The sequence below is a fragment of the Hyperolius riggenbachi genome, chromosome 8 (assembly GCF_040937935.1).
Source record: "Hyperolius riggenbachi isolate aHypRig1 chromosome 8, aHypRig1.pri, whole genome shotgun sequence".
NCBI classification, from domain to species: Eukaryota; Metazoa; Chordata; class Amphibia; order Anura; family Hyperoliidae; genus Hyperolius; species Hyperolius riggenbachi.
The window spans coordinates 225,848,523-225,964,048 of NC_090653.1; the positions used below are offsets into that span (position 1 = coordinate 225,848,523).

Genomic DNA, 115,526 nt, shown 5'->3' on the forward strand with positions numbered 1-115,526 from the left:
CGAGTCGGGGAATGTGAAGATGCTATTCCTCCCATATGTAAAACCTCAGAGGAGGCCATCACTCGGATCCGACGTCTAGAGGAAAGGGCGGAGGACAGTGAGAACCGCAATCGGCGGAGCAATATACGCATCCTTGGCCTACCGGACGGAACAGAAGGTAACGACCCGGTGTCATTTATTACATAGTTACATAGTTACATAGTTATTTTGGTTGAAAAAAGACATACGTCCATCGAGTTCAACCAGTATAAAGTACAACACCAGCCTGCTCCCTCACATATCCCTGTTGATCCAGAGGAAGGCGAAAAAACCCTTACAAGGCATGGTCCAATTAGCCCCTAAAGGGAAAAATTCCTTCCCGACTCCAGATGGCAATCAGATAAAATCCCTGGATCAACATCATTAGGTATTACCTAGTAATTGTAGCCATGGATGTCTTTCAACGCAAGGAAAGCATCTAAGCCCCCTTTAAATGCAGGTATAGAGTTTGCCATAACGACTTCCTGTGGCAATGCATTCCACATCTTAATCACTCTTACTGTAAAGAACCCTTTCCTAAATAAATGGCTAAAACATTTTTCCTCCATGCGCAGATCATGTCCTCTAGTCCTTTGAGAAGGCCTAGGGACAAAAAGCGCATCCGCCAAGGTATTATATTGCCCTCTGATGTATTTATACATGTTAATTAGATCCCCTCTAAGGCGTCTTTTCTCTAGACTAAATAAACCCAGTTTATCTAACCTTTCTCGATAAGTGAGACCTTCCATCCCACGCATCAATTTTGTTGCTCGTCTCTGCACCTGCTCTAAAACTGCAATATCTTTTTTGTAATGTGGTGCCCAGAACTGAATTCCATATTCCAGATGTGGCCTTACTAGAGAGTTAAACAGGGGCAATATTATGCTAGCATCTCGAGTTTTTATTTCCCTTTTAATGCATCCCAAAATTTTGTTAGCTTTAGCTGCAGCTGCTTGGCATTGAGTACGATTATTTAACTTGTTGTCAATGAGTACTCCTAAGTCCTTCTCCAAGTTTGATGTCCCCAACTGTATCCCATTTATTTTGTATGGTGCTAGACCATTAGTACGTCCAAAATGCATGACCTTACATTTGTCAACATTGAATTTCATCTGCCATGTATGTGCCCATATAGCCATCCTATCCAGATCCTGTTGCAATATGACACTATCTTCCTGAGAGTTAATGATTCTGCACAATTTTGTATCATCTGCAAAAATAGCAACATTGCTCACTACTGCATCTACTAGGTCATTAATAAATAAATTGAAGAGCACTGGACCCAGAACAGACCCCTGTGGGACCCCACTGCTAACAGTCTCCCATTTTGAGTATGATCCATTGACCACAACTCTTTGTTTTCTGTCCATTAGCCAGTTCCCTATCCATGAACACAGACTCTTCCCCAGTCCTTGCATCCTCAACTTTTGCACCAGACTTTTGTGGGGAACAGTGTCGAAGGCCTTTGCAAAGTCCAAGTATATCACATCTACAGCATTCCCAATATCCATATTAGCATTCACTACCTCATAAAAGCTGAGCATGTTAGTCAAACAGGACCTGTCTTTAGTAAACCCATGTTGATGCTGAGAAATAAGATTATTTTCTACTATGAAGTCATGTATAGTATCTCTTAGTAACCCCTCAAATAGTTTGCATACAACTGATGTTAAACTTACAGGTCTATAATTTCCTGGATCAGATTTTTTGCCCTTCTTAAATAATGGGAAAACGTGGGCTGTACGCCAATCCACTGGGACTCTGCCAGTTGCAAGAGAGTCACAAAAGATAAGATAAAGGGGTTTATCTATAACTGAACTTAATTCCCTTAGGACCCGAGGATGCATGCCATCCGGGCCAGGTGCCTTGTCTATTTTTAATTTATTTAGTCTTGCCTTCACTTCTTCCTGCGTTAAGTATTTAATATTACAGTTAGAAGATTGAGACTCTTCCGCCTCTGTAGTTTGCAACAGTGCTGTTTCTTTTGTGAAGACAGAAGCAAAGAAAGCATTTAATAACTCTGCCTTACCTTGGTCATCCACCATTGAGTTCCCATCCTCATCCTTTAGGAGTCCTATACAGTCAACCTTTCTTTTTTTAGAGTTAATGTACTTGTAAAACTTTTTTGGGTTAGATTTGATATCCTTAGCGATTTGTTTTTCAGCTTCAATCTTTGCCTGCCTAATTTCTTTTTTACAATTTTTATTGCACTCCTTATAATTGCTTAGTGCAGCCTCTGTCCCCTCCTGTTTTAAGACCTTATAGGCATTCTTTTTCCTCTTCATTTTATCTTTAACCTTTCTATTCATCCATAGAGGCCTTTTTTTATTCCTAGACATTTTGTTTCCATATGGGATATACATACTACAGTATTGATTGAGTATAAGTTTAAAAGCTTGCCATTTCCCTTCAGTGTCTTCCCCTTGTAGTACATTATCCCAGTTCACCAAACTTAGTGCCTGCCTAATTTGAGTGAACTTTGCTTTTCTAAAGTTCATAGTTTTAGTGGTCCCGCTGCCCCGTGGCCTATCAGTCACCAGCTCAAACGTTATCATGTTGTGATCACTATTTCCCAAATGTTCTTGAACCTGCACATTTGATACATTATCTGGTCTATTAGAAATGATCAGATCCAGTAACGCATTCCCCCTAGTTGGTTCAGTTACCATTTGAGTCAAGTAATTGTCCTGTAGTGCTGCCAGAAATCTGCTGCTTTTACCAGAATGGGTAGCCTCAATACTCCAGTCAATGTCTGGAAAGTTGAAGTCGCCCATAATTATGACCTCATTTTTACCTGCAGCTTTTTCAATCTGCTGTAGTAATCGCAGTTCTGCAGCTTCATTAATAAGAGGTGGCCTGTAGCATACCCCAATAAGCAATTGGCAACTTTTATTTCCACCATGAATATTTACCCAAACGGACTCCACATCTTCGCAATCTTCCTCCATCTCATCGTTGAGGACAGCTGTAAGAGAATTCTTAACAAAGAGACAAACCCCTCCACCTTTTTTCCCTGTTCTATCCCTCCTAAACACATTGTATCCTTTTAAATTAGCTATCCAGTCATGGCTTTCATCCATCCATGTCTCAGTTATTCCCACAATGTCATAGCCTTTGTCATTCAGAATGAACTCTAGTTCGTCTATTTTATTTGCAAGGCTCCGAGCATTGGTTACCATGCACTTTATATTTTTACCACCACATTTACCAATTTTGTTTACATGAAATTGGCTACTTGAATTTTTACCAACCTCCTTAATCTTTACACCCTTATCCGCCGGCTGTTCCCTGATGCTCCTTTCTCTACATGCTTTATTGTGGAGCGTGCACATCGTATTCCTGTCACTACCAAACTGCCTGGAAACCGCCCGCACCCTTTTATTTTCAAAATGCTCAACTTTCAGGACCGAGACACCATTCTCAAGGAAGCAAGAAAGATGGAGGAAATCCGCTATGAAAACTCTACTCTTATGTTTATTCCCAACCTGGCCACGGAAACTCAGCGCAAGCGAAAGCTGTTTGATACAGTGAAGTCACGACTGCGCTACAAGGGCCTTCAATACGCTATGCTGTTCCCGGCAAAGCTTCGTGTGACGCACAACGTAAAGGCACACTTTTTTTTTACTGCGTCAGAAGCTTCAGACTGGCTTGACGAGCTGAGAGACTAAAGGAGGATGGTAAGACTGTCTTTATATCTCCTTTCCTCGTTGCCCAGAGACTGTTCGATATTCTGGCAACTTGTTTCCATATCAGTCAATATTTATGTGACAGCGCTCCTCTTCAGATCTACAAGATAAAACACAAATAAAATCGCACATAGTGCATTACTGCAGTTTCAAATAAAGTTCACACGGCCCCAAACGTGCATAGGTGATATAAGTGTGCTCCACTCGTGATAGACAATAACCCCTCCACACCAGCAGCTCACCAGATGGACACCACCTCACAATCCAGGTGGGTCTAGCGCTTAGCCTTAGAGCGACAAACTTCAAAATCACAGCCTCCACACTGCCTTTGTTCACAATTGGATCAATCCACTTTTAATACACAGTTCCACTTGTAAAAAATAAATAAAAACATACATAGCGTAACACAGTTTTGCTAATCAAAAGGCCTGCGCAGTTTCAGCACACTCACGTAAGTATGATGGAAAAGGGCATCTCGGGCATCACAGCCCAACAGTATCTTTCCCCTGCTCGCGGTACCGGCGTCCCGATTCTCCGCTCCCCGTAGCTCCTATTTCTTCAACGTGCGCGTCTCTTTCCTGCTGCCCAGTGACAACATCAATGCCGAGTTCCGAGCATACTATGAAAAGTTATATACCTCTGTTATCTCTAAAACATCATTAGATATAGAGGAATATCTCTTAAACATACACCTCCCTAAACTATCCGCCGAGGACACAGACTTATTGGAGGCAGACATTGACCTTCAGGAGATCTGTCAGGCCATTTCCTCCCTGAAACCTAGAAAGACCCCAGGATTAGACGGAATCCCCTCTGAGTTTTATGTGAAGTATAGCAAACAACTGGCCCCTAAACTCCTATCCTTATTTAAAGAAGTCTTAAAGGAGGGGGGAGTTTCACCTACGTCTGAAGCCTTAATCACAGTTATCCCTAAAAAAGATAGGGACCCATCTCTGTGCTCGTCGTATCGACCCATCTCTCTCCTAAATGTAGATAGTAAAATCCTAGCTAAAATCCTGGCCATCCGCTTAAACACTGTAATTACATCAATAGTTCATAAAGACCAATCAGGATTCATCCCTGGAAAGGGATGCGACATTAACTTGAGAAGGTTGTTGACGAATATATCCACTCGACACATCAATAGTGGCTCTAGGGTCATTGCATCGCTTGATGCAGAAAAAGCATTTGATAATGTCGAGTGGATATATTTGGAGGAGGTCCTTAAGAAATTTGAGGTAGGCCCAAAGTTCATTACTTATATTAAAGCCTTATACTCAGCCCCCAAGGCCAGGGTTCGGACGGGGAATAGAATCTCCCCTTTTTTCAGTCTGGGTCGTGGCACCCGGCAGGGGTGTCCGCTGTCACCTGCACTTTTTGCATTGGCAGTGGAGCCCCTGGCGGCGATCCTTCGCTCTTCAACTGAGGTGTCTGGATTCAAAATAGCAGGCCTAGAGGAAAAGTCTCCTTGTATGCGGACAATCTGCTATTATATTTAGCTGACCCGCACACATCCCTACCTGCAGCTCTATCCATAATCCAGGAATTTGGGAAATACTCTGGACTAGTGATTAATTGGCATAAGTCGCTATTACTGCCCCTAGATTCTTATCTCCCCCCATCACCGCAATCACACCCCATTCAGGTAGTTTCTACAATTCGGTATCTCGGCATTGATGTCTCTGCTACTGAGTCAGACTACTCTAAGTTGAACTTGACCCCCCTTCTGACCATTATTAAGGGGAAGTTAAGAGCATGGGCAACACTCCCTCTAACCTTAATTGGGCGTAGTAATCTATTCAAAATGTGCGTGCTCCCTAAACTATTATATATCTTCCGGAACACACCTGTGTTGATTTCTAATCACATTTTTTCTGAATTGGATAAGCTTGTTGGGTCATTTGTGTGGGGTTCTTCCTCTCCCCGTATTGCTTTAAACAGCTTACAGCTTCCTGTGGACAGGGGTGGCATTGTACTTCCTAAACTTAAATTTTATTATTGGTCGGCCGTTCTTACTATTATATATTGGTGGTTTGCTCAATCTGAATATAACCCAGCCACAGTGCTATTCTGCTATTCAGGGTTCCTTTAACGCCCCCTCCAGCCTTCCTTTCCGAGGCCCCAAAGCCCTCCCCACATTAACTACCTCTATGAAAACCACTGCAGCTATATGGGAAACTGTGGGCAAATACCTTTCTCATATAGGGCAATGGTCCCCTCACACTCCGCTTTGGAACAATATTAAGCTACGGGATTTTGCCTCTGTTCCTGATCCCTGTATATGGGCAAATAAGGGTATACTTAACCTCCTTGCCGGTCTAAAAAATCCGGCAAGGAGGCAGCGGCGCACATTTTTTTAATTTTTTTTTTTTTTAAATCATGTAGCGAGCCAAGGGCTCGCTACATGATAGCCGCTAAGCGGCGGCATCCCCCCACCCACTCCGATCGCCTTCGGCGATCAGAGTATGCAGGGAATCCCGTTGAGAACGGGATTTCCTGCAGGGCTTCCCCGGTCGCCATGGCGACGGGGCGGGATGACGTCACCGACGTCATGGACGTCGGGACGTCATAGGGAATCCCGATCCGCCCCTCAACGCTGCCTGGCACTGATTGGCCAGGCAGCGCAGGGCTCTGGGGCGGGGGGGGAGCGACTCGGCGCGGCGGATTGCGGCGGATCGGCGGCGAGCGGCGGCGATCGGAAGTTACAAGCAGCTAGCAAAGTGCTAGCTGCTTGTAACAAAAAAAAAATTATGCAAATCGGCCCAGCGGGGCCTGAGATATCCTCCTGCGCAGGTTACCCCGAGCTGAGCTCGGGATAACCGGCAAGGAGGTTAAGCTACGAGATATCACTGAGAATAACACCATTCGCCAATTTAATGATCTTAAACAGTCGTTTAATCTACCGAATTCGATGCTATTCCGATATCTTCAGCTACGCCACACCTTTCAAACCCAGTTCAAGACGGCCGAATTTTTAGTGCAATTCCACCCCTTGGAAGATCTTCTTTCGAACTCTGGACTGACTGGGGTGACCTCTCAGATATACACCACACTTTTTAGCGAGGAAGCTACCCGGAGCACAAAACTCCTGCTTACACTTACACAAAAAGAATGGGATGACGCTCTGGCCCATATTATAACTACTCCAATAGCTGCACGACATAAACTGACCTCGCTCAAGTTCTTGTATAGAACTTACTTCACCCCTTATAAACTCTCTAAGATGAAACAAGGTGAATCTGGGAAGTACTGGAGATGCCAGGAAGATAGGGCTGATTTTATGGCAGGTCAATATTCCGGACCTTACACAAAAAGAATGGGATGACGCTCTGGCCCATATTATAACTACTCCAATAGCTGCACGACAAACTGACCTCGCTCAAGTTCTTGTATAGAACTTACTTCACCCCTTATAAACTCTCTAAGATAAAACAAGGTGAATCTGGGAAGTGCTGGAGATGCCAGGAAGATAGGGCTGATTTTATACGTGTTCTGGAACTGTTCTAGAATACAAGAGTTTTGGGCCGCTGTCCATGATATGCTTTCTGTAATATTCAACGGGGTAATACCCTACACTACTAAGGCCCTACTCCTTGGCGTCTTTGGTGATATTGCTCTTTCTGACAAGAAACTATACCTGGCCCGGTTAGTGCTTATGTATTCAAGGAGAGCAATTGCTCTACAGTGGAAAAAACAATCTCCACCCTCACTATCGGGTCTTAAAAAAGAGATTAACCTGGATGTCCCTATATATAAGTCTGTTTATGAGGCTAGGAAATCTACCAAAAAGTTCTATAAAATATGGAAATGTTGGCTGAAACTCTGCAATTTGGATTTGTAACCGCTATGTATAATGTTGGATGTAATCCTTAACCTGAATAATGTATCGGTGTATCCTATATATTCTACCTGGAAGAGTGGGAGGGGGCCGGGAACGGGAGAAGCCTGTTGGGGTTGTTATGTTCTTTTTCATGTTAAAAAAAACAATAAAAAAAGTTTTACACAAAAAAAAAATATTTAGCCAGTGTTGCCATTCAGCATTAGATAAATCTAAAACAGAAAACAACTAGCTTTTCATGTGCAGGTCTTTTCATCCTGTTGTCTTCCCAGGTTTACGCAGCTATATTCAGTTTGTCCAACTGATGGCCTTTCAAGATTATATTTGTGACTTCAGGCCACCTCCGCTCTGTGGAATCTGCAGTTCTTGCAAGTATTTAGAACACTTGTTTTTCAAAATGTTCAATAAAGTTTATTACTGTCATATCAGATCTTCACATATAGAAGCTAGTCTTAGGGCCCATTCACACTAGAGCGTTTTGCTGCAATTTCAGCAAAATGCTCAAACGCTAGCGCTTTTTTAAAGCGCTAGCGTAATGAAACCCTATGGGCCCGTTCTTGGGCGATTTGCGCTAAAAATCGCCACAAATCACCCAAAAACGGGCAAACCGGGAAACGCAAACGTGTCGCCTGCATCATTTTCAGACGATTTCCCGGCGATCGCGTTTCAGTGCTATAGAAGTGCTAAACGCGATCGCGGCAAAATTGCCACAGTGTTCAGTGATTTTTCCGCTTGAAATCGTGGAAAAATTCACTCCTGCAAAACGCCAGCGTTTTGTAAGTGTGAATGGGGCCTTAGAGCCAGTTCACACTGCACAGATCAAAAACAGATCCATCAAATGAATCAGTTTTTATTTGAACATCGTTTTTTTCATCCCCAACTTCCTGTTCCGTTAGTGAACGATCAATGCAATGCATCCGTGAATCTGGATTTATTGCAGCCTCCCCAAACTTGCGCTCCATTTAGCAGAACAGAGCCTACTGATTAAGGCCCAGTGCGCACCAAAAACTTCTAGCAGATCCGCAAAACGCTAGAGGTTTTTGAAGCAGATTTCAGAACGATTCTAGGCATGTTTAGAGACGTTTTCTAAACATGCCTAGCGTTTTTTGGAGCGTTTTTGTGTAGCGATTACTATTGTTACAGTAAAAGCGGGTACTGAACAGCTTCTGTAACAAACGCATGGATAACCGCTCTGAACTAGCTTTTTCAGAGCAGTTTTCCACTTTCCTATACTTTAACATTGAGGCAGAAACGCCTCAGAAATCTAAAAAAATTTGCTGCCCCCGAGTTTGCGTTTGTGGAAAAAACGAGCCGCTCTGGTGTGCACCATCCCCACCATAGGATCGGTCACATCCGTTAGGCTCCTGATCGTTTTTATGCCAGTGTGAGGGCCCTTTCACACAGACTGCGTTTCGCTTTGTTGTTTTTGAAAAGGCTTGTGATTTTCCAACTGCATACAGTAAAGTTACAATTGGAATTGTGGGAATGCAGTCATACTAAATGCGTTTCTCATTTTCTAAAAAGGCAATCATAGTTGTGCTGCATTTTTGTTGCGTTTCAATTGAGGCCATGGTGAAAATCGTAAAACACTAAATTAATTTTAATTCCGTTTTGCTGATTTACTAAACCTACCGCGCGCACACAGCATGGGTTATTAGTGCTATGTGTGGTTCTGCACTCTTAAAGAGAACCTGAACTGAAAATTAAAAGTCAAAATAAACAAACACGTCATACTTACCTCCTGTGTAGTCTATTCATCAATCTTTCTCCTCTCCTGAGTCCCATTTGTCCACTGTGACCATTGGAATCCACTGTCGTCCATTGTAAAAATGGCCATTACCGCATAACCGCTTCCTGGTCAGCACACTGTTAAACTGTAATATCGCCCACTTGAGCCATAGGGAACATGGACATTACCTTGCACATTCAGTTGTAACTGACAGCTGATGTATAACTGACAGCAACTGGTATATTTCAGTTGACAAAATATTGTGGATCACTGTAAGAAAAAAATCTGAGCTTCTGAGGGCCCATTTCCACTATCGCGAATTCGCATGCAGTTTTCGCATGCAAATTCGCATAGCAATACAAGTGAATGGGACTGTTTCCACTTGTCAGGATTCCTTTGCGTTTTTCTGTGCAGAAAAAATTCGCATGGCAGAGCCATCAGAATTCGCATATCGCATACCGCTATGCGAATCACATACAATGTATTTAATAGGAAATTTGCATGAGGTTTGGATATGCGAATTTTCATGCAAATTCACATGGAAAAGCACATCAGCACTGCCATGGTTAAATTCGCATACATTGTCATCCATGCGAATTCGCATGAAAATTCGCAGACCCGCATGCGAAATTCGCATCCGCATGCAAATTTTTACTGCAGCGATTCGCACCGCACAAGTGGAAATGCAGCCTGAGAGGAACTGACAGCGAGGTTAGTATGTAATATTTATTTGCAGCTACATCATGTGTTTATTTTAAATTTTGCTCAGTTCAGGTTCCCTTTAACTACTTGCCAACTGGCTAACACCAATGGGCGTGGCCACGGCGGCAGCCCCAGAACCGCCTAATGTTGATTGGCGTCAAGTCCTGGGGCTCTGATTTGCAGATCGCGCGCAGATCTTCTGCTCGGGGGGCGGACCTCCGCCCCCTCTTCAGTCTCCGAGCGACGATTGGCGCTCGGGAGGCTGTTAGTACAGCGCTGCGATCAGCAGGGGGACAGCCTATGTCAGCAGGGGGGAAGCCTATGACAACCGATAGCCTGATTGGCTGGATGCAGGGAGAAACACACAAAAAAAAAAAATTATTTTATTTATAAAGTGCAGATAATTTTTTAATAAAAAAAAACCACAACAACTTGGGGTCGATCAGACCCCACCAACAGAGAGCTCTGTTGGGGGGGGGGGGGGGAAATCACTCGTGTGCTGTGTTGTGCGGTCTTGCAGCTTGGCCTTAAAGCTGCAGTGGCCATTTTAGTTAAAATGTGCCTGGTCTTTAGGGGGGTTTACCACCGTGGTCCTCAAGTGGTTAAGTAACGCTCGATGCTTCAAACTGCCACACGATGCGTTCATAGCCTGACCGCGGTATTCTCACTAGCGTAGCCACTACGTTAATTAAAGGTAATGTCTAGGTTTCCCTATTGCCTCTTTCACAATAATGTTGAAAAACTGAAGTTTTTTCACAATGTACAGTTATGAAACCAAATAAATTAGGTCAGTTTTACAGCAGTTAGTGTAAAAGAAGCTTTAAAGAGTACCTGAGGGGTGTACCTGAGTACCCGATTAGGTAGCATTGATTTTTTATTATTATTTGTCCCCACCTGGGGTTCTTTTTAAGGTGGCTACACACCATACAATACAAAGATCCAATTTTAAACCAATTTGATAACTACAATCAGTTGTACCGAAAAATAAAAAGGTGTTTTTTGTTTTTCATTAGTTCAAGAAATTTGATCGAATTTCCCATTTTTATTAAATAAAAGATCGGGCGTGTTGGATTTTTCTGGTCAATTTATATGAAAATTGAATGGTGTAGGATGGATTGACAATTTCTTGATGTACAGAGCCAAACGTTTTTTTCTGACTTTTCAATCATTTTTATCATAAAGGATGAAAAATTGAACATGTGTGCGGTACATTGGTGAGATTTTTGAAAAATTACAGGCAGAAAAATTGATAGTGATTCTTGAATTTTGTAATCCTTAGGCCCCGGTCACACTTGCGTTTTTGTAAAAAACGGAACGGATGTCCGGACCGCACCGGCTGCGTACGGTTCCTATCCGGATCCGTTCCGTTTGCATCCGTTTTCCATGCGGTATGAACACGGTTGCGGTCCAGATCCGTTTACAGAGATAACAACCTATATAAATACCTGGGGTCTGGGAGGTCAGCAGAAGCTCTGGGGTCATTGTTGGAGACAGGTGGACGTGTGGAGACCATCCGTGGATACAGAGACTGCAGTTGGGACCATAGATCCAGTCATTTTTTACTTGTATTACCTGGGAATTCTCTCCTTCCTGTTGTTCACCTACTAATATGTGGGGAGAAGGTAGAACGGGGTAGAACGTCCGTTTTTTATAGCCAGTGTGTTGTGCGCTCTCCGTTTCTCATTGGTTTGTATTGGACGGATGCAACAGTCAGGCTCCGCTCCGGATACGTCTGCCGGAGGAGCCGGACCAAAAAATAGCGCACGTTGGATCTTACGCCGGAGTCCGGATCCGGTCCGCATGTGAACGGACGCATAGACTTTCATTGCTATGCCGTGCGTCCGTTCCATCCGTTCTGCATGCGGTCCGGCTCCGGTACGGCGATTCTGGACGGCGAACGCCAATGTGAACCGGGCCTTATGGGAGGCTATATTGTGCAGTTACCTGGCAGCAAAGAACCGCATGACATTGTGTCTGGTACTCACCTCAGCACTGCCCATTTTCAGTGTTAGAATCCATCTGCTGGGTGTAAGGGAGCAGCTGACAGGCAGCGAACTCCCCTGCCTTAGCCTCTCATGCGAAAAAGGCCTAAGTGATGAGTGAGAGTAAGTGAAAGTGTGTGTGTGACAAGGATTAGAATACTTTCCCTCTCTAAAGGTGGCCACACACCATACCATTTTGAATTTTTAAATATCTGTTCAATTCAGGAATAGCAATCAATTTTTCTGACTGATTGTGACACTTCAGAAATCTGACCAATGTACCACATACCTATGTTAAATTTTTCCTCAATTATGAGAAAAATGATAGGAAACTGGAAAAAATTGCTTTGATATATATATTAATAAATTGACAATCTAACACACCATTCAATTCTCATAAAAACTGGTTTTTACCCGTCTATGCTGTGAAGATACGAGAAGTGCAGCACCTGAAACTACGGATACTGGAAGCCTGTGCTAGCATTTCTCCTGCGGTGTTATCAGTGTATGAAGAGTGGGAGAAGAGGGTTGCATTGACAATCCAACACAATGGGCAGCACATTGAACACATTTTATAAGTGGTCAGAAACTTGTAAATAACTCATGAAAGAATAAAGTTACGTTAAAACCAAGCACACCATTGTTTTTCTTGTGAAATTCCCAATAAGTTTGATGTGTCACATGACCATCTTCCTATTGAAAAAACAAAAGTTGGATTCAAAATGGCTGCCATGGTCATCACCCATCTTGAAAAGTTTCCCCCCCTCACATATACTAATGTGCCACAAACAGGAAGTTAATATCACCAACCATTCCCATTTTATTAAGGTGTATCCATATAAATGGCCCACCCTGTATTATGTTAATCTGTCCGTTTATTGGCTTTGATGTTTGGCTAGGCTTTCTATTGCATATTATGTATATGCCTATTATTCTTTGTTATGTGTACCATGTTTACACTTTACAACAACATTTCCTTTGTATTGACTTGCAATGTTTAATAAAAGATTTGAAACTAAAACTAGGTGTGAGTGAACCTTGGGTTTAATAAACACTCATACAAAACATTCATATAAATCGTTGCATACCGACAGGCACATTGGTGTTTTTTGTTTTCTTTACAAACTTGCAGGAATGGAGTTTTGACAGTAAACTGAACTGCTACAAATGAAAATGGAACCTGTCTCAGAATAAAACTAGTGAAGCAGTCAATACAATTCCACTACTCATTTTAGCCCTGCTTTAAAGGAAACCTAAGCCAAAGGGGGGAAAAAAGGGTTTCACTTACCTGGGGCTTCTACCAGCCCCCTGCATCCGCCCTGTGCCCGCAAAGTCAATCAATGATCCTCTGCCCCCTCCCCCCCCCCCGTTGTGGCTAGGGTTTTGTTTTGCCGCGACTGGCCACTGCGCGGCCACCTCCCCCCCTCCCGATGTGGCTAGGGTTTAGTTTTGCCGCGCCTGGCCACTGCGCGCCACCTCGTTCTCACGCCCGACGCTAGGGGCGTCTTGTACAGGCAACTTTCTCCTACTGTGCCTGTGCATGATGGCTCCCGGCGACAGGACCGTGAACGAGAAAGCACGCAGCTAGGGCCTCACAGGCACAGTGGCCATCGACTGGCCAGGGGCAAAACGAAACAGCCACAGCGGGTACCAGAGGATCGGTCAATGACTTCATGGGCATAGGGCAGCTGCAGGGGGCTGGTAGAAGCCTTAGATAAGTGAAACTCTCCCCCCCCCCCCCTTCAGTTTAGGTTCCCTTTAAAGAGAACCTGAAGTGAAAGTAATATGGAGGAGACCACCCTTCCTTTCTAACAATGCAAGTGGCCTGACTTCTGTGCTGATGTTCTGCCTCTAATACTGTAAAGGGAACCTGAGCAGAGTACCTACAAATAAATATTACATATTTACCTCACCTTTTCCTATCATGCAACCAGTAGGAGGTAGTCAGAAAGGAAGTGGGAGGGCGCAGCAGCAAATCTTGCATTGTGTGGACAGATCAGCTGACAGCACCCAACTTCTCACTCTAATTTTCCTGTTCCAGTGTGCAAAAAAAGAAACCTATAACCCTTCACAGTTTGTGCAGGAGAAGCTCCCACTCTGTTGACACTAAACTAACAGCCTGCCACCTCAGTAAACCTGAGACCAATGAGAGGAAAGGATTTTTCCTTACCTGGGGATTTCTCCAGTCCTCTGTAGTGCATCTGCTACCTCTGTGTCTGCCTGGTCCCTTTCCTTGCGCTGCTGTGAAATCCACAATTCACCTGGGGTGTGGACTACTTCACATGCACTGTTCCGGGCTGCGTGCCTCCGCCATTGTGCTCCCGTGACGTGGAGCATTCTATGCAAGCATTTGCAGTCTTAAACTGCGCATGTGCAAACCGCTCCTGCCTATGGGAGTTCATGGTTAGGACCGTGCATGCACAGTAGTCCACAACTGAGCCGAGTCACAGACTTAACGGGCATGACAGCGGCGCAAATGAGGGGACCGGGTAGACAGCAAGGGTGCAAAGGGACTACAGAGGGCAGGAAGAAGGCCCAGGGAAAAGGGACAGCTATATAAACTAGCCAGAGATTATAAATCTCTAACACTTAAAAAAAAATCCAAATGATGGCTAACAATGGTGTCGTCTAGATTTTTCACTTTCAATGAAAAAGTTGCACTTAAAACCTTTATGAGGAGGCCACGCCTCCTGCCCTAGTGCTCATTCTTCAAAAACTAACAATACTTTGGCAACTCCAAAGAGTTTGGCACTTTTCATTTTTCTGTAACAGCCTGTAACTAAAAGCAGATGCAGAGAAGAAGCATCAATTGTCATGAATCTAAAAACATAAAAAAGTTTTAAAGCAAAACTAAAGCAAAAAAACAAACCAAAATCCCCCAAAACTTGTGATATGATGAACTGTATTGTATAGTACAGATAACGAATAGAACATAAGTAGCAACAAAGTTTATTTTTTTTCAGTTATATAGCTTTTTTTTTTTTTTTTTTTTAATAACTTTGCGTCATGCTGTCACAGTTGCAGATTTTAATGACCCATTGAATTTTCCTGCAGTATAACCTTATCTCAAGCTGTATCTCACTGTTTCTTTGCAGTTTGATAAGTGCTTCAGAAAACAGGACTGTATTAGCTCAGAAAAGCTCTTTTGCATAGATAACTGCATTTTTTTTTAACTCTTCCTGTACTGGAAAACAATATGACATTCTTTTCTTTGCTACTTATGTTCTATTAAAATACCCCTTCAAGAATTATAAACATACAGTATCCTGAAATTAAATACTTTTTAAAATCTTGAAACTATGTTTACTTATGGAACACAGAAAACATACAGTATGGCTAAACAAATACAATGTAAATGAAGATCTACATTCATACACACTTTTTCTAAACATGTAAAAGTTCCTATATGAAAGTAAATGAATGATTTAAGATGGCAATAACATGGATGTTGTTATCCATAAAATAAGTTATTTAAAATTGCAATTTAAGGCACTTTTCAAATATATACATTCATACTTCTATTTTTACCAGCTTTAAAAAATAAAATAAAATAAAAAACCGGTGTGAATGGAATATCAAGTTAAAAAAAAAAGTTGTTTTTTTTTCAGACAGATGTACAGTAAAATGTTACGTATACAATAAAGGTGATTTTCTATTAAACAGTGGAAATCTGTTTTTGTTTGTGACTCCTTGATATAGTAACGAGGGCCTATTCCCTCATCTCTTGTGGTTTAACATGAAGGAAAAGCAGCGGATAAAGAATTCCATCTGCAGCACCACCTGCTGGTTTAACATGGAGTTGAAACCTAGCCACAACGAGTCCCCTGATAGCAGAACTAAATTATCAATGCAATATTCAAAATTGTAAAAAGAAATAAATGGAAGTATGATTCCAGGGAATGTTCTAGAGGCGTTTCACACTAAATTGGGCAGAACAAGGGCGTAGTGTGCAGCACTCTCGCCTTGCAGCGCTGGGTCCCAGGCCTATGGTATGGATTCGATTATGAGCTTCTCTGAGGGACTATATACTCTGCAGCGGAAGTTGTGCTATATATAAGTTGTGTATATATATATATATTTATACTAAATTATAATTGTGTCAACTGAGCATATCATCGCAACGTGATGCAATCATATTCCTATTGGGTCTGTGCAGTGCAGAGGGTTCTGACGCAGTGCATACCGAGCATTAACCGATTAACACATGCTTTTACTGTGGCAGTGAGGCATAATTGTACTGTATGGGTCACTGTATAGTCACGCTACAGGTTTAACTCGCTGTCCGACTTTTCAGCAGTTACATTCTGATAACATTACAAAGCAACCTAAACAGTGTGTAAGGGCCCTAAATCTTATGTTTGGAAAATGTAGTAGGTTAAAGCTTCTATTGGATTTTTATTGCTGTCTTGTGTTCCTCTCCAGAAAGGAAGTGGGTATCAAACGTTGATTGTGAAAAAAAAAAAAAGAAAGGAAGTGGGAAAATCCAAGAGCAACAGAGAAAGCAACAAATAAAACTCTTTTTTTTTGCATAATGCAGGAGTTCTAATGCCCACTTGGGTACAGGTCCCAGGGACAGGGAGTGAAAATCTCTACATTGAGAACACTGACAGCAACAAATTCATTTGAATATTACATGAATACTATTTTGTGATGTTTACATTGCTGCTAGCCACATGATTAAAAACAAAATTTTAAAAAAATCCAGGAACTTGGCTTTAAAATAAGCAAACACTGACCCACTCATTTTATAATAAAATTCCACATCGTATTATATTTGTACTGCTGCACTCTAGAGCACTGAGTCAGCAAAGTACACTATTAGTACAAAATGACAAATGGAGAGTATAAATCATGTGACCTGGAACACGGGGCTCGGCATTATAGGTCAAAGATCTCCTAAGAGATCGGTGTAGATAAAGGAACAGAACATTAAAGTTTGTAGGAACTGTCCAATGTTCAGGAATCTACAGTATGCTGTCAGAAAGTGCCTCCCCTAAAGCTTCTTAGTGAACAGACATAATGTCAATTAAATTGGCATTTGTTGGAAAAAAATGTAGGTTCCTTTTCCATGGGAGGCTGAATGGTACGCTTGTCCGGCAGTTCAGCCTCTCGCCTGCCTGGCACAAATGCCTTTCAGCTGGAATTACATGCAACCAGAGGGCAGCATTTGTAACGTCAAGTGTGTCATTGTTTGACAGCAAAAGACCGCAACAAGAGGATGCATGTAAGGGGAAACGTTCTCTCTCCCTCACATGCAGACAGGAGCCGCTGACAGGCGGTGAATTCACTGCCTTCAGCCTTTCCGTGTGAAAGGGGCCTAAATGTGGAGGGATGTGATCCATTTAGACATCTTCATCAAAAGAAAATGCATCAGCCTAATGTATAAAGAAAAGTTTAAACAAGTTACAGTGCAGAGAGGTGAGCTTCTTGTGATTCTAACTAGCCCTAAATTTGGCATCCCCTTATGAGTTATGATCCATCGTCAAAGAAGGAGAGAGATGTGTGCTAGAGTTTAAAGGACAACTGAAGTGAGAGGTATATGGAGGCTGCCATATGCATTTCCTTTTAAGAAATACTAGTTCCCTGGCGATCCTCCTGAGACTCTGCCTCCAATACTTTTAGCCATGGACCCTGAACAAGCATGCAACAGATCAGGTGTTTCTGACATTATTATAAAACCTAAAAAGATTAGCTTCAAACTTGTTTCTGGTGTTACATTAAGTTACTGCTGCAGCCAAATAGATCAGCAGGGCTGCCAGGTAACTGGTGTTGCCAAAAAAAAGGAAATCACTATGGCAGCCTCCATTTACCTCTCACTTCAGTAGTCCTTAAAGGACAACTGAAGAGGGAGGTATATGGAGGCTGCCATATTTATTTTCTTTTAAATAATACAGGTTGTCTGGCAGTCCTATTGATCTATTTGGCTGCAGTAGTGTCTGGATTACACCAGAAACAAGCATGCAGCTAATCTTGTCAGATCTGACAATAATGACAAACACCTGATCGGCTGTATGCTTGTTCAGGGGCTATGGCTAAATTATTAGAGGCAGAGAATGAGCAGGATAGCCAGGCAACTGGTATTGCTTAAAAGGAAATATGGCAGCCTCCATATACCTTTCACTTCAGTAGTCCTTAAAGGCTAGGTTCCCATTCTAGCTGGACTCCAACGGCCAGCTGGAGCCGTCCGTTTCAATAGTCCATTTGTGGTCTGGGCAGAGGAGTTTCCTTTATAGGCTATATGGGAGAAACAGCTGCTCTTCAGGAAAAATTGAGGACAGCACAAAGGTGAATTCTACTTAAAGCAGCAGATCTAAAGGATATGTTGCAGACCCACAAGTGTGATTGGATCCAATTTATAAAATAGGATCTGTTCATGGTCCGTTTTTCATTGCGGGGGGGGGAACCAAACAAAAAAAACTTTAATGTCGGTTTTCTGTGGGAGCCAAGCCTTCCATGGTGCTGCAGGAGTCGAGGGTCTCTCCGTGTTTATCCTCTGAAAGAGTCCCAAACAAAAGTAGCAGCTCCACTATATCTGTAGACCCCATTTACATGTGCGGCAGTGATATGTATACAACATGTTTTCTGTTAACAACTGATGCAGTCCTGTGTTGCTGGATGATCTGTGACCTCTATGAAGGCCTCCTCAGCAGACGAGTGACAGACTGGTCAGACGTGGTGATCCCTGGGGCAGCCCAGTGCATGGAATGTGGCTTTTCTGTGGAGAGAAAACATTACAGGCCTCTATTACAAACCACTCATAATCTAGTGCAGGAATACCAGCCAAACAAAGGCAGACTTGTATTTATGTAATTAAGCTGGTTCCTCTCTCTGGTCACATATCTGAGATTTCCAGCCTTTACTCTGAATTTAAGTAATTACAAACAGTAAACCGTGCCATTAACCTGAAATCTATGCATGAAAAACACTTTTTCAATTACTTTAATCAGCATTTTATTTTTATTTTTTTTTGAACACGCATTTCCTTTTGTCTGAGTAACTCGAAAAATGAATACTATGCAAAGACTTTTTCCATTTCGTTTATTTCAGTAATTCAACTTAAAAATTGAAGCTAATATAGCACAGTCCCCGATATCCAGGCATCAGAGTGGATTGCCTGATGCCGGACACCTGTGCTTGCCAGTTGCTTGAACAACCAGCCGAAATAGTGCAAACCTCCCCCCTTAAATACTAACCGAGCCTCCAGCGATATGTAGCAACCTTCCTGAACCTCCTTGCAGGTTTTGAGTGGCTTTCCGGCTTCTCCAGAGCACAGAAGCTGGAGTGTCAGCTGACCCACAGCATCGGGTCAGGTGACACTCCAGATTCCCCAGTGCGTGGAAGCCGGAGTGTCAGCTGACACGCTGGCTTCTGTACACCGACAGCAGAAGCTGCTAGGAGCCCGCGAGGAGGTACAGGGAGGCTCGGTTAGTATTTTACTGCCTGCCAGCACCCCAAAAAAGCCCCCACAAAGGGGTCCCAGTTATCCCTCAGGCATGCCAGTTAGTTGAGACTTCCTGTTGCCTGATGACTGGGGACTCTACTGTATATGAAATAGACTTACTACATGCAAAGCAAAATATTTCAAGCCTTTGTTATTTTGATGATTACGGCTTACAGCTTATGAGAATCCCAAAATCTAAATCTAAATAAAGGTTTCCTACTGCATATAATAGTTGTACCTTTTAAGTTAAATTACTGAAATAAATTGACTTTAGCACCATATTCTAATTGTTCTAGTTTCACCTGTAGTTGCTGTGGTATATTTGTCCAAAACAGTATATTAGTGCGTAGATGATATACATTGTATGATACTAAATCACTTGTGTTTAGCACTTACCAATTGACTTTAGGCCTGGAAGTGCGGGTTTTAGACTTTGTAGTTCTGGTCCGGTTTGTTTTGGAAGATTCTTGCGAGCCTTCCCGGCCTTCCAGCCTCTGTGTAAGAGCCAGCTTTTGTTGGATAGCCATTCGCAGCAGTGTATTCAAAGTCTTTTTCTCATCCTCCGCTGCAACAAGCTGACGCTGCATGTCCTCCAGCTGATTCACGTACTGATCACATCTGCAAAGTCATAAGGAGATTATCTTAGGCTCTGCTATGGATAGTGTGTGATCAATAAAACACAGAAAACTACATTTTCATGTCATGAGAAAAGTATGGAAGTTGCTATTGTTGATCCGTCTTACTCCAAACCTTTAAACTTACCCATGGAACACTTCTTTAGACAAATTTATAATTTGTTATCGCTAGAATTAGACAGTGAGCCTCTCACTGTCTAATCCCCTAACCCCCTTTGTCTTCCTCATCTAGCGTCTCAGGGCTGGGACCAAACTAGGAGCATTCTACAGCACTCCACGGTTATCGGAAAAGTGTTACACCAATGGATCCCTCTTGGGGTGGTCCCACAAGCATCTATGCGATAGCAAAACGCTGCTTGTAACAGTTTGGGAGCGATCACATCAGTTGCGTGGTCAAATCACCATCCCTCCGAGATAAAATGTTGGCATTTGTGTAATTTAGCAAATCGCGGCGCTTTGCGATTGCCTTAGAACACCCACAGTGGGTCCCTGCTCTCAACTATATATGCATTTGTACATGTATTGATGAATCCTAAAAAAATTGGATTTTGTGCAGGACTACAGAAGAGATCTGCACTATAAAAGGAAATCTGGCTACCTATGATGAGGGTGGTGGTGGATCTGGGGGGGGCACGATTTTTGCTACCCATGGGTGAATCTGGCTATCTATACTGGTTTCACACTTTGGAATCTCTGCCTCTGGAGGACCTTGTCCCGGCACTGATCTCACCCTTTGGCAAATGCCAGTCAGTGGTTTTAATATTGCTGCTGATCAGTGATTCATCACAATTACGTACGCCTTTATCCCTTCTTGTGGGCCAATATGTTACGTATCATACTCTTACCTGCTTGCGAACATAGAGCGCATGGATGAAAATGTAGCTGCATCCTCCTTCAGGGCCTTTAACTCATGTCTCAGCTTCAGCATGGTCTCTGACACCATGGTCTTCTCATTCTCATATTTACTCTTCAGGTTAGACATGGCAACCTCCGCAGTCTGTACAGAAATAGGACACAAGAGAGCTTCAGTATAATGCAGCCTCAATCATTATAGGTTAGCTTTCAGCCACAGCAACCAACAGAGATTATAACTCTCAATAACAGCCAACTATATATCATGCTAATACTGGACTAGACCTGCTGAGAACAGGTTGCCAAAGCTAAATGCTACACAATTTGAAAATAATGTGAAAAAAGTGTGTAGAAGGCTGCCAATGTGGTCTCGTACTGTAAATATGATTACCAAATATGGCAAAAGGCTTACCCCCAAATGCAGCAGGGCCCAGATAGGCTGTCATTCACAAGGCAGCTTAGTACATGTGACTAGATCCAGCCTCCTTCACCAGTAATTGCCCAATACCTCTGAGTATAGGCAATGAGGAAGAATGGTGAAGGAAACCTGGGACTTCACCTACCAGCTTTTATACTTACCTAGGCAGGCCCATAGGCTCTATCGCCGTCCCCCCCCCCCCCCCCCCCCCGTATTTTTCTCACTCACAGCCAGTCGTGCTTCACTGCACAAGCATGGCCTTGCTCATCAATTGGTTCATTGAATAAGCTGCCATTCTGCAGTGGCTGTAGAACAGCTCCGCAATAATATAAGCACAAAATATGAAGGTAGCTAGCACCTTTCATACAAACTGCTGTAGTGTTTTGTTTGCACTGTTAAGCTTTGATGTGCTAGGCTTCCTTCGTATGAGCAGGTGCAAGTGGTGAATTCTCTACCAGTCAGCTGCTCATGTGGACCTTCTGGGAGCTTTTTCACACACTTGGCATCAGCAGTGGGGAAGCATCCATCCCATGGCATATGTGTGTGGTTACTAACACTGCTAGTCGGATGGATTACATTGCAGATGAAAGGCACTTAAAGGCCAATAGAGAAGAGGCAGGACTGCACAGCGAATGCAGTTTAGACACCCATCTGAAAGAGGCCTGAGACTAAAGCCTTGTACACATGGTAGACTGTTCTTGGTTGTGGCAGGTAGTCTGGGCATGCTCTGCTGAGAATTTAACATGTATATAGCCCTCCCCAGTGTGTCACCGAGAGATCCGGGGAGAGTGCCAAGTCATGGCAAATTAGATCAGTACAGCTGCTTGTAAGCAGTGGTTGGCCACACGTACACCTGGTGAAATCGCTGGCTTTTTACAAGGTTTTGCCAAACGACCAGCCATGGTGTATGGTTGGTATTAGGTTGATATTGTGTAGCAGAACACTAATGGAACCATCGGGTCTCGTCTATAGCTGGTGCTCACCCTTCCATCTTATTAATATCTCACTACATAGACTAAAGGTGCGTACACACATGCGACTATAGTCGTTTGAAACGATCGTTCCCTGATCGTTTCAAACGACGATCGTTAAAAAAAAAGCAGCCAACGACCATTAAGTCTAACGACGGACGAGCTAGATCGTTAAAAACGAACGATCTAGCTTGGCGGATTTTTTCCAACGACGATCGTTTGCAAAAGTAGTACATCGTCGGAAACGATCGTTCGTACTAGGCTTGACATGCGCATTCCATTATTTCTCCATGGAACTTTTCATTTTTAAGCGCATGCGCAATAGTTGCTTTACGTGATGTAACATTTGTTCTAACGATCTGATCGTTACCTTTTAAAACTAAGTTTACTTAGGTCGTTCTTTCGTCAATTAAAAGATTGTTCGTCGGTCACAACGAACGATCGTTGTCGCATGTGTGTACGTAGCTTAAGGACCTGTTTCCACTACATGCAGATTGGATGCATAATGGATGCAGAAAAACTGACTCCAATGAATGCCTATGGGTCTGTTTCCATTAACCACTTGCCGACCGCACGCTTATACCGTGCGTCGGCAAAGTGGCAGCTGCAGGACCAGCGACGCAGTACTGCGTCGCCAGCTGCAGGCTGATTAATCAGGAAGCAGCCGCTCGTGCGAGCGGCTGCTTCCTGTCAAATCACGGCGGGGGGCTCCGTGAATAGCCTGCGGGCCGCCGATGGCGGCTCGCAGGCTAAATGTAAACACAAGCGGAAATAATCCGCTTTGTTTACATTTGTACGGCGCTGCTGCGCAGCAGCGCCGTAAGGCAGATCGGCGATCCCCGGCCAATCAGCGGCCGGGGATCGCCGCCATGTGACAGGGGACGTCCCGTCACTGGCTGCACAGGACGGATAGCGTCCTGTGCAGCCCAGATCTCCCGGGGGAGCAGGTAGGAGAGGGAGGGGGGAGAATGTCGCCGTGGAGGGGGGCTTTGAGGTGCCCCCCCCGCAACATGCCTGCAGGTAGGAGCGATCAGACCCCCCCTGCACATCATCCCCCTAGTGGGGAAAAAAGGGGGGCGATCTGATCGCTCTGTGTGGCCGCGGATCTGTGCTGGGGGCTGCAGAGCCCACCCAGCACAGATCCAAACAAACAGCGCTGGTCCTTAAGGGGGGGTAAAGGGTGGGTCCTCAAGTGGTTAAACGTGATATTTCTGATGCAGATTTTTCCCATAAGCGTTCATTGGAGTCAGTTTTTCTGCATCCAGTCTGCGTGTAGTGGAAACAGGCCCCTAACTCACAAACCTCCAGATTGCTTAGCCCCAGCAATTGGTCACACAGATAGTACATGTGACTGGAGGGGAAGAGTACTACACGCACAAACAGGAAGTGTGACGGATCCAGGGGTACCAGCAGTGCTGATAACAGAGCAATGAAGATGAGTGTATATCCCACTTAAAGCTTCATGGTTCTTGGCTGTGCAGTGGGGGGACCTGTGGCAATGTAAATATTTTCTATATAGTTTTACACTATATCAGTTGCTTTCAGTTGTAAATGAAAAGGACAGTTGATGTGCAAGGTAAAGTCCATGTTTCTCTATGGCCTCTCACTATACGCTGAAAAACTGAAGATTGTTCACAATGCACTACTATGGAGAATAATAAAAAAAAAAAAAAAAAACGCATTAAAACACATTAAGTGTAAATAGGCCCCTAGGCTCACCTTAAATTGTTTTTTAAAAGTTTACTAAATTATTTAAATTGTTCACCTAATAATGAAAGCCAGACCGCAATACAAAGAAAAAAAAAGTTACTTTTTTTTTTTTTTCCTTCTGGCTAAATCAGGACGACAATCTACAAGGAAGCTTTTGAAATAAAACAAATGCTTGCTAAAGGTTACCCACATATACAATGTATTGCAGCAGACATGCACGTCTCCAAAGGGATGCCAATGTTATACATTTATCAGCCTATGTACACTTGGCAACATCATCTTGGCTAGAAGCTGCATCTACAAAGGCCAGCAGGGGGAAGCAGAAGCCTTTAAATGGAACCTAAACCGAGAGGCCTCTCAAGCTCACTCCAACCTGAATTATCGCAAATTCTTTGTTTTAAGAAAGCAAACTTTTGTTTTTCTTAACATCTTAGGCTCCCTGCACACTGCAAATCCGTTTTCCGATTCCGATTCCGATTCCGTTTCCGATTTTCCTTGAATACATTCAACAGAAAAACGGATCAAAAAACGCAGCATGCAGTTAAGATTAAAAATCGGAATCGGAATCGGATGTAAAAACAGATTAAAAATCTGAATCTGAATCTGATTTGCTTGCAGTGTGCAAGAGGCCTTAGTAAGGAGGCTTTTAGGACCATTGTAGTCCCTTACACACTCCAATGAGTTCTGGGTTACCATGAGCTTGCTTGTTAGTCTGTGCCTCTCTGTGTTACAAGCCCTACTGCATAGAGCCAAATTAATCCATGCCATGCACTGATGAGGATCAAACAATCCTAAACAGTCTGTATGCATGTTAGATTATTATGGCTCTGTACAAATTAACAAGCTGACACATCATTGCATTCCAGCGGTTCTAGAGGCGTGTTTAGCTTCCAAGGGTACAATGGTTAATTTGCATATATTCAGCAGTGTTGCACTGGGAGACATCTCAAGCTCACTCCAACCTGAATTATCGCAAATACTTTCTGTTTTAAGAAAGCAAACTTGTTTTTCTAAACTGAGAGGGATATGGATTTTTCCTTTTAAAATAATACCAGTTGCCTGACTCTCCTACTGATCCTGTGTCTCTAATACTTTCAGCCACAGCCCCTGAACAAGCATGCAGATCAGGTGCTCTGACTGAAGTCAGACTGGATTAGCTGCATGCTTGTATCAGGTGTGTGATTCAGCCTCTACTGCAGCTAAAGAGATCAGCAGGACTGCCAGGCAACTGGTATTGTTTAAAAGGAAACACCCATATCCCTTTCAGTTTAGGTTCCCTTTAACTGAGCTCTGCAGAGCATTAATAATGGAAAGATAAGGCATGCTAGCCATAGACATGCTAACAGTACACATGCAGCTTAGGATGCATACAGGATCTAATACCACCAGCTGCAACATGGAAATGCTTGAACCGATGTTTAGATCTTGGGCTCCTTTAAAATCAAGAAGAAAAAAAAAGTAGCATTAGAATTGAAGTCAAGGCAAAACTTTTTACTCTGTGTTTTGGATAGAATCGGGAATGTGAAAAATCTCTGCCAGACAGTATTTATGTTTTTGCATCAGATGGGATTGAGGCGCAAGAGGAAGCTAAAATGATGGGACTTAGAGAGACACTGAAGCGAAAAAAAATATGATATAGTGAATTGGTTGTGTACTATGAATAATTACTAGAAGATTAGCAGCAAAGAAAATATTCTCATACTTTTATTTTCAGGTATACAGTGTTTTTTCTAACATTGCATCATTCTATAATATGTGCAGATTACACAACACTCAGCATTCAAAATGAGTCTTTCAGAGCAGTCTGTGAAGTAATGACCTCTCCTCTGGCAGAGAAAAAGTAAACAGTTCACTTACAGTTGAGATAAAAGTCAAATAACAGCCCTCTCCAGACTAACTTAGTCGGAGAGCTTAAAGCGGAATATAACCCTGCATTTCAACTTTGCTCTAAAACATTTACAGCATATTATATGCAAAAAGCATTTTTTTTTTACTAGACCAGCATTGGAAGGGTTAAACACAGAGGTTTTAGGTTCCGTGCAGACGTTCAGATAGTTACATTCTATTTAGTTATATGTATATATTTAGAAATGTTAGGGCTGGTTCAGACGGACGTCTGCGTAGCGTTGCGTCTGGGGGCGTTGCGGCGGCTGCGCGGTCAGGCTTTCAGTAGCCTTCGGTCGCGTCGTGATGCGGTTTTTTTCCCCGTAGAGGAACATTAGCCGTCGCGGTTGGCCGCTCCCTGGAAGCTACATGTTGCTTCCAGGGGCAGCCCGACATTTGTCTAAACAAAAAGTATCTAACTCAAGTTCGGATGCGTCTGCAAAAATCTCCAGGGACTTTAAAGCCCTGTGTAACCCTTCCAATGCTGGTCTAGTAAAAAAAAAAAATGCTGGTTGCATATAATATACTGTAAATAATGTTTTAGAGCAAAGTTGAAATGCAGGGTTATATTCCTAGTCCAAAACCTGTCGCTTCTGTCAGATTTCTACTACCTACTGCAAGTGGCAGCAACAGAGGAGGAAAATAATTTATGGCTCATTTTACTCTGGAAATAATATACTTATTTGTATATGTTTGCACATATTTTAAATTTTACAATACTTCGCCATAGTGCCCCTTTAAGAGAGAGGGACTATCTTACATCTCTCACAAAAAACCCCAAACCCTGATGGGAGTCTCAGGCCACGTTCATGGTAGCCGCCATGTTCCCTGTGACTGCAAGAAAGCAACGTATTGTGAAAACCGTACACTGCGTTACATTGCATGCAGTCGATAAACATGCTTTAATGCAACAGTTAAGGCACATTTTTCAGTATAACACTGCGATACCATGCTGCACTGTTGTACCGCAACGGACCTGTCACACTGTGTACGTACGGCACACAGGTGGTGCATTGCAGTGAGCCTCGTTACACAGTAGCCATTATGCCGCAACATAAAATCCATACTCATCCTGGTAAAAAGGATATCTTTCCCTTATCTTTTGTAAAAAGGGATATCTGCTCAAGTAAAAAAATACTGTAAGAAAATACTGATATTAGCCATTTTCCCTCACTATAGCCATAACTTGTAGCTGTAAACAAAACTGGAGGAGGGTAGAATGTATGTGAAGTATGAAGCACTGCTTATCTTCAACAGTGTTCTCCCCAGAATTTTTTTCCAGCCGGGTGGCATGAAATAGTAGCCGGGTGGCATAAAAAAGTAGCCGGGTGGGGCGAGTTGAAAATGCAGGGCAACTGTGCTTACAGCATAGGAGGAGGTGAGCCGATGACAGCCGGGTGGTCACCAAATCTAGCCAGGTGGAGCACCCGGCTAAAAGAGCCTGGGGAGAACACTGTTCAATGCTAACCACTTTAGCCTAAGCTACAGTATATCTACGTCCTCTGTGACCTCATATAAGCCACAAGGACGTAACTATACATTTTGTCACTGAAACACAGCTGTGCATGATTGGGCATTGCTCCTGTGCACAAATCCGGCACTATCTGCTGCAGCACTAATTGGTGAAAGGGAATATATGTTCCCAAAGCCAAAAAGATTGATTTTTACCATTAAAAATACTAAACCATCATTTCAAAATCAAATATCCTCAAACAATCTATAATTTGTTAAAAATGATATAAATAGCCATGTTTAAAATGTGATAAAACGTATCTACAGACGCGCTTTTTATTTTTAATCTGGAATTGGTAAAACTGAGAAATGTGTTTGTTGTACAAGTACACAACCACTTTAAATAAAATCTGGAGTTGGGAATAAGGAGGCCACCATCTTTATTCCCTATAATGAAAAGATAGCATGGATCTTTAGCTTTTAGAACTGTGACTCAGAAATCACAACTGGAGCTGCAAGGTTATAAATCAGCGTATGATCACATTTGCCTGGAGCTATTGTACCTCAAACATTCTGGCTTTGTGGTTTTAAGTCATCCCCACACACGAGCAAGACTTCTACCATCTGCATTCATTCACCAGACATACTGCTCTGGTCATACATTCTGATCCATCCAAGGGGGGCTTTTGCCCTGAATTCCCAGTTAGGCATTTGAGAGGATGAGGGTTACTGAATAGGGCTTTAAATTATTGTACCTACTGAAAAACAACAAAAAACATGCAATCTGAAATGGTGAGTGCTTGAGCCTATGACAGGGCAAGTAGATTCAGACTTTAAACTACTTATGCTATTAAAAGTAATGAGCTTATAATGAACCAGTCAGAGTTCACAAAGTCTGTGAGGAACGGACACAGTTTAAATGAAGATGCCACAAGGTGTCTGCAGATGCCTGGCTTGTGTTTTCTTGTGGTAATCTGGTAAGACAGCAGGAAACCGCTTAGGCAGGAAACACACCTAGATTCGTACACATTTTGCAGCACACGACAAAATGTGCACTGACCATTACAGACACTGCTAGGAAATCGTACGTCATTCCCATTTTACCCACAATTTAGCGCAACTTTCTGCTTTTTGTCCGCACGATGCATGCATTCATAATTACAAATTATTGGTCCACTAGTAGACCCAAGCCCGTTTAAAAACAGGCTCTAGGTCTTTTTTTACCGCCGCCACCAGTCACTGCGCAACTGCCCGCCCACCTCGCTCCCTGGTCCCTCCAGCTGTCCGTTACTGCGCACATGCGCAGTAACAAAACAACAGGGACGCTGCATAACTGCTGGACTCAGCGAGCGACACAAGCTCATTATTATATAGGATATCTGAGAATTTTCAAAACAAAGGAAAATCATGTGCATGAAAAAAGTAATCAGAAACGGGAACGCAGAAGAATGTAAACCTGGGAATTGCATGTAAAAAGCACAGGGTCTAGTGTTCCGTAAATTAGCTACAGGCTCAGTCAGCAAGAGAGTGTATTGCTCTGACAGGCGAGGTTATATAGTGTTCAACTCACAGAATTATGGCCATCACATACCTCTGATGTCCGAGATGCACAACCAATGAAGGAATGGAGCAACTCACCATCAAAATTAACCAGGGGGCTTCCAGATGAGAGTCAAAAATGATTGTGTAGCGATCCCTATTGTTAAAGAGAACCCGAGGTGTGTTTAAAGAATGTTATCTGCATACAGAGGCTGGTTCTGCCTATACAGCCCAGCCTCTGTTGCTATTCCAAACCCCACTAAGGTCCCCCTGCACTCTGCAATCCCTCATAAATCACAGCCATGCTGTGAGGCTGTGTTTACATCTGTAGTGTCAGTCTCAGCTGCTCCCCCGCCTCCTGCATAGCTCCGGTCCCTGCCCCCGTCCCTTCCCTCCAATCAGCAGGGAGGGAAGGGATGCAGGAAGGGACTGGAGTTCTGCAGGAGGCGGGGAGAGCAGCAGACTGACACTATAGAGATAAACACAGCCAGCTCTGACAAGCTGTTTGTCAGCAGCGTGGCTGTGATTTATGAGGGATTGCAGAGTGCAGGGGGACCTTAGGGGGGGATTGGGATAGCAACAGAGGCTGGGCTGTATAGGCAGATCCAGCCTCTGTATGCAGATAATATTCTTCAAACCCACCTCGGGTTCTCTTTAAAGGGGTGTTGGAGTGGATGGCTGGTGACAGCAGATTATTCATCAAAAATAAAGGAGTAAGGGCTCGTTCCCACTGTTGCGACGCGATTTCGGCCGCATTCCGACGCTTCTAAAAACGCATGCGGATGCGTTTCCGCATGCGTTTTTACCCGCGATTTCGCATGCGAAAATTAACCATGACACTGCCAGGGCTAAATAAAATTGAAAAAGGTGCGAAATCGCACCCGAAATCGCGGGTAAAAACGCATGTAACAAACGCATGCGTTTTTACTATTAAATACATTAGCGGCGATTCGCACGGATTCCCGACGCAGGCGAAATTGTTGGCTCTTTTGTGCGTTTTTTTACCGCTGAAAAAAAACGCACCTCAACAACGCTACAGTGGAAACAGGCCCATCCACTTGCATTACATGTGCGGATCTGCATGCGTTGGGCGCATGCAGATTCGCGATAGTGGGAACGAGCCCTAAAAAAAAAAAAAAAAAATTAGCATGAACACTGCATGAACTGGTAGATGGCTTCCTTCTCCAATAAGTCAAGTTTGAGTTCAATTCCTGGCCTTTAAATTCCCCAGACCAAACCCCAACTGAACACATCTGGCACTACCTTGATGACTGGATCCATTACCATAAACCCATCACAGTCAGTGTCACTGTAGTGTCAATGGCTATACCTTTTCAAAATATGTCTCTTCAGGTGTTCCCAGAGCAATATTTAAAGAGACTCTGTATTTAAAAAAAAAAAAACCCTCTGGGGAATCCAGCGCTGGCTCCCCTGAATACTCCCCCGGCAAGCAGAGATTTTTTTTTTTACCTCCCCGCGATCCTGCACAGGCGCACTAGCAGCTCTTCGTTCGGGCTAGGCGGAAACAGCCGTGCCCGATAGTCTCCGCTCTACTGCGCAGGTGCAAAAAACTCGTGCCTGCACAGTAGAGCGGATCGATCGGGTTCAGCTATTTCTGCCTTAACCCAGATGAAGAGCCGCTAGTGCACCCAACACAGGGCCGCGGTAGGTAAATATTTACCTTGCCGCGATTCACGGGGTTCCCGGCAAAGCAACGGAGGGACAGAGGACGACGGGGAACCCTCGTTAGTATCCAGAGGCTTCTTCCCCCTTCTGAGGTAAGTATCCCCCAGAGGGTTTTTTGTTTGTTTGTTTTTTAAACACAGATCCCCTTAAAGCGGAATATAACCCTGCATTTCAACTTTGCGCTATAACATTATTTACAGCATATTATATGCAACCAGCATTTTTTTTTTTTACTAGACCAGCATTGGAAGGGTTACACACAGAGCTTTAAAGTTCCACTGAGAGAAATGCAGACGCATCCGAAGCTTAGATAGATACATTTAAATAAACAGAATGTAACAAGTGAGGAGTGTTACACACTCTGGCTGTCCTCCAGCTCCTGCAGTCAGAGAGAGTGAGTCACATTCCACATTTAGATACATTTTGTTTACTTAAATGTATCTATTTAAACTTCGGCTGCGGGAGCAGTTCTCTCCAAGGAACTTTAAAGCTCTGTGTGTAACCCTTCCAATGCTGGTCTAGTAAAAAAAAAAAATGCTGGTTGCATAGAATATGCTGTAAATAATGTTTTAGAGCAAAGTTGAAATGCAGGGTTATATTCCGCTATTAAAGGACATCTGAACTGAGGGTGATATGGAGGCTGCCATATTTCTTTTAAACAATACCAGTTGCCTGGCAGCCCTGCTGGTCTATTTGGCTGCAGCAGTGTCTGAATAACACCTGAAACAAGCATGAAACTAATCCACACAGACTTCGAACAAACACCTAATCTTCAGGTTTGTGCAGGGTCTATGGCTAAATGTACTAGAGGCAGAGGATCAGCAGGACAGTCAGGAAATCTGCATTGTTGAAAAGGAAACAGTGGGCTGCAAAAGTATTCGGCCCCCTTGAAGTTTTCCACATTTTGTCACATTACTGCCACAAACATGTATCAATTTTATTGGAATTTCACATGAAAGACCAATACAAAGTGGTGTACACGAACACGAGAGAAGTGGATCGAAAATCATACATCATTCCAAACATTTTTACAAATAAATAACTGCAAAGTGGGGTGTGTGTAATTATTCGACCCCTGAGTCAATACTTTGTAGAACCACCTTTTGCTGCAATTACAGCTTCCAGTCTTTTAGGGTATGTCTCTACCAGCTTTGTACATCTAGAGACTGAAATCCTTGCCCATTCTTCTTTGCAAAACTGCTCCAGCTCAGTCAGATTAGATGGGCAGCGTTAATGAACAGCAGTTTTCAGATCTTGCCACAGATTCTCGATTGGATTTAGATCTGGACTTTGACTAGGCCATTCTAACACATGGATAGGTTTTGTTTTAAACCATTTCATTGTTGCCCTGGCTTTATGCGTAGGGTCATTGTCCTGCTGGAAGGTGAACCTCCGCCCCAGTCTCAAGTCTTTTGCAGTCTCCAAGAGGTTTTCTTCCAAGTTTGCCCTGTATTTGGCTCCACCCATCTTCCCATCAACTCTGACCAGCTTCCCTGTCCCTGCTGAAAAGATGTACCCCCAGAGCATGATGCTGCCACCACCATATTTGACAGTGGGGATGGTGTGTTCAGAGTGATGTGCAGTGTTAGTTTTCCGCCACACAGCATTTTGGCCAAAAAGTTCCATTTTGGTCTCATCTGACCAGAGCACCTTCTTCCACATGGTTGCTGTGTCCCCCACATGGCTTGTGGCAAACTGCAAATGGGACTTCGTATGCTTTCTGTTAACAATGCCTTTCTTCTTGCCACTCTTCCATAAAGGCCAACTTTGTACAGTGCATGACTAATAGTTGTCCTATGGACAGAGTCTCCCACCTGAGCTGTAGATCTCTGCAGCTCGTCCAGCGTCACCATGGGCCTCTTGACTGCATTTCTGATCAGCGCTCTCCTTGTTCGGCCTGTGCGTTTAGGTGGATGGCCTTGTCTTGGTAGGTTTACAGTTGTGCCATACTCCTTCCATTTCTGAATGATCGCTTGAACAGTGCTCCGTGGGATGTTAAAGGCTTTGGAAATCTTTTTGTAGCCCAAGCCTGCTTTACATTTCTCAATAACTTGATCCCTGGCCTGTCTGGTGTGTTCTTTGGACTTCACAGTGTTGTTCCCAATATTCTCTTAGGGCTGGTGCACACCGAGCGACTTTTTCAGCGTTTCTGCAGCCGCTTGCGGCTGCGGATTCGCTTGGTCAATGTATCTCAATGGGGTGGTTCACACCAGAGCGGGAGGAGTTTTGCAGAAATGCATACTCCCGGGGTGAGGCATTTTTTGGATTGTGGATGCGTTTCTGCCTCAAAGTATAGGAAAAACGCAAACCGCTCTGAAAAACGGAAAAAAAGAGCGGTTTTGCAGGCGTTTTTGTTACAGAAGCTGTTCAGTAACACTTTACTGTAACAATATATGAAATCTACTACACCAAAAACGCTTCGCAAAACCACAAAATGCTAGCTGAAACGCTACAGAAAAAACAAGCGTTTCAAAATCTGCTAGCATTTTGCGGATCTGCTAGCGGGTTTTGGTGTGCACCAGGCCTTAGACAACCTCTGAGGCCCTCACAGAGCAGCTGTATTTGTACCGACAGATTACACACAGGCACTCTATTTAGTCATTAGCACTCATCAGGCAATGTCTATAGGCAACTGGCTGCACTCAGATCAAAGGGGGCCAAATAATTACGCACACCCCACTTTGCAGTTATTGATTTGTAAAAAATGTTTGGAATCATGTATGATTTTCGTTCCACTTCTCACGTGTACACCACTTTGTGTTGGTCTTTCATGTGGAATTCCAATAAAATTGATTCAGGTTTGTGGCAGTAATATGAAAAAATGTGGAAAACTTCAAGGGGGCCGAATACTTTTGCAAACCACTGTATATCAGCCTCCACGTCCCTCACAGGATCAGGTGTACTGGCCATAGTGTGCTTATCCTATCTTAAACAAGAAGTTAATTTGCATTTTGAGAAGCTGGTTATTGTAGCAAAAAATAAAAAATAAATTAAAAAACAAACAAACAAAAAAAGCTTTCCCCAATCCTGTTGGCACTGCACAATCTGGCACACTTCAGCAAAGGAACACAGACCAGGCAAGAAAAATAAAAATTTGGGGAAATAATGGGATGCATTTTAGAAAAAAGGAGGCTTACATTTATATTTGGGGGAATATTTTTACCCAATTGCTTAATTTTTGGATGTTACAACCCCCTTTAACCACTTGCACTGCGGTGTTAACCCCCCCCCCCCCCCCCCCAGCGACCAGGACATTTATTACTAAAATGGCTGCTGCAGCTTTAAGGACAAGCTGCAGGGCCAATCACTGCGATCGGCTGTGATAGGCTTCAGCCTATCACAGCGGACCGCTTCTGAGTCCCCCAGGGGCTGTCCCCAGTACAGCGCTGCAGCAGATCGCAGCACTGTACAAAGTAATTAGACAGCGGTTTTGCCGTCTAACAGTCCAGATTGAAGGCAGGGCGGAGCTCCGCACCCCAAGCAGGAGATTCGCACGCATCGTGCGCGCAATCTCCTGCTAGCCCCATAGACTGCCGTTCACGCCAATGGGTGTGGAGCGGTCCTGGGGCTGCCGCTTTGCTCACGACAATTGGCGTGGAGCAGTCGGCAAGAGGTTAAGGCGAAACATTATGCAATCTCAACCCCTGTACCTCCAGTGTCTCCTCTGGTCTGTGCCTGCAGTGTCCACCTCTGTGCCACTTCTGTTCGCCCCACCTTTATCTCCGCTTTGTCCCTCTGCACCACCTCTGCCCCCCTTTATGCCTTACGCGGTCCCCCTGTGTGTTTCCTAGTGATGATTGCAATGTGCAAATTTCGCTTGTGCAACATTTTGCAATTACGATTCTATGTAATTAGGATTTTGAAATTTAATAGATTTCACGTAATCCACGCCAATTCCAGAGGGTCCCAGCGCTGGATCACGTTTGCTTTAAAAATGTATAGAATGTGAATACCAAACTCATAACTTGCTATATAGTGTACCGCAGCAAAATGTCATTTTAATGGTTTAATTACCATTTTCTCATTTTTTTTTTTAAATCGATTTTCTCAAAAACTACAAGGTCTATTTGGAAAATGATTTTTACTTGCTCCACACAACAGGCCATTTGTATGATCGAGTTGATCATAAGTCAGAGAAACCATATTTAGAACTTCCTGAATCCACATTTACACCCATACTATTCTGCCATTACACGGCCTAATACGGCTGGGTTACGGTAACTAATCTTTCTAAACAGACTGTACATAAGGGATAAGGTATTCAGAAGTGAAGTGCGATAACTGATAACTACCTTTTATTTCCTACCCACTGCTAACCATTTTTTTATATTACCTGTATTTGTTTATCAATAACCAAATCAAATTCTGTGCAAAAGGTGGCCACAAATGATCAAATAAACCAATCAAATTTCACAAAATTCCATAAAAACAACTGGTTGTCCCAAAGAATTGAAAGCCTTTTTTCCCCCATTCAAGTGAGAAACCCATCCGATTTGCAGTGTTTTTTTTTTATACAAGTTAATCAGGAGTAATGGATTTTTCTGATCAATTTTTATGAAAACTGAATGGGGTAAGGTAGATTGTCAATTTATTAAAGCGATCCCAAGCCAAAGCTTGGGTTCAAAATATGGTACTCCCCTAAAGAGAGGGAAGGCTCGAGATCCTATTGAGGCCTCCCTTGCTGGTCCGACGTCCTCAGACGCTGAGCACAGCCCCTCCACATCGGCGCCGCGCAGCTCTTCTCCTTGCAGCGTGCCGCGCAGAAGAAATGCGAGAACAGCCACGCATGCACAGTAGCACGGAATCCTCGGCGCCACCTTACTGTGCATGCGCGGGCGGCATTGCACAGCGACAGGGGACATCCGAACAGGGAGGGAACCCCAAGTAGGATCCTAAAACTTCGTTCTTTTTAGATACGCATCTCAATTTGTACCCGAGCTTCAGGTATGTGTGTGGTACATTGTAACATTTTAAAAAATCTGACCAATCATAAAAACTGATTGTAATTCTTGAATTGGAAAAAAAAAAAAATTGTATAGGGTGTGGCCACTTTAAGTGTAAACTTGCCCAATAAAATCTGAATGTTCTCCATAAAAGCAGTCAGCAGGAAGTGTTAGAGCTGTCAGCTTTTCACTGAGTGTACAAAATTGCAGATTTCCTCACACTTCCTGTCCAGGTCTCGAATTGAAAAGTTCCTGAATGGGCATGCTGACAGCTGACAATGTTGGAGCTGACACAGGAAAGATCAGAACCTCTGCTGTCACCTTTGCTATGCATGTCCTTACTAAGGGGTTTTCTCCTAACATCTGGTGGGTAGTATAGGGTTAAGATCCTGAGTAGCGACGCCCCCAAAAAACAGGACACATTACCATTTCCCAATAAAGCCCAAAAGTATACATTTTTCATTTCTTTTTTTTCCCAGGACTTTAGCTCAATGTTTAGGCAAAACAAATCTGAATTATTCCCCCTTGCCTCCTGACGCTAGGGATTTTATTATTACATCACAGATCTTTGATTTAAGGCTAATATTTTATGACAAAATGCTAATTCTATAATAAAAGAAACAGAAATGCTATCATCCTGTATGAAAACATTTGCAGGCGAGGAATACATACAGGATAAGCAGCTTATATCTGGTGCCATGTGCTGTGTCTTGAATAGAGAATTAAGCCTCATCTACACAGTACAATTTTCCATCAGATCGGATATATTACACAGATCTATTAGATCATTTCCAACCGGTCCAATCAGATTGCGTTAGATTTTGCAATAGATTTTGGGTACTATCGCAAAATTGATCTGAAACAATTTAGACGTCTATACACGATGCAATTTCTTATTAGATCTATCTAATAGATTCGTCTATCTGATGGAAAATTGTACTGTGTAGATGAGGCTTTAGAGCAGGGGTCTCACTCGATTTACATGGGGAGCCGCAGGAGGCAAAGTCAGGATGAGGCTGGGCCGCATAAGGAATTTCACAATCGCGGCACATCGCCGCCTCTGCCTGCCCCTCTCTTCACAGAGAGGGGCAGGGAGAGGCGGCAATCCGTGCGGCGATTGACGTCAGGAGGGGCAGAGCTGAAGCTGAAAGCTCTGCCCCTTCCAGGAAATGCCAGCGGATTGCCCCCCGGGCGATTTGGGGGCTCTGCAGCCCTTGTTTAGCGGCGGGGATGCGGCGGATTACTTGGGAGCACTGAAGCGAACTATAAGGAAGCTTTTGCCGCCGAGGGCCACAAAATATTGTATCGAGGGCCGCAAATGGCCCGCGAGTTTGAGACCCCTGCTTTAGAGGTTGTGTGACCAGTCTACTTCTCATGGTCAAGGACAGACTTAAGCAGCAAATGGAGGAAAGGCTACCCTTTTCATGGATAAAATGTGCTTACTACTAAGCTATGGCTTGCTTCCTCTCCTCTCTGGATTCAGCTGCTGGGTGAATCAATGTAGTGTAACCATGTGACACCCAAAGAAGCATTTTCAGTTGTGTATATTGATCATAAAAAGGTGGTTCTTTGCTAGAATGATCCTACCAGTAGCCACTGGTAGTGGGACACAGGTGGCAGTGTGATGGAGGTTCACCATAGCTTTGTACTGCACAGTATAAAGCTTGCCGCTAAAGTGGTGACATGCATATCAGACATTTCCCATTCCTGCTGAAATCTTGTCTGATATCCAACAACACAGAGTGGCAGCACAGGCAAACAACTGCTACCTGGACAGATAGAATGTTTACCTAATCTATCACTAATAGATATTGATAGTGTATGGGCTCTTTAAAGGACAACTGACCTGAGAGATAGAGGCTGCCATATTGGATTTCCTTTCAAAACAATACCAGTTGCCTGACATCCTGCTGAACTTTACTGCTTGGGCAAATAAAGTGAAACTTAGGATCCATTTCCTCTAGAATACTAAATTTTGCAAATTGTTTTCCCGTATGCACGTTTTCACGGTTTTATGGGAATTTTCATATGTGTCCAACGATTATTATATGGGAAACCTGGGATGCATGGCGCAGAAATCTGCAGCACACAATCCATATTTTTTCTGCATTGCTCGCAAAAATTTGCATTCAATGGAAATACTTCTTGGAAATGGGCCCTTAGGTCAAACATCTGATCTGTATGCTTGCTCAGGGTATGCTTGTTCAGGGTCTATGGCTAAAAGTATTATAGGCAGAAGATCAGCGGGACAGACAGGCAATTTTTTATTGTTTGAAAATAAATTATTATGGCAGCCTTCATAGACTCAGTACATGCCCCAGAATCTCAGCATTATATAGTAGAAGCCTTGTGTCAACAGTAGGTGGAACTTTTAGTCACAAGTCCAGTGTTCTCAGAAATATTTTCCAACTGGGTGGCATTGAAAAGTGGCTGGGTGGGGCATGACCGGGGAAAGCAGGGGTAGTGCTTCTCTATGCAACTGTGCTTACAGCATAGGAGGAGGATAAGGAGGCGAGCCAATGACAGCCAGTTGCTCATCAACATTAGCCAGGTGGAGCACCTGGCTAATAAAAAAAAAAAAGTTTGGGGAAAACACTGCGACAGGCAGGAAATGTCAAAGTTTAATAAAAAGTAATATTTTACTTATAGAAGTTTCTGGGTTGCATGGGTAAAAAGGGTCTCTACACTGGATTGGTGGGCTGAAAGGCTACACTAATCAGGCAAGTGTATTTTTTTTTTACACTGCAATTGTCCTTTAAAGCAAAACTGAAGAATAAGTAAAAAACAGAGTTTCACTTACCTGGGGCTTCTCAAAGCCCCTGCAGCTGTCCTGTCCCATGCTGGCCCTCAACGAGCTTCCATTCTCCAGCCGCGGTGCAGTTTCGTTAGCATCCGCAATAGTGTCCTACACGACGGTAACACAAAGGATATGTGTGGCCAGGGCTGTGCAGACGCAGTTGCCATTGACTTACAAGTCAGCTTTAACGAAACTGCACCGCGGCGGGAGAACGGAGGCTCGTTGAGGACCGGGACAGGACTTTTCTGGCTGCAGAGGGCTTGGGGAAGCCCTAGGAAGTGAAACACTATTTTTACTGATTCTTTATTCCGGATTTAAATCTATGTGTATAGGCGCACAGCTGCAAGAAGTTAAACGGTGGGTTTTGGCATTTGAAAAGTTCACTTTCAATGGTCTTACTTATAAATTTACGAGAGGCACAGACTAACCAGCAAGCTCATGGTGACCCAGAACTCATTGGGGTGTGTAAGGGACTACAATGGTCCTAAAAGCCCCCTTACTAAGATGGTAGTAAGGGAGCTTTTAGGACCATTGTAGTCCCTTACACACCCCAATGAGTTCTGGGTCACCATGAGATTGCTGGTTAGTCTGTACCTCTCGGATTTACAAGCCCTACTCCATAGAGCCAAATTAATCCATGCCATGCACTGATGAGGATCAAACAATCCGAAACAGTCTGTATGCATGTTGGATTATTATGGCTCTGTACATATTAACAAGCTGACACATCATTGCATTCCAGCAGTTCTGGAGGTGTGTTTAGCTTCTAAGGGTACAATGGTTAATTTGCATATATTCAGCAGTGGTGCCTGGGAGACATCTCGAGCTCACTCCAACCTGAATTATCGCAAATTCTTTCTGTTTTAGGAAAGCAAACTTGTTTTTTTTATAAATTTACACCAGGGGTCTCAAACTCGCGGGCCATTTGCGGCCCTCAATACAATATTTTGTGGCCTGCGCCGGCAAAAGCTTCCTTTTAGTTCGCTTCAGTGCTCCCAAGTAATCCGTCGCATCCCTGCCGCTAAACGAAGGCTGCAGAGCCCCCAAATCGCCCGGGGGGCAATCCGCCGGCATTTCCTGGAAGGGGCAGAGCTTTCAGCTTCAGCTCTGGCCCTCCTGAAAGCCCTGCCCCTTCCAGGAAATGCCGGCGGATTGCCCCTTGGGCGATTTGGGGGCTCTGCAGCCCCCGTTTTGCGTCGGGGACACGGCGGATTACTTGTAATTGGAGCACTGAAGCGAACTATATGGTAAAATAGGCAAAATAGTTCGCTTCAGTGTGAATTTCATTTTGAAATAAAAAGCAATGCAAGGGACGGGGGAGGGGGGGGGGGCAAATTCTCTAAATCTCTAAACATGATTTAGAGAATTTGCCTTGTTCAATTTTGGGTTTAGCCGTGATTTTAAAAGTATCAAATTCTGCCACACTGTCTGATCTCCTCTAGCTTTAGAGAAGGCACTATGGCAGTACTAGAGATTTCAGAATGTCAATGACGTGCTAAGAATTCTATGGAGTATATGGAAATTCATGCAGCTTGGAAATGGACTGCATTTGATTTTCAAGTTGCATACGTTTGTAAATATTAGAATTAACTCAGAATAGCAACTGATTGACAATCTCTATGGCAGTGAGCCCATCATGCAGGGTCGAAGTGCTGCTGTGTTCAGCACTGAGGAAGAGAGGCCCAATAGGAGTATCAAACTCACTAGTCTGTGCTGGAATAGGGGAGGAGGGAAGAGCATAAAATACACCAAACACAGATTTGAACTTAAAACTCTATATAACGTAAGCTATGTCACACAAGTCAGAATGCCAGCACTGCTACAATCTCACTGCTATAGATTTTCTATAGGAAGTAGAATAACCAAGCAGCTCGGGGTGACCCAAATCTACTAGGAAAGTAAAGGGGACCAAAGACAGAAAAGCTCTTCTACTACTAAAATGCAATGTTCAGTGTAGTTTGCCTTCTTAAAACAGAAGGTATTTGCAATAATTCAGCTTTAAGACACTGGTTACCCACAATGCTTCACTACTGAATATGCAAATTATCTCTTTATGCCCCTGAAGCCAGGCTTACATCCAGAACCGCTGGTGTATAGCAAGCCTATAGCTTATACATTTTACAGAGGCACATCAACACAACATACAGACAGCCTGATTTGGACTGCCTGAAACAAGCTGTCTGCATGTTGAGGTTTGTGGTGCTCTGTACAGTTTAATAAGCTATAGGCTTTCTATACACCAGTGGCTCTGAATGCAAGCCGGCTTCAGGGGCATAAAGAGAATTTGCATATTCAGCATTCAGTCGCTCGCTTAAAGGGAACCTAAACGGAGAAGGATACTGTAGGGGGGGTCGGGGGAAAATGAGCTGAACTTACCTGGGGCTTTTAATGGTCCCCCGCAGGCATCCTGTGTTGGCGCAGCCACTCCCCAATGCTCCGGCCCCGCCTCCGGTTCACTTCTGGAATTTCTGACTTTAAAGTCAGAAAACCACTGCGCCTGCGTTGCCGTGTCCTCGCTCCCGCTGATGTCACCAGGAGTGTACTGCGCAGACACAGACCATACTGGGCCTGCGCTGTGCGCTCTTGATGACATCAGCGGGATCGAGGACACGGCAACGCAGGCGCAGTGGTTTTCTGACTTTAAAGTCAGAAATTCCAGAAGTGAACCGGAGGCGGGGCCGGAGCATCGGTGAGCGGCTGCGTGGGCACAGGATGTCTGCGGGGGACCATTAGAAGCCCCGGGTAAGTTCAGCTCATTTTCCCCCGACCCCCCTACAGTATTCCTTTAAAGCTGAATCATCGCAAATGCTTTCTATTTTAAGAAGGCAAACTACACTATTAGGAAGTTGAAGTCAGCTACCAACTGCTCCATGAACAGCAACTTGTATTGGAACAGTCTGCTAGGCATCATTCCCTGCATAGGTAAAGCATTTGCAGGAAATGTTTGCTAGGTATAGGCAATTTGTAGCACAGGTTAATCACACATGAAAGATATGTAAATGGCTCCCGGTTGCAGTGTTAAAAAAAACAAAAACATGCATTTTAAGATTTAAAGGGAAGGTCCAAGCAAAAAAAAAAAAAAAAAAAAAAAAAAAAAAAAAAAAAAAAAAAAAAAAAAAAAAAAAAAAAAAAAAGAGTTTCACTTACCTGGGGCTTCTACCAGCCCCATGCAGCCATCCTGTGCCCTCGTAGTCACTCACTGCTGCTCCAGTCCCCCGCTGGGAGCTTTCTGACCTCGGAGGTCAGGGCCGAATTGCGTACATTTTTACAGATTCCCACTAGTGCAGGAACATTAACGCATACATTTTTACGCGTTAGTGGTGCAACGCGTAAATTTTTGTTCCTGCACTAGCTGGAATGCGTAAAAATGTATGCAATGGGGCCCTGACCTCCGAGGTCAGAAAGCTGCCAGCGGGGGACTGGAGCAGCAGTGAGTGACTACAAGGGCACAGGATGGCTACATGGAGCTGGTAGAAGCCCCAGGTAAGTAAAACTCATTTATTTTTTTTTGCTTGAACCTTCCCTTTAAGAACATGCAGTCTGTTCCCACCCACCACCTCAGTGTGAAATACAAATTAAGATGCATGAGTGGTCATGGGGCAGCTGGCCTGGCCTGATTACAGGCTATCCTTCCCACAGTATGTTATAAGCAGAGGGTCTGGCATGTACAAGGGTGATGGACATTACATGCATCACTGAGGATGGAGGAGGAGAGGAGCAGCAATTAAGTGTCACACCAGCATCACTGCAAATGTGGTACTTATGATTTTGTTTTAAGAAATCTCACACTAAGAAGTTGTCAGTTCAGAGGGTAAGTTTAGTCAGCAGGTGCATAAACCTTGTACTATGTGGCAAGCATGGTTTGCCTTCAAATTACCTGCATTTGTCTTGTTCCTGCCCTTATATAAATTACTGTTATTATATTATAATCTTTTATTTAAAGACGCATACGACGGTGCTGCATAGCTATGTATTCTTATTTCTACTTTGCCCTGCCTTGATTTTGTCTGTATAGGACATCTGTATGGTTATGACATGCAAATGTGTAATATCCTAACTAAAACAGTGCAACTAATGGGGGAAGGCTAGCTGAAAATCAAAGCAGATAGTTGGGACTTTATTTTGGTGAGGTTTCTCAGTTCATGACCTGATGACAGTGCTGGGGACTTCACTGTGAGCCAACTTCCTATTCAGTTCCATCTTATTAAAGCAAGTGAAGGGATGGACATACACAAATCAGGTCATCTGTTAATGAGGATACCTATTAAAGTATTTTTGGGCACGGAGAGGTGTGGTTTTAGATGCCATGCCTTTGATATTATCAACATAAAATTTTTACTGTCAAAATGCACACAAATATTAAATTTAAGTGCATGTAATTCTACTTTAAAGTGAATCTAAAGTGGAGCAGAACAAAAAAAATAAAATTATCTACTTACCTATGCAAAGGAAAGACTCTGGATCCAATAGAGCAGGGCTTCCCAACCCTGTCCTCAAATACCAGCAACAGTGCATGTTTTGTGAAAATCCACATAGGTAGTTAGAGACTCTGAAGTCTCCAAAAATTCAGCTTTTTATTGCAAAAACCTGTTCAACATTATTGCCCTAACTAAAACGCTGCATCCACGCGGCTGAAATCGAACTAAATCCCTCCCAAACTCTGCGTGGCACACTGCAGGGAGAGCATCTGTGAGAGGCAGAGCTTTCAGCTGCAGCTCTGCCTCTACACACGGCTATCAGCGCCCATCTCCGCCTCCGCCCGCCCCTCAGTCTTCCTTCACTGAGAGGAGCGGGGGAGAGGCGGAGATACGCGCTGATAGACGCACATGGAGGCAGATCTGCAGCTGAAAGCTCTGCCTCCCGGGGCAACAAAATCCATGACCAAGAAAGTCGTGGATTTTGCAAGGGGGAGTTTGGGGGGTGGGGTGGGGGATTTAGTTAGAGTTTGGCTGCGGGATGCGGCGTTTTAGTTAGGGCAATAATGTTGAACAGGTTTTTGCAATAAAAAGCTGAATTTTCTAAGTCTTCAGTGTTTCTTTAATCAGCTCTGCTGAGACACTTATTACCTTGCCTACATTTGTTGTTTTCTGCAAACACATGTACGGTTGGTGGTACTGAAGGACAAGGCTTGGACACCCTGCAATAGAGGTCTTCCCAGTCCTCGCTGCATCCCATTGTTACACAGCTGTCCCCAGGTGTTATTCCACCTGCAGGTCGAATACACCTTTGACTCTCCTCTTGCAGGCTTGGAGAGTACTTGTGTCTCCTATCACTCCTGAAGACCAGCAGATCTGTACTTCACACTAGCGAGTCCAGGCTTACGCCTGCGCAGTATGGAAGCGCCAGTTTTCGGAAGCACTCAGGGACACCAGTAGTTCCGAGGCCTGCCAAGGAATACTGAACATGTGTAAGTTCAACCGGGTACAGCGGTGGAATGAGGGCACAGAGCAAGGATCGGGAAGGCTCAATGGGATCCAAAGTCTTCCCTCTACATGGGTAAGTAACTCGATACAGGTTCATGCTAAACGAGAACTCCATCCCCTGCTTTCTGGCATCATGGATAGAACAGAATGCAAGTTTGCTTGCCATAGATTCCTGTCTGGTGGCCAGCAATAGATCTACTTGTGTAAAGAGATGGTATCCCTGTCTTTACTCTCGTACACACCCCACTTCCAGTTTGAGGCTTTGGTCTGGGATGCAAAGACCATAAACTACAGAGCTCTATAAATCCCAAGACTGCTGAAAGGAAGATCAGTGTGAGCATGTGCAACTGCTATCTCTTCAGTGAAATGCGCTTTGAGTCCTATGGGAGAAAAGCGCTTTACAAATGTTATTGTATTGTATTGTAAATATCTCTACAAAAATGCCAAAGGACAGGCGTGTATAAAAGGCAGAGATGGTCAATGAGAGGCTAATAATTCCAGCATGTGTGCAAATTTAATACTGTCTGTAGCCAGGAACCGGACAATCAAAATAGGAAGTGCCCAATTCCAAGCTGCATACCATTTGCATCCAAAGCCAGAATGGTCTCCATCTCAACAGCCATCTCTAATGGCAAGTATACCTGCAATCACTTCACCCATGCTGCTAAATGGCAGTGGATGGAGGTCACTAAGCAAGAAACTTGTCTGACACCAAATAGTAATGTATAGCCTCTGGATTGTCCAGAGGCTTTCTGCATCCTCGTAGAGCCCAACATTCCAGGGCAGTGCCGTTCTGCATCTTGTGGTCATAGTTTCGGCTATGATGGGGCACATAAGGACTGGGCATTCGTGAGTAAGGAGAGTGCATGCACAGCACAATGAAGGCACCCATTAAGGTATTTTTTCTTCCACGCACAAGTGCTTCTTTCTAATGGGCATGCATGGACCTTAGTTGTGCATGTTCAGTCCAGATGCGCTTTGTCCATGGATGGCAACCCAAAGAAGCCTATTTGACAAGCACTGTGTCAAATAGGTAAAGAGGGACCCCAAGCTGGAACAGTGGGCTGCAGGAAGATCCCAGAAGCCTCTGGACTATTCTGAGGCTTCCCATTACGGATCTAACGTTTTTCCTTCACTTCAGGCATCCTTTAAAGTATGATACATGAAACTAAGGCCTAATTTAAATGGGAAAAAGGGGGTGGGGCAAAAACAATAGTGTAAGACCTCCACAGTGTAAGAAAAAACATTTAAACACAAACCTTAAGAGGGCCACATTAATTTATTAAATTATGAAAGTATTAAAAATACAAAAACAAACAATTATAAAAAAGACACAGCAAAACACTTAAAAAATAAATAGCATAAAACCGGGAGCCTTGATTAGAACAAACTGTACCTGCTTGTTTGCCTTGAGAACAGTCCTCAGAGTAGCTATTTGTTCCCGCTTAGTGCTCAGCAAAGCTTTCAGTTTCATGATCTCCTCCACCAAAACCTCTTTGTCCTTGTCCATTTCAGAAGTAATGGTTTCCAGTCTCGTTTGGTGCCATGAAACTGCTAAAGAACCCTGCAAATGTTTGATCTGGTCTTTGGCAATTGCCACAAGATGGGTGATGCTAAGAGGCTCTCTAGAACAGTCCCCAAAATCAGACCCCAGGGTGGAGTCAGGACTACTCAAAGGTGAATGTTCACCACTCTGGACCTCAGTTATTTCCAAGTCCGAGCTAACTAAAAGCTTTCCAAACAAGTCAGAAGACTTCCTCTTTTTGAGCTGCACCTTTGCCCCCTTACCATCTCTGAAATAGTCAAGCATAACACGGTTTGGTGTCAGGTTATTACGCATGCAGACATGGTTATAGAGGTGAGCTAGGTCTTCTATGAATGACAAGAGCTCCTCTTGAGCAAGATTTAATTTACTCTGAAAGTCACAATACAGCCTTCGAGCTGCCCTCAACTCTTCCTGAAGAACAGACAGGAGGCCTCGCTCATCAACCTCAGACCTGAGAGATGAACAAAGTTCCTCATTGGCTGCTTTTGTGTTAGTCTCCCACTTTTCTTTTTCTTCCTGATACTTCTCCTCAAACACCTGATATTTCTGCTTGACTTCTTCCAGCTCCTTCTCAAGTCTTGATAATTCTGTTGCTTCTTGTCCACAAGTACACTTCAAGAGCGGATCTCCAGTCTCCAGCTGCTGTTTACGGAGGTTTTCCACCTGTAACTCCCTAATTTGCTCTGACAGTTCACCGTTTCTCTGCTGTTCGCTGCACAGATCCTTTCTAACAGCTTCCAAAGTGTTTTGCATCTCTTGCAGGTTACTTTCCATGTTAGCCTTTTCACGATCAATCTGAAAAAGAAAAAAGGAAATTAGGAGCCAATTAAAAAAAAAAAAAAAAAAAAAAAAAAAAAAATTGTATCTATATTGAGGTCAGAAAACCACACTGAACCCCCAACCACCTCACCCCCCCCCCCCCCCACAAAGAAAGGGGGAAACATTTTCATTAGACAATTGCACATATTGCATAAATTAATAACTATAAACAACCATTATACATCTAAATTAAAAAAATAAAAACACCTACACTGTGGGGTGTTGCTTTTTCCAGTCTACAAAACAACTGTACTAATTTTGCAAAAACACACAAGGGGGGGGGGGGGGGGGGGGGCTTGGTTTCTTTTTCACCTCTTATAAATGATGAAATAGCTGAAGACAATGATGGCAGTGTTCTCCCCAGGCTCTTTTTGCTGGGTGCGCCACCCGGCTAGTTTTGGTGTGCGCCCGGCTGTCATTAGCTTACGACCTATGCTGTGAGCAGAGTTGCTTACAGAAGCACCGGCCCTGCATTCTCTTATCTCACCCCACCCGGCTGGAAATTTTTTGGGGGGAGAACACTGATGGTATAGAGCTTGTGTGAGTAAATACTAATTAAACGACATCTGCCTGTTTGCAATGTGTTACAGGCCACTGCACAAAAATGACATGGCGGAGTTGCAATTACTGCAGCAGATTATTATAGTAAACTCTGATATAGTAAACTCAGTCATCAGGTCCCAGCAAATGTGTCTGTATAAAATATACCATGTATGACCAATTCTGATATATTAAAATATAGTAAACTACTTTTCCTGGTACCTTGGAGTTTACTATAAAAGAAGGCTTCTACGGTCTTTCAATAAACACTGGGATATTGAATGTACTAATTTTTTCCCCAACACAAGGCTCAACTCATACGGAAAATGAACCAACCAGGGGAGATGCTCCACTTGATTTGGTCATTTCAAATGGACCAGATATTGTATCATGTGTGCAAAGCTGAGAAATCAATGGCGATCACAATATTGTGACGTGACCTGGCATTAAGCAGAGTTGAGAGCAAGGAGACATCTGCAAACAAAATATATGAAAAGAAAAACTGAGGAAAGCAAAATCAGTCTAAAAACTAAACTAAAAAACACAGGTGAGTTATAATACAGTATTAAGCATCGTCCGAGTTCTGGTTCACACTGAGCAACTGCGCTCTCAGCTTGCCCAGTGTTCTCCCCAGGCTCTTTTAGCCGGGTGTGCCACACTGCTAGTTTTTGTGAGCACCCGGCTGTCATCGGCTCACCACCTCCTATGCTGTAAGCAGAGTTGTGCAGAAAAGCACCAGCCCTGGATTGTCATCTTGCCCCACCCGGCTATTTTTCCATGCCACCCAGCTACTTTTTCATGCCAACCAGCTAGAAAAAAAAAAACATTTCTGGGGAGAACGCTGTTGCCGACCACCAGTGATCAGCAAGGTGGTAGAGGTGGGTGAGTGAGTGAGTCAAAAACTTGCTGCTTGAACCATTTTAGAGCAAATTTTTTTTTTTTTTTTTTTTTTTTTTTAGGGAAAAAGTGCAAGCGCTTTGTTAAGCGCTTAGTGTTTGTATTTTGTCGTGTGAGCTAAGCCTTAGGAAGGTTTTACACCACTATAAAATTCGAAAGAAAGTAGGCTGAGACTATAGGGCAGAGAACTCTGCTGCAAATGTTGAAACTAAAGCAGATTTATTAAATGCAGGTTTTTTGTTACAAAGAAAAATACCTTTGTGCCATAATATACAGTTGTGGGTTGTTCCCAGTCTACCACAAACATTTAAGAAGTACATCCGAGCTGAAGGGGAAAGCTAAGCTTTACTTACCTAGGGCTTCTTTCAGCCTCTATCAGTCCATCTGGTCCCTTGCTACAGTTCCGCTGCCCTCCAGCTACAGTTCTGCTAGCCCCTCCGAAAAAAATCACCGGCTACAGCCGTGGTCGCAGGCTTCTGAGAGCGCCTCTCAAATCGCACTGCCCTGGCTGGGAGTATTTGTGCAATTTAAGTCTTTGTGAACCACGCAAGCACAAAACACCCCCAGCCACAGGCATGCGGTTGCCATGTATAACTTTTTCCTTTGTACAAGGCTTAAAAAAGACATCCAAGCTCAAATACTAGACAGCTCAAGAATCTAGTGTATGTATAGCAGCCACCAATGTGTCCCAGTGTTCCAAACTGCTGAATTATCTTGGTCGAGTGCCAGCTGAGAGCAATGGATTGCCTACCTTAAGGCCCGTACACACACTCAACCAAACTGCCTGATTGTTGCCTGACTTTAGTCTGTTGGGACGACAATCAGGCATGTGTACGTGTGCAAACGACTTGACGAGCGACTGATAACAGGCGGTTTGCCCGATCCAACTGTCAGATCTACTCACATGACTGTTGGCCTGATTTCGTGCAGTTGATGCATGTGTACAAGTAGTTTGAACGACTTGTAAACTACTTGTACTGGTTTTGAATGTGTAGTCCATCATTCCGCTTGCGTGCGCAGTATGTAAGTTAGTTGGTCGTTTATCCGTTTGGACATACAGTTCGTGCGGGTGGTCTTGTGCATGTTGTGCGCTAGCTGGACATGTGTATGTAGCTTTACATGCACCCCATGTCGTCCCACTCCCTCCATAGAAACAATGCATTTGTAGCAAGAGTATGCTAGGTGAAATTTGTCTTCCTAGTGGTTTTGGTCACCCTGAGCTGCTTGGTTACTCTGTAGCAAGAGTATGGTGGCACAATTGTGCAGCATTGTACCCTGAACAGTCAAAGGATAGAGTCACAATCAGGGATGCTCTTCACAATGGTTACTCATGATTCAAATTTGCTTTAATTGCCGCAGCTGAGCGGCCAGATGTGGCGGGGTTAATTACCCATAATGCCGCTCTCTGCCCAGTGTTAGTTTCAAGGAGCTTGAAAGTGTCTATTGGATGCGTTGCAAGCCTCGCTACGGAGCACTTCCTTCCGGCTTGAGGGAGGAAGTGCTCCACAGCGAGGCTTGCAACGCATCCAATAGACGCTGCCAAGCTCCTTGAAACTGGAACACTGGGTGGAGAGCGGCATTATGGGTAATTAACCCCGCTGCATGTAGCCTCTCAGCTGCGGCAATTAAAGCAAATTTGAATCACAAGTAACCACCGTGGTTACTCGTGATTAATCCGTGAAGAGCATCCCTAGTCACGATCCCAACAGGCAAAACTGAGTATGTACACACACACACACACACACACACACACACACACACACACACACACACACACACACATAAACAAATGTATCTACCGCCCATGCCGAGCATTAGCAAGCACTAGCTGGTAAATGGGAAAAGCTAAAAGGTGGTGGAATTCACACCCTTCAGCTGCCCGTAGAAGAGAGGTCTTAGTTTGTCATGTCTGGGCTGCAGATCAACCTCAGCTGCAGTAGACTTCCAGAGGAATGCCACAGGCATGAAATAAGTCTCTACATTCTCCACCCACGTGAACTAGTGCTAAAGAGGAAACAACACCAACAGTTGCACAGTGGAGAACCAGATTATTGCACTGTGTTGTGGGGGCTGTAGCAGGTACAGTAAAGGAAAAAAAGAAAGAAACCGCAGGGGTACCAGGAGCCCTTATGGTGTATTATCTTCCGGTAAATGGCTTAAAGGTAAGAGTAGTAATACTCACAAGTGTAGGTTGCTACAGAGGCAACCACTCCATAAGGCATGTAGGGAAAACCTGTCCCCTACTCGGTCTTTAAGGCTGGTCGCTGCTCCTTTGGAAAAAAATCTTCACTCCTGGTTCGTCGTGAAGGACCCCACTGGGTGGGGTGGTACAAAGTAGTATCGAGAAAGGTAGGAGGCGCCCTTGTGGTGTATTCTACGTTCACTTTATAAATATTTAAAATTATGTGAAATAGTTTGCCTAAGAGGAAGCGGTTTGAGCCGCGAAACAAGTTGTCTGAAGCACTTATGTCAATAAAACAACTTCATTCCTTTACTAAGTGAAGTCTCCTTATATAAGGTAGGCAAACTATTTCACATAATTTTAAATGCCATTTATAAAGTGAACTTAGAATACACCACAAGGGCGCCTCCTACCTTTCTCGATACTACATTGTACCGTGTTAGCCATCAGTAAAAGCAGGAAGTTTTGAATCAGAAGGATACCATTTATTGGCCAAAAAAGTTTTCAGCTAATAACAGTTCTTCAGACGATTTCTGTTGACGGAGATCAGCCAACAGGCATAGAGTCTGAAGAAGTTTTATTAGGTCGAAAATGTAATCTTTTTCTTTTAAGTTTGCTAATAAAATGGTAATGTCCCGAATCCAAACTTCCTGTATTTTGTGGAGAATTATGAGACTTTAAATAGCAGGGCCACCTGACCCCAACGATCTAGCATCAAGAAGGGTTCTGTGGATTACACACAAAACTATTTTTTTTGTATAAAAACACCCACAGCATTTCTTGAATGACACCAGCAGCTCTCCAAATTTTTTTGTTTTTTGTTTTTAATCCCTGGAGCTGCTCTTCAACTTTTTTAAATCCCTTCTAAAAATTAAACTGATCCAACAGACTCCAGACAGTGATTGCCAGATACAGGTTTGTGCAATAGTGGGGAGTATACCGTTCCTGCCCAATGCTGGTCTAATCTCAGCCAGTCCACTATTCCTCCTAAAATATTACACACGGAGATGGATTGCGTTATGCATTTATGGTTGTTCCAAGTTTTAAACAGGAACCAGAAGTCTCGCAAGTATTGTATGCGTCCGAATCTTCTCCAGATCGATGAACAGAAACCCCCCCACACACACACACACACACACACACACTGAAAGCGCTGACTGAGAAGTCCTACAGACTTGACACCAGCATGCTCCAGTGCTCAACCTCCCTGGCGTTCCAATTTCCCCAGGATTTCTGTGCAAAAAGTGATCCAATTTTCCTAACTTTTTTCCTGCAACTTGCCAGAATATGTCAAGCAAGGGTCTAGTATATGCAGGAGAGTATTGACGTGTATGCACGTCAATACGGTTCACAGCATGTTTTGTATTGATGTGTATAACAGTCAATACCGCTAGGTTAAAAGTGAGGAGCTGTGCAGCCAGGAAAGACCCTCCTGTCATCACTCAGGGGTTCCTTCAATGCACGTTCATGTTTAAAGGACAACTGTAATAAGAATACGGACACTGCCATATTTATTTCCTTGTAAACAATACCAGTTGCCCGGCAGCCCTGCTGATCCATTTGGCTGCAGTAGTGTCTTAATCGCACCAGAAACGAGCATCATGTCAGATCGGATAATGTCAGAAACAACTGATCTGCCTATGGCTAAAGGTATTAGAGGCAGAGGATCAGCAGGATAGCCAGGCAACTGATGTTTAAAATGAAATATATAGGGCAGCTTCCATATCCCTCTCGCTACGTTTGTCCTTTAAGGGCAGAAGGGTGGGGTTGAGACGCCCAAAATATATTGATGCTAAAATAGAACATGTAAATGAGAGATAATCGCTTACCTCTACAGAAGATACAGACACCAGTTCAACTGGAAAAAATATTTATTCAAAAATAGTTAATGGCAGGTTGGGGATTTTTCTTGCCCTGTCTATAGGTTAGCTCTGAATAAAGGAGGGCAGTTGCCACACAATTTTGCTGAAAAGACATTACTGAATCACTTACAAAATGTTTATTTGGAAGGTTACACAGGGTCTTCCAGTTTAAAAACAGAAGCATTGGAAGACTGCAATCCATGCAGGAGGCACAAGTCTCTGATCACCCCAGACCCCTCCCCCGATTACAGAGTCCCGAGCAGAGCGCTGAACAAACTCTGTTACGCACTTAAACTCTCAGCGCCAGCATTTCCTCAGCTTGTTGCAGGCTCGCAGCATCTGCTCTCTATGGCTCCAACTAGTGGCATCTCATTATGTGCGCCACTAGAGGGAGGCTGAGAGGAGAGGCTGCGAGCCTGCAACAGGCTGAAGATATTCCAGAGCTGTGAGGTAAGTAATGGCAATTCTACAGCGCTCCCCTCAAGACTCTGCATGTGGTGGTGGTGGTGGGGCTACCTATACCGGTGAGGGGGGCTGCCTCACACTACAGGCACATAAGGCTACCAATACTGGCGAGGGCGCAGCCCTTATACAGGAGGCACATAAAGGCTACCTCTATACTGGCGAGGGGGCTCCCTCACACTGGAGGCACATAAGGCTACCTATACTTGGGAGGGAGGCTTCCTAATACTGGGTGACTACTTAATACTGGAGGCACATCTAGCTACCTAATACTCGGGGCACATCAGACTATCCTGGGAAGTGGGGGCTACCAAATACTAGAGGCACATCTGGCTATCCTGGGGAGGGGGCCACTTAAAGACAGTAAGTTTCAATCTTCCAATCTTGTTGCCTGATGAAGCAGGCAGTGGGCCCATGATAGGCGTTGCAAAACCAAACCTCCCCCCAAACTGTTTGTATGTTGGTATTTGAGTAAAACTAATACCCCCATTTTTAATGGTTTTTAAATCATTTGGTTTTACACTTACTGGTGCCTCTGTTCTCTTCAATCATTTTTATCCACCCTTGTGAAAGGGAACGCAAAGTACACAAGCTATACTTTCACCTATCACAATTGATAATCTTGGAAGAAGAATCAAAAATTAATAGAAACTATTATAACCTAATGCCTAGGAATTAGTGAAAGTGACACGTAGGATTCTGTCAGTCAAGCAGTCCGTTGCCCTACAGATGAAAATCTTCCAAGGTGGCAAACAACCACCAATTCTACTGTGAATCCAGTATGTGTACAGCAATCACTGATGCTTCAGCCAGTGATCAGCCCGGAAGATGTACTCAGCTGAGCACTGGCCAAGAGTACTGCTTTCCCCCACTCACTAACTAGATGATATATCTAACGCCTTGCTCCTTTGCACCCCCTCCTCCCCGCATAGCGGGCTAGCAAAAGCCTCAGCACTGTACTGTTACCCTAGAGATTGAGTCGAGATTCCTGACAGACGTACAAAGCTTTACATAATATAGTCACCTTAAAAGAGAACCCGAGGTGGGTTTTAAGAATATTATCTGCATACAGAGGCTGGATCTGCCTATACAGCCCAGCCTCTGTTGCGATCCCAAACCCCCCTTAGGTCCCCCTGCACTCTGAAATACCTCATAAATCACAGCCATGCTGCTGACAAATAGCTTGTCAGAGCTGGCTGTGTATCTCTATAGTGTCAGTCTGCTGCTCTCTCCGCCTCCTGCAGAACTCCAGTCCCCGCCTGCATCCCTTCCCTCCCTGCTGATTGGAGGGAAGGGACGGGGCAGGGACCGGAGCTATGCAGGAGGCGGGGAGCAGCTGAGACTGACACTACAGATGTAAACACAGCCTCACAGCACGGCTGTGATTTATGAGGGATTGCAGAGTGCAGGGGGGCCTTAGTGGGGTTTAGGATAGCAACAGAGGCTGGGCTGTATAGGCAGATCCAGCCTCTGTATGCAGATAACATTCTTTAAACACACCTCGGGTTCTCTTTAAGAAACTGGTTGCAGTTAATACAGCAGAAACTGTAAAACTGCCTCCTGAACAGGCATTTAAATTCAGGCCAAGACATACTTTTCCAGGTCAGAAAAGTTAGAGACTCAGAGCTGAAAGATTATAAAAGCTTTATACATACCTGGGGCTTGCTCCAGCCCCATCCGCACGGATTGCTCCCACGCCGGCGTCCTCAGCCTTCTCCATCTTCTACACCAATTGCTGCAACTTCGGCCAGTTTTATGCAGGCACAGTGACTCCCTCTGTCTCTCCGGCGCCTGCCTTACGCATGCGCCTGCACAGTACGGAGGGAGCACACTGTGCTTGCTTAGACTGGCCCTGACTGGTGGAAGTTACGGGACCCGGTGTAGAAGACTGAGAAGGCCGAGGACGGCAGTGTGGGACAGACCTGTGCAGATGGGGCTGGTGTGGGACAGACCTGTGCAGATGGGGCTGGAGGAAGCCCCAGCTATGTATAAATCTTGCATATTATTTCAGCTCTGTGGAATTCTTGTTAAGCAGGTGACCATGAATGGCTGTTCCGTAAGTTGCAGCACTTTTGCTCCAGTTTTCTTTGCACAAATCTAGATAACAACCTCACAGCGGCCAGACAGGTTCCCCGCATTGCATACGGTAGTTTTTCTACAGGATTTCACTTCCATTACAAAAAGGAGGAGTGAGCAATGCAGAGAGTTGTACTTTAAGCAAGAGTCACACTATCAAAAGAAGATCTACTCAGCAGTCCACACTCCTAAAAAGTAACCCATGTAATTCATGTAAACTGTAAAAACATTAGGGTGTACATTTAAAAACAGCAAAGCTGAATTTCAGTGCAGTGTGAAGTCGGAAGATGGGTCACCCTGCCTCTGTTGAAAGTCCAGGGCGGTGTTAATGCCATTCATCCTCTGGAGCTGTTGCGCAGCAGCTATTGCCGGTGGCCAAATTACCTCTTTTTTCCCTTAACAAGCTCTGGCAATTGCCGACACCCACATTAGTTGCCGAGCGCCGCTACAGCTGTAATTCACATAACAGGCTATGGTGGCACTCATCGGCGCAGCTCTGCGCCAAAATTAGCCATCTCTAACATTGGCGCTGGTTCACAAGGGCTTTATAGGTGCTAGTGATTTGAAAGTGCCAAGTTGTCACACTGGAGCTTTTTGCCAGTGATTCGTGCTTTGCTGATCGCTGGTGATCAGCAAAGTGCTGCAGTAGGAGTCACCCTATGGGATTACTCACACTGCAGTGATTGCGGCGTGTTTGTGATTTCCGATGATTGCAAACATGCTATATGTTGCATTTTTCTGGCAATTGTGACATGAATCAAAATGCAACCGAAAAATCGTGGATCAGTGCAATTCACAAATGCATTGAGAGTGAACGGGGATTGGGGAAACAGGATCATTTTTTTATTTTTTTTAATTATTTTTTTTTCTTATGAAAATAATCAAAGGGTAAAGATGGCCACCACCCACCATGCAATTTTTTTTAATATATCTATTCAATTCAAGATAATTTTTTTTGATTACCAATTAAAAAATCTGGCCAATGTACCACACACCTATGTTCAATTTTTCCCCAATACCAATAATGAATAAAATTGAGAGCTCAGAAAAAAGGTGATTGGGATGGGTTGTCAATTACTTGATGTACAGTTCCACACACACACCATATAATTCTTGATAAAGTTGGTCTGAAATTTCCAACATGTCCATTCTCAAAACAAAACACAAAAAAAAAACAAAAAACACAACACACACACACACACGACCAGCGTGTTTAGCGTGTTGCGGTCAACACCAGGTGGAAGTCTCTATACCGGTGCTGTGTGATTACGCTGCCTTTGGATTTGCGCTGCCCCGCATGCGCAGTAGGAGACTGTGCAGCCACAGTTCCTATTTAATTTTGCTGCTGATGGTAAAATACTAAATATCTCCGCTTCTTCACATCCTACACTCCCCAAATCTTCAGGGTAGGGAGGGAACCCCCCCCCCCCCCTCCCGAACTACCTCTATGCCAAATTGCAGCCCCCGAGACCCACTGGTTCCCGAGATAGGTTTCTCTAATCCATCTCCTGAACCAGCGGGGCTCGGGGGCTGCAATTTGGCATAGAAGTCGTTCGGGGGATCCTCTCCCTACCCTGAAAATTTGGTGAGTGTATGATGTGTGGAAACGGAGATATTTATTATTTTACCATCAGCAGCATCATTAACGTCACACTGAGCATGCGTGCTACTCCGTGTGAAAGGGAGCTTCCGGGCAGTGCAATCAGACATTACACCGGCAACTTGAGGGAACACCGGAACCACCATGCGTATGGCTTAATCACCGCCATAACGTCTCCAAGGAGCGAGCGGTACTGTCTGTACTCAAAGGGGACTTCTCAACGGGTGAGACCCATCCATGTTTGTTTGATATGCTATGATTTAAGGCAATAACGCAACAAGAGATCTGGAACTTTACTACAATTTTTGGAACTGGAACTTGTTTGCACATGGAATTTCATCCCAAGCGCTACATGCAAAGGGAGAGAGAGGGGGGCCTCCTCGATATACAATTTGAGATATTGTGGCAGCGTGGATGGTGAATGTATGCGCGGGCAGTTGCGTTTGCGTTTATAATTATATAGTGCTCTGGCCAGAGATTAATCACTACCCTGCCTGCAGGTATTGCATCATTTGTGCATGGCTAATTCTCCGCATTGTTCTTTGATTTTAATATAGGGAAGATGTTATTTTGAGGGTTACATTGAGGGGAGTGTGCCTTGTTTAAAATTTGCAATAAATATTTTCTACATTGGTATAATTATGGAGGCCGTGTGACCTTTTTTGGCTATATTTGGTGAATACTTTGTTCCAAGTTCCTATGGCCGGGTGAGTGACTATCACCACGGCGTACGCCATGCTGTGCAGCTGCAAAGTGATGAGTCACCTGCCTCTCCCCAACCAGTAACTTTATCCAGCCACACGACATGCTCACCTGCCACTGTCCATCCAGCCACCTCACCTGCCTCCCTCCGGCCAGCATCCTCTCTTGCCCCCACATAGCTCCCTCACCTGCCTCTGCAACTCCACACAGAACTGTTGCCCATCTCTGCACCACCACCCAAGCACCCTCACCTGTTCTCCCCCCCCCCCTTTGCACCGTCACTTGCCTCTGCACCCTCACCTGCCTCTTCCCAGCTAACAGCCCCACCTGCCCCTGTACATACCCCCCCCCCCCCCATCTGCCTCTCCCCACCCAGCACCCTCATCTTCCTCTGCACCGCCACCCACCCGCCCAGCACTCTCACTTGCCTCTTCCCACCCACAGCATCCTCAGCTGCCTCTTCCCACTCCAGCACCATCACTTGCCTCTTATCCCCACCCAGCAACCTCACATGTCTCCTCCCACCCATCTAGAAACTTCTGCCTCCTAAGAACCCTTACCCCACCTAGCACCTTCAGGGCCTTACTAGTACTCAGTGCTCACCACTGATGTGCCTGCAGAAGTGGCAGCCACCAGTGGCGTAGCCAAGAAGCTATGTGCCCCAAGTTATGCATTGGGCCCCCCAAGCACTCTATACATATTGATACGGCACACCAAAACTGCAAAGGACAGCCACAGTATCAGAGGTGCAAGAAGGGGATGGGGAAAGGTATATGAATGATCACTACTATTCAAAGCATTTATAGTAGTGGTTTATTAGAAGCACAGGACCAATAAAGATCCAATACTGTGATTGAGAGTGGGCCGCTCTAGCCCAAGGGCCCCCGATGCGGTCACTACCTCTGCACTCCCTATTGCTACGGCACTGGCAACTACTAATTAGCAGCTGCCACCGATTTGCAGCTGCCATTAGACAGTGTTCCCCCCAGAATTTTTTCCCAGGCGGGTGGCATGAAAAAGTGGGCAGGTGTGGTGCGGCAGGCGTGTGTGTGGCGAATGTAGGGCTGACACGACTGTTTACAGCATAGGAGAAGAATGGAGGAGATGAGCTGATGACAGCTGGATGCTCACCAAAATTAGGCCGGTGGAGCACCCAACGAAAAGAGCCTGGGTAGAACACTGCACTTGCGGTATGGTTAAGCTGGCGTTTGTAGGTTCATATAAGGCAAAATCTAGAGTGCCAGGATATTGTGTGACTATAGGCTCCTGTGATGTAAATGCAGGACTCAAAAACAGAGGATTATATAAATGTCCTTTTTGCACTAAAGGTGCACAAATAGGACATTTATAAACATCCATTTTGCAGGAAGTGGTTAATACACTTACATATAAATTATTGGACTGTAGCCTGGTTATACTGAAAACAGTCCAGTTTCATGTCTGACTGGAGATGCACTTCAGAGTCCAAAAAAAGAAGTCGCTGACAACAGCGGAGATATGTGGAGTGAGCTACTAAGTGGGCTAATAAAGTGTTACCAGCAGCTGCTTGTTAGCTGACAAAGTGACAAATTACTACTGTGAGAACCATCCTTCAGCAGGCATGGGATTAGGTTGCTGGGGCATTTCACAGCAAGACAACTTGCTCTACTCCCAGTCACACAACAAGGAGGATTAAAGAAAAGAACATACATGATGAATACATCTGAAGGCACGCCATACCATCTCAGTTATGGTTAAAGAAAGGAGAAGTGTACATTTCCAACAGAAGGCAGCCACAGTAGCACGCACTAAAGGGTTTATGCCCAGACTCAGCAGATAGCTGCTGTCGCCACACCCCAGAACAGAAGCACAGCAGAGAGAACTGCACATCTCTGAACACAGAGGAATGTCCTAACTCACACATAGCTACAATTAGGTTTACAAGGGCACCTTTCTGCCAGGAAGGGGGGTGGGGACCATCATTCCTGCCGACCTAAAAAGGCAGCTGTGTACCTGTGCTCACCTCTCTAGTGTCTGAAGCTAGACATACACTATTCAATACTTAAATTAGGTTTAAAGAGACACTGAAGCGAAAAAAAATATATGATATAATGAATTGGTTGTGTTCTATGAATAATTACTAGAAGTTTAGCAGCAAAGAAAATATTCTCATATTTTTATTTTCAAGTATATAGTGTTTTTTCTAACATTGCATGATTCTCTAATATGTGCAGATTACACAACACTCAGCATTCAAAATGATTCATTCAGAGCAGTCTGTGAACTAATGACCTCTCCTCTGCCAGAGGAAAAGTAAATAGTTAACTAACAGCTGAGATAATAAAAGTCAGAAAACAGCCCTCTCCACGACTTTTGAAAGTCGTAGAGATAATGGCTTTTTTGCATAGAGATAACAACTGGAGTTTCTTAACTCTTCCTGTACTTGAAACAATTAGACTGATGTATCTGATCTTAATGTTTTATGTCTTAGCTGTACTACACATACAAATCATAATATCATAGTTTTTTTTTCACTTCAGTGTCTCTTTAATATTCATATTGGAATGACTAAAAAAAGTCCAAAAAAAAAAAAAAAAGCTTTTGGGCCATTACTGTAATCAGGAATGTGTCACTTGTACAAGTGGTGCTGAATGGAGATTGTGATTTACAGCAAGTTTCCACTCGAAGCATGCTATTGCCATTTACCTGTAGTTTTTCAAATGCAAAAATCAAGCGAGTGTGCATACGCATTTATGAGTTTTTAGAATTCCAAATTCACATATACTTTTTTTACATTTTACAACAAGGAGATTCAGGAACGAAGTCCTATCTAATGGAAACCAGCCAACAGATTGATTAGCTGTTGGCTCTGCCTCTAATACATTTAGCTTTAGGGCCCGTTTCCACTATTGCGGAAACGGCCGCGAATCCGCAGAGTTTCCCCGCAGGCAAATCGCGCGGGGAAACTCTGCCATAGGGGATAACGGCGCCGCCGGCCGAATCGCTTGCAGTAGCGATTCGGCCGGAAACCCCCACAGAATTCGCGGCAGAGGCTGCGATTCCCATAGCCGTGCATGGCACGGCTCATGGGATTCGCCTGCGATCCCGCCCACCCGCTCAGTGCCGGCGTGCGTCTACGAGACGCACGCCGCACTAGTGGAAACGAGCCCTCAGACCCGAAAAAGCATGCAAATCAGGTGCTCTGACTGAAGTCTGGATTAGCTGCATGCTTGTGTAACTTTTTTGGACACAGAGACTGCTGATGCCAGAAGATCAAAGAATTCATTGGTGTGCAACTTTGTGTGCTTAAACACAGACAAAAAAAAAAAAAAAAAAAAACAAATTTGCACCTCGCGGAAACTGCCCTTATACATATAAAAAAAAAAAAAAAAAAAAAAAAAAAAAAAGAGAGATTGATTATTGTGGGTTTAAAGCAGGTAGGATCATTTTCTATATACAATGTACAGGAAAATACGTGGAGAAGACCAGATTTCTTTTTTGCATGTTATGCTTGGACTGCAATCCTGCTTTTAGAATTTTTTTTTTGTTTTGTTTACCAAAATTACAGTACCATTTTAATTGTTAAAGGCATACAGGATAACTATATAGTCTGCAACTAGTTAGGTAACCGGTTTCTGAAATTTTAGACAATTCCAAACAGTAGTTACAGATTGCCCAAACGAGCTCATGGGGAACCAGAACTCCTAGGAGAGAGTTAAGCCTGGTACACACCTTCAACTCAGAATTGCCAATCACTGACCAATTTTACCACCTCCTTATAGTACAGGGGTGTCGAACTCAAATACAAAGTGGGCTGAAATTGAGCTCTGGGACCAAATCACAGGCATACCTCAATGTATAGTGGCCACCACTACCCCTTCAAAAGTTCCCTGGCGTCAATTGCCCCCCTCCATCCCCAATACAGTCCCCTGATGTTTAGTGGTCCTCCCTCCCCCATACAGTTTCCTGGTGGTTAGTGGCCCCCTCCTTCCCCTATGCAGTTCCCTGGTATCTAGTGCTGTCCCCTGATGACCCCTAAGGGCAAGATTTGGCCCAAGGGCCAGAGTTTGACATTATGATGTAGTATGAGGGTTTACCAACACAATCTGTTCATAGTATTCAATATCTGTTGGCCATCATACTATGAGGTGGTCATACTCTGGAAGTGGTAAAACTGCTCAGTGACTGGCATATCAAAAATTAAAGGTGTACCAGCTACAAAAGGGACTTAAAGCGGACCCACACCAAACATTTTAATTCAAAATATTTAGTTGTACCACTCTGACACACACAAAGATAAATAAACACTCCTTCAAACCTATGAGCATTTCAGTTCATGCTTTTCACAGGTTATACAGGTGGCAGCCATTAGCAATTCCTCCTTTGCCGGACACCTTCTACTCCACCAGTTTGCTGGATTCTATCCTGGCAATATGAAAGGAAGGGAGGTGGTTCCTCCAATAAATGTAAAATATTTTATATTTGTCATGCAGCTAAAAAAAAAAAAAAAAAAAAAAAAAAAAAAAAAAAAAAGGCTGCCATTATAATTTAGAAAATAGATTTCTGAAATCTTGTATTTTTAATTTGGGTCCACTTTAAAGGGATCAAACAGACTCCTTAAAGCGGATATGTAAATAGTTTTTTTTTTTTTTTTTTTTATACAGTGTTTCACTTAACTGGGGCTTCTGCAAGCCCCCAGCAGCCGTCCTGCCCGAGCCTAAGTTCCCCTGCTGCCAGCTGCTTTCGGTTTCGCCACCGTGCCAATGCGCCTGCGCGGCTCTGGCCACGCATATCCTTTCTTCGCGCCCCCTGCTATTGCAGAGGGGAACGCAAAGAAAAGATATGCTTGGCCAGAGCCGCGCTGGCATCGACTTAGAAGTCTAGGAACAGAACGGCAGCGGGAGAACGGAGGCTCGGCAGGACCAGGCGGCTGCTGGGGGCTTGCAGAAGCCCCAGGTAAGTGAAACACTGTTTATTAACTATTTACAGTTCCAATTAATACTTAAACAAGGAATTTGTGATTATTCAGGTTGGAGTGAGCATTTGAGGTGTCCCACATTGCATCACTGCTGAATATGTAAATCCTCCCTTTGTTGTCCTCGATAGCTAAACACCTCCAGAATCACTGGAATGCAATGATGTGTCATGTAGTTCAGCTTTAAGGAATAGGTGTAATTTAGGGCTTAGACTCAAAAGGGAACCCAAGGTGAGAGTGGTATAGAGGCTGCTGTATTTATTTCCTTATAAACAATGGAAGTTGTCCCATTGATCCTCTGCCTCTAATACATTTAGACCCGAAAAAGCATGCAAATCAGGTGCTCTGACCGAAGTCTGGATTAGTTGCATGCTTGTGTAACTGTTTTGGACACAGACTGCTGATGCCAGAAGATCAAAAAGGGCTGCCAGGCAACGGGTATTGCTTAAAGGGAAATAAATATGGCAGCTTCCAAATCACTCTAACCTAGGGTTCACTTTAAGGTGCATACAGAGGAAGATTGTTGCCTGCAGGCACTGGGACTCTCCTCGCGCTACAATTCAGGCGCATGACAGTGGCATGCAAGAGGCTTGAGGAGGGAAACAATGGGCTTGGGCATTGGTCAGGCATCGCTAAGTGTTCATTTCTACTGAGTGCCAATTCGCATTAGTACTGAAAGCAATGCAATTCCAATGGCATAATTTCCATTGAATGTGGTTTAGGTAGTCCATTCCAAGAAACAAAAATAACACTGCTTGCTGCAGAATTCCCCACCATGCAATGATTGCCAGTTGCATTAGACGCATGCAAAAATGTGCACACAACAACACGAAAATTTGTATACAGAAAAATGCATGCAAAATGTAATATCTTTGTGGAAACTAGGAAGATTGGCACAAGGGATCTTAACAAGACGTCAGGAGATGCATGCTGGCTTCTTGGCTCTAGCCCAGTGCACACCGAGCAGTTTTAGCAGCGATCCGCCAACTGCATCCGCCTGTGAAAACGCTTGGCTAAAGGCTCGTACACACGCCGTACTAAAGGGGACGGGTCCGTCAGACCCTCCCTCTGGGTGGGCGTTCCAGCGACAGTACAGCGTGTGTACAGTCTGTCTGCAGACTGACTGTAGACACGCTGTACTGTCGCTGGAACGCCCGCCCAGCGGGAGGGTCTGACAGACCAGTCGTTCCCTTTAGTATGGAGTGTGTACGAGCCTTATTGTATTGCAAGGAGATGGTGCACACCAGCGGTTTGAGGTTTTTAGCAAAAGGCAAACGTGCCTCCTGTTGCACGTTTGCGGTTTGCAGAAGAGCTTCTGTCTCAATGTAAAGTATAGGAAAAACGCAAAGCACTCTGGAAAACGCTACATTAGAGCGGGTTTCCAGGCGTTTGTTACAGAAAAAGCTGTTCAGTAACAGCTTTACTGTAATAATATTTGTAATCTGCTACACAAAAACGCTCCCAAAAACGCTAGGCATGTTTAGAAAACGCCTCTAAACATGCCTAGAATCGCTCTGAAATATGCTCCAAAAACCACTAGCGTTTTGAGGATCTGCTAGCGTTTTTGGTGTGCACTGGGCCACACACACGGCAGTAAGAGGCGCCCGAGCACAGAGAGGGACGGCAATAAGAGGCGCCCGAGCACAGAGAGGGACGGCAATAAGAGGCGCCCGAGCACAGAGAGGGACGGTAATAAGAGGCGCCCGAGCACAGAGAGGGACGGCAATAAGAGGCGCCCGAGCACAGAGAGGGACGGCAATAAGAGGCGCCCGAGCACAGAGAGGGACGGCAATAAGAGGCGCCCGAGCACAGAGAGGGACGGCAATAAGAGGCGCCCGAGCACAGAGAGGGACGGCAATAAGAGGCGCCCGAGCACAGAGAGGGACGGCAATAAGAGGCGCCCGAGCACAGAGAGGGACAGCAATAAGAGGCGCCCGAGCACAGAGAGGGACGGCAATAAGAGGCGCCCGAGCACAGAGAGGGACGGCAATAAGAGGCGCCCGGGCACAGAGAGGGACGGCCATAAGAGGAGCCCGAGCACAGAGAGGGACGGCAATAAGAGGAGCCCGAGCACAGAGAGGGACGGCAATAAGAGGAGCCCGAGCACAGAGGGACGGCAATAAGAGGAGCTCGAGCACAGAGAGGGATGGCAATAAGAGGAGCTCGAGCACAGAGTGGAGAACAACTTAACAATTACTGCTATACTAAGTACACAAATCCTGCTTCAAAACCAGCGTAAGCAGAGACTGGCTGAAGCCCCTAGACAAAGCCTCTGCAGCACAACTTTAAAATTTCTACAATACCTATAGCCATGCTGTAGGGCTGTGCGAGTGCTTTTTTTAAAATGAATACTAGTTTTTAGACGTAAAATTTTATTATGTGATACATCTGCTGAAAAATAAGCAGAAACAACTAGAAGACCCTGCGAGAACTAACATGCCACAGCCAACAGATGTCACTAAGTCCACAAGAAATTTAAGAGACCAGCATGTCATTCAAGCCAATGGTCTATGCTCAAAGCTAAAGCATCTCAAGTGACCTTATCCTACACGCGTGAGGCCCGGTGTCTTAAAATGGAAAACTTGTTACCATGGCACTCACCATAGGCAATGCTTCCATTAAACTGCTCACTGGTATGATGCAGTAGAGTTTGCCCTTAGGCCTCATGCTAAACTAGTAGTCACGGAGGGTACAGGGTTAAAGTGTACATGAGGTGAAAATAAGCATACAGTTGATAGCTACCTTTTCATTCTTGAGGTCAGGTTCACAGTGCTCAGTTGTGTTGCAGAAAAATTCTACATGTCAACTTTCTGCCCATAGAATTCTATAGGCCTGCTCACAGTAACTGATCGCATTATCCTAACTTGCTGCATGCAGGCTTTGCATTAAAGTCTATGTCCAGTCTCCATTGCAGTTCACATGCAGTGGTTTGCAAAAGTATTCAACCCCCTTGAAGTTTTCCACATTTTTGTCATATTCCTGCCACAAACATGAATCAATTTTATTGGAATTCCGTGTGATAGACCAATACAAAGTGGTGTACACGTGAGAAGTGGAACGAAAATCATACAGGATTCAAAACATTTTTTTTACAAATCAATAACTGCAAAGTGGGGTGTGCGTAATTATTCAGCCCCCTTTGGTCTGAGTGCAGTCAGTTGCCCATAGACATTGCCTGATAAGTGCTAATGACTAAATAGAGTGCACCTGTGTGTCATCTAATGTCAGTACAAATACAGCTGCTCTGTGACAGCCTCAGAGGATGTCTAATATTGGGAGCAACAACACCATGAAGTCCAAAGAACACACTAGACAGGTCAGGGATAAAGTTATTGAGAAATTTAAAGCAGGCTTAGGCTACAAAAAGACTTCCAAAGCCTTAAACATCCCACGGAGCACTGTTCAACCGATCATTCAGAAATGGGAGTATGACACAACTGTAAACCTACCAAGACAAGGCCATCCACCTAAACTCACAGGCCGAACAAGGAGAGCGCTGATCAGAAATGCAGTCCATGGTGACTCTGGACAAGCTGCAGAGATCTACAGCTCAGGTGGGGGAATTTGTCCATAGGACAACTATTAAGTCATGCACTGCACAAAGTTGGCCTTTATGGAAGAGGGCAAAAAGAAAGCCATTGTTAACAGAAAAGCATAAGAAGTCCCGTTTGCAGTTTGCCACAAGCCATGTGGGGTACACAGCAAACAAGTGGAAGAAGGTGCTCTGGTCAGATGAGCCCAAAATGGAACTTTTTGGCCAAAATGCAAAACGCTATGTGTGGCAGAAAACCTAACACTCCACATCACTCTTAACACACCATCCCCACTGTCAAATATGGTGGTGGCAGCATCATGCTCTGGGGGTGCTTCTCTTCAGCAGGGACAGGGAAGCTGGTCAGAGTTGATGGGAAGATGGATGGAGCCAAATACAGGGCAATCTTGGAAGAAAACCTCTTGGAGTCTGCAAAAGACTTGAGACTGGGGAGGAGGTTCACCTTCCAGCAGGACAACAACCCTAAACAAAGCCAGGGCAACAATGGAATGGTTTAAAACAAAACATATCTATGTGTTAGAATGGCCCAGTCAAAGTCCAGATCTAAATCCAATCGAGAATCTGTGGCAACATCTGAAAACTGCTGTTCACAAATGCTGTCCATCTAATCTGACTGAGCTGGAGCGGTTTTGCAAAGAAGAATGGGCAAGGATTTCAGTCTCTAGATGTGCAAAGCTGGTAGAGAAATACCCTAAAAGACTGGCAGCTGTAATTCTGTAATTGCAGCAACATTTTTTTTTTTTTTTTTTTTTTTTTTTTTTTTTAATGTTTGGAATCATGTATGATTTTTGTTCCACCTCAAGTGTATACCACTTTGTATTGGTCTTTCACGTGTAATTCCAATAAAATTGATTCACGTTTGTGGCAGAAAATTGACAAAATGTGGAAAACTTCAAGGGGGCCGAATACTTCTGCAAAGCACTGTACATTTTAACATGTGCGTTATGCAACTGACCACTGTGAATCCAGCCTTAGGTTATCAGACACCCAGTGGACCCGTCTCATGCCTGGCCTCCCTTCTGTACTGCTGATGTAGCACCCAGTTTACTTCTCTGACTGATTCCTGTCAGAGCAGGGCACATGCACTGTCCATTTTACACTCCCTCCTGGATCAGGCTTCCAAACATCTGTGCACAGCATCCTGGGCATGCAAGGTTCAGAATTAGTTGACTTGCCTACCCAGCATGCTCCAGGTGGTGGCTGCTGTGGACAGTCATGCAGAAGGATGCACAAAGGGGGAGCACGGAGTGGACTGAACACCCGCTACAGCAGGAGCATTGAGGGGAGGCCAGAAAAAAGAAGAAGAAGTGGTCATCGAGTGTCTGATAACATAAAAGATAAACAGGTAGCTATAAATATATTTTTACCTGAAGTTTACCTAAAGGACACCCTCTAGTCACTTGTCTACTGTACTGTCTAAAAACAAAACAAAAAAAAACAAACAAAAAGAAACAAACAAAAAAAAAAAAAAAAAAAAAAAAAGAGCGAGAGAAAGAAAGAACGAACCAGAGAAGTTAATCATGACATGGGCATCCAAAATACTAAAATAAAAATTGTTTATTAAGCAAAAATAAACGCGAAGGGAGCTCAATTTATGCAAAATTAATAAACCCCTTGATAGCACATTTGATGAGCTATTCAATTACAGTGTGGAAGTGGTCTGTGTGAGGTGTGTTAATTACAAGATACACCTGAAAGCATAACAAACAACATTCTTGCATAGGCAGCTCAAACCAAAGAGTACCTGCAATAATTGCTGCTTGAGTTTCTGGATCTCAGTCAGGTTGAGCTCAGTGAAGAGGTCAGATGCCAGCTTGGGTCCAGGGTGGAAGATGTCACTGTTTCTTGGTGTGGACATTAAGACATCGCCATTAGATTTGTACCCACTATCAAATTCTTCTTCATTTTGATCTTCAAAGTTGATCTGAAGGTGTCCTATGGAATCATAGCTATGAAAACCAGACAATTCCCTTCGGAGTTCATTCTTTTGCTCCCTTTCACTCTTAAGGGTCTCCAGTGCCTCCTCCAACTGACGTTCAGCAATATCTTTTAACCGTACCAATTCATCTAGCTGTCCATTCAGGATATCAATCTCTTCATCCCTTCTTTTCAGTTCATGTTTCAGGCCTTCATAATCCACCTGCAAGAAGATTAAGAGTAAAAAACTAAAATCACTGCAGATTTAATTTTATGTAGGCTCATTAAAGAGTGAATTTACCTTTAGCTTTTACAACTGCATTGTAAAGAAAAGTCATGATTAACTCCTTGCGTACCAGTAATCTCTGGCCTAAGAACCTGAGACTGCTGGTACCACAAAACGTCACTAATCAATCACCGAACATACCTGCCACTTTCACCCATCGCTGCAGGCCTTTCTCTCTGCAGTCGCTATGACGGCAGAGCTCTGTGCACCGGTCAGGAGAGGATTTCACCCTCTCAATGTGAGCCAATGGGGATTGGCTCAGCGTGATCTCACGGACAGGAGCCAATGAAATCGGCTCCTGACAGGCTCACAGAGCTCTGCCGTGACGGCATGGAGCGAGCAACACGATCGGCAGTGGTGCGGCGGGGAAGTTGAAATGAAATCTACATCCTATCAAAGCTGAGCAGCCACCAGCAGGACATAGATATCAAGCAATGCGGCCTGGAAGCAGTACAAGGAAAAAACTGTTTGCAATGGCAAAATGTAAACACTTTCACAGAGGATATACATATTCTGCTGACTGCCTGTAGCCTCTTTACATTCCACCTCCTGTCTTATGCCACATGATACTGCTTTGTCAGTCTATCAGTGATTGCTAACCTTGACACTCCAGCTGCCACTAAACTACAAATCCCATCATGCCTCTGCCTCCCTGAGTTATGCTTAAAGCTGTCAAGAGTATTGCAATGCCTCATGGGATTTGTAGTTCCACCACAGCCTAAGTGCCAAGGTTAGCCATCACTGGTCTAAATGATGGAAAAATCAATTAACCCTTAGCACACTCACATGCAAATGTTCAAACAAATGCATTCACAGATTTACTCATCCAGGCACAACTGTTATCCCTACAGCTAAATTAAAAGCCAGGGTTTTAGTTCACAGAAGAATGCATTCTTATGCTTAGTCACCTATACTGCGTAGAAGTACCCAGGTAAACATAGGTGTCCTAACTCTGGCCCTGTAACATGCATAGTGCAGACATGCAAACACATTCATTGCATCAAACCTATCAATGGATTAGGAGCACACATCCTAACTTCCTCTCCTGGGAAAGACAGTGCATCTTACCAATCGCACAAGGGAGCTAATGTTATGTGTCCATGTGCACCATGCACATACACCAGCATAAGCTGTCTGCATGCTGACAAACATACAGGGGAAGGGGGGAGTGCACCGAATTGGACTCTAGCCACAGGGGTCTAAATGATGGAGGATCAAGACCAACTGTAATCCTCACTACAGCTGTGCTCCCAGGTTATTTGGCAGCTGATAAGCTATGAACCTCCGGGGAGGCATAGCTGCAGCAGGGTCCGCAGTCAGCACCTGTCCCATCGGCAGGGTTTCGGAAATATTTTCATGCATTTTCCCACCCTTTAAACTGATGCAGTTTTACCCTGGAGGGGGAAGCCCCATCTTATATTGCCAGATGTAAATGTACTGCACCGATCACTCAAGCCTGCCTGCTTATTCCCAAGACATCAATACACATGGTCAATGAAATGCCAAGAATTCCAGGATGCATGTAAATTATATGCAGAGAACTGGGTCAAACAAATTAGCAAGAAGCACAGCTGAATGCCCAATTCCAAGCTGCATACAATTTACATGGAAACTGAATTATTAGCATCCTACTGACCATCACTAAGGACCACCATTCACTCTCTGGTCTGATGATTTCTGCTGTCACATGAGTCATAAGAAAGAAGCAGTGATCACATGGAGTCTGCAAGTTTAGCTGTGAGTTCTGAGTGGTCAGTTTGGACTGCAGGATTTGTATAAGGCTGAGTGAGAGTAGTAACACTAGGCAGAATAGCATATGCGGTTTCCACTATTTGCTATGGAAGACACATGCGATGCTGCCTAGTGCATTCCAACCCTGAGATAAAATAAAACACGGTTGGGGTAAGAAACAGCACCTGGCGGCTATTAAACACTATTGGTCTATGAAGTGACAATTAATATACATAGACAGAAAAGGTTCAGTGGTGCACTCTTGGAATCTGCCTTTGTTGTCGGCATCAGGATAGGAAAGTTGTAGGAACAAAGCTCTCCCATATGTCTCAGTTCTCTGACATTTAAAACGGATCCTATGATGAAGAGGAACTTCAGCCTAAACAAACATATGGTCATTAAGTTACATTAGTTATGTTAATTAAAATAGATAGGTAATATCTCTTACCTACCCTGTTTTAACCATTTACCGCCATCCTAACGTATTAAAACGTCATGCTTACCGCTATTAACAGCAACATGACGTTTTAATACGTCGCGCATTCCCGCCGCTGCTACCGCCGTGTGTCCGCCGCTACCGCCGCCATTACCGTCGGGATCCCGTGCTGGGCGATTGGGGAAGAGGACTGAACAGTCCTCTACCCAATCGCAGTGCCTGGAGTGAATGGACGTGACCGCGAACAGCGGCTACGTCCATTCACATAAACAGGAAATGTAACAGTTTAATAAAGTGTGTAAAAAAAAAAAAAAAAAAAAAAGTGAACACCTGGTCCTATGAGTCTTCACCAGCGCCATCTTGTGGCCAAAAAGTATATTACACTTACAAAATATACATTTTCAAGTATATACACATCATTAATAAAATTACACTTCCAACCCTCCCTTCCAAAAAAAACACTTGTAAAAAAAAAAAATCAGCTTAAAAAAAAAAATAAATAGTTGCCTTAGGGACTCAGCTTTTTTTATTCTATATTTTATGGGGGAAAATTAATTTTAATTTATTACATAGGGGCTTGTAATTATGGCCAGAACAAACAGAAAAATAACCACTTATATTTCAAAATAATATACTGTCGCCATACATTGTGGTAGGGACATAATCTAAACGGTTTAATTATCGGGACCACTGGGCAAATACGTGTTTGTTTTATCCACAGGAGAATGTTTAATTTTAAAACTATAAAGGCTGAACACTGAGAAATAATGATTTTTTTTCTTTTTTTTTCTGTTTTTCTCATTAAAATGCATTTAGAATAAAAAAATTCTTAGCAAAATGTACTATCCACAGAAAGCCTAATTGGTGGCGAAAAAAACGAGGTATAGATCATTTTCTTGTGATAAGTAGTAATAAAGTTATTAGGGAATAAAAGGGAGGAGCGCTGACAACTGAAAATTGCTCTGGTCCGTTAGGATAAAAACCCTTGGGGGTGAACTGGTTAAAAGAACAGGCAAATGTTTGTCAATTCATAAGGGCAGCCATCTTTTTGGTCTAAATGTAGCAAAGCAGCTACTTTTGTAAGTAGTTTCAGCTGAGTCTGCTCTGCATTTGTTCTTTTTCATGTGCGGTTTGGGGGATTCGGGGGAGGGGGTGCTCTTATTGAATGCGGCTGAACAACCAGTTACCAATGTTCTGCAGTCAGTGACAAGTGGTGCAAAGAGAAGAAGGAGGTTAACCCAGGCATGGGCAAACTCGGCCCTCCAGCTGTTACGGAACTACAAGTCCCACAATGCATTTGCCTTTATGAGTCATGACTGTGGCTGTCAGACTCCTGCAATGCATTGTGGGACTTGTAGTTCCTCAACAGCTGGAGGGCCAAGTTTGCCCATGCCTGGGTTAACCTGACAGATGCAGCTACATTACACTGAGGCTGGGTGCACACAAATTGCATGCGTTTTTCAGTAGTGCACTCCTGAAAAATGCATATATTCTGCTTAGCGTGCTCCCAGCCTGAAAGTATTGTGGCAGATAAAATCAAACCACTGTTACTTTCTGGATGACCCTCGTTGAATGTAAAATAAAGCAGCTAATCGTGGAAAGTCCAAGAACTTTGTTACCAACCAAAAATTTTTATTTTTCTTGCTTCAGGTTTTTAGTTCCAATATAACTATCAAAGGAAGTCCACTATTGCTAATAGAGATGTGGTGCAATCAAAATTGAGAGATTTTCATCTATAGCTAGTCCTGATATACATCTACACAAATGTATACGTGATGCCAAAAGTACTGGTGACCTAAATGAAATCCTAAAAACAAAACCAAAGTTACTGAGAAGGTTTCAAAATTACCTGATTCTCTTTCAAAACAGACACTTGTTTCAGAAGAGAGATATTTTCTTCCTCTATTTCAGAAAAGTCTTGTAGTTGTCTCATTTCCCTAAGTTTACATTGTTTTATCTCATCCCGTAACTGCATCTTCTCCTTATCCGTGTCCTGGCACTCCTGGAGACAGAGAGAAGAGCACAGTGAGGAACTAAGCAAAGCAGAACATTACATCTATGCACAATCTCATACGGTTTAACTGGAACTTATGTTTACTATGGCATTATAGTCTATTTGTATTCCTTTCACACAAAAATCATAATGCAATTTGTAATGTGTGGTTTCATCCCTTGTTTCTATTCACAGCTTAGAACCGCACAGTACAAGTACAGGCAGTGAGCCAAGGTTGTGTCACAGCATTAATATTTCCCAGAAGGGCTTCCAGATAAGGTCTTAGTGTGAAGCAGCAGCAGCGTTAAGTTTAACCGAAAAAAAAAAAAAAAAACCCTGCAATTGCCAAAAGCAACAGATCAAGTTTCATCTACTTGTAAGATAAACTAGTAAAGTGGTTTGCAGCAGCGTTAGTAGCTGTAGAAATACCAGTCTCTCTCGTATTCATGTTGCTGTGTAAAGTCTAGTGTAAACAGCTTGTGAATCTGCATAGGAAGAGCACTGTGGAGAGCGAGCAGCTGACCTTGCACGCCGATTTGTTGCATTTTTCTTAGGCCTGGAACCCACTACAAAGCACTAGCATTTTTATTTAGCGTTTTGTAAGCCATTTCATGAGTGTTTTTCTGCAATTTTGGTAGAGATTTTAAAAAAAGTGTAAGCTTTGTGCCAGCGCTTGTGATAGAGATTTGCGATTAGAAAGGACCAGAATTAAAAACTAATCATTTTAATTTTTGTTACAGTTTGCAGCAATTTAAAAAATCACACAACGCGCTGTGTGTAGCGATTCATGAGCGATTTCCCAGCGCTTATATACGTGAGCAAGCTCAGGATGCACAAAACGGCTGTTGTGCCTTCCACCTACCCCCTGGTCACCCAATTCTATCACTGCACTTGCACAGGACGCCAGGTTTGAAATGACTACACTTTCATGTTATGCTGGAACCGTTTATAGGAATATGATGGCAATTTCTCTGGAATAATAAAAGGGTTTTATGGAGAGACTGTGCCCAGATCTTTCTCTATAGTGAATGGGCTTATTTACTTTACATTGAAGCGCAAACGCTACCAAAATGCTGCATGTCCTGAGATTTTGCAAATCGAGATTTTGAAAAGCGCTTGGCTAATGTATTTGAATGGGTTGGATCACACCAGAGCGATATTTAAATCTACTTTAAGTTTTAACTGTTATTGTTTTAGCTCAATGACACATTCATTGAAGTATACCAGAGCTAAAATCTATGAACAATTCACCTTTTTATCTCTTTCCTGCTCTCAGAAGCCTGCTAGGAAAACATCTTTCACATGGTTTCAGCCTCCCTTAACCACAGGTTAGCACTCAGTTGAGTTCTGGGTGGTGTTTATTTCCTACACAGTGACTGGCTATGGCTTTGGGGTGGCAGGATGCTGAAACAACCCCGCTTAAAAGAGGTCAACTCTCTTCCTTGAGATCTGCTGACTAATTACCCCAGATGAAGCGCTAATATGGCGTTTATTAGTGGAATTCTTTTCAGCGGTCACATGGTAAGCCATCGGCTCTTGGTCAGGTGACTGATCATCTCTGAATATCAGAGTAGGTAAATATTCCAGGGGGTCATTTCATAATTTTGAAATATTTACATTTAAGGGCGGGATTCATGCTTCACCTAGTCCGCCAAGATTTACAAGTTCATAAAATACAAGTCTGCATGCTTTTTATTCCTCTGAGGTAAGCAAAGCAAGCGTGCATGAGTTGCTAGCTCGCACAAGAGGCTGCCTAGCGCAGTTTGCTTATAAAGAAGGCAGATGAGGGGGAAGGAGAAAAAAAAAAAAAAAAAAAAAAAAAAAAAAAAAAAAGGGCTGCCTGCAATCAGGGAAATGTATAATAAAGACCTCTCCAGTGCCAGAATGCTGAATGTGAAAGGCCTTTATATTTAGTGCCAGTGAGAGAGGTCTCAGCCATTCCCCAACCTCTCCTCAGGCTTCAGCACAGGCCACTGATTGTACTGTGATGAGTCTTTGTTACACAGCTCATGTGTATCTAAGCCAGTCACATCACAGTCTCTTTAGGACCCCTCCCCCCAAGCCTTTTCTGACCAAAACATCTTCCTCTATATTGTGGAAATGCTTATGGAGCAGTCTAGCTCTGCTTATCAAAAAGGACAGATTGCTGTGTATTCAGCAGTGACCAAGTAACAGATTTAAAAGAGTGCCTACAGCTTATACATCATTTACTTAATGTTCCCCAACACTCCATTGGTAATCAAACAGGTGATTAGCTTACCTGATTGCCGGGAAACTGGGATTACACTTAAACCCCGCCTCCCCGCTAGCAAAAGCACTGTGGCGGTTTTTGTAACATTTGTATAGTAAATTCTAGCATTTGTATTTTGTCAGAAGCCTTGTCAAATAAGTCCAGAGCTCTGTATCCATCCCCAACTGTTGATTTAGCATACTTTGTTTCATTTCTTAATATTTCATATGTTTTAAAGCAAATTACCAGCACTAGGGGAAAAAAAAATAAAAAAATAAAAAAGGGGCTAGGATATCTATCCATCCATTTCTCCCATAGGCTCTCTCAGATTCAGCAATTTATAGTAGGATGAAGTATTAACACAATAAAATTATATTTCTGCAAATGCCAAACTGAACAGGTGGGTTTTCAGTCAGGGTTTAAACACATCCAGGAGATTGAGCGGTCCTATCTGCTGAGGTAAGGAGTTCCATAATGAAGAAGTGGCATGACAAAAGGCTCTGGAACCAAAAGTTACCAGAGTATGACTAGATTATTAGAACCTGTGGATCTGAGAATGCAGGGATTTCTATGCAGCTGCAACATTTCTTTCATGTATCCAGGGCCCAGATTATGTAGGGATTTGAATGTCAGTAGGGTGTGTGTGAGCGCATAATTGTATTTACATACAGACATTTAATAGGGGATCCGTAACTAATTTTCCCCAAAAAACAGATCCTTACCTCAGGAGGGGGAAGCCTCTGAAACCTAATGAGGCTTCTCCTGTCCCAGTTCTGGGACCCCCAATCAGTATGCTGCCTGCACAGGTGCAGTAGCAGCTTTTCCCTCAGGCTCCAGTAGAAATAGCTGAGCCTGGCTGGGCCTTCACTGCTGCACAGTTGTGAGGCGCCTGCGCAGAACAGCGACACGATCGGCTCATCCAGCCAAGCCCTTACTGGCAGACTTTTGGGGGTCCCTCCGCTGGAATGTGGCTGAAGGGGAGGGGCAGGGACACCCCTCCCGAGGCAAGTACCCCTAGGAGCACTTTTGTGCTCACTTCAGGGTAACAAACATCAATATGACATAACTGCATGATAAATATCAAGATTGATCAGCACATATTTTCACAAGTGGGAGTTCAGATGTTCTTCCCCATAGCCCACAAAGCCCGAGTCCAGCGTGCAAATAGTTTATACACAGAATCCTGCAGACTTGGAGAGCAAACTCATCTGCTCCAGACAGAGGCCTCACTGTTCTGATGAATCCTGCATTAGTCAGACAGCTCTGTTGTGTGTCTTGTTGACACAACTCTGCATTTTAATGATACATTTTTTTTTATAAACAGGAGACTGAGGTTCCTGGCAACGGCTGCAGTCAGCAGATTTGCAGCTCAGAATCTGTGCCATTGCAAAGATGCAACAGGGTGAGGACAACAGTTTATTGTTATAACTAGGAAGTGTCTCTCACCTTCTTCAGGTTCTGGATGATTAGGGTGAGGCGCTCATTTTCTGCAGCAGTGTTGGTAATAAAGGACTTCATCTGCTTGAGTTCATTCTGCAGGTCATCGATCTTTGTATTCAGCTTTGCCTCTCTGGAAGAAGATTCTTTGAGTAAAGTCTCCTCTCTGGTCTCCCCATCCGCAGCGGTTCTTTTATGGTTGCTGTGAGCTTCTGCTAGTGCCTGGTGAACACACAAATCACAGCCAGTCAGAACAGGTGACCACAGCTAGAAATCAATGTATAAAGCCCATTTATAAAGGTGTGAACACAAGCTACATTTTGAATGCTTATGATGAGGTACAGCCACACAAGTTCTCCACAGAGATCGTACCAATGCAAGTCTATGGGACTGCTGAGGACCTTGCATGTATCACAAGTCCTATCCACTCGGGGCCAACCTCAGTTAAAAAGTGGACCAGAACTCATGCACAGGACAGAAGATAAACAGAGAAATGCACCCTGTATGTCTTTAGAGAATTTAGCTTGTCGAATTCCCCTCATCTGTGTACTTGTAATTTGATCTCTCCCCGTGTCACCTGACTGCCACAACAGATAAGCATAGGATGTTCATTTGAAAGCATAGGATGTTAATATGTCTGCTTCCACACTGTTGCATATCTTTTAGAGCAGAGAGGAAGGTCTGAGTTCAGGTCCACTTTAAAGAGAACCTGAACTGAAAATGAAAAGTCAAAATAACCATACACAGGTCATACTTACCTCCTGTGTAGTCTACTCATCAATCTCTTTCTCCTCTCTTGCATCCTATTTGTCCACTGTGATCAATGGAATTATCGGTCCTCCATTTTGAAAATGGCCATTACCCCATAACAGCTTCCTAGTCAGCATACTGTTAAACTGTAATATCACCCACTTGAGCCATAGGGAAACATGGACATTGCCTTGCACATTCAGTTGTAACTGACAGCAGCTGCAATATAACTGACAGCAACTGGTATATTTCAGTTCTGACAAAATACTGTCAGGAATGGAAGGGATCACTAAGAAATTGTGAGCTTCTGAGAGGAACTGATGGCAAGGCAAGTATGTAATAATTTGCAGCTGCATCATGTGTTTATTTGAAATAATTTTACTCAGTTCAAGTTCCCTTTAATCCCAACAGTTTCTTGAAACCACCAACTCCAGGTACCCCAAATTGATCCAACTGACTCGACAGCCCTCCCCAGCAGCCAATCAATGCCACCTTTTTCAATGTTTACATTAGAATACCAACATCACCGTAGGCTAGAGATGCAAATAAATTCAGCTTGGCTGCGATTTTTTTTTCCAGCTATTTCATATATTATAAGCATAATATATAGTAAACTATAGGCTCCATGCCCCCTGTGAGAGTCGGATCCAAGCTCCCCTCTTACAGGATGGTGTAATTGCCTTCTTAAAACAGAAGGAAATTTGCAATAATTCAGTAATAAATGAACATGTGTGGTTACCCACAATGCACCACTACTAAATATGCAAATTATCCCTTTTCGCCCTTGTTAAGCCAAGCAAGCATCCAGAACCGCTGGTGTATAGCAAGCCTATAGCTTTAAGTTTTACACAGCCATATCAAACCCACATGTAGACAGCCTGTTTCGGACTTTTGGTCCTCATCAGTAGATGGCAGGGATTGATAAGGCTGTATGTTACAGGATAACATACCATTTGTTCTTTACAGTCAAAAAAGGAGAGAGGTGCACAACAAACCTCAAATTGTGATACTATGTAAAGTAAATTTATTTTTATCTACAGGAAACAACTGTTGACCAAAACAGGGCAAAATGTAACAAATAGAATCATGAATTGGCTGTATTGTGGTTAAACCAGCCACCCCATAGCTACCTCATACTTCATAAGTTAGAAAGATGAACATCTTTTGCCACTAATGAAAGTAACATTCATATTAAAGTGCTTCAGGGTACTTTCAGTACACAGCCATTAGGTTTTTTTGGTGTAAAACAACTATAGTTTAAGCCACGTATCAAACATGGCCCACCTCACCATGCTACGTGGCCTGCAAGCAGGGGCCCACTCACTGGCCACAAGTGGAAGTATAGGAGCCATGACAAGGTTGCTAAGAGAACAGCCGCCATTGGTGGGCGCTTGGACACTGATAGTTTTAATGGAGAGGACACTCCCCTGAAACTTGCTTGCTCGCTGGTTTCAGATTTCCATGGAGAGGTTTGATGCGGATACCTTGTGCGCATGAGCGCAAGCATCCCACCCAACTCTAAGGCAGGGGACAGACCTGTAATTTGTGCACGTCTGCTGCATTTATCAGTTTTTGCCAACACCTGTGAGCAGCTGCCAATTGTGTTAAACACCTTCTGGGCATTAGCAATGTGAAACAGTACATGTAATATACTATATATTTACACTGTGTATGTATCATTTTTATGATTGGCACAGCTCCATTTCCTGCCTAGATGCAAACATCCAGCAGATAGTGGTAGTGCATACTCCCAAATATCAGCTCCATTCATTTTAATGATAACTGCCTTCAGGGTTTGCCTGTAGTCTAAGCTCTCAGGTGTGGATTTCTCCAGCCTCATAAACCTCCCCCCTTCACTTCGTCTGCCATTGGTTGAAACATTGTCAGTTTATGACTGTCCAATAATTCCTATATCACTTAAAAAGTATTTCAGAGTTGCAGCCACTTAGGGCACTATTTACGTCAACCAGGATCCTTGTACAAATACTGATTATTGCTTTAAAAACTGGATAGAGTCTGGGTCAAATGCTCAAATCTTGCATCAAAGGCAGCAGCCTTGACCAGTATGCTATCCAGCTGCCAGAATTGATGTACCAAAGAGATTTTCAACATCATAAGGGCAAAGTCCTCTGGTGCAGAATTACATTTGTGATATATTGTCTATCTTTTTTGCACTTTAAAAGAGCTTAAAAGCAAATTTAATGCAGACTTTATGCACATTGGAATTGGATCAAATGCAATTCCTGTTAACTTTGATTAATCCATTTCAAATCTGTATACAATTTCAATTATATTTGCATACAGGCCAGAATTCGCATCTTGTTAACCATCTCAATGCGATTGCTGGACTGCGCTCTCCACTTCCTATAACAATATAAGGTTGCACATAGCGTAACTCTGTATGCATTAATTCACACACCACCCGTGTTTCAGTGATCAAAAGTGCAACACACGTGACCACATACACCTCTGATTCTGCTCGCCGGATTTTCACCACCTCAGATAACAGGTGGATTTAGCGTTTATATATATTCCACAAGTAATGTCAAGTAATTCCACAAGTTAACCATCTCGTGTACAAGCAATGGAATTGGTCTTGATCTGCTTTTTGGGAGGCCCGGGCAGGCGCAGCATCAGCTTCCCCTCTGGCGGAAATAGCCTAGACACCTGCACGGTAGAGTGGACCCGATCAGGTGCAGCTATTTCCGCCGTAGTCCGAGGGGGAAGTAGATACTGCGCAAGAGCTCAGACGTAAATATTACTGTCATGTGCTGTTTTGGGCCAGCAGTGGAATGGGCTGGTTGTGGAGGATGTGGGAAACCTTGGGGGGGGGGCGCAAACGTCAGTAATCGATCCACGCCGCCCGATACCAACGCTTCCATTCACTTGAATGGGGAGCGTTTGACGACAAGTTCCAGATGTCCGTGTGAACCGGCCCTTAGGATCCAGAGGCTTTCCCCTATCGAAGAATCTGATTTTTTTATTGTTAAATACTCACAGGTGTACTTGAAGCCTCTTGTAAACAGGTCAGTGTTCCTTCCTGTAATCTGCTGCTTTACAGCTCACCCCTAATAGCAGCAATTACCATTTTATAAATATATCCTTAAAGCCATAGATCCTGAGATAATTGTAAGTGTAGTAGCAGTAATATGTTGTACCTCCCTGCAGTGTCATATCCCTTTTCAATTAAGAGTATAAATTTGATCTCTGAAGTCAGCATAGCATCCATTTCAGGGTGTCCTATAACCTGGTTCATTTCACTGATAAGTCACAAACACTTGAACTTTCCAGCTCTCGTCAGCAGCATTTGCTCACTCAGACAAAAGTAAATTTGCTCCGTTTACTCTTTGAGGCCTCATTCACACCTAAAAACGAAAAAGCACTTTTTTCCACCTCCCGGCGCTCCACTGCATGCTGCGTTTTTTGAAAACGTTATTTTCTAAGCGCTTTTGAGATTCACTCAATCACGCAAGCCAGGAAGTGAACTTTTTGACCCGGAAAAGAATACAATGTATTCTAAAAAACACAAATAGCCACATAAAGCGGTTTTGCAAGCATGTAGCGCTCTTTCTATACCTTCTATTATAGCAAAAATGGTACAGACACAGCCTTGCTAACGCACAAACCGCGCTGATATGAACCTTTGCAGAGATTCATTGCACAAGGTTTTTGTGAGAGATTTAAAAAAAAAAAAAAAAAAATTAATATCACCTGCACTTGAAAAAAGGGCGAAAACGCCCCTAGTGTGAACGGGCCTTCAGAGAGCCGCAGCTGTATTCAACCTGTGGTTCATTTGCATGCAAATAATTGTTTTGTTACTTCTTTGACCCACCAAAAATAAAAAAACATGCAGGTACTAAGCACCACAAGTGTTATACAGTATGTACTCAAGTCTATCTCATGTCAGTTTAGATACACTTTAAGACTGTCCACAGACTCAGTTTAGGTCACCCTTAAAAAAAAAAAAAAAAAAAAAAAAAAAAAAAAAAGGAAGCCAATATTTATTTCATTTTAAACAAGACCAGTTGCCTGGCAGTCCTGCTGATCTTTCTGGTCAGTAGGGTCTAAATCACACACCTGAAGCAAGCTTACAGCTTATCTTGTCAGACATCAGATCTCCATGATTGTGCCTAAACGACTGGTCATTCAGACGTCAAATTGGGGCGGGTGTACAAACGATTGTTCGGCTCATAAGACTGATTTTGACTGATCCGCCAAGCGGATCCGCCAAAACCAGCATTATCAGCTGAACGACTGTTTGTACACACGCCCGATTTGACGTCTGAACGACCGGTCGTTTAGAAAAAAATCAGATGTGTGTACGCACCTTTAGAGGCAGAGGATCAGCAGGACAGCCAAGTAATGTGCATGGTTTAAAAGGAAACAAACATGTCAGCCTCCATTTCCCTCTCACCTTGTGTACCCTTTAAGGCTGTGTTCCCACTTAAGTCGAGAACAGACATTCTTTGCCCATTCATCGCAATACGGACAGCGAACGGCTCCCATTTTATATATAGGAGCCGTTCACACTTGTCAGTCTGCAACAGATCCATTGCCGTAAGCTGACCACACTTCTGTGCAGTCCGCAATAATTCCAGAAGAGCAGATGCATTTCACATATAGCCTATGGTGGTAACGCATCTGCCCTGGGCCCCAGCGACCAGACTAGACCACTCCCAATGGCAGCATTTGATCCAGCGCAAGTGGGGACCAGAGCCTAAAAAGGGATTACGTGATCATTAGGGAGACATTACATAGCACCATACAGATGCACTGCTCAGCAATAGCAGTGTATTGTATTGAGTGCAGCCTGCTTGTGAAGGTGTCTGCCATTATAAAGTACAGTGATATTAGGCTCTCATAGGCAATTTACAATAGTGACCTTGACATCATCAGATACCAGGATAGCAATAGCATTGTGTGTACACAAGGAGCAGGAAATGCTCACACCTCAGGAGGGCAATTTACTTTAGGAGATAAGCTGTTAAAGTGAAACTTCACTATTAGAGAAAAATAATGTATCTGTAGTTTAATTTCATACCAGGGTTTCTAACAAGCTACTGTGAGCGTGTCCAATTTGCTGCTGGTCAATGGATTAGTGAAAAAACTGAACATAAGTAACAAGGGCTCCTACTCTGGGCAGCCAATTAGTTATTCAACAAAATAGGACCTTACTAGGCTGTCTGCACACCAGATTAGAGATTAAGAAGTGGAATTTCTACTTTAGTAAGGGTGCAAACACATCCAATTTTGATTCGCTAATCAGTGGTCAATTTTACCACTTTCATGTAGGATGAGAGTCTACCTGCACAATGTGAGAGCCAATAGATTTTGAATGCTATGAACAGAATACATGGAGTTGGTAAAATTGGACAGTCATTGACCAATCAAAACTGAATATGTACCAGGCTTTGAGATCAATCCAGGTGGGCACTGAAATGGCGTCAAGACGGTCGTGTCGCTCAAGCACCAATCGCCGTGCTTCATCCTGGACACTACATCAGCTAAGCACGGTGCTTTTGTGTCCCTCTGGGGGTCAAAACACTGTGCATTTCCCCAACTGGAAGCGCCAAAGGTTACCAAAAGCATTTGAGCGAGACGCCATGCTGCTGGTTCAAAAGTCCATCTCAACCAGCCCTTATAGTCTGGAAACGTCGTAATTGGCTATAAAAAGAAGTTTGTGTTTTAAATTAACAATACATCTACAAAGTATTGTGGAGTACCGATAGTGTCAGGAACCTTGTATTGTCACTTTCTGCCTGCTGGTGGCAACATGGAACAGGACTGTCCTGGACTTCTTTTATTCCACCAGCAGAGGGCTCTGAGGACTTTGCCTTATCCTGAACCTCCACCATCCACCAGCAGGTGGCCTGTTACTGCCTTCACAAAGACTTGCAGTTCCCTGTTTGGCCTCTGGATGGCTTCATGGGAGCTCTCATTAAAACTGTTCACCACCAGCTGCATCCTGTGGTTGCTGATCACTTGGACTATTTAAGGACTGCCTTTTCCCCTTGCTAATTGCCAGAACTTTATGTTCCCAGGTCTGAGTTCTGGACACCCTGGTTCCTGTTCCTTACCCTGATTCCTATGTATGCCTTCCTGTTGCCAAACCTGTTTATGCTGTCTGATACCTTGCTTTTGTCTAATCCCTGGTACTGTGCTTTCTGATAACCTGTTGCTGACTTTGCTCTCCTGTTTGACTCTGATATTCTGCCTGATCCCTGTCTGTACTGCGATTGATGTGAATATATTTCCTGTATATATTATTGTGCACTTTAGATAGATAGATAGTTAGGTGTTACACATATTTATCACTGCTTCCCGGGTTATTTGTATATATTGTGTGCTGTACATATGTTTGTGTGATATTGCATTACGCTTGCATGTATGCATGCTCCATTGCATTTGCAATAAATCATTATTTTTTGCACCTTAATTCCTGGTTCCAGTGTCTGTGTACTGCAAACTGTGGTCAAACCCTGTTTCTCCGCTCAGGCCCCTGACAGAAAGTTCTGGCCATACATTTACTGACCACTGCAGTTATACAGGATACTGAGAATCTGTTGTCTGTCAGAATGAGTCCGCAAGATCTGGATTATTATGCATTATTGGCTGAGGATGCAGAGGATGAATGTCGTGATTTCTTTGCAAACTACCCCAGAGAAGAGTTGCTAAAGTTTATTAGCCAAGTGTATGGTTATATTAAAGATGGAGCTTTTTATGCACCTGATTTTGAATGCATAATCAAACTGTGGTATGATCTTGCATTCCCCACTCCAGGAGACCACTACCTGCCTCCATTTACCAATAAAAAGATAACAGTTCTGATTAATTTGTTTGAGAGTGACCGAGCAGGATTTCTTGATTATTATTCAAACAAAAACAAGCAGACTGTTCAAGCTTGCATAGATTCCCTCCAGACTCTGATCAATCAGGGAATATGCAAGTATGGGAAAGCCTCCTTCTTGCTGACTGCATGGCAGAGAATTGTCTCTGCATCATGTTCTGTAGCTTCTGCTTTACCTGCTAAAAACCCAGTTAATGTTGATTTCACATCTGAACAGGTAGATATGTACTATAGATATCTGAAGAGGGATAGAAGTGCTTTCTTTGAATTCTATTCCAGACAATCTACTGATTTTGTCTCAGGTTGTAAGAATAGCGTGGAAAAGTTAATGCATAAGAAAGGTTGTAAGCATGAACCAGCTGCTGCCTTAATTGCTGCCTATTCAGAGATCCTGCCCTTAGATATTCCTTCTGTTAACCCTCTGAATACCACTCACTCCCAGTCCACTGCAGTTAAACAGCTCCAATGTCAGTCTCCCAGCAAGGAAGAATTTAATTTTATTTTTGACTCTGAACTGATTGATGATTTGTTTGATTTTCTGAGAAAGGATAGAGAAGGATTTATTAATTATTATGGTGAGAAAAGTGAAGGTTTTGTGTCTGCCTGTATACATGCAACTGAGTCATTGATGCTGCATAAGCTCTGTAAGCGTGAATTTGCTTCTATGTTGGTTACTGTCTGGCGTGAGATCCTTTCTTCCTGTTTCCACTCTCCTCCTTCTGCTCACCCTCCATATATCTCCAACCATGTACAGAGCTCAGAACCTGTAAAAAGTAAAAAGCCTGTAAAATTACAAACTGCCATCAAATCCACACCTTGGTCATGGCAATTTCCGGTTACTTCACAAGAACCTGTTCCTGTTTCCAGATTGGTTCATAAAACAAAACGCAAATACTTTCCAACAGCATCCATTACTCCAGTCAGTTCCTGTCCAGTGCAGCCTCCAGCCGACTCCTGTCCGGTGCAGCCTCCAGCCGACTCCTGTCCGGTGCAGCCTCCAGCCGACTCCTGTCCGGTGCAGCCTCCAGCCGACTCCTGTCTGTTGCAGCCTCCAGCCGACTCCTGTCTGTTGCAGCCTCCAGCCGACTCCTGTCTGGTGCAGCCTCCAGCCGACTCCTGTCTGGTGCAGCCTCCAGCCGACTCCTGTCTGGTGCAGCCTCCAGCCGACTCCTGTCTGGTGCAGCCTCCAGCCGACTCCTGTCTGGTGCAGCCTCCAGCCGACTCCTGTCTGGTGCAGCCTCCAGCCGACTCCTGTCTGGTGCAGCCTCCAGCCGACTCCTGTCTGGTGCAGCCTCCAGCCGACTCCTGTCTGGTGCAGCCTCCAGCCAATGTTCCTGTGACACAAGTTATACAGACTCTAGCCTTTATCTCACAACTCTTGCAGATTTTACATACACCAGAAACCAATCCAACCGTTTGTTCTGCAGAATCTTGCATCCAGTCTACAGAATTTTTGCTCCAGCCCGCACAGGCTCCGCTCCAGCCCGCACAGACTGTATCGGGGTCTCAGCCAACGGCCCAGCCAGGTGCTCAGCCAACGGCCCAGCCAGGTGCTCAGCCAACGGCCCAGCCAGGTGCTCAGCCAACGGCCCAGCCAGGTGCTCAGCCAACGGCCCAGCCAGGTGCTCAGCCAACGGCCCAGCCAGGTGCTCAGCCAACGGCCCAGCCAGGTGCTCAGCCAACGGCCCAGCCAGGTGCTCAGCCAACGGCCCAGACCCCGGAGGTTTTCCAGCCTGTTGCCACCCTGTCTGAAGCTCTCCAGCCTGTTGCCACCCTGTCTGAAGTTACCCAGCCTGTTGCTACACGGCCTGTTACCCAGCCATCACAGACTTTTGCTGCTGCCCAGCCGTCACAGACTTTTGCTGCTGCCCAGCCGTCACAGACTTTTGCTGCTGCCCAGCCGTCACAGACTTTTGCTGCTGCCCAGCCGTCACAGACTTTTGCTGCTGCCCAGCCGTCACAGACTTTTGCTGCTGCCCAGCCGTCACAGACTTTTGCTGCTGCCCAGCCGTCACAGACTTTTGCTGCTGCCCAGCCGTCACAGACTTCTGCTGCTGCCCAGCCTCCACAGATTTCTGCTGCTGCCCAGCCTCCACAGACTTCTGCTGCTGCCCAGCCTCCACAGACTTCTGCTGCTGCCCAGCCTCCACAGACTTCTGCTGCTGCCCAGCCTCCACAGACTTCTGCTGCTGCCCAGCCTCCACAGACTTCTGCTGCTGCCCAGCCTCCACAGACTTCTGCTGCTGCCCAGCCTCCACAGACTTCTGCTGCTGCCCAGCCTCCACAGACTTCTGCTGCTGCCCAGCCTCCACAGACTTCTGCTGCTGCCCAGCCTCCACAGACTTCTGCTGCTGCCCAGCCTCCACAGACTTCTGCTGCTGCCCAGCCTCCACAGACTTCTGCTGCTGCCCAGCCTCCACAGACTTCTGCTGCTGCCCAGCCTCCACAGACTTCTGCTGCTGCCCAGCCTCCACAGACTTCTGCTGCTGCCCAGCCTCCACAGACTTCTGCTGCTGCCCAGCCTCCACAGACTTCTGCTGCTGCCCAGCCTCCACAGACTTCTGCTGCTGCCCAGCCTCCACAGACTTCTGCTCCTGTCCAGCCTTCACAGACTCTTGTTACCAACGCTCCTGATGGTGCCAAAACCGCTGTCTGCCCTGTTGGTGCCAAGCCTGTTGGTGCCTGCCAGTCTCCTGCTCAGCCTGATGATCCTCTTCAGTCGCCTGCTCAGCCTGATGATGCATGCCAGTTTCCTGCCAAGCATGTTGGTGCCTGCCAGTTTTCCATTCAGCCTGAGCCTGTCCAGTTTTCTGCTCAGTCTGGTGATCCTGTCCAGCCTCCTGCTCAGCCTGATGATCCTCTCCAGTCTCCTGCTCAGCCTGATGATCCTCTCCAGTCTCCTGCTCAGCCTGATGATCCTCTCCAGTCTCCTGCTCAGCCTGTTGATCCTCTCCAGTCTCCTGCTCAGCCTGTTGATCCTCTCCAATCTCCTGCTCAGTCTGATGATCCTCTCCAGTCTCCTGCTCAGTCTGATGATCCTCTCCAGTCTCCTGCTCAGTCTGATGATCCTCTCCAGTCTCCTGCTCAGCCTGATGATCCTCTCCAGTCTCCTGCTCAGCCTGAGGATCCTCTTCAGTCTCCTGCTCAGCCTGTTGATCCTCTCCAGTCTCCTGCTCAGCCTGTTGATCCTCTCCAATCTCCTGCTCAGTCTGATGATCCTCTCCAGTCTCCTGCCAAGCCTGATGCATGCCAGTTTCCTGCTCTGTCTGAACCCTGCCAACCCGTTTTCAAGCCTGATGCCTGCCAGTCCGCTATGTTGCCTGAGACCTGCCAACCTGATACCTTGCCTGATGTCCTCCAGTCTCCTGTTTTATCTGCTTCCTTGTCTGATGATTTCCAATCCATGTTCCAGCTTCCTGAGGTCCAAGTTTTGAAACTTTTCATTGCACAGCTGGTCCAGTTCATGTTTTATTTTTTCAGATTGTTTCCCTCCCTGCCCGCCCAGTTTTGGTATCCACTTTCCAGTGTTCTGTTTGCTTTTTTTTGGATCCTGCCTGATACCTACCAGCCTGCTGTTATGTTTGATATTTTCGTTTTCCAGTTTCTTGCAGACCAAGTTGCAAAGTTTTATTTTTTGTTTCCCTCCCTGCCCACCCAGCATTGGCACCTGTTATCCATTCTGCCAAGGTGTTTGCTGCCTGCCACCTCTTGGGACCCTGGTGGTAGGGTTAATAGATCATGGTGGAGCGTCCTGAGGCCGCTCCTTAAGGGGGGGGATATGTCAGGAACCTTGTATTGTCACTTTCTGCCTGCTGGTGGCAACATGGAACAGGACTGTCCTGGACTTCTTTTATTCCACCAGCAGAGGGCTCTGAGGACTTTGCCTTATCCTGAACCTCCACCATCCACCAGCAGGTGGCCTGTTACTGCCTTCACAAAGACTTGCAGTTCCCTGTTTGGCCTCTGGATGGCTTCATGGGAGCTCTCATTAAAACTGTTCACCACCAGCTGCATCCTGTGGTTGCTGATCACTTGGACTATTTAAGGACTGCCTTTTCCCCTTGCTAATTGCCAGAACTTTATGTTCCCAGGTCTGAGTTCTGGACACCCTGGTTCCTGTTCCTTACCCTGATTCCTATGTATGCCTTCCTGTTGCCAAACCTGTTTATGCTGTCTGATACCTTGCTTTTGTCTAATCCCTGGTACTGTGCTTTCTGATAACCTGTTGCTGACTTTGCTCTCCTGTTTGACTCTGATATTCTGCCTGATCCCTGTCTGTACTGCGATTGATGTGAATATATTTCCTGTATATATTATTGTGCACTTTAGATAGATAGTTAGGTGTTACACATATTTATCACTGCTTCCCGGGTTATTTGTATATATTGTGTGCTGTACATATGTTTGTGTGATATTGCATTACGCTTGCATGTATGCATGCTCCATTGCATTTGCAATAAATCATTATTTTTTGCACCTTAATTCCTGGTTCCAGTGTCTGTGTACTGCAAACTGTGGTCAAACCCTGTTTCTCCGCTCAGGCCCCTGACAGATAGACAGTTGCAGTTAAGTGGAGCTCCACTTTAAAAAAGGAACTCAGGATGGTTGTCCTTACTGTGGCGCTTCACACAGGCACAGTAAAACAACCTCGCAGTCAGCCCCTGCACACGGCGCGGACGCCAGGCTGGCGGCTGCGAGCGGAGCTGCGGCATGGGACAGGTCTGCTTCAAGGGGCTGGAGGAAACGCCCAGTAAGTATATCACGGGGCAGGAAAATGTGCTTGATGCTTCGAGTCACAGATGAGGGGGAATTAGACAGGCTAAACTTTCTAAATACATACAGGGTTAATTTCTCTGTTTTCCTTCTGTCCTGTGCAAGAGTTCAGATCCACTTTAAAGGCAGCCCAAACGTAATTAAACTACTTACATTAACCTTTACCCTTTTAACCCTCACATGGCTAGCCTATCCACTGACAGTCATCTTAAAAAAGGTACACAGGGAATTGCTAAATTCAGTTTGAAAAACTGCCAATGTGACCTAAGCCATTAAATAGTATGTTCCCCTATGGGACTGCAGCTAGTATTGTGCTGTATGGCAGCAATATGCATAGTAAAATAAAGGACTGCAAAAGCTCTGGCCCACCCTTACCTCTTTCATGTGTTTTATTTCCGCCTTAAGCTGATCACACTCCGCCTCAAGGTCGGAATATTTATGCTTCAGCTCTGCATTCTCTTCCAGCACCGCCAGTCCATACTGAGCAGCTTGGAACTTCTCTTCTGTTGTCTCTTGCAGCTCTGCAGATACCCGATCCAGCTCTGCCCGCAGAAGTGCAACATCTTCACTGTCCATTCTGTCTCTTCAAAAACAACAACAATATGATCTCCAGCTAAACCTGTAAGAAAAAACAACAGATCTGTCAGATAGCTGCATTCTCTATTAGAAATGAGCATGAAAAAGGGTGGAGAAAAAGCTTTTCAAAACAACTAAACCAGCAAAGCACAAATATTTGGCCAACTTTCTTAAAAGTTACAAAAGAAACACGATAAGACATAATCCCGTGACCGGTTTATCTTAGAAACCAAAGAACTAAACAAGATTCTCTAGCTAGACCCAAGAGCCTTTAACCCTTTTCTCTGGCAAGTTCTATATTGTCACCTCATTAACTTAGTGACCGGGATTCGGCCTTTAATAATCCACTGCGGTTGTCTGCTAATCATATAGGTCAAAAGAGCATGTGACTAAGATTACTCACACAGCCTTGCATTACTGCGTGTTTAAAGGATACAGAGGCTGTAATTTCTCTTTTTAAGTAGCACTGGTTGACTAGCAACCTGCTGATCTTTCATGCTTCAGTAGTGTCTGAAGACCACACCTGAAACAAGCAGAAAATGTAATCAAACTTAAAGGACAACTGAAGTGAGAGGGATATGGAGGCTGCCATATTTATTTCCTTTTAAGCAACACCTGTTGCCTGGCAGCCCTGTTAACCTCTGCCTCTAATAAGTTAAACCATAGACCCTGAACAAGCATATGCAGATCAGGCGTTTTAGACATGGTCACATTTAACAAGATTAGTTGCATGCTTGTTATTCAGACTACTGCAGCCAAATAGACGAGTAGAGCTGCCTGGTAACTGGCATTGTTTAAAAGGAAAAAAAAAATAAAAAAAAAATTCCATGACAACCTTCATATTCTTCTCACTACACTTGTCCTTTAAAGAGAACCCGAGGTGGGTTCTAACAATTCCATCAGCACACAGAGGCTGGATCTGCATATACTGCCCAGCTTCTGTTGCTATACCGATCCCCCCCCCCCCCCCGAGCTCTGCTATGCCCCCATAGAATCACCCAGCCGTGCTGTTGACACAGCATGTTGCAGTTGGCCGTTTACCTCTGTGTCAGTCTCGCAGCTCCCCCGCCTCATGGGGGCATAGCAGACCCAGCCTCTGTGTGCTGATAGCATTGTTAGAACCCACCTCTGGTTCTCTTTTAAAGTGGAACTTCAGCCTAAACAAATATACTGTCATCAAGTTACATTAGTTATGTTAATTAGAATAGATAGGTACTATAATCTCTTACCCAGCCTGTTTTAAAAGAACATGCAAATGTTTGATTCATGGAGGCTGCCATCTTTGTCATGGGGGCAGCCATCTTTTTGGTTGAAAAGAGGCGACAGGGAGCAGGAGACAGTTCCAACTGTCCTGTGTCCTGATTACCCCTCCCAGCTGCACACGCTAGGCTTCAAATGTCAAATTCAAAATGGGGGAGAAAAAAAAAATTGCACCAAAACAGCAGAACGAGAACAAACTCAGAAATCCCATAATGCCTTGCAAAGCATCAGGGGAAAAAAGCCAGAGCAGTTTTCTTCTGTGCAGCTAAAAATGAGGCTTGTATAAGAGAAACAAAGTTCTGATGCTGTGAAACTGTTAAACACCAAGCCTTTTCAGTGCTGCTAAATCGATTTTTAGTCCAGGGGTTCACTTTAAGTGAAACATCTAATCCGAATGCTAGTTCATGGTCTTTGTCTAAATAGTACTGGAAGCAGAGGAGCAGGACGACAGCCAGGCAATATGTATTGCTTAAAAAAGGAAACAAATTGCACCACCACCCCGCGCCCCCCCCCCCCCCCCCCCTCAGGTCAGTTGTCCTTTAACTTGACATTCCCAAGATACACATTTTCTCTATCCTCATGGTAAACATATTTTTTCTAACCCAATATACTGATCATGTGATAAGTTCTCAGCTTTTATAAACTAGTCCAGAAAAGTGTGATAGGAATGTCTAGCAGACCGTATGACGCCTTTTACGCTTTCAGACCTCTGATGCTCAGTATAATTCCCTTCCTCTGTGTCTGCTATGTTATTCCACCCATCTGGGCACTTCTGAGTAGATCACGGAAGGTGAAAACAAGTTCAGTGCTCTTCACAAAAAGTTTATATACACAGGCGCAGTGCACACCAAAAACCTAGCAGATCTGCAAAATGCTAGAGGTTTTTTGTAGCAGATTTCAGAATGATTCTAGGCATGTTTAGAGACGTTTTCTAAACATGCCTAGCGTTTTTTGGAGCGTTTTTGTGTAACAGTACAGATGTACTCTGCTTTCCTTAATCCAAAAATGCACACATAAGTTCTGCTGTTTCCCCCAAAACTTGGCCTTAAAGGGTAGCTGAAGTCAGGGGAAAAAAAAACCCAAAACAAAACCCAGATACTTACCTCAGTAGTGCAAAGGCTCTGGATGGTCCAGAAGCTTTCCTGATCTTACAATATTGAACACTAGCTGAACATCCGGCATTGCCCGGGTACGTACTTGGTTGTTGTTGGGTACGGCCCCTTTTTTTTTTTTTTTTTTTTTTTAACCTTGACGGCTTGCACAGCATTACAAAAAAAAAAAAATTATTAAGTCAGTAACACACATTAATGCTGTGTTACTGTAGCATACAGTGGGTACGGTAAAGCATACAGGCAATGAAAATTATTCTTTCCTGTACCTGGTTACGCCAGTATTTAGAGGTAACGTGCAGCAGTGCGTTAATATAACGCTAAACGTTACCATGGGACGCTAACGTCGCACTGTGAACATTCCGTAGGATTAGGATTGCAGTGCGGTAAGCTGCGTTACAAGACTTTATAAAGCTGCTCCGCAATGTCCCACTGTGAACGTAGCCTCAATGACCAAGTTTATGAACTTTGGCATCAATAATGGGAGAATGGAAGCAGTTTAAATTTTTCCATTAAAACCAAGCAAAATCCTAATTGGTTGTTTGTGGCTCTGCCCCTTTTCAGAATTTAAACCCCAGTCACCCAAAGACCGACTGTACTTAGGTTTGAGGCCTCTGCCATTCAGGGCTGTGTAGTCAGAACAAAAAATCATCCGACGACTCTGTTTATGAAACCACCGACTCCAGGTACCCAAAATTGCTCTGACTCCACAGACCTGCTGCCATTAGTGTAAAAATGGCAACAATTTAAATATTCCCCTTGAAAATCAATAGGTGAATTTGGACTGGCTATTGTAAGCTCCACTTACTCCCTTGAATATTAATCCTAGTCACACACAAACAACGATTTTTAAAACAATCAATTTTTCTGACTGATTTTAAAAAAAATCTGCCGATAGTACCACACACACACGTTCAATTTTTCCCCAATTATGGGGGGGGGGGGGGGGGGGGGAGCGTGGTTTTTACATCTAGAAATTGTCAATCTACCCTACACCATTCAATTTTCATATACAGTGAATTGATCCAAAAAAATCAACACTCATCGAATAAAACCGGGAAATTCGATCAGGTCAAACAGGGGAGGGAAGAATTAGAAGAAGAAGGGGGGGGGGGGGGAAGCCTTTCAATATTTCAGTATACCAGGTGGTTTTTTAATCTAATAGCCATAAAATTGGATCATTTTATGTGGCCACCTTAAGAATGGCAGAAGTTTACATTTTCCCATTTCAAATGAATGGATAAAATTTGATAGGCTGTTTTATGGTATGTCTTTCCCTGAATTTTTAACCTCTGTCACCAAGTGACCAACTGTGCCAAGTGTGGGGACTCTGGCTTTATCACTGTAAAGCTCAACACACACCATACAATCTTGGTTGTACAGCTTTACCAAATCTATGTAGTATAAGGGCCAACAGATTGAAACTACCTTGAATGATTGATTGGATAAGCTCTTATACTACATGAAAGTGGTAAGATTGAACAACCAAGATTGTATGGTGTGTGTTGAGCCTAAGAATGACAGCCTTTTACATTTTCCCCATTGATGTGAATGGGTAAAACATGATTGGCTGTTTGTGGTTCCACCCAGGTGTGAGGGGTGGGGGGGGGGGCTTTGGAAGGGGGAAGCAAGACCCCCAAAATGTATTTTCCCAGGTAGTAAGGGATCTGTATACCAAGTTTCGTTGAAATCAGTGAAGGCTTTTTTGCGTGATGGTGGCACCCACATATAGTAAAGTAAAATGACCTTGCGGAAGATCCGGAGGAGCGATCAGAGTTGTGCTGTGTATTGTGTTGGTGCAGCTCTCAATTTCCATGCAGGATGGCTAGGATATATATGGAGATAAAGTAGACGAAAGCGCACTCAGTGTGCAAATTATGAAAAGTGGACAGCCGACAGTAGAATGATCTCCCCTCAGTGTACTGCTGGTTAGCCTGTAGGGGTGTACCAGCTCACAGGCTTTGTACCTTTGAGCCAGGGACCAGGCTCGTGGCAACAGGGGGATTTCTTCGATCCTCTCCTCTCGCAGCAGTGGATAGCACCACTTGCCTTCACCAGCGCTCTGCACTATACAGGTGCTCCGTGACCATGGCAGGCGCCAAGTGTAAGAGTATCTTCACCAATAAACAGACTTTTACATTACACAGCTTCCCCGTGTATTGTTTGGACAGCCGTGTACCTCACCCCTGCCAACTCCATTATACACCACCAGCTAACAAGTACCAGCAGAGTGCAGTTAATGCTTGTGCGGGAAGGTGGAAGACAGAGTGAACACAAATCCTTCCACAAAAAGGGAAGATATTCTTACAATTGGCACCCGCCATGGCGCACCTGCACAGCGCAGAACACTGGTGACTGCAAGGCGAGTGGTGCTATCCACAGCTGCGAAAGGAGGGGAACGAAGGGATGATGTATAGCATTCTTGCCTTGTAGTGCTACATTCCCAGGTCTTTGTAGGCCACTACTTGTACCCGTTTTTTGGTGTAGGTTTCTTCCCATACCTTAAAACATACTGGTCTATCAGCTTACCATTTCAGGTTGCAATCAACTCATGCAATAGAAACCTGTGGGGCATTCATCTAATGCAGGCTTCCTCAACCAGGGTTCCCTGGAACCCCAGGGTTCCTTGAGTACTCTGCAGGGGTTCCTTAGCATTTTCCCCTATCGTGGGGGGGGGGGGGGGGTTTAATAGAGCACGCTATAATAGGTAGTACTGTAACAATAAGCACTAAATTGGGGCATCAGGAGACAGTATAATGAGTGGCAGTGTAATGGGGGTAGTGAAATAAACAGCTACACATACTTTTAAAGACCATACCCCCTGCAAAATAAATGCAGGGGTTCCTCGAGACCAAAAACAACAACATTGTTTGCAGGGGTTCCTTGAGATCCAAAAGTTATTTGCAGGGTTTCTCCATGGTAAAAAGGTTGAGAAAGGCTGATCTAATGTATCAAGATGGAAACCAGTTTCAGACAGAAGAGAATCATAAGCGAGAGAAAGTGATCACCTGAATGGAGGAAACCAGAACAGGCAATGGGGAAAAACCGTGACCAAGCATTGCCAGGCTGTTCACTTGGAAAGACATAGAAACTAATAGCAGCATCGAATATACAGTAGAATCCCTTTCTAGTAAACTCCAAGGGTCCAGAAAAAGCAGTTTATTATATTAGAAGTTTACTGTATGAGAATTGATCATACATTTATACAGATATTTGCTGGGACCTGAGGACTGGAGTTTACTATATCCAGAGGTTTACCACATCACAGTTTACTATAACGAGATTCTACTATATTACTGACCAGTCTGGGAAATAAAGCCAGATATCTGAAGTCAATCAGCCACATAATGTTGTACTGCATCAAAGAGAACAAATCTATTCTCAACTCTACTTCTGCTGAAATCCAATAAAAGGAGTGTACAAAGTATAGTACGAGTCCATACTATGGATTTTCAATTAAAGCGGACCTGAACTCAGGACTCCTCTCTGCTCTAAAAATATACACAACAGCATAATAACCTTTAAAAAAAAGAAGTTAATTAATTGATACAAAGCCTAAAATATATCTGCACAGTTTCTACTTACAGCTTGTGCTTTCAAATGGGCTTATCTGCTTATGTGACACAAGGAAGGGATCAAATTACAACTTGTGATTAGACAAATGAGGGGAATTACACAGGCTAAACTCTAAATGCATACAGGGTACGTTTGTTATGTTTTCCTTGTGTCCTATGCAAGAGTTCAGGTCCACTGTAAGGGGTTACCAACCACATTCAGAGCTGTCAGATCTCTATATAGCTAACATAATTACGGCAATATGTAAGACCGGGAAGGCGAAAACAGCACGTTCCTGTGCCAGCTAGGAAATATCACAGCTGCTTTACAGGGTTAATTCACAGTTTGCTGTCGAGGCAAAAGCCTAGCCGGCACAGGAAACCACTGCTAAACTTCCTCACTGTCATAGCATGAAACATGCGGCGCTTACAAAGCATCATGGGAAAAATCCCTACATTGCTCTGTCTATGACACTTATCAAGGATTACGTAAAACGAGTCTACAGGTAGAGAAGAGGAATAGCAGGCATCACACCAAGAAATCTGGCAGCTTAAACTGGACCTGAACTCTTGCACAGGACAGAAGGAAAACAGAAATGCAACCTGAACGTATTTAGTTTAGCCTGTCTAATTCCTCCTCATCTGTGCCTAATCACAAGTTGTAATTTGATCCCTCCCTGTGTCAGATGACAACATGCTGCCTTCCCATCCACCCGGAAGAGCACACCAGCTGAGGGACTACATTCAGGTATTGCACAGGACGTCATTAGGATGCCCTCCGGAGAAACACCCCCGTCATATTTTAATAGCGTTTCAGATTTTTTTCCTCTGAACGAGTTTGACATCCCTGGTCAAACAGCTAAAACCATCAGACTTGTTTTTAAAAGTACAATAGAGATAAAGAGGCGCCCTGGTTAAGATAAAAGCATCTAAAAGCAGCTTAAAAAAAAAAAAAAAAAAAAAAAAAAAGAGGAGGCTTACCTCAATAAACAAAATCTTTGTGTGTGACAAAAGATATTTAGCACAGGCAACGCATTTTGCAGGTCTGCGCCCGCTTCATCAGGCCAGTAAAAGTGCCAAATGAATAGATCAGTGTAGCAAAGGGAGGCTCCCTTTGCTACACTGATCTATTCATTTGGCACTTATTGGCCTGATGAAGCGGGCGCAGACCCGCGAAACGTGTTGCCTGTGCTAAATAAAAATCTTTTGTCACACACAAAGATTTCGTTTATTGGAGGTAAGCCACCTCATATTTTCTCGTTTTTTAAGCTGCTTTTATCTCAACCAGGGTGCCTATATCTTTATTGTGCTTTAGTTTACCCCCATACAATCAGTGTCTGAGGGGTGGTGACAGACCACTTGTGGGTTCACCACAGTGGACGTCTGTCCCTATTTTCCAAGGAGAGTGACCACATCCGGGTCCCGGCTGGGACTAAACCCGAGTGGAGTCGGGTTATTATGGTCTCCACCTGCTTCCTACGGTCGGTTGCCCTTGCAACCCCCTTTTGTGAGTAGTATTTTGTCAAATTAATTTTCCAGTATACTACACTATTGGGCTCACGTCTCAGTCTCCTATATTTCTTCTCTGCAGGTGCCGAGACACCCCCCACTACACTATTGTTTTTAAAGTGGTGCAGCATGTGATGTGAGCTAACCAGCTATGTGAAGTTGTGGCTTTGCCACTTGCTCTTCCTTTTTAAAATTTTGTTGTCCACGTTTGTACTAGGCCTGAAAGTTAAATCGAATTTAAACCGAGATCGTGATCACTAAGATCACAATTTCGGAATCGTCAAAGCGGAAATTATCGCGATCACGTCATTTCCACATGGGGAAGTTTGAAGAAGTGGCTTCAAAACTTCCCCAAAGTCCCGGCGTGTGCTGCCTGCAGCATCAGCAGCGTTGGACATACCTTCCGCACGAGTCCAACGCTGTCTGTCCTCTATTGCTGTCTGCCAAGCTCTTGTGCTTGGCAAAACTCCAGGTTCCTGTATGTCACATTACATACAGGAAGTATTCCATGCATTAGAGCCTGCAGGAGGTGAAGTGGATAGACTGGCATCGCTGGACTGGGAAGGAAGCCATGTCCAGAACTGATGCAGCTTGGGGGACGTAGGAGGCACAGAGAGACGTAGGACGTAGGAGACAGATTGGGCACAGAGACACAAAGGGGGCAAGAGAGAGACCCATAAGAGGCATAAAGAAGCAAAGGGGGCACAAAGAGAGACAAGGGGACAGAGGGGGAACAGACAGGTACAGATGGGAGAACAAAGCTTGATTTGAAGGAAATCGTGAATTGCATCGAAATCGCAATTTCAGACAGAAATCGCTCGATTCAATTTTTTTCTTAAAATAGTTCAGGCCTAGTTTGTACTAACAACATTTTATACCATTTTGCATATACACAATACCATTCCCTTGTCATTTATTTATGGTTTTTAATGTGGACCTGAACTCTTGCACAAGGAAATGCACTCAATTTAGCCTGTTAAATTCCCCCTCATTTGTGTCTAATCACAAGCTGTAATCTGATCTCTCCCTGTGTCACATGGCTGCCAGTGGCAGATAAACCCATTTGAAAACGCAGGGTGTTGATATGTCCGCTTCCATTAATCAGGAAGTAGAAACAGTGCAGATTTTAGGATCTTTATCAGCTGTAACAAAGAAATGTTTTTGTTTGAAGGTTATGCTGTTATGTAACCTTTAGAGCAGAGATGACGTTCTGAATTCAGGTCCACTTTAGGGGTTAAACCTCATGCTTTACACTTTAGAGGCGTTCCTCTCACGAGGTTAGCATCTAAGACCAAGTACCCACATAAAGATGGATCGGGGATCAGTGACGGCAAAAGATCGTTCCCTGATACATCTGCACAATTGTGCAAACATATACTATGAACGATGGTTTAAACAAATGGCAGCAAAGATCCCTCAGCGATCATATGTGGTTGTTGCCACTTGCCGCTATCCGAAAAGATCACAAAAACTATTTGTCACAGAAAAGTTCTGGTTGCGAAAAAGTTCCCTGAAAAATTAAGTTGTGGGTATGGTCTTTTTATATTACAAACCTCAAAGGTTTACTTTAAGAGGAAGGAGCACAATGTTCCTAGTACATGCTGTACACTGTGTGTGGTCACATTCATATGAAAACTGGAGGATTTGCTTCTATCATTCCATAGCCATGACACAATTGGCTAGGTCCTAAGTATCACGTATGCACAACTGTGCAATCTAAGCGTATCCTGTGAGGATAGGCTGGGTACATCACAACTGTAACCTCATCGCTACAACCGATCAAGTTTGTCAGTTGCCAGCGGGAACCAGCAGAAGAATACTGCTAGGAATCCCTACTAAACTGAAAACAGACCAACAGAAATCCTCCCTCCCCAACGATGAATCTTACAGGTCCCAACAGTTATGTGCAGGGCTGTGGAGTCAGAGTTGGAGCAATTTTGGGTACCTGGAATCGGAGTCGGTGGTTTCATAAACTGAGTCAGATGATTTTTGTACCAAATCCTTAGTTCTAGTAAGTATTAGACTAAGGAGCCAGAGTTGAGGAGTCGGAGTCTGAGACATTTTGGGTACCTGGAGTCGGAGTTGGAAACGGTGGATTCAAAAGCTGAGGAGTCTGAGTTGGATGATTTTTTTGTACAGACTCCACAGCCCTGGTTATGTGGCACCCGTCACCAGCAGTAGCAGAAGCTGCGACCCAAGCAGCAGCGATGGCAAGGTGGTGACAGATTGCAATGATGTGTATGCCAAACAGCCTAGGGAGAACAGACTGTCCATTCCAGCATTCATTTTCTATCAACTGTCAGCATCCACTGTGTCTGGAATAAACCACACAGGCCTGCAATCCACGCATCAGAACTGAAGCAATGGACCCGTTGGAAACCAACATGCTAACAAAGGAAAGAGATACCCAGGAGTGTGTATAATGCCGTGGGAGGACTGTGACAATACTTGTATCAGTGAATGCAACGTGGAAGTGGTAACGCTGCAGCATCCTTTTGTTTGTGGTCACTTTATTCCACATTTACCCAGGGCTGCTTATTTGTACAGTACTGTATATCCAGCACCATTCTTGTCTTAATGTTATCAGGCATCAGCTCACCTACAACCAGCCTGAAGAGAGCAGCAGACCATGGGTTTCACACTGACATATGATGCATGCACCGCTCACATTTACTAGAACAGAAGAAGTTTTATTTTGTCAGTGTTTACTATACCAGGCGTTTTTCCCATAGACTTATAATGGAGATTGGCCGGGACCTGGAGAGCTTTACTATATCTAAATGTTTACCATACCACAGTTTACTATAATGGGATTATACTGTATTGCACCACTTGTCTTTTCTCTGCTTTTTTTTTTATTGATTTCTCAGTTGCAGATATTGCAAGACTAATCTGTTCTGGAAATTAATTTCATTTTAAACATTTGATCAGGAGCCCTCCTTTAACCTTGCTTGTTTTGTCTAGACCCTGCATAGGTTTCATGTAAAAATCAGACTTTAGGAGTTCAAGCATAAGTATTCTGAGTAAACAATATTGCAAGCAGGGCTGTGGAGTCGGTACAAAAATCTTCCGACTCCGAAGTACCCAAAATGGCTCCGACTCCTCGACTGATTGCAAGTATATACTGGCCTTTAAAAAAAAAACAAAAAAAAAAAAAAGTACCTGAGGTGAACTTCTACAGTGTTCTCCCCAGGCTATTTAAAAACACACACACACACACACACACACACACACACACACACACACCTTCCCGCTGGGCGGACGCTTTGCCGACAGTAGCACGTGTGTCCCTCCCGCTGGGCAGACATTCAGCGGATCGTTCAGAAACAGCCTTATCAGTCCGCCGGCAGCGAAGTAGTATGTCGTGTGTACGCGCCTTTAGCCAGGTGCTCCACCCGGCTAATTTTGGTGAGCAACTGGCCGTCATTGGCATCAATACATCAGCTTCGATATGTCTCACCTCAGTAGGTAGTACTTGAGGATCTATGATATATGCTGGACTGCGCTCTCCACCGGTTTAAATCTACATTTGGAGGATCAATGGCAAGAGCTGATAAAAACAGGAGAATACATTTGTTGAGCACACTCTGGAGGAGTTCTTAAATGTTAAATCTCTGAGCTCTTCACTATGTATTCAAACACAACACTGTTCCTAACAGCCTCTGAACACCAAGTAAACATCTTGCATGCTCTGAAGAAGTCACGATGTAATAATCAAGGAATTTTGCTCCAAGACATTCCAACAGTCATCTTCCTGTTCTGCTTACCATCCCTTGTGAGCGGTTCACAAAAGTAGGACAAACAAGAAAATAAAAATTAATGCAAAACAAGGCAGAACTGTGCATTTTTAAGTGGCATCTAGTGAAAGAAAGCCCATACAGCGACAACAAATAAAAGACCTTCACTTGTACTGAATGCAGGTCCAGTATGCAGTGCCCCGGGGATGGTCTTCACATGTTTAGAGGGTTACACAGCCAAATGATGATGAAAAAAAAAAAAAAAAAAAAAAAAAAAAAAACCTTCAGATGCCTGTAAAATATTTCCCTGCATGGATTTTTCAAGCACTAGACAATACCACATGTAACCAAATGAAAATTTTATTGGTGGTGTCCTCCCAAACAGTAGTAAAGTCTCTACCAGTTTTATTGTTCTACAAATGAGATTTCTACCTGCCTGAGCATTGTTCCCATCACAGACAATACACTCCATCCATGAACATAACTTACCAGTTGCCTGGCTGTCCTGCTGATACTCTGCCTCTAATGCTTTTAGCCATAGACCCTGAACAAGCATGCAGCAGATCAGGTGTTTGACGTTGTCAGATCTGACAAGATTAGCTGCATGTTTGTTTCTGGCGATATACAGACACTACTGCAGCCAAATAGACCAGAAAGGCTGCCAGGCAACTGGTATTGGTAAAAAAGGAAATACATTTAGTAGCCTCCATATTCTTATTACAGTTGTCCTTCAAAGCAGACCTCAACTCAGAACGTCCTCTTTGCTCTGATACGCAACAGCATAATTACCCACTTGAGGACCACAGGCTTACACCCCCCTAGTGACCAGGCTATTTTTTATAATTAAGTGTTCTGCAGCTTTAATAGCTTGCTGCAGAGCCATACAATTGAGAACACATGGAAAAAAAAAAAAAAAAAAAAAAAAAAAACACACGCCACACCAAACATTTCTCTGGTGTGAACTAGCACATACAAACACATTAGTAAATCATTTTCAAACACTGGCACTTTTAAAAGCGCTCTTGGTACAGACCAGTCCTTAAAGAGTACCTGAACCTCAACCCCAAAAGCACAGTACGGCCATGCTCCAAGACTGTGGAGTCGGAACAAAAATCATACGACTCCAACTCAGACTCAGTTTATGAAACCACCGACTCCAACTGACTCCAGGTACCCAAAATAGCTCAGACTCCATAGCCCTGCACACTACTGCATGAAGGGGAGCATAACAACATATCCGACAAGTGGATATATTTCGGGGGTCCGTACAGAGCAATGGTGGGAGCCAGGAGGACATGGGGAGCCTCTGCAGGAACCAGAGGAAGGTACATCTTTTCTTTCTTACTCCACCTCAGGTAAAACTAAGGAGGCCGATTTACTAGAGATGGTCAATGAGATAATTCTCATTTGATGCCAAATTTGTTAACTTTATGCAGCTTGCAATTAGACCAAATGCAGTAGCTGCTCACAATTTGCATAAAATCGTCATCAAGTTAGCATCTCTCGGACTACTGCCACTATGTGCACACCTCAGAAAACCACGATTCCTGATCACTTCGAATGACAGTTTGGAAATCATATTGTATAGACACACTGCTCTGCTGCAAAACCTGTTCCGAGGAGGACAAGCAGGAGGTGTCCTGCCATCGGCACAACAGTGTCTACCAAGCAATTTAGGTCTTGGCTGATAGTGGAAGAAGAGAGGACTAGTGACACACACACACACACACACACACACTTTAGATTTTCAGATGAAACTATTACAAAGTGATCATTTTGGGAGACAAATATGCCAGGATGTAAATGTAGCAGGGCTGTGTAGTCGGTACAAAAATCATCCAACTTCAACTCAGTTTATGAAACCGACTCCAACTCCAGGTACCCAAAATTGCTCCAACTCCACAGCCCTGGAATGTAGCCTTTGACTACAAAAGGGATTAGATTGTAAGCTGGACGGACAGCTTGTGACCTGACTTGTACAATGTACTCTGTAAAGTGCTGCATAAAATACCAGCACTATATAAATGCACAATAATAAAATTATAATTTCAAGGAAGTCTTAACATTTCAATTGTTACCTAGTTCAAACCAGCAGACTCCCGGCCTGTGTAATTAAAGACTGCAGGATTTACTGCAGCGGCGTCTCACTTGCTGTGTACCAAAGCCCAGTTTCTGGACAGCAGTAGGTTGTTATAAACCAGAGCTCAGAAACCTAAACTCAAGAGTCCCATGTTGTGACACAGTATTCAGCAGCCAGAAAAAGCTACTGCATTGCGAGTCTGAAACTGAAGCTACACAAGCTAGATTAAACTTGGCCATGGTGAATGATAAAGAACAACCTGGCCAAGAATCTAACGTGTCTAGTGTGTGTACAGCGGCGCCCACAGTGTTCTCCCCAGAATTTTTTTCCAGCTGGTTGGCATGAAATAGTAGCCGGGTGGCATGAAAAAGTAGCCGGGTGGGGCGAGTTGAAAATGCAGGGCAACTGCTTACAGCATAGGAGGAGGTGAAGTGGTGAGCCGATGACAGCCGGGTGGTCACCAAATCTAGCCGGGTGGAGCACCCGGCTAAAAGAGACTGGGGAGAACACTGGCCCAACATTGCCTTAAAGAGACTGAAGTCTCCCGAAAATGAGGTCTTTATTATAAAAACCTCATTAACATTATTGTCCCTCTTAAAACCGCAGCAGAACAGCAGCTGAAAACCCCATCACCCCAAACTCACCCCTTAAAGGGAAGGTCCAAGCAAAATAAAAAAGAGTGTCACTTACCTGGGGCTTCTACCAGCCCCATGCAGCCATCCTGTGCCCTCGTAGTCACTCACTGCTGCTCCAGACCCCCGCAGGGAGCTTGCCGACCTCGGAGGTCGGCGGGCCACATTGCGTACATTTTTACGCATTCCCGCTAGTGCAGGAACATTAACACATACATTTTTACGCTTTACTGGTTCAATGCGTAAAAATGTACGCATTGAACCAGTAACGCATAAAAATGTATGTGTTATAATCCTGCACTAGCGGGAATGCGTAAAAATGTACGCAATGCGGCCCACCAACCTCCGAGGTCGGCAAGCTGCCTGCGGGGGACTGGAGCAGCAGTGAGTGACTACGAGGGCACAGGATGGCTGCATGGGGCTGGTAGAAGCCCCAGGTAAGTGACACTTTTTTTATTTTGCTTGGACCTTTCCTTTAAGGCTCATACACACATCAGACCATAGTCTTTGGAAAATGAAAGATTACAGACCAATTTTACCCCCTTCCATGTAGTATGAGAGCCATACCTACAGTCTTTTCTATGGAGCTGAAGTCCATCAGTAAAATATCCTTTGCCAGATGCTGCACACAAAGATGCTGTAGACATTCAAAAGATCAGTATCTGCAAAAGATCTGTTCCTGCAAAATGCATTCATAGTCTATGATATCTGCAGATCATCATACACATTCATCTGCAGATCAGATCCACCAGGATGGATTTTCAGATCTGCAGATGAATGTCAGTTAAACAAGGTGTGTATGATCTGCAGATATCATATAGACTATGAATGCATTTTGCAGGAACAGATCTTTTGCAGATACTGATCTTTTGAATGTCTACAGCATCTTTGTGTGCAGCATCTGGCAAAGATTTTTTTTTCTGATGGGGAGTTCAGCTCCATAGAAAAAGACTGAAGGTATGTGCTCTCATACTACATGGGTGGCAAGACTGGTCTGTGATCTTTCATTTTCCAAAGACTATAGTCTTATGTGTGTATGAGCCTTTACTCAGCAGGCAAAGTCTACGACTTTCTTGGTCGTGGATTTCGCTGCCACCTCTATGCACATCAAACAGCGCGTATCTCCGACTCTCCCCCACCACTCAGTGAAGGAACGATAAAGACAAAAGAAATACCGAGAGCCCAATATAGTGTAGTATGCAAAACAAGGGGTTGGAAATGAAAATTATTTAATGTATATATTCACAAACGTGGGTTACCTCCTAGGTAACCACTGTATAGGCAGGTGAGGAGATTAGACCTGTCCTCACTCAGGATTAAAAAAGTCGCTCTCTGTAGATAAGGAAATAAGGGGCAACACCCCTCCACCAGGGGTGGATATTGATAATGTAAGAGTGAACAGAGGCACCAGCAGTATAAAAGGTTCTAAAAGGCTTAAAATCCCTCAGGAGGTGGTGGTGGACTCGCCTCCCTGAAGCAGACAAGATACCATCAGTTTTATGACAACAGGTTTATTAATATACTCCAAAACTAACAGTGCAATGCGTTTCACGGGTATTTTCCCGCTTCCTCAGGCAATAAACAGATTGCCTGAGGAAGCGGGAACATACCCATGAAACGCATTGCACTGTTTGTTTTGGAGTATATTAATAAACCTGTTGTCATAAAACTGATGGTATCTTGTCTGCTTCGGGGAGGCGAGTCCACCACCACCTCCTGAGAGATTAAGCCTTTTAGAACCTTTTATCCTGCTGGCGCCTCTGTTCACCCTTACATCCTCAGTGAAGGAAGACAGAGGGGCGGGGGAGAGGCAGTGATCTAGGCTGATTGAAGTGCATAGAGGCAGAGCTGCACTGCTTCTATGCGGAAGGAGCCTGCGATGTACCCCCGTGGGTTTGGGGTGATTGAGGGGGATTTCAGCCACGGTTCTGCGCCGTTTTGAGAGGGACAATAATGTTAATTTGGGAGACTTCAGAGTCTCTTTAAAGAGGAGCTGTTAGGTATAAGGTCTCAGAGAAAAAAAAAAGAAAAAAAAAAATATCAGTAGCTAAATATTGGCTGTACTTAAATTACATATGCATTTCACTGGCCACGTTTGGATTGCACATAATTTTTATATAGTATTTGCAGAGAATGATGCTCCTGACAGCTCATGGCAGGTTCCATGTTTGTCTGTCTCCTATGAAGCCAATTGTGAGGTCATGTCCTCCCTGCTTCCTGATGATTCCACTCACAAAAAATATTGTAATGGACAACATTACTGTGCAGTGAATATTAATTAGCCATGTGGCTAGGAACAATAGCTCATGCAGTATACTCTGCTCTGTGATTTTTCAGTGCTGTGAGCTGGACTGCATTACAAGCTGCTGTAACATGAGCCTGTAACTTCTCACTAGCAGCCGAGGGGAGGACCCAAGGTGGGGAGAAGTAGCCCCAGAATGCTTTGCAGTATGTTATGCGGCATCTCGTCCTTTTAAGAGCTTGGGAATAACAGCCTTGCTGCTCAGCATACATCAAAAGTAAGCGAGATTTTTAACTTCAGTATTGCCTTTTTGGCTTCCTTCTAAACTGTTTAAAACTGGAGAATAGAGGTTTAAATTAGCTTTTGCAGCCTGACAGTTACTCTTTAAAGGACAACTGCAGTGAGATAGATATGCAGGATGGCATATTTATTCCCTTTCAATACCAGTTGCATGGCTGTCCTGCTGATCCTCTGCCGCTAATACTTTTAGCCATAGACCTTGACAAGCATGCAGAAGAGCTTAAAAAAGGAAAAAAATATGGCAGCCTCCATCACTCTCACCTGAGAGGGATATGGAGGTTTCCTTTTAAACAATGCCAGTTGCTTGTCAGTCCTGCTGATCTCTTAGGCTGCAGTAGTGGCTGAATCGCACACCTGAAACAAGCATGCAGCCAATCCTGTCTGACTTCAGTCAGAGCACCTGATCTGCATGCTTGTTCGGGGGCTGTGGCTAAAAGTATTAGTGACACAGGATCAGCAGGAGAGTCAAGCAACTGGTATTATTTTAAACATAAAAATCCATATCCTCAGTTTAGGTTCCCTTTAAAGCTAATGGGATTCCATATAAAAAAAAAAAAAAAAAAAAAAAAAAAAAAAAAAAGTCAGATACGCACCTAAGGAGAGGGAAGGCTCAGTCCTAATGAGCCTTCCCTCTCCTGGTGCCCTCCGTGCTGCGCTGGCTCCCCCCCGTTCACATCCCCCATCGAGGAGACTTCGGAAGTCTTCGGGAGCCAAGTCCTCCCGAAAACAGGCGGCTCCATACTGCACACGCGAGAGTGCGTCATAGTGGGCGTGCGCAGTGTAGAGCGGCCTGTCTTTGGAAGCACTCAGGCTCCCGAAGCATCCCTTCGGCCAGGATACAGCGGTATTTGAGCGAAACGGTCGAATACCGATATGGGGGAGCCAGCGCAACAGTGGGGACCAGGAGAGGGGATGCTCTATGGGACCCAGAGCCTGCCTCTCCTTAGGCGAGTATCTGAGTTGACTGACGAACACCAGCCATGTAGCTTTGTCCTGTATTGATTGCTACATCGATTGTAACGGTTCAGTCAACTTTCAAATAAATTTCTACTGAAATCTATTCAAATTCCAGGGGTGCAAAATGGTAAGATAATTAACAGCCACCGATAAGGGAGAATACCGATAACTGACAAACAGGTGTCTGTTGCAGACGTATATCTAGAATTATTGATGACAAGGCTAATTGAAGTGGAAACTTGGTAGGGTCAGATTTCTCCATTACACTTTCTAGGTAAGAGGTATAAATTTACTTTCTTGATGCATTCTGGGAAGCAGGTAGCCTGTAAACAATACCACCCTGGTCACCTCTCGAGTGATTGGGAATCAGAATAGTTTTTCAGATTGCCCAGCAAGCTCATGGTGAGCCAGAACTTCTAGGAGTATGTAAAAAAAAAAAAAAAAAAATCCCACCTTAAACACTATCCAGTGACCACCTGGACAAATCTGATACGAACGCTAGAATCCTTCTACTGGACTTTAGTACAATCTGCCCCATACTCTCCAGAAAAATTGTGGGGCTTGAGGTCCATCCCACCTTTCGCCTATGGCTCACAGACTTCTTGACCAATAGGTCCAAAATCGTCAATTTGGGGGATCTCTCTTCTCAACCGAAGAGCACCAACCACCCCTTACATCTGGGCTACGCTTCAGCCGGCTCCCATCTGGCCAGATGTTTTGGGCCATCCCCAGCAGGACATCAAGGCATGGAAACTTTTTTCCCCACCAGTCAACCTTCTGTACTCTCATGCTAAGTGCCCCACCCCCTCCTACGTGTCCCCCCCTCCCCAGCTCACTAACTCACACCACAGATTTTCAATTATATTCAGGTCTGGGGACTGAGAGGGCTATTCCAGAAGGTTGTACTTGTTCCTCTGCATGAATGCCTTAGTGGATTTTGAGCAGTGTTGAGGGTCGTTGTCCTGTTGAAAGATCCAGCTCCGGCGCAACTTCAGCTTTGTCACCGATTCCTGGACATTGGTCTCCAGAATCTGCTGATACTGAGTGGAATCCATGCGTCCCTCAACTTTGACAAGATTCCCAGTCCCTGCACTGGCCACACAACCCCACCACCATATTTTACTGTAGGTAGCAGGTGTTTTCATTGGAATGCTCTGCTTTTTCCTCCATGCATAACACCCCTTGTTATGCCCAAATAACTCAATTTTAGTTTCATCAGAGCTACAGCCATTTGCTCTGCCTCATTCAGGAAGCGCTCCCCGGACACAGGAGAGGGGATTTGGAGAGTAGAAACCCTTCGTTTTACCGCGGGATAGCAGCGATTTAGCAGGGGTTATATTTCTTAACATGTCTGCATGTTTTAAGGGATACTGTAGGGGGTCGGAGGAAAATGAGTTGAACTTACCCGGGGCTTCTAATGGTCCCCCGCAGACATCCTGCGTCCGAGCAGCCGCTCACCGATGCTCCGGCCCCGCCTCCGGTTCACTTCTGGAATTTCTGACTTTAAAGTCTGAAAACCACTGCGCCTGCATTGCCGTGTCCTCGTTCCCGCTGAGGTCACCAGGAGCATACTGCGCAAGCCCAGTATGGTCGGTGCCTGTGCAGTATGCTCCTGGTGACATCAGCGGGAGCGAGGACACGGCAACACAGGCACAGTGGTTTTCAGACTTTAAAGTCAGAAATTCCAGAAGTGAACCGGAGGCGGGGCCAGAGCATCGGTGAGTGGCTGCGTGGGCACAGGATGCCTGCGGGGGACCATTACAAGCCCCGGGTAAATTCAACTAATTTTCCCCCGACCGCCCTACAGTATCCCTTTAAAGAAGTAAATTTAAACTCGCTTCAGTCTCTTTAAATACTTTCTCATAATTGGATTCACCTGTGTATGTAGGTCAGGGGGTCACTGAGCTTACCAAGCCAATTTGAGTTCCAATAATTAGTTCTAAAGGTTTTGGAATCAATAAAATGACAACCGTGCCCAAATTTATGCATCTGCCTAATTTTATTAAAAAAATTATTGCACACTTTCTGTAAATCCAATAAACCATTTCACTTCTCAAATATCACTGTGCACATCTCCTATAGGATATAGTTGACTTATCGTAACAACCTATGATTTATACAGGAAAATCATAACCATTAACAGGGTTGCCCAAACTTTCACATCCCACTGTAATTACCTTCCTAGTTTCCTGACACTGATCGTTGTCTTTGGGGTTCCTCCCATTTCCTGGTTACTCACTTTCCAGAAGCTGCTCTGAGCAACGCCTCGCAATTCTAAACAGTACATACACAAGTTTCGAACTCCTCATGCGCTAGTAGTAGACTAGCGCATGAGGAGTTCGAAACTTGTGTTAGGGCACCCAGGAGTTCGAAACTTGTGTTAGGGCACCCAGCAGGAAACTTCAGAGGGAACGGTTCTCAGGTCCAAGCACCCTCTAGAGCACAAAGCATTGTGATTGGTCAATTAACGTGGGCGTAGTGTTCTACAAGGTATTGGAAAGCTAGCAGTTCACGAGGGTGCTGTCCACCCAATCACATTACCTTTATTTTCCCTTTAGGGCTTCCTGTTGGGTCCACTAAAGCAGACTTGCACCTTTTGCTGTGTATGCATGGTTTGGAACTTACTCCTGCGCCATTCTGTATCACTCAAGACATCCAGGAAAGTATTCCACAGGAGGAACCCAAAGACAACTAGCAGGATCAGGCAGAGAAGTAGATAATATATCCCCACCATGGGTTCTTTCATTTTTGACACCAATTTTCTTTTACCCCAATTCAGGGGTATTTTAGCTAGTTTCCCTTCAAAATTGGCCTTAGACAGTGGATATTAGATTATTATGAGAAGGACATAAGTAAATGACCTCTAGACAAAGACAAGACATAACATTTATCTTGTGCTTTTCTCCTGGCAGCTCTTCAGCTGCAGCCACTAGGACACGCTCTATAGGCAGTAGCAGTGTTAGTGAGTCTAGCCCAATGACTCCTTACTAAACAGATACTTACTGAACAGGATCAGATCCTGTGTTAACCATTACCCTATCCAACCTCTAGAAACCACTGTGGAAAATGCCAGATAAATGTACTGCGATAACCTCAAACGAGGAAAAACAACAAACACATAGCTTTTATAAAAGTAAGCAGCTGCTGAATACAATGTTTGAGCCCACAGCGAGTTCTGCTGCAAAGATCCGATCGCAAAACATAAAAGAGGGACTCTGCTCGTAAAGAGGGACATATGGGGGTCTGTGCAGATTGTTGACACGCAGCATCCAGTGAAGCATCTCATGCCTGACAAATCCCTGCACTAGAAGCAGCTGCGCCCGTCCGCACACCGCTGCACTTCTTATGTAAAAGTAAAACTTACAAAAACAAACAGCACGGGAGGGAGCGGAAAACAAGAAACACTTCACCCGCCCGCACTCAATTTAGTAGAAACTCACCTGTCTGTAGGTGGGCTATACCGCCATTGCCTTCTCAAAGTCGGCCCAGAGAAACACCACCAGTAACGTTCCCTTGCAGTTCCAGAGCTCGTCAGACCGCTACGAACTTCTCCCCGCCTGTTTCCGGTTCGGCATAGAAGAGCCTGCTAGGTTTGAAAAGCCTCTTGCGTCCAATAGCTGGGCTGTATTCAACTACAGCGTGTGAGGGAAGGGGACGGCTATTAGCTGAAAACGACATCACTCACGTTAACAAACTCCGCCTCTCGGGCCTGGTTGGCCAGTTTCGTAGAAGAGTTTCTGTTGCTTTGTTTTGTGTGATAATTAGATAAAAAGTTTCGGCGCGGCATCTACTGTAGTGTATTGAATTAGTTAAAACAATGTAAGTTGCTGTAAAGAAACGGACGAATTGAACTAAAATATGTATAGAATTAGACACCAAATATATGTGTGTCACTTAGACCAGCATAGGGCAAATGTTGACTTTTTCTTTTCTTTTTTATAGCAATAGGAATACCACCCCCCCCCCCCCTTATGTAAGTCCCTGTGACTTTAAAAACTTCAGAAATAAAGGACAGTAAAACAGCATTTGTTTTGAGCAAAAGCGCATTTGTCACACATCTTATGAAAGTTAATGGAAAATTGCACTTCTGCTAAGAGTAACCGTTCTGCGCTCACATTTTTGCATGCATGAGAAAAAAAAGTACTTCTTGCAGCATAAATTTGCTGATGGCATGCGATTCCCCATTCACTTTCATTAATTCCGGAGAAAAGTTAATAGAAAACGGGCCATGGGCCTTGATTTACTAACGAAGAGTGGGCTTAGCAGCGCGGGTTAAACTACGGAACGCATGCTGCCTCTGGTGCTATTGCGTAGCGTGTGCTCTTTGTTACGCTCGCTCCCTTGAAAACTGCACGATAGGATTTAGCGCGACCGTGATACTTCAACATTAATTAATGCAGTAACGGACGTTCTTGTTAAAGTATCATGGTCACACTACATCCTATTGCGCAGTTTTCAAGGGTGCGCGCATAACTTCAAAGAGCGCACGCTACATAACAGTACCAGAGGGAGTATGCGCTCCGTACCAGGGCCGGGCCGAGGCAGAGGCTGGAGAGGCTCCAGCCTCAGGGCGCAGTGTAGGAGGGGGCGCACAATTCATTCAGCTGTCATTCCCAATTGTGTTTGAAGCAGAAAGAAATAAGAAAAGGGGATACATGACAGTGACTGCAAGCCGGATAACTAGAGATTAAGGTGTTGGGGAGGTTGGGGGCCTTGGGGCACCTATTAATCTAATAGCAATCAGTGTGTAATGGCTGGGGTGGGAGGGATGGGGGGGCGCACTTTGGTGCCTCAGCCTTGGGTGCTGAAGGACCTTGTCCCGCCTCTGCTCCGTACTTTAACCCGCGTTGCTAAGCCCGCTAAATACGTTAGTGAATCAAGGCCCATGGCCCATATTCTATTAACTTTTCTTCTGAGTTTTCTCCAAAGAGATATTTTTTTTTAAATCTTACTAATAAAATAACTTTGATGAAAAATAAGTTTGATATTACTCTATATACTCGTGTATGAGCCTAATTTTTCAGCACAAAAATGTGCTGAAAAGTTACCCCCTTGGCTTATATGCGAGTCAGTGGGGCAGAACGATGGTGGAGCAGGCTTTGTTACTGGCAGTGGAGCGTAAGGATTATGCACTAGTGATCCTGCTCTTGCCAACTGGCTCCCTGCTGTGTCCGTGCTCCCCATCCCTTTCAACATGGTGTGCAGAGTATACTGCTCAAGACTACCTGTGTCCCCTGGCTTGTGAATCGGAGCATGCAAGCAAAGTGTCAGCGATACAATGATCGGGGATTTTTTCTGTGTGGCTATCGCTGTCTCTCATATCGTCAACGCCATCTAGTGGCGTCTTGAGACACAGCTGTATGACCCTGGGGCACATCTGTCTATGGGGAGGGGAGCTGACTTGCATTGGGGGCACATCAGGCTACTGTGGAGGGGGCTATATTGGATTGGGGGCTTATACGCGAGTCAATCACTTTTTCCTGGTTTTTGTGGGAAAAGTGGGTACCTCGGCTTATACGCGGGTCGGCTTATATATGCGCGTATATATGGTACTTTTTACCTACTTAGTACTTTTTCTCTTTAGGCTAGGGTTGTATCCTAGAAGTGTGCGTGTCATTCAATAACGTGGCACAGACAGTCAGGGGTGCAGCTAAGGTTTTGGTGGCCCCAAGCAGTCCATAACTTCAGGCCGCCCTCCATTAAAGAAGCGGCTCACTTCGCGCATCGCAGCGAAAAAATGGGTAGCCACACCACCAAAATGGTGAAAAATGGGCATAGCCAAAATATGATGTGGGTGGAGCCAAATACAGGTAGTCCCCAGTTTATTTATTTTAAGAATGTATATAGCGCCGACATATTACGCAGTGCTGTACAGAGTATATTGTCTTGTCACTAACTGACCCTCAATGGGGCTTACAATCTAGTCCCTACCATAGTCATATGTCTATCTCATGTAGTGTATGTATCATAGTCTAGGGCCAATTTAGGGGTAAGCCAATTAACTGTCTAATTAATTATCTGTATGTTTTTGGGATGTGGAAGAAAACCAGAGTTCCCGAAGGAAACCCACGCAGACACGGGGAGAACATACAAACTCTTGGCAGATGTTGATGTGGATGGGATTCAAACCGGGGAACCAGCACTGCAAGGCAAGAGTGCTAACCACTACACCACCATGCCACCCAACATATGAGAGGGGGTACATGTGGTGTCCTCAGTATAGCTAGCAAGCTATAGGTGTTGCAGTATATGATTGCAAGGTGGTGTGGTGCCCTCAGTATAGGTAGCTAGCTATAGGTCCCCCGCAGTACAGATAGCCCGTAGAGTTGCCCCCAGTATAGGTTAGATAGGTAGGTGCCCCCATATAGGTTAGATAGATAGGTGCCTCCAATATAGGTAGCCAGTATATTTGCCCCAGTAGTGGTTAGATAGGTAGGTGCCCCCATATAGGTTAGATAGGTAGGTGCCCACAGTATAGGTTAGATAGGTAGGTGCCCGCCGTATAGGCTAGTTAGGTAAGTGCCCACATTATAGTATAGATTAGATACAGTGGTTTGCAAAAGTATTTGGCCCCCTTGAAGTTTTCCACATTTTGTCATATTACTGCCACAAACATGAAGCAATTTTATTGGAATTACACGCGAAAGACCAATACAAAGTGGTGTACACGTGAGAAGTGAAACAAAAATCATACATGATTCCAATCATTAAAAAAAAAAAAAAAATAACTGCAAAGTGGGGTGTGCGTAATTATTCAGTGCTCTGAGTCAATACTTTGTAGAACCACCTTTTGCTGCAATTACAGCTGCCAGTCTTTTAGGGTATGTCTCTACCAGCTTTGCACATCTAGAGACTGAAATCCTTGTCTATTCTTCTTTGCAAAACAGCTCCAACTCAGTCCATAAAGGCCAACTTTGTGCAGTGCACGACTACCGGTAATAGTTGTCCTATGGACAGATTCCCCCACCTGAGCTCATAGTTCCCAACTGTCCCTCTTTTGGAGGGACAGTCCCTTTTTGGGAGCCCTGTCCCTCTGTCCCTCCTTCCTCCTCATTTGTCCCTCTTTCAGGACTTTGTCCCTCTTTCTATGTAAATATATGTATTTCTCTACTAAAAATGTGTTTGATTGACTCTAAACTTTATTCCCATCCTTTAAATTGATATATTACTAATTTAAAAATATTAATATGAAGGAAAATGAACCAGGATAGAGAGGACCAGTGTGGTGTGACTTATAAAATAACATATTTTTCTTAAGAAATCTTTATGATATGCGTGACTAGGGGTGTGCCGGGGGTGTGGCAGGGGCGTGGCTTAAGTGTCCCTCTTTCTCATCTCAAAAGGTTGGGAGGTATGTGAGCTGTAGATCTCTGCAGGTCGTCCAGAGTCACCATGGGCCTCTTGACTGCATTTCTGATTAGCGCGCTCCTTGTTCGGCCTGTGAGTTTAGGTGGACGGCCTTGTCTTGGTAGGTTTACAGTTGTGCCATACTCCTGCCATTTCTGAATGATCGCTTGAACAGTGCTCCGTGGGATGTTCAAGGCTTTGGAAATCTTTTTGTAGCCTAAGCCTGCTTTAAATTTTGAAATAACTTTATCCTTGACCTGTCTGGTGTGTTCTTTGGACTTTATGGTGTTGTTGCTCCCAATATTCTTTTAGACAACCTCTGAGGCCGTCACAGAGCAGCTGTATTTGAACTGACATTAGATTACAAACAGGTGCACTCTATTTAGTCATTAGCACTCATCAGGCAATGTCTAAGGGCAACTGACTGCACTCAGACCAAAGGGGGCTGAATAATTACGCACACCCCACTTTGCAGTTATTTATTTGTAAAAAAAAAATTGGAATCATGTGTGATTTTCGTTCCACTTCTCACGTGTACACCACTTTGTATTGGTCTTTCATTTGGAATTCCAATAAAATTGATTCATGTTTGTGGCAGTAATATGACAAAATGTGGAAAACTTCAAGGGGGCTGAATACTTTTGCACACCACTGTAGGCACTAGGCAGGTGCATGCAGTATAGGTTAGATAGGTAGGTGCACGCAGTATAGGTTAGATAGGTAGATGCCCTCAGTATAGGTTAGATAGGTATGAACATGCAGTATAGGTTAGATAGGTACGTATCCCTCAGTATAGATTAGATAGGTAGATGCCCCAAGTATAGATTAGATTAGGTAGGTGCATGCAGTAAAGGTTAGATAGGTAGGTACCCCTCAGTATAAGTTAGGTAGATGCCCCCAGTATAGATTACGTAGGCAGGTGCACACAGTATAGGTTTTATAGGCAGGTACCCCTCAGTATAGATTAGGTAAATGTACCCAGTATAGGTTAGTGCACGCAGTAAAGGTTAGATAGGTAGGTACCCCTCAGTATAGATTAAGTAGATGCCCCCAGTATAGGTTAGATAGGTGGGTGTCTCCAGCATAGGGGGAGGGGGGGGGCGGGCAGAGAGAAGTTTCAAATCACCTGACTTCCTCGATCCTGCACGCAGCCTCTATCTTCTGCCGGTCGCATCGGTAAGAGCTCCCCCTGTGATGACATGCGGTTACGTCATCACAGGGGGCGCAGTTACCATAGCGACAGACGTCGGGGCAGGATGAAGATAGAGGTTGCGTTTAGGATCGAGGCAGGTGAGTTGAAACTCCACCCCGCCGGCCGCCGCTGCCCACACCCTCCTGCCGCTCTGCACCATTTGCACGCCCGCCACCAGCAGCAGAGCGAGCCCCCCCCCTAATGTTAGGCCCCAAACGGGGGCTTGGCTTGCCTGTACGCTGGTGGCGCCCCTGCAGACAGTTTAAATAATACACTCTTGTTGTAGTCAGTGAAAGTATTTTACAATTGTTTCAGATTTTTCTAAATGATCTCTAACTGGGAACGTTTTGCAAACTGACTCAGATCAGATCAGATTTTACTGAGAAACCCTGTAATTTACTGCCAGTACAGATCAAAACCATTAGCTAGATTTGCAGTATGTAGTATACCAAATATCAGTGAATCTTTGTGGTGTACCAAATCTTTGCAAATATTTCTCATGTACCAAATCTCAGTGAATCTCTGTAGAGCACCAAATCTCAGTGAATTTCTATAGAACGCCAAATTGCAGTGAATCTCTATAGAGCACCTAATCTCAGTGAATTTCTGCATAGTACCGAGTTTTAGTGAATCTTTGTAGAGCACAAAATCTCAATGAACTTCTGTAGAGCACCAAATTGCAGTGAATCTCTGCAGAGTATCAAATACCAGTGAATCTCTGTAGAATAACCAAATCTCAGTGAATCTCTGTAATCAGGGCCGGATTTAACATAAGGCACTGTAGGCACATGCCTACAGGCACCTGATGATGGAAATGCGGCTCACTCCCCTTCCCGAGCACCTCCCTCCCTCCTTCCCTATGCAGAGTGCTGATTAAAGTATAAATGAGAGGTAACTCTCCCAGTTATCAACCTTCCACTGATGAGATCTCCCTTCTAGCTACTTAATACTGAGGTTCCTCAAGCTACCTAATACTTGGGGTCACCTCTAGTTACTTAATATTAAGGGTACCTAATACTTAAGGGCACCTATAGTTACCTAATACAGGTGAGGAAAGTAAGGGAGAAGTGACAGCTGGGCCAGCCAGCATACTTGTGGTGCGGTTCGGTGGGGGTTTGTAGGTTCATGGAGGGCGAAGTCTAAGGTGCCGGGACATCTGTGCCTATAGGCTCCAATGAGGTAAATCTGGGCCTGTCTGTGGTGTATCAAATCTCAGTAAATTCTCTATAGAATATGAATTCTTAGTGAATCTCTGTAGAATACCATACCCAGTGAACCTATGTTGAGTACCAAATCTTGGTGAATGTCTGTAGAGTATCGAATCTTAGGTTAACAAATCTCAGCGAATCTTTGTAATTAGTGCATTCCACTGTGAGTTCATGAGAAATCTGACCCTCATGCCATGCTTTTTATTGCTTTTCACCCCATTGTAGCATCCTCAATATATCAGCATCATTTGTGTAATTTCTAAACAACTCACACAAATAACATGAAATGGATGAGCTGGCAGTTTGTGTTAATTGACTTAATTCAGATTTGTGTACACATACTGTATGTAAAATGAGAATCTCCTGTATGTAGATATTGCTGCTATCACTGGTGGTATTATTCTGTGCCCGTTATTCTGTGCCCGGTCTGTTGCAGACAGTGGCAATTCCAATTGGAATTGCTCAGTAAAGAACCCCCCTCCCTACCTCCCATAACCTCCATGTTAATCGGAACAACAACTGTG

The 115,526-nt window shown here is 44.2% G+C and overlaps 1 protein-coding gene across 1 annotated transcript; it reads right to left on the minus strand.

Annotated features, from left to right (window-relative positions):
* Positions 1-13,304: 13,304 nt before the first annotated feature.
* On the minus strand, positions 13,305-108,861 carry LOC137527605 (protein bicaudal D homolog 2-like). Its single transcript, XM_068248232.1, has 9 exons — positions 108,696-108,861; positions 87,675-87,918; positions 74,939-75,151; positions 71,119-71,271; positions 66,644-67,039; positions 45,103-46,047; positions 20,877-21,028; positions 19,793-20,014; positions 13,305-18,670 (listed from the first exon to the last, which is right to left on the minus strand). Coding segments are annotated over exons 2-9 (2,283 nt in total). The 5' UTR covers positions 87,876-87,918; positions 108,696-108,861; the 3' UTR covers positions 13,305-18,669.
* Between the last annotated feature and the right edge of the window lie 6,665 nt (positions 108,862-115,526).

Bases quoted from the DNA above. Each gene is read 5' to 3' on its own strand.
- LOC137527605 (XM_068248232.1), bottom strand. From the start codon at position 87,875: ATGGACAGTGAAGATGTTGCACTTCTGCGGGCAGAGCTGGATCGGGTA. The intron at 71,272-74,938 runs GTGAGAGACACT...CTCTGTCTCCAG, and splicing joins TCATCCAGAACCTGAAGAAG to GAGTGCCAGGACACGGATAA. The intron at 20,015-20,876 runs GTAAGAGTATGA...ATGACTTTGCAG, and splicing joins CGCTCTATGTTCGCAAGCAG to ATGTGATCAGTACGTGAATC.